Genomic DNA, 144179 nt, shown 5'->3' with positions numbered 1-144179 from the left:
ATGTTGTATACAGTAACAACAATATTGTTTTAAGAATGACAATTGAATAAGTTACTTTAACTATTATAAATACCTAAATTAACTATAAAGGACATATGAAGAAAGATGTTATCTGCATCCAGAAAAAGAATTGATAAATAGAAGTATGTATAGAATAATTTTACATATATGTAAACCTATTTGTGTCTAATGGTAGTCATCTCCAGGATGGGGGTGAAGGAAAGACAAAAAAAAAGGAAAAAATCATGATAATTTTGTTGTATATTTGAAAGAAATAGCAAGCTGTGCATGGTAGATTTGTAGTTTTACATACAATCACCTTTTTATTGTACTGTGCTATGAAAATACTCCTTTTATTCCATAAATTTAAAATAAAATAAACTTTGAAAGACAAAAAAGAATAATTCTCTTATTTGAAGGCTCATTTCAGTTGCTATCTCCCAATTCCTTATTCCCTAGTCCATCCCCTCAATGTGTACATGCAGTTTCTTTCAGTAGAATGAAAGCTCCTTGAGAATAGGAATATTTTGGTTTTTTGTTTTTGTATCCCTAAGACATAGCATAATATCCTCACAGAAGTGGTGCCTAACAAACATCCACTAAATTGATTTGAACCTCACCCCCACAACGTCCCATTGTTCACTCATCCTTCCCTCCATGCCTAAAGTACACTACCATGTGCCTCTCTTCTTATAAGACTATCCCTTTCATTCAGTATCAAATTCAGGTACCTCCTCCTTCATGAAGGCTTCTTGTATCCCCCTGGATAAACATTATTTCTCTTTCCTCATGCTACTTAAATCATTTTGTCTGGGTGTTTCCTTTCATGTCTCATATACTGTTTTATGTCATGGTTATCTGTTGGTGTCTTCTATTCAATAAACATGTATTAAGTGCCTACAATATGAGGCATTCCCTAGACACCAGGGATATGAAGATGAACTAAGACCCAGCTATGCCTTTCAAGAAGCACACAAATGGAGCAGCTAGGTGGCTCAGTGAGTAGAGCACTGGCCCTGGAGTCAGGAGGACCTGAGTTCAAATCTGGCCTCAGACACTTGACATACTTACTAGGTCTATGACCTTGGACAAGTCACTCAACCTCAATTGCCCTGCCTGCCCCTCGGCAAAAAAAAAAGAAGCACACAATCAATTTGATTAGGCAAAAAACTATACAGTAAATAATCTGATAAAAACTACATAAGATAAACAGACAGGAGAGATTAGAGAAGAGAAAGAGCTTATGAACCTGTTGGATTGTGAGTACATTGAAGGAAGAAGCTGCCTTATTTTATCTTTGTATCCCCCAAAGTTATATGAGATGTTTAATAAATTTTTTTTAAATTGAACTGAATCTCCTTAGAAGTTGGCATTTTTTAAATTCAATTTTATTTTTGTGTCTTCATTCTCTCCCTCCCACTTGCCCCTATCATTGAAAAAATGAGAACAATAAAACTCCAGTTCTGATCGGTTATTTCAGTTGTGTCTCATTCTTTATGGTCCCATTTGGGGTTTTCTTGGCAGATATATTAGAGTGATTTGCCGTTTTCTTCTCCAGACCATTTTACAGATGAGGAAACTGAGGCAAACAGGTGTAAATGACTTGCCCAGGTCACACAGTTAGTAAGTGTCTGAGACCAGATTTGAACTCAACTGTTCCTGACTTCTGGCCTGGCACTCTAGCCACTATACCACCTAGTTGCCCCAAACTCTAGTTACAAACACGTATAATAAAAGCATAAATTCTCACATTGGCCATGTCTCTTCCTGACTCCTAAACCCTCCCACCCCCAAAAAGAAATTTCAATCTGCACTTTTAGTCAATCGCTTCTCTGTCAGGAAGTGGGTGACATGTTACATCATGAATCCTCTGCAAATGTGGTTGGTCAATAAATTGTTCAATCTTCCTATGTCTTCCAAAGTTGACTATTTTTGTATTTGTTATTCTATAAATTGTTCTGGTTCTGCTTGTTTCATTTTGCATCAGTTCACATAAGTCTTTCCAGATAATAGTACTTCATAACAATATTACTATTACTACTACTAATACTAATAGCTAGCATTTGTATAGAAATTTAAGGCTTGAATAGTATCATACATGTTATTTCATTTGACAAAACTTTTATATATCATATTTCCATTCATATACTATCGATTCTTTGACTATTCCCCGATTGATGGCCACCTCCTCAGTTTCTAATTCTTTGCACCATAAAAGAGCTGGAGTGTTTTTGGTACATATTGAGCCCTTTTCATCTTTCTTTGATTTCTTTTGGGTATAAACCTTGTGGCATTGTGAGGTCTAAGGGTATGCACAGTTTAATAGCTTTAGGGGCATAGATCCAAATTGCTTTTGAGAACAGCTGAACTAAGAACTTAGCATTTATAAGACTTACCCTTCAGGGTCAGTTTATAGCCTATGCAGGCCACTTTAAAATCAAGGGAATGCCAAAAGCCAAACAGCCACCAAAGAGTATTAAGCATCTTTATAGTTAAAGAACTTGGCTGAGTGGGTGGAGTAGAGGGACAGATTATTGCTGTTCAATCCTTTCAGTTATGTCCAACTCTTCATGACCCTATCTGGGGTTTTCTTGGCAAACATACTGGAGTGATTTTCCATTTCCTTCTCCAGCTCCTTTGACAGATGAGAAGCTGAGGCAAACAGGGTTAAGTGACTTGCCTAGGGTCACACAGCTAGCAAATATCTGAAGCCAGATTAGAACTCTGGAAGATGAGTCTTCCTGACTTCAGGTCTGACACTCTGTCCACTGCACCAGGAATTAGGAAAGAAGAATGCCCTTTCAGAGTTTTTAGTCTAGTGGCTGGTGGAATAAAACAGGTAGATAATAATAATAAAATATGGGAAAATTGGGAAGCATATTGAAAAGTACACATAGCACATATATAATTAGTATCCTAATTCGTTAAAATGGATAATATTTAAGCAATTGGAAATTCATTAAACTCTTCTCTTGAGTTGGTTAAACATTCTCCCAGGATATCAATTATCTTATTTGTTGTGCCTTTGGGGTTAGGTAGTACAAAACTGAACATTAGTCCAACTTGATTTGAGTTATCATGACTTCCCATAATGAATTAAACTTTATTATAATGATACTTTTTAATAGAATGCATATTGTACTCTATATTTCTTGTTTATAATTTTCTGATTTAACTGAATCAGCATTATAATCAGTATTTTTTTTAATGGAAATACGATGAAAAGCATCTGTGGTTCTGTCCGCATGGGTAATTGCCTGTATGGGAACTCCAAACAACGACAGCTTTCCATCTATCTATGACTTCATTAAGTCCCTCAGAGTTGCCCAAGCTTGAATGACTTGCCCAGGGTAACACAGCCAGAGACAGGACTTGATCCAGCTCTTCCTGATTCCAAGCCAGCACTATAACCACTTAGACACAGAGATGTGTTGATAAAAAGAGCTTTAAATAAAGATGCTGCTGTGAGAAGTGCCAAGGTTCTTTCAATAACAGCAGCAACAAAAATTGCGTGATTTAGACAAGTAAAAATGTTTTAAATGTTTGACTTAAGCACTTCAGTCATACACAGCAGCTATTTTAAAATCTGAGTATTTTATGCCAAGTTAACTCCATTTAAATTCACTGCAAAGGAGATGGAAAGAATATTAATCTTATTCCAAGAAATTATTTTAGGGTAGATAATGCTTCTTAGCCAGAAATGATGTCAGAGTATATTTTGTCTATTCCAAGCTTTGAGCCAAGCATAAAATCAGTTGAATAATGGTTTAAGAATCACATGGCCCTTTGAGACAGGACACAAAGGATTTCCACTGTAGTATTGGAGAAATGAATTAAAAATCAGTTTTTGGCAAGATTTAAAATGTGCTCCTGATTTGAATACTCTTATCTCTTAAAGAAACTTCCCTAAAATATTAACATGATAAGAAGGTCACTAGGGCACCTGCTTCATTGAAATGTTATGTTATTAAAGACCACAAAGCTTCCACTAACATTTGAGTGAGGAAAGTTTTCATGGTGATTCAAAATGCCACCAATGAATGGAACATTGAGTATTCAGACCATCCTTGCTCACATCTAATCCAATTCAACAGGTGTTTATTAAATGCCTAATTTTTGTAAGACCAGCAACATGATGTGAGCAGAGGGCCAGACCTAGAGTCAAGAAGATCTGGGTATAAGTCTTGCCTTTCACACATACAAGGTATGTAGCCATGAGCTAGTCTTTTAGCCTCACAATAACCCTTCTCTAAAACTGTAATTGACTGTTGTGGTTCCATGGAGAGAATTTCTACCTTGGAATTTTGGCACTTATGAAATCAGAGATTCAGACAACAAAAGAAAAATAAATCTCTTTTCATAAAACACAGACAAAAATGAAAAATAGTCCCTGCTTTCAAGAAGTTTACATTCTATGTAGACACAATATGTAAACAGGAAAGCAAATATTCAATAATTTAAGGAGCCCTAGAAACTAGGGGGTCAGGATTGGCTTCTAGTGGGGGATACCACAAAAGCCAAGACTTGAAGAAAGCTAGGGATTCTGAACAGGTCTACGTGGACTGGGGATTTAAATGGTGACCACTCAGGATATTAAGACTTCAAGCAATTAAGGAGTAGATTTTAAAAAGCAAGAGAAGTAATCAATTATAATATGCTAAGAAAGGTGGCAGATTCCCAAAGATCTAAGGATCCCTTTACAAAAAAAATTCCCATTCTCTTTTAGAAGGATCTTTTCTTCTAGCATCGACCAGATCACTGCTATCTTTGGTTTTGCCCTTTTCCTCTAACAATGTTTATATAGCGAACCATGACAAAATAAAGTTCTGGTTAGTATTGGCTGAGCTATTTATTTACACAGTACACATTCCTACAAAATAGCATAAACCCGAGTTGTTTGGAAACCATTTGTTACTCACTCAAATGGCTACATCCATAAGGCCAAAGGTCTTATTCCAATGCAATAGATTCAAGGTTATTTGACTCTCCACAGCAATCTTTAACTTATATTAAGTCATTTAATGGAATGAAAAGTTCCAGGCTATTTCTGTGCCACGAACAGAGCTGTCCCTGGTGGGGGGAATTGCTGCAATCATACTACCTCATCCTTACATGCCCTAGACAATGCCCCCATTCTGAAATAGACTAAGGCAGAGTAATATAATTTCATTTATTTGCCTTGACACGGTGACACGTATCCTTACTCCCCACTCCCGATACAGTTGCATCAGTTAAAGAGACTCATGATTTCCTTACATTTCCCGATAATAATGCATGTTCTCATTCCCTCTGTAGAGCCAGGAGGAAAGAGGGGAGGATCTGGCTGATTAGCCCACTATCCCTTGGGTTTGTCACAGGAAATGAATCAGACCCAGGAGTAGGGATATGGAACATCTTGCTGTTTATCTTATAGCTAATAATGAGTATTTTAATATCGTTGGGATTCTCCACCTTCTTGAATAACTCTAAAGACTCTAGGCAGATGGATTCTTTGCTTTTGAAGGTACTTTATTACTTCATGTTCTATATTTCTTTCATATATTCTGAACATTTTTATAGAGTTTTATTAGGGCTGGAAGGGGCTGAAGGGATCATTCTGGAAAGAATATTGTCTCTGGAGTCAGAGATCCTGAGTTCAAATACAAGCTCTGTTGCTTAATGCATGTAAGTAATATATGTTAAAATATAATTACAATAAGTAGTGTTCAGCTACAGTCTTATTAGAGAATTCACCAATATCATTTCTTTTTATATGTTACTTTAACAAGATTCGATTTCATTCAATATCACCATAGGAACTCTTAAAGTAGTTTTATTGAATATTAAGAGGTTAAAACAGTTCCGAATAAAAGGAATACTTTCAAAATTCTCTGATCATACAGTGTATAGTTCCATGTTACATGAGTTTAACTTGTATCTCTCTCCTCTACAACCACAGAGCCAACCCCTTTGTGTTCTCCCCACTTTCTTAGGTGCCAGTGAAAGGCACTCATTTCATTTAACTATTCAACCTAGGATTAGCTTTTACAAAGGAATATTTACTTCAAAGAGCAAACACACAAATATTTTCCCCATACTTTAAGGGCATAATCCCCTTTAAACCAACTTAGTTTCTAGGGACAGGGAGGGGATTAGATTCACAGTCTATCTCAGTTCCTTCATAGCATTAGTCTCACCAAGTTCCCTCCCATCCCCAGCATCTAGGACCCTGGTTTCTCAGGGCTTCTCTACTTGGCTGGCTGCAACATCTAGCTTGGAATCCTGGGCTCTAAAGTTTCCAAGTTCAAGGTCCCTGGTCAGGGACTATACACCTTGCACCTAGAATTGAAGAGGTCAAACTAAACAGATCAAAACTCTAAGCCTAGTTCTAGGGCCCACATGGCCTAAGGTGGGGGAGGGTGGAGGTAACCCTCAGGTCTCCCTCTCTTACTACATTGTGTCATTTACTGTAAGTAAAATTAGTCCTTAACCCACAGATGCCAATGCCAGAAAGAAAGAGACAGATTTTCCCAGCGAAATAGTTTTAAAAAGTCAAACAGTGCCCGCTCCACAGCCTGTTCCCAAGCAGGCAGAAAGTCCACTCAGACCACAGTTCTATTGCTTCCCAGAAGTAGGTCCTCCCCCCATTCTATATAGGTGACTCTTTCACAGGTAACCTGAGCACGCACCAAATCCCCATCACATACAGGTGCATAACTAAATTAAATTCAAATAACTTGGGCAAGTCACAACCTCCTGTGATTCATTTTCCTCAACCATAAAATGAGAGTTGGCCTCTGAGTCTCTTTCCTACCCATAGGATCTATGATCCTATAATTTATCCTAACAGCCATAAGGAATGAGGAAGAACAGGGACTAACAAAGCTAAAAAATATTCAGAACTGAAAGGAACCTCAGGGGTTCATAGGACCATAGGTTTTAGAACAAGAAGAAATGTTAAAGTATATCTAGTCAAAGCATTTCATTTTACAGATGAGGCCCAGAAAGAATTTTTAATTTGCCTAAGGTCACAAAGAAAGCCTATGTCAAAGGTAGAACCAGAAACTAGAGTGTCTGATGCCCAAACCTGCATTCTTTGCACTGTCCCTTCTCCCACCCCATCGCCATCCTTGTCAGGAAGCCCACTGCTCCCTACTGACACAAAAAGGGTGTAGCACTTACTAGCCACAGGAAGAATGCAGACCTAAAAAACACTAAGACAGCAGGCATTTTTCCCTTTTGCCTCTGGGCATAATGAGTACTGAACTCCAGAGAGGACAACATTTACTAGCTCATGACTGGAATATTCACTTTATAGAGCTGGTTTAATTTTTAAAGAGGAAGCCCAACAGCAAGGATGATAAATTAAAAAAAAATCATAATCCTTTATTAGAAAAGGCTGGAGAAGGAATCAGCACTTTGACCTTTCTTTGAAGTAAAAAGAGTGTTAGACTTGGAGTCAGGAAGACCTAAATTTAAATCCTTCATCAGACGTGTAAGTGCTATCTTTGAACTTCTCTGGGCCTCAGTTTCCTCCACTGTGAAATAGGGATAAAAATAGCACCTTCCTTGGATATATGAGTATTAAATGAGATAATATGTGTAAAATGCTTTGCAAACCACGAAGTACTATATTAACATGTGCTATATTATCATTAAACCCTCAAGTGAATAAAAGTAATCACGGGCAGACCATGGATTTACTGAATGCATAGCGGCCGAGCTTAAAAGGTGTCAGGCCTAAAGTAGGACACATTGCAAACCTCTTTAAAGAGAAAGACAAGACATGGTCCATCATGGCTGTCTCCTACATGGGAGTAGCACGAGTGTGACTGTGTGACTTAAAGGGAGGGAGAATAGATATCTCGACCTCCTTCTACCCTTCTCCAAAGGAGAATTTTAATTCTTGCCTGGAAGGGAAGTTAAAGGTTTGGGGCTAAAGATTGCTACTCTGCTCTCCTCAAAGAGAGGGGGTGCCAAGCTAGATTTATATATATATATATATATATATATATATATATATATATATATATATATATATCTGTTCTCTTAAATATTATTCATCTAGGGTGTGGAGTTTTCAGGCTCATGTAAATTCCTGATCACAAATTTTAATGGTGGAAGGAGGACCCCCATGTTTTATATGCAACATAATTCTATATATGCAAGCTTTATATGCAATATAATCTGCATAATATATGCATAAAATTGACTTTTTTCTCACTAAATACCAATTCCACAATGAACACACACAGCAAATAGCAATGAAAACCAATTAATCTAAGTTAATGGCAAAATAGAAATCAGAAAAAGTATACATGTGAATATATGTTATAAAAACACACACACACACATATATATTTATACATGTTGTATTGTGTACATGTTTATTTTTCTGGTTATATATGTGCTTGTATACACAAAATACACACAGCAGACAATCCAGGTTCAAAGAGCTCTCTCAATGGGATGAGTTAACTCAGCTCAACCAAGAGAAAACAATTCCACATCTCACTCAAAGGAGAAATTTCCCGAAGTCTCTAGTATAGCAAGCTATGGACATGATGAAGGCTGTCAGTTCTTCTGATGTCTGTTTCTTCCCAGAATCTTTTTCTCCCTTTAGCAAACTGATGTGAGGTTTGTGTTGTCCATCTTCTTCCTTAAAAATGATGTCAGAAGAGTCAAAGAGATTGGAGAACCTAAGGAGAATGAAGAGACCTCTCCTCTCTCCTGCTCCCTCCAACTCTACCCCATCTATTATACAGATGAGGCACTGATCTCCACCAATGAGAAGAAAGTCCCATACCAGTTGGGTTTGGGGGCTCCATTGATAGATTGCCTTAAGGACTGGGTCTAACTGGCTTTCATTGGAACTAGTGACACTAAAAGATAATAAGACACCTCGCTGGTTATGATGACCATAAAATAAAGAAAATCAAGCAAAGGGGAAATACTTAGATTCCTATTTTCCTTTCAGAAGAAAAGAGGGAAGACTAAACTGAAAAAGAGAAAAAGGCAAAACAAAGATTAGGATGCCGTTCACTGAAAACAGCATTGTGATACAGTATGCCATTGTTTAGTAGCTGGGTCTGCCTTGGTCACCTAGCATCCTGAAGAACTCAAAACATGTCTGGGAACTCCCTGCTAGATATGTCAGTGAGACACACTCACAAAAGCTTTTGAATGTTTGCACAAGCTCCCAAAATTCCCAATCTTACAACCATAGAGAAAGTATGATTATTTCAGCTTCCTCTCCAGACTGACTACCCTCTCTGCTTCTTTGATAAGGGCTGGCTGATAGCTGAGATTTAGTGGCCTCAAACTTTCCTGCTTTCTCCAGTTTACACAAAGCAGAGAAAGAGCTAAGAGTAATCCTTAAAATTAATTTAAAAATAATAAAAATCCACCATAGTTCTAATACTTTACAGAAAAAAAACATAATAAAATGTTATCTAGTTCTCCTTTCGTACTTAGAAGATACAAAAAGTCTCAAGTCCCTTCCAGCTCTAAAATCCAATGATTCTATGGGCTGGGAAACTACCTGTCCCTACAAATAAGTTTTTCCTGCCCAAGTTCCCATCTCAGTCAATAACACTAGCATTCATCCAATCACCAGGCTCAAAACATTGTCATCATCTCTGTGAAGAATTCTAAAACCCCCATAAAGTCATAGAAAGAGTTTCAAGGGGTCTTAGTAATCACCCTAGTCCAACCTCCAATTTAAAAGGAGGGGAGAAGCAGCTTTTATACAACTATTACTGTTCTGGCTAAAAGTCCCGGAGTGTTTGCTGAGTGTTCTGATGCTTACTGGCAAGGATCCTAGTTGGCCAGCTTATAAAAGAACCATCACAACCTGTACTATGGACTCAGGGTATTTATTCAAAGGGTGCAACCATCTGCCTTTCCCAAGTCCCCTTATAGCTATAAAACTGAAGATGATCCATAGTTTTGGTTGTTGTGATGGTGGGGTTTTTTTTTTGGTTTCCCCTGAGTTTAGAGAAAAGCCCAGTGTGTCCATACAATGTTCACAGTCTCTGAATTCGCAATGTTCACAATCTCTGGACTTTGGTTGGTGGCTGGGGGCTGGAGGGAGGGATCAGGTGGAGGTTGGGGGATGAAGGGTCTTCTTTCCTATTTGCCAGCAATATTATTGAGTTCAGAGTCACAAGACTTGGCTCCCACACTGTTCTGATTGTTTGCTTCCAGGCAGGGCATAGAGGTCTGGCCGGGTGAGTAAACAACCCTTACTTTGCAGTGTCTCTCACAGAGCTTATACTGCTCAAAAAGGACTCAGTCTATCACCCCAAGACCAAATCTCCTCACAAAAGGGCTTCTGTTTGGTATTTATATTTTGCACACTGCAAAATTGATACATCTGAAAAATCAGGAACAAAACCTTCCTAGGGTCCAACTTCTATAAAATTGTCTCTATCCAGCTCCCTGTGGGCAGTAAAATCTTGAAGGTTTTGAAAACATGGAGAACTCTGAAGAGTTTCATTTCCAAATGCCTGACATCACAAATTCAAAGATGTGGTACTTTACCTTGTTCTTGTCTTTATATGTATTGCTTCTTCCTCTACAGCTTATCCAAAGCAAAAAATAAAATAAGAAATAAAAAATTTAAATCACCCAGGGAAAAATCTTAAGTCACAGCCACTTACTGGAGGAGGAAGGAGAGGGAAAAAGAAGCAAAAATAGAGGCCAATACCTCATATCCTTCTCCTGTGCCTGGGAGAGAACAAAGCAAGATCTGGCTCTTTTCTTCTCTATCCTATGGTTGCCCTAGACCACCCCACTGCCACCCCCTACTATTCTTCTCCTTATGTCCTTTTATTTTTCATCTGCTTCTATAAACTAATAAATAAGAGAAACCACTGTCTTCTATATCATACCAGATCATAGAGCTATTAAGCACTGCAAGATCATATGGTTAAACTTTTTTTCCTCATATTACAAATGAGGAAACTGAGACCCAGAGAAGTAAAGGGATTTGCAGACTCAGAATTCAAACACAGGTCTTCCTGGCTGTAAGTCAACACTCTACTAAAATACAATATCTTAAGATTTGACTGCTGAGCCACATGTCCTTTGCACTAATCCAAATTATCAGGGAATACAGAGCAATGTATTCAAATTAGAAGAGAGACCTTAAGTGACTGTCTTGGCCAAAATGTAGTCTGGATCAGAGGGTACAGGACATAGAGTTAGGACTAGTTGCTGTGATCAAAATATAAGATGGCAAAGGCACTAGACAAGGACAGAGTCCATGAGAATTGAAAGAAAGGGGTAGTTCAGAGGAAGAGATAAGCAAAATATGATAACAGATTGGATATAGGAGATGGAGAACAGGAATGAGTCAAAGGTGGGCCCCTTTCATTTTTCATTTTATGAATGAAGATAATGGAGCTCTAGAAAGCTGGTAACCTGCCAAGTGTCATAGTTAGTAACACTTTTGGCACCCAGGAATTCTGTAATCCAGATATTCTGATTTCCAGTCTCACCCTCTTACCACATTGAGACTGAAGTCATGAGACTCACAATATCATTGGAAAGATAGAACATATATGACATGTCCTCGGCTCTCCCAAATATTCTGTAATTCTTCTCCTGTTCACAGTCAAACACCTAGAACAAATTGTCTATGTTCATTGCCCCGACTTTTTCAATCTGGCTTCTACCACCCAACTTAAATTATTTTCTCAAGGGTTACCAGTGATTGTTACCTACTAAATCTAAGGCCTTTTCCTGTCTTCATCCTTCTTGACGTCTTTTTGACCTGTGACACTATTGACCCTCCACTCCTCCTGGTGACTCTATCTTCCTTGGCTTCCATGGCATCATGTTCTTCTAGTACTCTTCCTAAGTATCTAAATACTCTTCCTCAGTCACCATCCATTCCACATCCCTAATTGTGGATGTCTCCAAAGTCTCGATCCCAGGCCACCTCTCTCTCTGTTCTATCTTCCTTAATAGTTTCATTTGTTTCCATAAATTTAATTATCATCTCTAAGGAGAAGAGTCAGATCTAGCTAGCTAGATCTCCTTAATTCCCATTCAGCATCATGGGCTATCTGCTGAATCTCTTCACCTGAATATTCACATTGCTGTCTTAACAGAGACATCCACATGTACAAAGCTGAAACTGTTCTTGCCCCAAATATCACTGTGTCTGTGAAGGATCTCAACACTATATCAGCCACCTAACATATGAACCTCAGTTCTTCTCTCTCATTTATCACCTTAGTCAGTCAGTCACCAGATCCTGGGAATTCTGCTTCTTATATCTCTTACATCCATGCCTTTCTCTCTACTCACATGTGTACTATTCTAGTTTACAGGCTTTCATCTCTGCCTGCCCAGATTTACGATAGACTAATTAATTTCCAGCCTTTCTCATCTCTAATCCATACTCCATACAGCCACCATTTTTCTATTTTGACAGTTGACTAGTCAAGGCATCTGATGGACCAAATCACTCTTCTGCTCAAAAAGTCTTTAGGGGATCCTTTTCTCCCCTAAGATAAAATACAAACTGCCCTGCATGGCATCTAATGTCATCTACAATCTGGCTCTAACCTACCAATCCAGAGTTATTTTTTAAGTAATTTAAAAGAACTATAAATTTAATTTGATTAACAAACAACAAATTCAAATTTTAAATAACAAATTTAATTAACATATAATTTAAAAGAAGTACTTTTACAAATATTTGCATCTAATGGTAGCCATCTCCAGGGCAGGGCAGTATAGAGGGGAAAAAAGAAATTTACATGATAACTTTATTATGTATTTAAAAGGAATAGCAAGTTGTACATAACAGATTTGCAGCTTCAAGCACAATCTTTTTAAAAAATTTTTATTATACTGTATTATGGTGGGGGGGAAGAACTGCTTTACACACTGCAAAGCTAAAATCATGACATTCTATCTTCTCTTTCCATACTTTCACAAGACCTTCCCTTATATCTGGAATTGCTTTTTCCCTAGCCCCCCACCCCACTCCCATAAGCACACCTTCATCCCTAGCTTTTAAGTTTGTGACTTTGCTTCAAGCCTTATCTCAGTTGGCATCACCTCCCCTCTCCTTTCATGATCTCTCTAAGTGCCCTGTCACATCTAAAAATGACTTTTATTTATCTCTCTGTGCAAATGTTTCATCCCTCTTCTCACTTTCTCCCTTCCCACTCTATAAAATGTGATATCCTTGATGACAGAGACTAAATTTTAATTTTAACAAAGTCCTTTCTAGTCTGGTATACTTGAAAGAAAGGGGTAGATTAAAAAATTGAGAGGAAGACATAAGCAAAATATGGTAACAGATCGGATACAGGGGATGGAGAAGAGGACACCTTTGGCAAGTCACCAGCTTTCTAGGGCTCCATAGTCTTCATTCAAAAAATGAAAAATGAAAGGGATCCAACTTTGACTCATTCCTCTTCTCCATCTCCTGTATCCAGTATCTTTGCCAAGAAAACCCCAGGGACAGTTTTGGTGCACTATGGCCCAGGGTCACAAAGAGTCAGGCATGACTGACCAACAACAACATTCCAAGTGTTGTGCGAAGTGCTGGTGATACACAGAAAGACAAAAATAGTCCTTGACCTCAAGGAGCTTACGTTATAAACTACAATGTACTGAACTGAATTGAATGAAATAACAATATAAGGACCATGAGCAATATAGTAGTTCAGATTATAAGGACAAGCACGGGTGTGGGACTTAAGGGAGGCTGTGAAGATAAGCAGAAAGAAAAGGGAAGGACATTCCAGGCTGAGGGCTCAATGGCAGAATGACAGATTAGTATATTAACATCCTGTCTGTGGAAGATGGTGAGGAAACTGGTTGCACTGGATTGGAATGCATTATGGAATAGGGTTAAATATGCATTATGGGCTAGGGTTAAATAGGCCAGATTAGGTCAGATAAAAGGGGATCTGAAAGCCTCCGAAAGGAATTTTGTCTTGATTCAGTAAACAAAGGGGAGCCACTAAAAGTAGTTCATCAGAAAAAGTGGCATGGTGAAATAATGGAATATTACAACCAAAAGTGACCTTGAGAGGTCATTTATTTTATCTATTATTAAAACAGATGAAGCTTAGACAGTTAAAGGAGCTTGATCTGAGTCATACACTTAATTAATGGAAAATTGAAGTTTAGAATCCAAATCTTCTAACCACTAATCCATTGGGTTTTTTTTTCACTGTATTTCACTCCCTCTAAGTGTAGTGTGAAGAAGATTAACCCATCAGTAGCAGGTAGCATGGATGGGCAGGGCAGAGCTCGGAGATCAGTTAAGAGACTACTGTAAAAATTCATCTGCAACATGTTGAAGATACTGTTCTAAGCCATAGAAATGGAAAAAGGAAGAAAGATAGAAAGAGAGAGAGAGAGAGAGAGAGAGAGAGAGAGAGAGAGAGAGAGAGAAGAAAGAAAGAAGACAGAAAGAAAGAAAGAAAGAAAGAAGGAAGGAAGAGAAAAGAAGAAAGGAAGGAAGGAAGGAAGAAAGAAAAAAGAAAGAAAGAAAGAAAGAAAGAAAGAAAGAAAGAAAGAAAGAAAGAAAGAAAGAGGAAGGAAGGAAAAAAAATTCAAAGAAAAAATTAATGTAGCAACATCATAGAGATTAAAGGGAGGGGAAAGTCAACAGATAACTTCAGTTTCTCATTTTAGCAATGAGAAAATGGAGTCACTAATTAACCGTAATAGGGGAACTATGAAGAATAAAGAGGTTATGGAATAGATTGGAGGTGGGGATGGGGAGGTTATAGGAATTGGTTTCATGCAATCACTAAGTACCTTAAAGAAGAAGAGTGACAGGCCTAGCAAATGCAAGGTATGTACAAAGACCAAAAAAGATTATGTTCATATATAGCTATCATATAATAATCAAAACATTCTCCCTAACAACTAGTACAGAATAATATACCTTTATGACATTTTTCTAATTTTACATGGTAATAGTGTGATGTGAAAAGTCTTTAATGTGATACAGTCTTATTATTTTATTTCTGAACTTCCAATAATTTGCATACCTCAAGTAATCTGATTCTTCAAGGTCCTTCCTAATCACAGATTGCCTAGGTTTTCTTCAAAGTAATTGTGGGCACTAAGCTTGTTACTACCTTAGGTATGTGTGGCTACCCAAAAGATGTGGAATTTCTATAATTAGTCAAGGATCTATGATTGTTTAGGGACATAAATTCCTTCCACCAAATGTAAACTACAACCAATATAAAACTTAGCAAATAACTTGAAGAATTTCCTGAAACTTGGAGGTTGAGTGACTTGTGCATGGTCTCACAGTTGGTAAATGTGTCTGGCAAGGCTGGATTTAAACTTTGATTTGAGTCTTTCTGACTCAAAGTCCAGGTCTCTATCCAAAAAGCCATACTACCTCATGCATGAATTCATATGAACTTATCAAGATGAAAAGCTGTCTTTTTATTATAGATTTTTTATTCTTAGGTGTATAAAGTCCTTTTCTGTACAACATAAACTTACTGGTTAATTGAGATACTTCTCATTCCATTTGAGTGAAACAATAAGAATTTAAATATTCCCACCACAGAATACCAACACTGAAGACCCTGATTCACAGACATTTATTAGGTGCCCCCTATGTGCAAGCCACTCTACTAGCCACCAGAGACATTGCGCTAGGTATAACTCAACCTTTCTGTTTGTGGGTCATTTTAACTTCCCTTTCTCCATCTAAATGAAGATTTTCCAGTCTTCATTGTAGAACCTAAACACATAGAATGAACATCATTCTAAATTAAAAATTAACTAAAATAAATTAGTTGCCTCAGGCAACCCTTGATAGCATCTTTAGATTTTCCAAAGGCTGCCCATCTTAATTCTGTTGCTATCAGTTTGTTATTATTATTTGTCACTTAAACCTAAGTACCTCTCCTTCCTGGAGGAGTTAAATCCTGACCCCTTTGCTCCTAGCCACAGAGCAGGGATATGAGATATAGACCCTTTCAAGCAATATTCATTAGGAAGAAAAGGTCCAAATGTTGTCTTGACAAAGGGGATCTCCCTTTCTAAAGTTGTACTAGAAGAATGAAAAAGTCACTTTTGGCATAGTAACTTAAGCAATTGTTTGAATTACAACATACAATCACAAACTCTTAAAGTGGGAAGGGACTTCAGAGGCCATACAGTACAAATTATATCTGAAAAATAATTCCCAACATGATATAATCTATGGTCCATTGTCAGCTCTCCTGCCCTCAAGATAGTAGGCTCACACCAACTGGATTTCTTCCTGGGGACTGACTACAAAGAAATTAGAATTCTGTCTTTGGCTTATTGTTCTCACTGAGAATTTACTTCAGGAAACTGTCTAAATACAGTTTAAGTACAGATTATGTCTAGGTTCATTTCAAATATGAGTAATGGAGTCCATAGATACTATACATGCAGCCCAAGTACATCAGGTAAGACAACTTTTACATTATCCTACAGGAAATGCAGATGATAAAAAGGACTCACTGGAGACCATAGGCAGATATAGAATATGCATACAACACATAGAGTCTAAACTCTTCTACAAGGCAATCATATATGGGGCGGGGGAGAGGGAGAGGAGGAAGCAACTGAACAAACTTTGTTCCTTACCATTAGACCTGCTCTGTCCAAAATGTGATAATAAAGCGTGGCAAAGTCCTGATCCCTTGATTCCCCAAATCATACTCCTCATTAATCTTTTGCAAAATGGGACCACTTGGGCTATCTTCAAGATAGCAATGCTTCTTCAAGAAGCAATGCTGCTCAGGAAGTTGCTCTTTGTTTCTAGGTTTGTCTCTTAACTCTTGAACTTGGAGTCACACATGAGGCAACACTCTAGGCTGGTGATATCAAGGAAATCTGCCTTTTCTGGCTAGAAGAATAGATTTTTGGTTCATCTTGCCTGGGTAATCAATACCTCCCTCAAAGACTAACCTTTGTGTAATCAAAACTCTCCCACATGAGACGTTGATTTTCAGGAATATTGCCCATCATGCCTATGGAGCCGGATGGATGTACATGTGTCTGTTTCCAATGTACACTTCTTTTTTATTTATGTAAATATATTTATTTTTAGTTTTCAATATTTACTTCCACAAGATTCTAAATTCCAAATTTTCTCCCCATCTCTCCCCTCCTCCCACCCCATGAGAGCGTGCATTTTGATTACCCCTTCCTCCAATCTGCCCTCCCTTCTATCACACCACCCCCCTTCTCATATCTCTTTCCCTTCTATTTTCCTATGGAGCAAGATAGATTTCTATATCCCATTGCCTGTATATCTTATTTCCCAGTTGCATGTAAAAACAATATTTAACATTAATTTCTAAAGCCTTGAGTTCCATATTCTCTCCCTTCCTCCCTCCCCATCCACCCTCACTGAGAAAGCAAGCAATTCAATATAGGTTATATATGTGTAGTCGTGCAAAATATTTCTATAACATTCATGTTGTGAAAGATTAACTATATTACCCTCTATCCTGTCCCACCCTCCATCTATTCTATTCTCTCCTTTGACCTATCCATCCACAAAAGTTTTTGCTTCTGATTGCCCTTCCCCCAATCTGCTATCCCTTCTATTATCTCCCCTCTCTTATCCCCTTCCACCCTTGCTTTCATGTAGGGTAAGATAGATCTCCATACCCAATTGAGTGTATATGTTATTGCCTCCTTAAGCCAAAGCCAATAAGAGTAAGGCCCATTTATTCCCTCTCACCTCCCCCCTCTTCTCCTTCATTGTAAAAGCTTTTTCTTACCTTGTTTATGTGAAACGATTTACTACATTTGACCTCTCCCTTTCTCTTTCTCCCAGGACATTCCTCTCAACACTTTAATTTATTTTTCACCCTATGCCCTTGGTCTACGCACACACACACACACACACACACACACACACACACACACATATATGCACATATATACATGCATATGCATACACACATGTATAAACATACATACACACATACACACGCATATAGAGATACAGATAGAGATAGAGATATATTCCCTCTCACTACCCTAATACTGAGAAAGATCTCTTGAGTTATAAATATCATCATTCCATATAGGAATGTAAACACTTCAACTTTAATAATCCCCTTATGGCTTCTCTTTCCTGTCTCCCTTTTCATGTTTCTCTTGATTCTTGTATTTGAAAGTCATATTTTCTACTCAGCTCTGGTGTTTTCAACAAAAATTCTTGAAAGTCTTCTATTTCATTGAATATCTGTTTTTTCCCCTGAGATACTATACTCAGTTTTTCTGGGTAGGTGATTCTTGATCTTAATCCTATCTCTTTTGACCCCTGGAATATCATATTACAAGCCCTTTCATCCCTTAGTATAGAAGCTGCTAAACCTTGTGTTATCCTGATTTTGTTTCCACAATACTTGAATTGTTACTTTATGGCTGCTTGTAATATTTTTTCCTTGACCTGGGAACTCTGGAACTTGGCTACAATATTCTTAGGGGTATTCCTTTTGGTATCTCTTTCAGGAGATGATCAGTGGATTCTTTCCATTTCTATTTTACCTTCTGTCTCTAGAATATCTGAGCAGTCTTCCTTGATAATTTCTTGAAAGATGATGTCTAGGGTTTTTCTGGAGGGGAGAAGGCAAGGCAACTGGAGTTAAGTGACTTGCCCAAGGTCACACAGCTAGGATATGTCAAGTGCCTGAGGCCAGATTTGAACTCAGGTCCTCCTGACTCCAGGGCCCCTGTTCTATTCACCATGCCACCAACCTTCCACAAGGCTATTTATTTACACTCATTGTCAGGTAGCCCAACAATTTTTAAATTATCTCTACTGGACCTATTTTCCATGTCAGTTGTTTTTCCAATGAGATATTTCACATTGTCTTCTATTTTTTTCATTCTTTTGGTTTTGTTAGATTGACTTTCATTTTTTATTAAGATTTTTTGTTTTGAGTTTACAACACTCAGTTCCCCATGATTTTGAGTTCCAGATTTTCTCCTCCCCCTGACCCCAAGATGGTATGGAATCTAATAGATCTTCTACATATAACTTCTCATTGAACTTATTTACACAATAGTCAGGTTGTAAAGAAGAATTATGACCAATGGAATGAATCATGAGCTCTCTCCCTCATGAGACCTTTGGAGTTGTCTTTGAACCTTGTATTGCTGAGAAGAGTGAAGTCTATCAGGGTTAGTCATCACAGAATCAATATAGCTGTGGCTGTGTATAATGTTCTCCTTGTTCTGCTCTGCTCACTCAGCATTATATCATGTAGGTTTTTCCAGGTTATTATGAAGTCTGTATCTTCCCCATTTCTTTGTTGTTTTGCTTTTGTTTTTTTGGCAGAGAAATTGGGGTTAACTGACCTGCCCAAGGTCACACAGCTAGTACATGTGTCAAGCGTCTGAGGCCGGATTTGAACTCGGGTCCTCCTGACTCCAGGGACGGTGCTCTACTCACTGTGCCACCTAGCTGCCCCATCTTCCCCATTTCTTATAGAACAATAGTATTCCATTACATTCATATACCACAACTTGTTCAGCCATTCCCCAATTGATGGGCATCCCCTTGATTTCCAATTCTTTGCTACTACAAAAAGAGCCACTATAAATATTTTTGTATGTATTGGTCCTTTTCCCACTTGTGTGATCTCTTTGGGATACAACTCTAGAAGTGGTATTGCTGGGTCCAAGGGTATGAACATTTTTATAGCCCTTTGGGCATAGTTCCCAATTGCTCTCCAGAATGGCTGGATCATTTCACAACTCCACCAGCAATGTAACAATGTTCCAATTTTCCCACATCCTCTCCAGCATTTATCATTTTCCTGTTTTGTCATTTTAGCAAATTTGACAGGAGAGGTGTGGTACCTAAGAGTTGTCTTGATGTGCATTTTTCTAATCAGTAGTGATTTTGAGCATTTTTTCATATGCCTATAGATAGCTTTAATTTCTTCCTCTGAAAACTGCCTGTTCATATTCTTTGACCATTTCTCAATTGGGGAACGACTTGTATTCCCATAAATTTGGCTGAGTTCCCTGTATATTTTAGAGATGAGGCCTTTATCGGAGACCCTGGTTGTAAAGATTTTCTCCCAATTTTCTGCTTCCCTCCTAATCTTTGTTGCATTGGCTTTTTTATATGGAAACTTTTCAATTTAACATAATCAAAATTATCCATTTTGCTTTTTGTAATGCTCTCTATCTCTTGTTGCATCATGAATTCTTTGCTTTTCCATAAATCTAATAGACAAACCATTCCTTGCTTTCCCAGATTGCTTATAGTATCAGCCTTTATTCCTAAATCATGAACCCATTTTGACTTTATTTTGGTATATGGTGTAAGATATTGGTCTATGGCCAGGTTCTGCCCTACCGTTTTCCAAATTTCCCAGCAATTTTTGTGAAATAGTGAATTCTTAGCCCAGAAGCTTAATTCTTTGGATTTATCAAAGAGTAGATTGCTATTGTCATTGACTACTGCACCTTGTGTGACTAACCTATTCCACTGATCCACGAAATCTGCTTCTTAGCCAGTACCAGGTAGTTTTGATGACTGCTGCTTTATAGTGCAGTTTAATATCTGGTATGGCTAGGACTCCTTCCCTAGCATTTCTTTTCATTAATTCCCTAGATATTCTAGACCTCTTGTTCTTCCAGATGAATTTTGTTATTACTTTATCCAGCACTGTAAAATAATTATTGGCAGTTTGATGGGTATGGAGCTGAATAAATAAATTAATTTAGGTAAAATTGTCATTTTTATTATATTAGCTTGGCCTAACCATGAGAAAATGATATTTTTCCATTTATTTAGAACTGACTTCATTTGTGTGAAAAGTGTTTCATAATTATGTTCATATAGGCTCTGGGTTTGTCTTGGCAGATAGACTCCCAAATATTTTATAGTATCTACAGTAACTTTAAATGGAATTTCTATCTATCTCTTGCTGTTTGTCTTTGTTAGTAATGTATAGGAATGCTGAGGATTTATGTGGGTTTATTTTATACCCTACAATTTTGCTAAAGTTGTTTATTATTTCAAGTAGATTTTTACTTGATTCTCTACATAAATCATCATATCATCTGCAAAAAGTGATAATTCAGTTTCTTCTTTGCCTATTCTGATTCCTTCAATTTCTTTTTCTTCTCTTATTGCTATAGCTAACATTTCTAGTACCAAATTGAATAACAGGGGTGATAATGGACATCCTTGTTTCACCCCTGATCTTATTGGGAATGCATCTAGCTTATCCGTATTACAAATAATGCTTGTTGATAGTTTGAGGTAGGTGCTACTTATAATTTTAAAGAAGGCTCAATTTATGCCTATGCTTTCTAGTGTATTTAATAGGAATGGGTGTTGTATTTTGTCAAAGGCTTTTTCTGCATCTATTGAGATGATCGTGTGGTTTCTGCTAGTTTTGTTATTGATATGATGAATCATGCTGATAGTTGTCCTAATATTGAACCAGCCTTGTATTCCTGGAATAAATTCTACCTGGTCATAGATCAGTTGCTGCAATCTTTTTGCTAATATTTTATTTAAAATTTTTCATCAATATTCATTAGGGAAATTGGTCTGTAATTTTCTTCCTCTGTTTTGACTCTTCCTGGTTTATGTATTAGTACCATATTTCTGTCATAAAAAGAATTTAGTAGGACTCCTTCTTCGCCTATTTTCCCCAAATAGTCTATAAAGTATAGGAATCAATTGTTCTTTAAATATTTGATAAAATTTACAGGTCAAACCATCTGGCCCAGGAGACTTTTTCCTAGAGAGTTCCCTGATGGCTTGCTCAATTTCTTTTTCTGAGATGGGGTTATTTAGGTATTTTGCTTACTCTTCCGCTGACCTGAGCAATTCATATTTTTGTAAATATTCATCCATTTCCCTAAGGTCCACTTTTAGATAGCTCTAATTGTCAAGTCTAAATTTGCCTCTCTGCCACTTCCACCCATTCACTAGGGAGACAACTCCAATTTCTCTCCCATATGATAACCCTTCAAAACCATTGGACACCAGTATCAGATATGCATTAACACTTCTCTTCTCAGTCAATGGAGATTTTATTGTTGGTGGTGGTGGTGTTATTTAGTTGTTTTTCAGTTGTGTCCAACTCTTGTTGACTCCATTTGGAATAGTTTGCCATTTCTTTCTCCAGCTCACTTTACAGATGATGAAAGTGAAGCAAACAGGGTTAAGCGACTTGACCAGGGTCACACAGCTAGTAAGTGTCTGAGGCCAGATTAGAACCCAGAAAGGTGAGTCTTCTTGACTCCAGGCCTGGTATTCTATCCAATGTACCACCCAGCTCCCCCAGACATTTATTAAATATCTACCATGTGTCAGTCACTGTGCTAAGTGCCAGTGATACAAAGTGAGGGATTAGAAAAGGCTTCCTATAGAAGGTGGAGTTTCAGCTGCCACTTGAAGAAAACAAGAAATGTCATGGAGCTCTCTTCCTTAACCTAATTCTCATATGGCAAGAAGTCAAAAGTGGTCACCATCTTCATTGTACTGTGTATTATGTAACTTCATTGACATTCTGTAACTTCATTGTTATGATCACAGACTTAGAATGGGAAAGAATATCAATGACCATCTAGCCCAATATCCTTCATTTTATAGATGAGGAAACAGACACTCCAAAGAAGGGAAGTGACTAACTTAAGGTCTTACTGGTAGAAGGTTATGGAACCAAAATTTGATCCCAATTCTACTGACTCCAAATGCAGTATTCTTTCTATTTCACCATGGTATCCATGCTTATTGGTATCCTTTCCAAAATGTAGCACCCAGATCTGAACCCAATACTCCTGATGTATTCTGATCAGAGCATAGTGTAGAGAGACTAAGACCTCATTTTTTCCTGGACCTTATGACTTCCTCAATGCAGTCTAAGATTATAGAACTTTCTCAGCTATCATATCAAAATGCTAACTCATTTGAAACTTGTAGTCCACTAAAATAATATGCACACTTGTTACTGACATACATTTAACACATTAAGACTTCCTTTCTAAGTTCTGTTTTGCTGCCATGCAACCTCAGAATAAGGTTCCCCAGGATCTACTTCTTAGTGCTCAGAATTCCCAATATTCCATAGGCTCAGTAAGTTTCCTTTGACTGGTTGCTCTGAATATAGAAGAGGTTGGCATGCATATATCCTTATCACATTCTTAAACAAAGATTGATTTATACTTCCAAAATTAGGCAATAAAAATTCAGATTCACTCCTTCTGAGTTATACCTTCTCTACTACAATGCACTTATGCCTTTTCCAATTTCAAACGTCTATCATATCAGGAAAATCAGGCTTTGATGATGTCTAATGTCTCTATTCAGTTGCAGAAATAAAATAAAGTCTGTGCTTGAGATTTTTTGTTTGTTTGCTTTTGCTTGTTTTTGTTTTTTTGTGGACCCTCTTTTCAGTCAATGTAGAAATATTTCAAAGTATGCTTGGCCTCCTCAGCTCTATTTCTTGGAATCCTTACCTTCTTTTAAGAGTAAGTTCACATGCAACCCCCTACATAAGGATTCTCTCTCTCTCTCTCTCTCTCTCTCTCTCTCTCTCTCTCTCTCTCTCCTCTCTCTCTCTCACACACACACACTCACAAACACACACACAAATACACACTCATACACACACACTTTTTTGTGATTTCTCCCTCTAAAAATAACTTTTGAAAAATTGACTTTGTATAGTTTTTAACTTAATTGTTTACATGTTGTTTTCCCCCAATGGAAGGAATTTTAGAATTGAATTTAGACTTTATTTCATTTTTGTTTGTTTCTATGTTCCTAGTACCCAGCATATTTCCTTGCTTATAGGATATATCTAACACAAGTCAGTGGAATCACAAATAGATTTAGGTTTTTGCATCATAAAATGTCTTTCTTTCCTTCATTCAAAGTCCGCAACCAAATCAAAGAAAGAGAATTAAAACTATCTAAAAGGTAGGTTTTAGGATCAGAGAAATTTGTTTCTCTTGGTTTATTGAATTTAGTTTGAAATAGCTAAATGCTCCTTATGGGTGTATTTATTTAACCCAAATGATATAGAGACTTGAGGGATTTACCAATTTGTCCAGCAGATAACTTCCGTTCATTTTTCAACAAACATTTATTAAGTTTATTTATTTATTTGTATTATTTATTAAGTTCTTACTGTCTGAAGACACTTTGCTAGGTTCTGGCACAAAGATGAGATAAAATGGTCCCTGCCATCAAGGAGCTTATATTCGACTGGAAGAATGCAATATCAACACTTGATCTATCTGGGCCTCAATTTCCTGTTTGTAAAATGAAGGGGAGGAAGTAGATGTTTTCTATGGTCTGATCCAATTGTAAACCTGGAATCTTACATAAATAAATGAATGAAAGGACATTTGAAGAGGAACAGCGCTAATGACTGGAGGATAAAGAATGCTTCATAGAGGAGGAGGGTCCTGCATCTTGAAGGAATATGGGAGTGTCTGAAAGGTGGAACTGAAGAAGTATATTCCAAATATGAGAGTCAAAGCCCAGAAGCAAGAGATGAAAGAATTAATTTCACAGGACAACTTGTAGGTCACTTTGGCTAGAATTCAAGTCCATGAAAGGAAGTAATATAAAATCTATCCAAGAAGATAGACTGTCCTTAAATGCCAGTTTGAGTTGTTGCCATTTTATGCTAGATAGAGATTAGCAGATTTGTGAAGTGACTTGTTCAGAACTGTGCCTTAAGAATTTTGTTTTAGCAGCTGTGTTGAGGATGTATTAGAGAGGAGGAGATGTTACACATAATTCCAATTAATAGGCTATTACAACATCCAAACAAGAAACAATGAAGGCCTGAACTTGTGTAGTCACAGTGAAAATAGATGGAAAGAAAAAAGGGAGTACATTAGAAACAGTACTGAATTTGGCATCATACAATTTATGCATGAGCCCCAGCTATACTACCTTCTGCATGACCTTTTGCCTAGTTAACCTCTCTGAGCCTTAGCTTCCTCATGTCTAAAATGAAGGTCTTAGAAGAGATGATCTTTTCTAACCTTAAGTCTATGATGCCATTATGCTTTGAGATACAATGGAGATAAGCCACCAGAGCCTCTATTTTCTGTCCATATCTTCAATGTGCCTCCCAGTAACTCTAGGAGGACAAAGCAATTTAGAGAAAAAAATTCTGAGCAAACAAACATACATAGTCATGAATTAATTAGAAGTGATACACTCAAAGCTTTAAGGCCAAGGACATTTTCTGTTTAGTGGGAAGTTTTGTTTTATTTTTTAATCACTTTTTAAAAATATTACTAAACCAGAGAAGGAGAAATTAGGGTTTTTTTTGACCTGACAATAAAGAATGCAAACTTCACCATTTGAAATAGGTTCAGATCTTGGTCTCACACATCTTTACTATTATATTTCTAAAATATTATCATTTGTTATTCAAATGACCTCTTCTCCCCCAAAACCCCTTGCATTGGTGCTTGCCATTCAACAAATTTCTCTTCCAACATCTAAAGCTAACTGGTCTCTGGACAGCTCTGTAAGCAGAGTATTGGTTCTGACAGGTTCTGTCAAACAAAAAAGACTTTAAGTATAGGCCAGATCATGGATTTTGTATGCCAGGCTTTTGAAAAACAGACTAGTTAAATCCAGAGGGGTTTATAAGCAGCTTGACTGCAAGATAGTGATGTTTGGGGAAACACCAAGTCTCAAAAAGCAAGTACCAAGTTGTAGAGTTATTGCAGTCTTCATCTATAGGAAGAATACTCATGCTTACAAACTATGGATTCTTAAAGTTTTGAAATATTAAATTGGGAGTCTTGTAAAAGAGAACTTCATGTATGTATGAGGCTGTGTCTGTGTATGTCTGTGTATATGTGTGCTAACTCATGAATAGGATTCTGTCTAAGGGAGAAGTTGGCCCAGGGCAAATCTCAGTGTGTGCTCCTAGCATACTGAATGAATTAGTAAATCAATGAATCAAAAGTGTTTATTAAGTATTTACTATATACAAAGCACTGTGCTAAACTTTGGGGACACAAATAATAAAGCAAGATAGTCCCTGCCATCGAGAAGTTTATATTTTAATAAGAGGAGACACTAAAGGGAGGTTATAAGTCCATGAAGTTTCAAAAGACTTAGGAGTCCTTAGGGTACAGGGACAAAGTGAATGGTAATGCATCTTCAATAAAAATCATATCTGCTTCTGATAGTGAACCATTTGACAATGCCAATGACTTTGATGAGGAGAACCCTTTCTTCTTGGTCTTCAGTAGGTGTGGCTACTGAGCAAGGAGGAGCTGTGGCACCTGCAGAGGATAGTGTCAGGTTCCATTTCCACAAGGATTGCTCCCTTGGATAATGGTTGAGAGGGCACTGAGATGGAATCAGAACCAATCATCTGGGGGTTACCTGTCTATGAACTGCTTCTGTCATCAAAGGACCAACCTTCCTAAGTTCGAAGTTCATCACCATATGGTTGACCACTTTTGTCTTAGCCTAGTGTCTGATATTTAGTGGTCACTTAACAAATGCTTGTTGCGTGAATCCAGTCACATTAACTCAAGGAGACTGTCTCCTAAGGCAGAATGATGTGGTGATGTACATTAGTGGTATATCTTCAAAGATCAAATTATAGAAGTGTTAAAGTATTTAGATCAAGTTTTAGGATTATAACAAGCAAGAAAAAAGCCTCTGCTGTTGGGTGTATCCTCCTGGACAATTACAGAGAATCACAGAGGATGAGAAAACCAGGAAGGGTAAGGATCTGAATAGGTGAAAGATTGTGGAGCCTTCTAAAACTCAAAATAAAGTAAGAAAACAGTCTAAGGTAACTATTGATGGCTGCTTCAAATGGAGAAGTTCCAAAAAGGCAACACAGTGGTAAGGGGGAGGGAGGGGGGAGGACAATGCAGAAAAGGAAGAGGGATGATCCCACCAACTTTCCCTTGGTAATGGTCCTGGATTAGAAAAATCCAAGGAGTGATAAGATATTGACCTGGTTGTTTGTATACATTTGAGCCCCAGGTGTTCATTTATCTCCATCTGGCAACCACTACAACCTCCTCCCTGCCTGTTAGGAACTACAAGAAGCAAGGGCCTTAAACTATCTCTTCCTTCTAGGTTCCTAATGAAAGTCAGTTTCTAGGGGTTCCTAATAAAAGTTAGAACTTCTTCCACTCCATACCTCACAAAAAAATCATCTTTTCATGATTTGTTTTCTGGGGGAAGAATGTAAACCCAATCAAGACAAGATGCCTGTCCCAGTACTGAGGTTTTAGACTATCTCTTCTGATGCCTCTAAGTATGAGTCATCCGTGGTGACCAGTCCACTTCTTTTACAGCTTCCCCCACCCCAAGAAAGAGAGAAAAGATTGCACAAGTCTCAAAGCCAAATCACTAATGAAATATAAATTCCATGGAAGAAGAGTCCTAACTCCAGAAAACAGGAATATGTTTCCCAGTGCTGTTTTAAGCCCTGAAACATTTTTGTTATTGCTTTTGGTCCGTGAACTCCTAACTCTATCAAGAAAGAGATATTTCTGAGTGGGGCCCTGAGAAACCCAAGCAAGTGTTTTGTTCTTGGCTTCTGACATTAGTATCAGCAGCTGCCTAAGCAGATGCTCACTTCCTCTTTGCCAGAATGGAGACAGAGTGGGAGGGAATCCTCCAAGGTCACAGTTCTCCTAAGACATTCAATACATGGAAGAAAGGAAAAACTACAGCAAAATAAAGCATGAAAAGAGAAGTGTTAAGGCAAGAATCATTTGGTCTACCCTGGAGCCTCGAAATGCACTCCAAGACTTTCAGCAGCTTAATAAACGGAGTTAACCCCAAAGCTTTTAGAACCCAAAAGCAGGAACTCACAGGCATCGTAATTAATATCTCCAATGACTTCCGCATCATCAGGTAAAGAATACAAGAAGTTCTTGAAATCAGGCTGAAACCTCTGGCTTAATTCTAGCTTTGTGCAGCATTAGCAAGGTCTTTCCTTTCCTTCATTCCCTCAGGTGTTCTGCACCTTGAAAAGATCACAAGCTGGGTTGGAAGGGGCCTTACAGGCCATTGATTCTAAAGATAAGGAAACTGAGGCCCCTAGAGTTTAAGTGACTTGCCCAGGGTCATGGAGATAGGAAGTGGCAGATACAGGTTTCAAACCTATGTCTTCTTGACTCCAAATTAAGTACTCATCAATGACCCCATGTTGCTTCTTTACTCAAGTGTGCAGATATTCAACCTGCACACAGAAGCTATGGATTCTCAACAGTATCTATGCTACAAGAGAAAGTTATCTCTGTAATCAGAATTTATCCAAAACTAAGTTGCACTAGGCTATAGTACCATAAAGGAAAGAGCCCTAGCTGTCAAGGAAGAGCTTAATCTTGGCCCAGATACTACCTGTTTGACCTTGGGCGAGTCACATAATCCCAGGTCAAGTAATCAAACTTTAATAAGGTATATGCTATGTGATAGGCATTTCTGTGTCTCAACTGGTTTAGACTTGATGGTCTTTAAAATGGCTCTGAATTTGATTTTTCTGATTTCTATTTTTATTTAATCTGAGGCCAATTAAAATTCTGCATCTGGGAAAAAATAGAAAGTGGCTTTAACCATATGAATAGGTTCGCTTATCACCAGGACAATAGAGCTTTTTTCCATGTTCTACTAAATAGTCCTAAATGCATACTAAAATTTAATTGGGGATTGGGGGGTTTGAAGGGGAGGAGGTAGGGGAAGGGAGAAATGAAAATGTTTTCATAAATTCAAGGGAAGATAGGGTCAAAGGCAAAGTTGACCTGGTAATTAATTTGCTGTTCATTGTTAATTAACAAAAGTTCTGGGAAAGCAATTTGGAAACTTAAAAGGTCTATAAAAATATTAAGTAAATGCTAGCTGAATAATTGCTACCTTGGTTATTCATGGTGACTTCAGTATTAGAGGTATGCTGATCTGATAATTGCTTGTGAAAGCTTCGTTATAAACAACCAGATTAATTTCCTGGCTTCACAAATGTCCCTGCTTCATTTCTAATCTCCACATGGGCTGGGTGGAGGGAAAAACACATCTGGACATCTGGCTGTGTCCAAGGACCAGCAAGGCTTTATATATTGCCCTGCCAATTTCTTTTAGGAGAACTGTTATCAAGGATCTCTTAATGAAGGAGCTTAAGCCAAGATTTCTGAGGAGGCCTAAAACCTCCAGGGAAAAGATAAAGACTTTGATTACTGTCATGGATCACCCAGGCAGGGAGAGGAGCCAGAAATCCACAGCTGGCCCCAGCTCTGCACCTCCTGGCTTCCCTCTGTCTGTCCATCAATGAGTTCTCCCAAACCCCAGAGCTGGGCTGGCACCATCCCTGTGAACACCACACCCGGTTCCCAGGATTGTAGATTCTTCTTAGTTCAGCAGAATATAAGACTGGAGTTGCTTAAAGGGAGACTTTTTTCCCCTCTAAGAAACTAGTGGAAAACAAAAGAATCCATAAAAAAAAGTGATGTTTCATACAGCAGAGATCTTTTGGACCCACCTTTTAAAAAGCTCTAATCACAGATTAGTTCATTTAGTGCAGTTCAAGCCTGCTTTTTCTTGCTAAAATTTTGTCTGGGGAAGGCACCTTTTTCAATCTTTTGGTGTCTTCCTCTCCCATTTTCTCCTTTGGCCCTTGGCCAACATCCCAAAGACAGAGGTTAGATTGAAGTCTTCATTCTCGTGATTTAGGTCACTCAGCTAAGAAATTGTCTTAATAGAGACTCAGGGAGGTTGAAAATACAAAAATCCAATACAAGGAAACATGGATTCACAATAACATAATAAAGCAAGTCAATTTTATTGAGATAAAATATGCAGAAAATGAAAGACAGTAAGGGAGAATGATGGAAACAAGTCCACTAGGCTATCAGGTAGAATTGGGTACCCTGGGAGAAATTGGACATTCTTCTGAGGCCAGAGAGGGAATGAGGCACCCTCTCCCAAGGTAGTAAAGCCTGGGGGGCCAGGAGGGGGAAATGGTGTTATAGACCCATTAAAGTAAAGCCTAGGTCTAACAGGATTAAGTGTAAGGCTAAGGAAAAGGGAGCAAGGAACCTGGAACTAGGGAACTGGTGGAGATTTATGCTAATGGGGAGAAAGAATAATCCTGAGGAATTTGTAGGTAGTTTATATTAAAATTACCTGAAGAGGGAAAAGTCAGCTTTGGGCCTTTATTTCAGTCCTTACTCTGATAGGTGACTTGGGGTTTTTTGAGCTCCCCAGGGATTTCCTCTGTGGGGGAGGATACTATATATAATATATTATAATAATATATTAGGCTGAGTGGGAGTGGGAATGAGAAGATTGATTTTATTGATGATTCCCTTACTCTCTGTTTTACAAACTTTTTTTTTAAATTTTTATGGTTTTCTAAATTTGAAAAATACCAAAAAATTGGAATATTTCCATATACCAAGGAAATTGTATGTGAAACTGAGAGTCTCTATTTCATAAATATTGTTTTAAGTCTAAATTCAGCTGATTCCATTCAAAGCCTTCCTGCGTTGTTTGTGCCTGGTTCTGAACTCCCTTCTGTCAATATATTTTTTGCTTTGACACAGCAGACAATCCCCAAAACAAACTAAACAACCTCCATTCCATATACCCCAGTCAAAATGTGTTCCCTTAAGCAAAACTGCCTAATAGCAGTGATCATTGACTGGAAGCACAGGTTACTGTCCTCTTCTATAGTTTATCCACTAGTAACAGAAAAGAAAGATGTGTGTTCACTTTGATAGCATGTTACTCAAGTTTGCGTTTCTGATTTCTGTTACTTCTCTGGGCTGACTTAATCCTTCTTGTTATGGTCATCATATGTATTGTTCTTTGGAATTTCACTTTTTTTCCTGCACTACATCACTCCATATGAGTCTTCCCATGTTTCTTTGGAATTTCCACATTCATTCCTGCTTATATTGCAGTAGTATTCCATTACATTCATATCCAGTTTGTTTAGCTGTGCTTTAACCTTTGGGCACCAAGTTTGCTTCAGCTTTTTGTTATCATAAATAAAGGCTGCTATGACTGTTTGTGAACATATGGGTCTTTTCTTGCTGTCAGTAACCTCTTTAGTGTATGAACCCTGTAGTGTAATATTTGGATCAAAGATATTGAAAAAGTTCATAATGTTTTCTTACTTAATTCTAAATTGTTTTCCACAGTGGCTGGATCAAATCACAGCTCCACTAGCAATGAATTTGGAGGCTTGTTTCCCCCTAGCTCCTCCAGCTCTAACCCGTCTCATCTTTTACCAGCTTTGCTAACTTCTTGTGAGAGAAGATAGCTGAAAGGTATCTCTGTTGTATAAATATTACATATTTACATTTATTTATATGACATTTCTCTATTAATAATTAGAATTTTTCGGAGAGTTGTGGATAGTTTGGTTTTCTTCTTTTTAAAAACTGTTCCTATCTTTTATTTAAAAGATTGGCTTTTAAGAAAATGTTGTGTATTTTATAATATTTTGATTTGTAATCTTTTGTTTTTCTATTAGCTTCTTTTTCTAGTACATCTCCCTCCTTCTACATGGAGAGTCACCCCTTATAAAAAAGAATGAAAAAGAAAGCGGGGGAGCAGTTCAGCAAAATCAATCAAAACAATACCCAAATCCTGTGGGTTAGAAAGTTATGTAGTTGTGCATCCTCATAGAGTTACTATAGTGATTTTCCTATGCATTGGTCTGACCACAACACTCCCCTATTCAACAAACTGCAGTGGTTCTCTGCTAACTCTAGAATTAAATGTTATTTCACTTTTCTTTCATCCTTTTTAAATTTATATTTTTGTACATGTTCTATAATGTATATAATTGTTAGTATAATCATGCATGTACTTAATTTACAAATAACATACATACTGGGGTATATGCCCAAAAGCTTTTTGTAGAGCCCCCCCCCCAAGATTTTGGAGACCACTGTCCTAAAGCGCTGAAAGTTAATTCATTTTCCCAGGGAAGGTTACACGGCCAGCATGTATCAGAGAGAGTCCTTGAACCTTGGTCTTCCTAACTCCGAGGCCAGCTCTCTATCCAGGACACTACCCTGACTCACTTAGAGGTAAATACACATTTATGAAGGTGCATCAACAAAAGAGAAAGAACAATGATGAAAACCAATAATTAACAATCTCAAAATAAGTATTTTAAACAAGAAATTTTGAAAACCAAAGGATTGATAAGAATGGAAATTCAAAATACTGCTGCACATTTTTAAAAAGCTTCATAAAATCAACAAAACCTTTTAAGTGACAGAAAAAATAAAATTATTGTGACATAAAAATGAAAATGGAAATTAATGATAAATGAAGAATGAACAGAGAACATTTCTTAGAGACTAGTACACCTAATTACATATACACACACAATTTCAGTTCTATCATATAAATATATATATATACATTTTATATATGTGTGTATTTATATGACAGAAATGAAAATGTTCATTTGTGGATTTTTGTTTTGTATACATTTTCATTTCTGCCATATAAATGCATGTTATATATTATATATATACATATAAATACATATAAATATACGTTACATATTACATGCTTTATATATAAATACATATAAATATAGGTTACACACTACATATGATTGTATATGCATATATTTATATGACAGAAATAAAAATGTATACAAAGTAAAAATCCACAAATGACCACCCAAGGCAGGAAGGAGGAAAACTATCAAACATTTAAAGAACAAATAACCCATAAACTATATAAGTAATTCTTCAAAATAGAAAATAGAATTTTATCATACTCCTTGGGTGAGACAAGTATGGCCTCAATAGCCAAATGAGGGAAGGATAAAGTAGAAAAAGAAGACTATAGCTCACGATGACTAGTGAATGCTAATATAAAAGTATTAAAATATTAGCAAAAGGACTTTAGCTAAATATCTAAAAAATATATTCATTATGACCAAGTAATATTTTTTTTTTTTTTTTTGCTTTTTGGCAGGGCAATTGGGGTTAAGTGACTTGCCCAAGGTCACACAGCTAGTACTTGTGTCAAGTATCTGAGGCCGGATTTGAACTCAGGTCCTCCTGACTCCAGGGCCGGTGCTCTACTGACTGCGCCACCTAGCTGCCCCTAAACTTTTTTTTTTTTCAGGAGGTCAATTGGGGTTAAGCGACTTGCCCAAGGTCGCACAGCTAGTAAGTGTGTCAAGGTGTCTTAGGCTGGATTTGAACTCAGGTCCTCTTGACTCCAAGGCAGGTTCTTTATTTACTGTGCCACCTAGCTGCCCCTGACCAAGTAATATTTATGCTAAGATTTTAACAATGGTTAAGTATGAGAAAAATGTTTGGCAGATCACAGGATACGCATCTCCTGGATGAGGAAACTCCCTTTATCAATGCAGGTTGGTACTCTCTCTGCAACTTATAGTCTTACAGAGTTGCCGAGAACATTTAGAGATGAATTGACTCATGTCACAGACAATAGGTGTTAGAGGTAGGAATGAACCCACCAGTCTTCCTGTCTCAGAAGCTAACTTTCTATCTATCACATTATTAATAACAACACTAACATAATCGTGTTGACACATCAACGTTGTATTTCCACCAACGTCTGAAGGCTCTCACGAATGTTGAAAATCACCTTCCTCACAACAGCCTTGTGAAGGGCATATTATAAGTATTATCACAATTTTATAGAAAAGGAAATGAGTCTCAGGCTAAATGGCTTGACTCTTATAACACAAATAGCAAGTGTCTTAGATATTATTTGAACCCAGGTCATCCCAGCTCCAGGTGCAGTGTTACGTCCACTATCCCGGAAATACCATATTGATATATTGGTTGCATGAGTAGAGACAGAAAAATCTTTAATTAAATACAGCATGAATTACTGTTAAAAATAAATAGGAATAAAGGTACCTTCCCTTAACATAATCTAAAGCATTTATCTATAAACAAGAAGTAATACCATTTGTTATAGACACTGGACATTTGCCCCAAAAAATCAGAGGGGGTAATCCAAGGATGTCTGTGATCTCCACTATAATTTGCCAATAGTATCTGAAATGCTTGCTATGCAAACTATGCAAGACAAGTAAAATAAACACAAGTAAAATGACCCATCTGGTCAACATGATAACTTACTTATATAACCCTAAGGAATAAAAAAAAATTGAGACAATAGCTGTAGAAAAGTACAAAGGCATAAAATAAATCCTGAAAAATCATTAGCACTTCTTTATATTACCAACAAAGACACAAGAAAAAATATTTAAAGTGAGATAGGAAATGATAGCTATGATGTCACTGGAACTCACTGATGAGAAAAGTACCTCCACCAAAACAGAGCATCATATTCTCTGCAACATATTCTTGAAGAATTACCTAGAACACTAAGAAGATAAGGGACTTAAACAATAATCACACAGAAAAACTGTGCTAGAAGCAGAAGATGGACATAGATCTTCCTGGTTCCAAAGTCATTTCTCCATCCACAATGCCACATAGCCTAAACAATAAATAAATAAAAAAGAAATACATAATATCTGGGAACCAATCTAATAAGACACACAGAATTTCATATATATATATATATATATATATATATATATATATAATAACAAATAAAGAAGATTCAAGTAATTGTAGACACATTCCACATTCCAATATAGTAAAAGTGATGATACTAGCGAAATTCATCTACAGATTCCAATCTGTACTAATCAAATTACTAAAGCTATATGCATTATACAATTAGACTAAATAATCACCAAGTTAATATAGAGTAAAAGGTAAAAATGGAATAAAAAAAGAAGCATAAAGAGGTCTTGGTGTTACCAGATATTAAATCATATTAGAAAGAAGTATTTTTCAAAACTGTTAACCAGAGAAAAAAATTTTGTAATTAGATCAGTAAAATATATTCCATAGTCAACACATAAAACAACACATGAATCATTTCTTGTTAAATAAATCCAACTGTCTAAAGTATTTGGGGAGAAAATTTTACAGGAGCCATTAGGAAAACTAGAAAATAGTAGCAAAAAATAGGTTTAAAGTAACATCTTATACTATACAGTGTAGCACAGTAATTCCAAATGAAGAAATGTTATACATATAAAATATCATACTATATTAAAAATTAAAGGAAAATACTTGGCACATAAATTTATACTTTGTATATATTTATACTTTGTAATCAAATCCGGCAGCTGGGTGTCACAGTAAATAGAGCAATGGACTTGGAGTCAAGGGATATTTGAGTTCTAACCTGACCTTAGATACTATCTGTATGACCCTGGGCAAGTCACTTAACCTTTGTCTGCCTCAGTTGTCTGCCTCACATACAAAATGGGGATAATGATAGTACCTACTTTCCTGGGTTGTTATAAGGATAAAATGAAATAGTATTTGTAAAGTATTTGAAAACCTTAAAGCCCTATATCAATGCTAGCTATTATTATTAGCTATTATTAACCAGAAAGGACATTTTAAAAGACAATGCTGATTATCTAAAATAAAAATATTTTGTAAAAGTAAAATCAATGCATCAAAAATTAAAACAAAAACATCATTTGGGAAATATATATTTACATTAAACATCACTGATAAAAGAGTGACACCAAAAATCTAAATGGAATTGAGACACATTTGTAAGCTAACAAACTAAAAAATACAAGTGATAGTAGGGTAAGAACCATTTTTTGAAATAAAAAAATTTGTTAGTAGGCACTGAACACTTCACAAAATCACAAGCAATCAAAGAAAAGGAACTATGAAGAAAGATGCTACCCACATAAAAAGAAAGAACTGATAAATACAAGTATGTATAGAATGATTTTATGTATATACATATTTAGGTCTAATAGTAGCCAGGGTGGGGGGGGGGGAGGAAGGTAAAAAGGAAAAAAGAAAATTGCATGATAATTTTATTATTTTTAAAAGGAATAGAAAGTTGTACATAATAGATTTGTAGTATTAGGTGCAATAGTCTTTTTTATATTACTCTGTTATAGAAATGTATATTTTATTTCATAAATTAAAAACAAAATTTTAAAAAGATGAGAAAAAAATGTTGGAGAAGCTATGGGAAGATAGACACAGTAATTCACTGCTAGTTAACCTGAGAGTTTATCCAACTATTATAAAAAAGGCTGTTTTTTAAAAGAAATAATAAAATGTTCATACCCTTTGACCTACCTATTCCACTACATAGTCCTAGATATTCATACCACAAAGAAATGGCAATTAAGAAAAGATTCACATTAAAAAAAAACAACTAATAGTATTATTTGGAATAAAGAATTTAAATAACATTTAAATTCCTCAACAATTGGGGAATGGCTGAACAAATTGTGTTATGTGATTATGATGGAATATAATTTCATTATAGGGATTGTGAGCTCCTTGAGAGCAAAGATTGTTTTGGGCCTTTCTTTGTTTCCTCAGAACTTAGCAAAGTTAAGGGCACACAGTAGGTACTTAATAAATGTTAGTTGACTGGTTAAATATGAAGAATTCAAAGAAATAAAGGAAGACTTGTATGAATGGTAAAGAATGAATACAACTGACCCAGACAACCCCACCCCACCCCCCAAAAAATCTGTAAATAAAGGTAACATGCCTTCGGTCAAGTATCTTTTTTCTTTTTGATAGAGAAGAAATCTCCCTCTTGAGGCCCTGCTCTCCTGATTGGTGACTGCTAGCTTGGACCAGCCTTTTACAAAGGCCCCAGCAATCTTCTTTCATCTGGATGTCTTTTCCTCACCTTGACCAGCCACCTTGCTGCCATTCAAATCCAAACCCTTCCAGCTATACTCCATGTGTCATTTGTTCCCATTAGAATATAATATCTTTGAGGACAGAGACTGTCTTGCTGTATCTCTTGTGCATTTGCATTTATATCTCTTGTGCTTAGTATAGTGCCAGTCACATAGTAGGTCTGTCATATTTAAGAAATGATTGTTTGAGGGATGTGCCTCTGCATAAGAGTTAAACTGGTTCTTCGATAGCTGATCTAGTCTGTCACTCGGATCATAATTGAAGTCTTCTGCCATTCTAGAACCTGACATAGTTTCTATACCAACGGCATAGCCTCCAACAACCCAGGGTTGCCTCTATACTGAGATGATATGTTGGAATAGAGTTTTTCTGAAAGAAAAGCAACTAATTAAAGAGCTTCAAGATAAGAATTTATCAATGTTTATCCAGCATTGACAACTGGGGAGAGGGATTTGGAGAGAAAGGGAAGGGAATAAGCATCTCTATAGTGCCTCCTATGTGCCATTTACTATACTAAGTGTTTTACAAATATTATCTTTTGATTCTTACAACGCTGTGAGCTAGGTGCTGTTATTTTTTCCCATTTTGCACTTGAGGAAACTGAGGCAGATAGAGGTCAACCAATTTACCCAGGGTCATGTAATTACAATGTTGTACTGTAAATTGGAGCATGGTTGCTTCATGAAACATTATTATAGCCTGGATGGCACATCTCACACATGCTCATATGCAATGCTCATCAAATAAGTTTCTGATCACTAATTCTATTTCTCCATGCTCTGAATACTGAGAAAAGAGTATAATGGATAGCAAGCAGCAATATTCTGGTCATTGAGAAAGTAGATCCCCATCTCTTGGGATCACTGATTTAGATCTAGAAAGGACCTTTAAAGCCATCTAATCCAAATTCTTCATTTTACATTTGAGGAAATTGTAGCACAGAAGGAATTAATCCATTTACCCAGCATCAAAGGTTGTCTGAGGTTGAGTTTGAACCCAGATCTTCCTATCCTCAAGTAGTGCTCTACCCAATGTCTCACACTGCTTCTTCGAGTGTTCTCTCTCAATCAGTGTGTTATACTAGAAAGACTGTGAGATTTGGAGCCAAAGGATATGAGATCAAATTCTGACTACATGGCCTAACAAATGTGTGATTTTGGGCATAACACTTAAATTCCTTTGATTTCAGTTTTTTCGTCTATAAAATGAGACAGTTGAGCTCAATCTCTGAAATCTCTTCCAGCTCTAAATCAAGCCAACGAACAATATGATGTTATGGTTCATAAAACAGTCCCTACTGACTTTGCTGAGCAATATCATAATCACCAGAGCCTCAGAAGAGGCTGAAAAACCAAGTCTTTAGACACAAGGACAGGGTCCCTGAAGAACATAACATGACCTCAATGCCGAGGTTCTTTTCTCGTCATGTTAGTTATCACTGCAGGACTCAGGAAAACAGAATCTCCCCACAACCCTGACTAGCCTGAAAGAGCAAATGATTAACTCTGACTCTGAATCCAGAAAGTTAGCAGCTGCATCTCGTTAGGTAGGTGGCCTAAGGATTGGTAGGGAAGAAAAACTCGGTTGTCACAGGATAGGATCCCCAGTGACTTTCTAAAGGTCACTTCTCAGCAGTAGAGGAAAGAGAAGTAACGATAAAGACAGCCGTTTCAGTACCTCTGTGGTGAAATTTCAGAACCTCTGTAATGCTTAAGCACTCTGGTGATTGCCATGGAAAGTTGTCTCCCCTGCTGTACTGACACAGGAGACAAGCTTACTTCAGCCCCTTCCTCCCAGGCTGATCACATGACAAAAGTCTAGACTGTGGAAGGAGGTCATATTGGTCCTATCTCTGTGATGAACAAATGCATAGTCAGAAACCAGTCAGAAATTACTGCCTCCCCAAGTAGACAGATGACACTTTCTTTCCCAGACAGTATGGCCTAACCACATCCTTTGCAGTGAATATTAGGAACCTGAAGAACAGAAAAACCTCCACAGACAATGTTCCTAGATCATGTGCTAACAGGACAACTATTGAATGAATGAAAATAATTTATTATGCACTTACTATGTATAAAGCACTGTGGAGATACTAGGAATACAAATGGGAATGCAAATGGAAAAGCAAGTCAGCCCCTCCTCTCAATGTGCTCCCATTCCAATGGGTGAAACAAGACATACGAGATATCCCAAATGTCTTAGTGCAGCTTAAGCTTACTTTAATTCTTTTAAGCTTACTTCAAACTGCCTTACAACATTACGGACACTGGATAAGCTGCAAGTCAGTTGAAAGGACTTTGTGGTCTCTGCAGTTATATAGCAAGTCAATGGGGAATGCATTTTCTAGTGTCATTTCCAGTAGTAAAACTATATTTATTTTTGATGTTTAGTTATTTGATGTGTCTTTGGTGTGAGCTTTCTTTTCTGGGTCTCCAGTACTTCTGGCTGCTCAAGAAACATGTTCTGGGACCCCTGCAGAGGTAATTGTTGGGTTTCTTTCCCTATAAGAGCCACTTACCCAGACCATAGGTACAAGCCAGGCTGGAAGCAGATCCAGTGGTCTAAGGCAAGGGGATGGATGCTAAATACCTGAGACTCTTAGGCCGTTTAATGGAGGTTAGCCCATAGAAACACATTGAGTAACATATTTGTATAATTTCCCACCCCGACCCAAATAATCTAGCTACCTTCTTTCATTAGCATCTCTGCAATAAAAAAAAAAAACAGCGTCGTAGTTGTTTTGTCTAAACCCCTTATTTAGTTAAATAGAAAACAGGTAGAAAGAGCATCATGGAGGAGAAAACTGAGAGCAGGCCTTGGAGTCAGGAAGACTTTTGTTCAAGGGCCTCAGACAAATACTAGCTCTGTGACCCCGATAAGTCATTTAACAGCTTACCGCCCAGCCAACTAAAATTACAGTTGCTGAACACTTGTTAATCTTGGGGAAGAGAGGCAATGTCCCTCACCTAAAGTCACCAATGAAATCACAGATCTAGACCCCCTAAAAATCCATTATTTTCATTTTGTTGGTCTTATCTTTTTCAGTAGAGTTCACACAGAAATGACCCTGGGATAAGTTGTTATTTCACTATTACCATTATTTATTTAATACGCTATGGACTTATGATACAGATTCCAGGCTGTTTAGGGGTACGGTTATGGGAAGGTTTTCTCTATTGGTCAGTTGGGTCAGTTGCAAATAGTCATTGGCAACGATTTTGTCAGTAACAAACACAAACAAACTGCTTCCAACACAGTTTATTTGTTGAATTCTCAAGGATACGGGGGAAGAAGGGGTGTTTTATTTATCTTTATTGTTATTATCTGATATGAAATTCCTTAACATTTGAAAAATACTTTACGTATATGAAGAAACTGAGACTCAGCTGGCCTTGGTCGCACAACTAGTAAAGTGTCAGATACGAAAGGATTCAAATTCCCACTTTAGCGGCTTAAGTGATTTAATGCTCAAGGTCACGTAGCATGTTAGTGGCTTAGCCAGTTCTTGAGACTCCTGACCCACAGCTGGTTGCATTTTCCACAATGCCACAACTGGCTCTTGTTTAGTTTCCATTTTAACTGAGCTCCCTTCCTTATTATCAACAGAGATAAAGCACTATATAAAAAGACTATGGTTTTTATTAGCAATACCTCAACTGCTCTCGGAAAAGGCCAATGTAATCATTCCATGTAAGAAGAAACACTCCTTCCTTATTCTGAGACATCGCTGAAATTCTTTCCACGAACAGAAAGCTCAGCCGATTACTATTCTACTGAGAATGTATCTCAGAATCCAAAGGAAAGGAGTGAATGCTTGAAAGCAAGTGCGGGCCTAGCCAAATAGGGAGAGAGACAGACAGTTCTCCAATGAAATATTTTAGCCCAAAGCCCAGGGTTTATATAGCAGTTAGCCCTAGGTTAAAAGACATTTATCAAAGGCCTTTGGGAACAGACAGACTGAGTCAAAAAGATGTGGCTCCTGTCTTCTAAGTGCTTACAATCCAAAACTGGAAGCAGAGGCGGTGAGGTGTGATTCACTGGAGGTAATGCTGGATTTAGGGTCAGAAGGCTCGGATTTAAAATTTTCTTCTTTTTTTTACTCTCCATGTAGCCCTGGGTACAATCAATTCACTTTCCTAAGCCTGAGCTCCCTCATCCCTAAAATGAGGATCTGGAGTACATGGCTTCCAAACTCTAGATGGACTACGTGGCTTCCATTCCAGCTCTAAATGTATGATCTGATGAATTCTGACAAACAGGGACCATAGACAAGAGAATAAAAGTGAAGAAATACCAAAAAACATATTTGTCTTAAGTACATGACAAGAAGAGATGCATAGGAACAGAATGGAGTGTTGGACAATGTATTAAGTGATGTTAGGGCTGAATCCTTGTACACATGAATGGTGTGATACTGGGCAGATCGCTCAACTGCTCTCAGCCTTAGTTTCCACATTTGTAAAATTGGGACAATAATACAGTTGTCAGGATCAAAGGAAATCATGTATGTAAAGTGCTGTCTAAATGATAGCTATTGTTATTTTGGGGAGAGGGGAGAAAAAAGAGGGTGAAGTAAGTAATTATAATCCCTGCTGAGAGGAGCTTGGGCAGAGGAAAGCTATCAGTCCTCTGACCAATCAAGGAAAGCATTTACTTTTGTTTTCTGGAAGATACGGGATTGGGCTTAGAGGGGAAGAGGAAACAAGCATTTATTATGTGCCTGCTGTGTGCCAGGCTGAATGATTTACAGATATTGTATCATTTCCTCACAACTTTAGGAGGTAGGGGATATTTATTATCCTCATTTTGTAATTGAGCAAAAGGAGGTAAACAAATATTAAGTGACTTGCCCAGGGTCACACAGCTACTAAGAGTCAGAGGCTGAATTTGAACTCTGGTCTCCTTGACGGCAGGCCCACCACTCTATGCCCCAAGCCAATTGCCTAGCAGCACTGCTTGAAAAATGAGAAACTGCTTGGGAGAATGGTGAAAACATGTGTGGGGAGAGGAGAATAGTCAGATAAAGATTTCTCTAAATAATTCTGCCTGAATTTAGGGAGTTGGGGAGCCAGGGGTGAGCTGTCCAGAGAACATAAAACCTTCAAATAGTATAGATTTAGAGCCAGTCCTCTCATTTTACACATGAGAAGATTGAAGGTCAGAGTGGAGAGGAAGAAGTGTTATCAAAGGTATCTGCTAACAAGCAATCATGACACAAATGGAATTTCGCAGGAGGTATCTATATGTTTCCCTTAAATGAACTTCAGTCACTGAGTAAGGGGGAAAAGAGATTATAGAGGTGAGAAGCCCTATAGAGAGGGGCCCTGAACTCACAATATGCCTATCTAGGAGGCTTATACTGAAGGTCCAGACATTGTAGGCATGTTAGGGTACAGAGATGGAAGGGACAGACTTTACACTTTCCCTCAAGACAGCTGAACTCTGTGCAAGCTGGGTGGATTACCTAAAAGCTACCATGGGAGGGTTATTCACAGGAGCTCTTGGGGGCAGAAGGTTGTGTTACTATCATTAACACCTTCCAGCTGTGGCCCTGTCATCTGTAATATACTCCACTCAAATTCAGTTCTTCTACCCTTTCCAGCTCTTTCCCTCCTTTTCTACTCATTAAACCTACTTTTTCTTTCTCATCGTAGTATGCATTGGGTTTCCCTTCCATATGCTTTCCTACAGATGTAGATTTTGTTTTCCCTTGCCTAAAATGGAATTTGGAATTCTTGCCTTCCTTTAAGGTTCAGTTCAGAAACCAAATCCTCTATGGAGCCTTCCCTGGTTCCTTGGCCTATTTGATAGTGTTACCTCCCTAAAATACTTTAATCTCTCCCTTGAGCTTATTCCTACCAGAACGGATATTCTTATCCTTTTTGGTGTCACATCTTGAACAACCTCTAAGTCTGATGAAAACTATGGACCTTTCCTCAGAATAATATTTTGTTGGCTACATCATTAATTGAAGAAAATGGTAAATTTCATTTAGAGGTCATCAAAAATGAAGGTATATTTTTCTTCTTCTCAAAGTTCATAGACACCCTGAAATTTACCCATAGGCCGCAGTTTAAGAACCCTTCATCTTAATTTAGATTCATTTAGAATTTAATAGATCTTAAGCTCTTTAAATACAAAGATGCTTTCATGCCTGTCTTTGAATTTCCAATATCCTTCATAGTACCTTTCATATAATTGCAGCTTAATAAACGTTTGTTGAATTTTAATTTAATTTCTCCTACCTTTAGCCTCCAAAACAACCAGATGCAAGAGATCCAAAACTCATTCAATGTGTCTCTCCACTTACCCATTCTGCTAAGCACTGGCTTGAGTTGGTTGTGTTTTCTTCCACAAATAGATCATCCGATAGACTTTTGAGCATAGGTTTCTGCTGACTCAAGCCCTCCAGCAACCAAGAAATTCAAGGTCAGGGCAAGGCAGAAAGAAGCAACTGGATATATTTTTCAAAGTTTGTTTTTTTTTTTCAGGTAGCAGGAAGAGGCAAAGAAAAAGACTAATGTGGTAGGACAGAATGGGGAAGCACATGTCTGGGCTTTTGAGGAAGGAGAGAAATGGTTGGAATGATCAGGAACTAGGATCTAAGATATTTGTCCCAATATGTTTGAGTTTGTGTGGTTAAACAGTTCAAGTCATCAGGAAAACCTGTCAACATAGACATAAGTTAATAGAGTTAGTAACAGGAGAATAGAAAAATTATGAAGATGTAGTTTGGTTTTTTTAAGGCAATACTAGTTAGTTTTGCCTATGAGCCATTTACTATTTATGCTTTATTATAATTATTTTTTCTGCCCACACCCATGTTTTCACCAATATGAAGAATGACCACTCTCTCTACCAATACAACTTAGCAATTAGTCCATAACTTATAGCTTTAGAGATTTTCCTAGGGAAGTGAGAAGTTAAGTGACTTATATATGTGTGGTCGCACTGTTAGTATGTGTCAGAGGTATGACTCGAATTCGTGTCTTCCTGTTTCCAAGATCAGCCTTCTATCTACTATGCCACAATGGCTTTTTTTTATCACCATCCTGAAAAATAATAATTATGCATATTATTAAATGTCTTAGATGAACTCTGGTATAAGTTGTATTTTATTACAACTTTTAGCCATTTGCTTATCCTCTAACAGACTAGAGTTAGGATTGGGTAAACATGTTTTGAAAATAATATTTTTATAATTGCCTGGTGAAAGAGTAGGAAGGATAGCCTGGATTTGAAATAAAAAAAGCCCTCCATAATATTGGCAGCAGTGCCCATAGGAGAGCCTGGTTGAGGCACAAACCTATGCAGCAGAAAAGACACCAGAAGTAAACACCATGAGATACTACATCTACTTGAGAGGCATGTGGGGGGGGCAAGAGGGGTGAGGGTAGTTAGGAACACAACAGCAACAGATTCCAAAGAAGTAAACAGGAAAAGGGAATTCAAAAGTCAGGCTAAAGTTCAAAGGAAGTTAGTGTACAAACCAGCTCAAGATTCAGTGCAGAGTTTTGTCTACAACTTTTTACAGTAAATATGCTGAGCACACTGAGGTCACTTAGAACCTTGCTGTATGATGCTGACATTGCCTTCCTTATAAGGACCCCATGGAGTAGTAAACCTTTGAATTCAAGAGAGATGTACAAGCTTTATTTCTTGAGAACTGGCAGCATTTCCTTCATGGGAAAAAGCTGGTTCTGAGCAGGGGCAGATACCCAAGGACCTTAGAGGTCTTCCATTTCAAGTGTTCTTAACCTGTTTTGTCTCATGGACCCCTTTAATAGTCCAGAGAAGCCTATGGACATCTTCTCAGAATAAAGTTTTTACATGTTTAAATTTTTTTAAAGCATAGGATTACAAAGAAAACCAATTATATTGAATTAGTTTTCAAAAAAATGTTTTCCAGACTCAATTAAGAACTCCTGTAATCCAACCTCTATAATATCCCCAACAACTGGTCATTCAGCCTCTGTGGGAATATCTCCTATGATGGGGGAATGCATTACCTCATCAGTAGTATGCCTGTTCACTCTTTGGATTGTTGGTATTTTATTCCTTGTATTGAGCTAAAAAAAAACCAAAACTACCTCCTTATAACTTTGACCCATGAGTTCCAGGTCTGCCTTTCAGTGCCAAGAGGAAATTTCACCCCTTCCCCATATGACAACCCTTCCAATGTTCAATATTTTAATCGTACCCCTCTAAATCTCTTTTGGGCCAAACAGATCCAGTTTCTTCAACCAGGACTCTATGCTGTGATTTCAAATCCCCTCACTATCCTGTCAATCATGCTGCCATCCCTCAAATAGGCCATCTCTAGTCACACAGGATACCTCATGGGCAGAGGTCACAGCTGAGAAGACGACTACATTGTTGGAGATAAAAAACACAGGAAAATTGCCTAGGGTGTGGTAATGGGGAGAAGAGTGTCATCCGGTAATTGTCTGTTTTAACTAATTCTTCTTACTGCCTAGATTTCTAAGCTCTGTTATTTCTAGGCTACTTAAGGCCTGCAAGCACTTTCAGTAGCTGATGAATTCAATGACCAGGGGAAAGTACTGGTTAACAAACTCAATCTAGTTACATTTCTGATGTGGTGGAAAGAAGAGTACATTTGGAGCTCTTTTACTGGTCCTTAGTTTCTTCACCCTGTAAACTGAGGAAATTGAACTAAATCAACCCTCAGGTCCCTTACATCTCTAAATCCCAGATCCCAAGAATGGAAAAAACCAATACTGTTAACAGTAAAGAGTGTTCCAACTCTATAATTCGCTGTAGGAAACCAAGAAAATGTTCCAGCCAAGACAACAGCATCACATTTTGAATGCATTTATGTTTTGGCCGTGCGGCCCCACCATTTAACAAGACTCAGAGGAAGTACAAATTCCCTTCCAGCGTGACGAGTTTATTCTATCTGCCTGTGCTTTGTCTGTCCAAGCTCTTGCTTCAGAACACACTAATCAGTGGACTAAAACCACACTGGCACATTATATCTACTTGCAAACTAGCAAATTCAAGTGTAGGCTGAACAACACAAAACAAAATGAACTGGAAGGATGTGATTTTAAGGGGGCTTTGCCCTCTTTTGTTCAGTGAACTTTGGCAGCTCTCAGACAAAATTAGTCGTTAGCAGTTCTTTGTTTGAAACCACAAAATGAAATGTAAAGACTGGCTTTACATTATGCTTCTCTGATCTGAGGCATCACAGTGTACCAAGTAGAGAGTCAGATACTGAAGAGTGAAAGGGGTGTTTATTATAGCAGTTTCAGCCAAAGTTCACACACAACCTCAGTGCTACACATTAGTCAGTATTCCAAGGGAGTAGCATCGGATTTGGCATAGAATCTCGGGCTACTCTCTCAAGGAGCATTTATTAAGCACCTACTAGGTGCCAGGAGCTCTGGCTAAGCATTGAGAATTCAAAGAAAGACAAAAAAAAATAGTTCCTGCTTTCAAGGAGTCCATAAGCTAATGGAGGAGACAGTATGTAAAAAATTATATTCCCAAAAGATATATACATACACAGAATGAATTGGAAATGATCAACAGAGGAAGGCATTAGCATTAAGGGGTATCAGAAAAGACTTTGTGAACAGCCTGAGATTTTGGCTGGGACTTGAAGAAGCCAGGAGACAAAAATGAGAAGAGAGAGTATTCTAGGCATGGGATCAGCCAGTGAAAATGCCTAGATTTGGGAGATGGAGTATTTTGTGCTAGGAAAAATAAATAAATAAGTCGGTGTGGCTGGATACTCCCACAGAGTATGGGAGGGGGGCAATTAAGTGTAAGAATGAAAGGAAGGTGGGAGGGAGCCAGGTGATAAAGAGCATTAAATGCCAAACAGAAGATCATTTCTATTTGATCCTGAAGGTGAAAGGGAGTCACTAGATTTTAGTAAGTAGAGGAGGTGATTCTGTCAGATCTATCAATTTGATGGCAGTAGAAGATAGACTAGAGTAGGGAGACATTTGAGGCAAAGGAATCCACTATGGTGGTAGTGGGCCATGTGTGATACTCCAGGCACAAGGTGATAAGGGCCTGCACTAGAATAGTGGCAGTGTCAGGGGAAAGAAGAGAGAACATAGAAGGGATGGTAAAATCGACAGAATTTGGCAACAGATTGGAAATGTAGAATGAAAGAGTAAAGAATCAAGTTATGTGGGCATAAGAATATGGCCACCCCATTACATTTTTTAGCTTCATGGTGGTTCTTTAAAACTTGATTTGTTTTGAGGAGGAGAACATAGGTCACCATTTCAGACAAGTGTAGAAAACCCAATTTGTGTGGATGTATTTGTGAGCATAGGTACTACACTTGGATACATCCAAGACCGTCCCTGGACCACTAAAATTATCAACATATACCTATGAGATGGAAGTTATCCTCTCCAATTGGACTCTCTTTTACATTTCATTGAAATTCCATCCAATAAATATAAAAAGTATTGTTAACGGTAAGAGCCAGATATCTCCCTACATGTCCAACTCATTATTTGCCTAATAAATATTCACTGAATGAGTGAATAAAAAGTACAGAACACATCCTGGGATAAAGAGGTTAATCCGATGGTCAGTCTGACTATTTAGAAAGAGAAAAGAGAAGGATTAGTGATTTGAGGTAGAGCTGGAGTATTGAAGAGAATTGAATATGAGAGAGATAGAAGATAATTATGCTAAAGAGATAACTAGAAGCTTAAGTAGGATTATAAGGTAAACTCTTCTGATTGGCTTCGATTTCATTCTCTCAAAAAAATAGTATCTAATCCCACACAGAACACCATTGCTTCCAAAATTTATACTCATGTTTCTATTAAAACATTTATTTGACCAAGAGGCATTGTGGTAGAGTGGACAAGGCAATGGTCTCAGAATCAGATGATCTTGGTATGGCCTGGCTCTGATAATTCATAGCTGTGTAACTAGAAGCAAATCACTTCAACTCTCTAAGCCTCAGTCACTATAGCTATAAAATGGGGTAATGCTTGCTCAACCTATTTCAAAGCATTACTTTTTGTAAACTGTAACACCAATGCTGCTAGCAGCTACTGTGGCTGTGTAAGACCAACAATAAGAGCACACAGAAAGGCTTCCAACGCAGGTTCTTTGATCTACTTCTCTAAGGGAAGCAACTTTAAGGGATTAACAATCTCAGTTTAATTAAACATACATCTATCATTCCTTAGTTCAGGGGGAAAAGATAAGCCTCCTGAACTTCCGGGCAAATGCAAACAGAAATTATAAGCATACATTATAAACACAGCAAATGACACAAACCACTCTATCTACAGCAATGCATAGTTATCAGAGAAGCACCAACGTCTATCTGTCTGGGTTATCAAAGCTGGGGGGGAAGGGGCTTTTTCAACAGCTTGCCCAGAGTGTCTTGTCCCTCTTTCAATGAGTATACCCCCAAAAGTGAAACCCTAACCTTCCAGTACATATATGGTGTTCAAGGACCTGGGGGTTTGAGGCTCACTGTTTAGGGTGTGGGAAATCAGAGTGTGGGAAAACACCACATCATATACAAATCAATGACTCTACACAGCCCCAGTGCTGAGAAGCATTCCAAGACAAAAGATCTTCCTTTTCCATTTGGCCAATTCTGCTTTTTAGGGCATTCTTCTCCTCATTGGCTTTTTGGACCTCTTTTGCCATCTGAGTTAGTCTATTTTTGTGTTATTTTCTTCAGTATTTTTTGGGGGGAGATCTCCTTTAGGAAGCTGTGGACTCATTTTTCATGATTGGCTTGCATCACTCTCGTTTCTCTTCCCAATTTCTCCTCCACTTCTCCTACTTGATTATCAAACTCCTTTTTGAGCTTTTCAATGGCCTGAGAGCAATTCATATTTTTCCTGGTGGCTTTGGATGTAGGAGCTTTGACTTTGTTGCCTTCTTTTGGCTGTATATATAGTCTGATTTTTTAAATGGTGTTTGCTCATTTTCCCAGCCAATTACTTGACTTTTGAGCTCTTTGTCAAGGTAGAATTCTGCTTCCAGAGTAGAGAGTGCTCTGTCCCAAGTTTCAGGAATTTTGTGCAGCTCTTGTCAGAGATACTTCTAAGGACCTGCAAATTTTCAGTTCTTCTAAGGTGGTATATTTAAAGGAGAGGTGTTTACTCCTCTCCTGGCCTATGCTCTGGTCTGTGAGTGACCTCAAGCACTCTTTTCTGCCTTGGAACTGTGGGGAGGATTCCCTCTCCACAGCTGCCACAAGCTCTGCCATGCCAGTGCTCCTCCTTAACCCAGGACTGCTACTCAGGACTATGACCCAGATCCAAGAACGGCAAAGCAAGAGAATCTCACCTCAGCACCAACAAAGAGATCCCTGCAACCCCCCTCTGATCTGCCCCTTGATCCCTCCACCTTCTGTGGTCCTGGAGCTCTGGAAGCAGCCACTGCTGCTGCTGCTGCCACCACTCCCACAACCACTTCTTCTTCCCTGGGGCTGGGGCCAGATCATGCTCTTCTCTGACCCAAGCCCAACAGAGTTTCCCCATTGACCTTTTCTTTTGTCTTTGGCATTTGTGAGTTGAGAAGTCCGGTAACCATCACAGCTGCCAGGGATTCAATCCCTTGAGGCCTGCTCTGGCCTATGCTGGACTGTGCTCTGCTCCCATCCCAGTGTGATAGACCCTTCCTGTCAGCCTTCCAAGTTGTCTCTGGCTAGAGATTTGTTTCACTCTGTCATTTTGTGGGTTCTGTAGCTCTAGGATTTGCTTAGAGTCATTTTTAACAGGTATTTGGAGGGATTTGGGGTAGAGCTCAAGCAAGTCCCTGCTTTTACTCTGCCATTTTGGCTCCACCCCCCAAGTACTTAAAGCTTTTTAAAATTGCCTTTGGTCAGTGCTCCATTAATGTCTTGTTTCTGAATAAACTATTTGAATCCTCAAATTAGTGAAAACCCATAGCTACTCATATAAAATACTTCAAACCTATCACCGCCCTAGTCCAGGTTCTTTATGATTTATTCCAGGCCCAAATTAGTGCATCAGGATCCTGACTTATTATGTCCAGTTTCTCCTTAGGGTAGATAGCAAGCGCCATGGTTTAAGGGAATGTGCACTAGATTTGGAATCAGAGGAGCTGGCTTTAAACCCTCAGTTCTCCTACTACTTATTACCTGTGTGACCTTGGGCAAGTCATTAAACCCTCTAAGCTTCAGTTTCCTCACTTATAAAGCAAGAGGGACTATAATTGTAATTCTTTGATTAGTCTACGTAGCATCCTGTTTCATCAGGTGTAAATTTCAAAATCCTAAGTTCTGTTCTGCTTTCTTCCTTATCCCCTGTTATACCTAACATGGCCTAGTAGGAAACGGGGATTAGAGGATCTAGGTATGGTTGACAGAATTGGGCATAATTTCTATTCTCTGGGTCCCTGTTTCTTCATCAATGGTATGAGGGGATTGGAGTCTAGACTTCTCTTTGCCCCTTGTAAATTCTCTCCTCAGGCGCTTCCTCTCCCTCTGGGCTGTGCCAGAGTCACCCTGAACTGACTCCCAAAAGCCAACTTTTAAATGTTCAGTGTGAGCATTTCCATCCCAGAAAATGGCAAATGCTACAAATCAAGACAAGATTTATTGTTTTGTTGATTGCCTAGGATTAAGAAAGTGATGGAGAAAACATTAACGATAACAGAGTAAACTTTAAAATATGTCAAGAGTACTTTTTATCCCCAGAGATTCAATTTTAAACATTTACTAGCACACACCTGACTCTCCCCACCTCCTAAATCCATGCTCCCAGACCCTGGGGAAATTAATCCGTTTACATTTAAAACTCACCCCAGGTACCCAGGCTTTCTTGATTGGTGACTGAATGAAAACCTAAGTACCTTTGTTAACACAAATTTACGAAGGTTCAGAATACCAATAGTCCAGTATAAGGAAATATGGGGTTCACAATAAAAGCACAAAGCAAACCAGCTTTACTGAGAGGAGATGTATAAAAAATGAAGTAGCCACGGAGAATTATGAAAACAGCAATTGGCCTCTGTGTAGAACTGGGCACCGTTATGAGGATCCAGAGGGAATGGAGCTCCCTCTCCCCTAAAAGGTAAAGTTTAGTAGTTTTTTATTTGGATCTAACGGGACCAGGTCTTGGGAGAAGAGAGTGAAGATCCTCGGCCTGGGAACTGAAGCTGATGCCTGCGGAACTAAAGTTTAGCTTATATCCAGCTAACTGTTCTGTCAATCAGCTTCTCTATGGATCCACTCACCATCCCTGTGACCCCTCAGACTCTCCCTTCCCTGGCTACTTGTCCCCATATGTCACCATATCATCTTCCCTTTTAGAACTTAGGGTCTCTGAGGGTAGATACTGTCTCATTTTTTGTATTTGAATTTGCAGCACTTAACACAGTACTTTACACATATTATGTGCTTACTAAACATGTTTTATCATTCATTCATGTGAATATGCTCACCGTCTATCTGAAAGGCTTGATCTATACTCTTTCCTGCCTGGAATTCTCTTTCTTCTTCTCTCCGACTACCTGAATTCTGCCTGTCTTTCAAGGACTAGGTCTCAAGCATCACTTACTCAGTAAAGATTGCCCTTCATTTTGAGACCTGACAACAATACCAAACAGATAAGGAGGAGCAAAGGCTTTGGATTCCATCATAAGAGAGGAGGAGACTTAGCAGGTGTTCTAAGTCAAGGAGGCCAGAGGTCAAGTCCAAGCACTTTAGAGCAGGCAGGGAGAAACAGAAAACTATTATGAATCTGTGCAAAGAAGAGCTCCAGAGTCTGGAATAGCCAAGTAGAAAGAATCAGGAATCTAGACTAGGACAGAGGGAGGCAACAGGGTAGAGCAGAAAATGTGGCTCAGGGGTTCCAAGCACTGTTTGCAACTGGGCAAACTTTGGGAATCACTTCTATTCTCACAATCTCAGCTTCATCTACAAAATGAGAGGGTTGGTCTAGGCTTTATCAAATGTCTCTTCCACCTCTTAGCTATGAAATAAGGTCTGGATTTCTGGTTTCATTGGTGTAGAGAATTTCTCTACCAATGCAACTAAAGGAAAGGATGAGAAGGGAAGAAGAATTTGCTAAGCACTTATTATTATGTGCCAGACACTTGCTAAGTGCTTTACAAATATTATCTCATTTGATCAGCATTCTGACACATTGTCTGTAGTTAAACTAGTTGCCTAGGATGGTGATCTCCAAATTTTCTTTATTATTATTCGCCCTGATTATTTTTTAAAACTACATACAAATGTTTGCCTATATATTTCTTAATTATTTACAGATATAGTATACTAATATTTGTGTACATTATAAAATTTACACTAAAAAATTTAAAAGGATTAAGATGAAGATAAAATATTTAAACCTAGACTCATTGCAATCAATCCTGCACTTTGGGAAAATCGACTGGAGATGAGGCGGACTTCCGGCAGGGACTCCATGTAAGAGGCTATTGTGGTAGGCCATTAGAAAAGTAGTCAGTTCTAAACTAGGACAGTGGTCATGTGAGAAGAGAAGAGACAATGCGAGAGGAAAAAGGTAGAACAGATAAGTTTTGGCAATTGATCGGCCACATGGCGGGCGAGTGAGGAATCTAAGGTACCAATGACATGAGAACATGGGAGGATGGAAGGATGATTGTGTCAATATAGGGATGTTTGGAAAAGAAATGCTTTGGCGGAAGAGGGGAATGATAAGATAATGTCATGATTACTTATTTCAGTCCATTCATTACTGCCACCTTCTTTGTGACTCATTATCCCATCCAAAAAGAAAAGGTAGAGGCAAGGTTTTAGTGACAGTCACCCTGGCAGAACCCAAACTCTGAAAGTATCTGTCATATCCATGAGGTGATCTGAGAGGCAGGCCAGCAATAGCTATGAGTTCCTGAAACTTCTGAAGGGCTAACACCTAGCTCAGAAGGCAAAAGGTAGAAAGTTGCACGGAGGGGAAGCAGACATGAGGAGAGATGGGAAAGAATGGTTAGATGATTAAAAAAAAGGTATGATTCTATTGTAGGTAAGTCCAACCTTGACAATCACAGATAGAGTGAAGTATGGAGTAGTAATGGTAACTGTTTAACAATGCTTTATCTAGAAAAAAAATCAGTATGCACAGCACATTTTTAAGTTTACCATTGTCTCTATCACTTTCTTAAGTCTAGATAACCAATAAAACAATAAATCAAGCCTTGATTTCATTTGTTGTTTCCAAGGTGTAAATGCTCCCTCTGAAAATTTAACAATCAACTCTAGACAGCTAGTAAGAGCACACCTCTGCATCCCTGAACTCCCATGAGTTCATTACAAGAAGTGCTAAGCACCTTGGAGACCATTGGCCTATGTTACTGAGAGGCTAGGTGACTTACTTACTTAGAGTAATATAGCCATCGTGTCTCAGAAACAGTGTTTGAATCCAATCGTTCCTGACTCTGAGGCCCCCTGTTTAGCCTTTGCTTCCCCCTGCTTCTTGTAATGACACATACTGACTGCTTAATAAATGCTTTTGGACTGATTGCTTACCTGTCAACCTCCTACCTATAGTGGACATTCCCTCCCTGTGAATATTCTCTCTTCCTTTGGGTTCCATGGCATTATTCATTAGGTTTTTCTAGTACTTTTCTGACTATTCCATGATTTCCTTCACTGACTCATCTTGCTTTATCTATATCCTTAATTCACTAAGGCTCTGCCTTCCCTTTCTTGGGAACTTATCAGCTACCATGACTTTAAATATCTCATCTCTTTGAATACTTTTAAGCCTTATTTCCTCTTAAAGTCCAGATCCATATTTCCAACTGTCTCCTGGAAAACTCCCTAAGTAAATGAATCTTGGCAGCACCTGTGGTTAGACACATTCCCTTCATCAGGGCAAGAGCTGTCTTTGTTGAAGAAAAGCAGAGGTCGGCAATTTGGGGCAGGTGCTAATAATTATAGCCCAAGGCAGATAATTACAGGCACATAGAAAAAGCCACATCAGAAGTTCATCACCACTGATGACTAAGCAACCCCATTGATTCTGGAGATACAAGAGTCATTATGGTGTCATCTGGGGTATATTTCATGCGCAGCTGGTTAAGATGGGCCTGATAGATTAGCCCAGTTTTCAGGACCCCAGTCAAAGTAAAATCTTTTTTCCTGAATGTCAGTTTTTTGTGGTTCCATAAGCTCTCTTCCTTTTGGAAATCAACCACAAGAATCAAGTTACATTTATGTAATCACTGAGTGAGTGAAGATATCTGAGGAGCCTTCCATCATTGGCATGTGTCCATAGTCACAGAACTAAAGCTAAGAACTTAGTTTATGAAGAAATTCAACTCCAGGTTCTCCTGGGTAGTACATCTTCTTTGCTGATCTTATGCTTCTTTCATGATGTTTGCTCCAGTTTTTCCTGACAACCTACTCATACTCACCAGGTCCCTCTCAGTCAACTTCTGAATGCCTTGTTTTCATCATTTTGGAAACTATAGGTGTTCCACATCTCTCAAGCACACAACAATACTGGTAGCATATTAGTATTAAAAAGATGGCATTTGTTTCTGGGACAAATTTGGGATCATTAAAGGAATTTTATAGCATGCTCAACCTATCCTTCTTTCTTCCTTTTCGTGAATACTAGGCCTAATTTATCCATTTGCAGTGTCTGTCCAATATATGAACATATACATATATGTGTTTGTATGCTATACACATATATGTATATACTTATATAATGATAGACAAGCTATATAGGTTATCTATCTAACTGCATGTCATAATTTATTCTAGATAGACCAGAGGTGCTTAACCTAGGACTAGATTTAAGAGGGTTCCTGAACTTCAATGAGATAAAAATTACTTTATTTTCCAAATTTTTTTATTTTTTAGTTTGCAGATTTACTCCAATTGCTTTATTTTCACTAATCAATAGTTTTCTTTGAAATCCTATGTATTTTATTTTGTGTTTAAAAATGTTATCTTGAGAAACATTCTTTGAGAAATAAAGGTAAACTAAGGCACAAAGTTTTAAACATTATCAATTTATTAGCAAAGCTAGGAATTGCCGATAAATTGGATCCAAGACTCCTCAGTAGCCAAAGATATTCACGGCAGAATACGGAGCATTCTTATGATCTAAAAAAAGGAGCTAATCAAAGTATATATTCATGTAATTAATACATATTCATGATATTAATGCATATTCATAGATTTACAGGAATAGGGAAGTAGGTCAATTTTAACATTATGGCTGTAGATGTTCCCAAGCCCATGTGAATTTAAATCAAATCATAGCATTCTCATTGGTTTGGGTATCTATGATTAATGAAGAAGGAACTCATTGATATACTATGAGAGTATCATGAAGTGTTTTCTAAGTTTTCATGAGTCAAATGAGAAATTAACATATACAAAAAGGAGAACTTTAATCCATGCAGAGAAGGGGAAGTCTTACAAAACAAGGGATATAGACTTACAAGAATGGGGAAGCTAACTACAACAAGTTACTAATAAAAGCTAGCTTAATTTAAGTTTAATAATGCATAGCAGGCTATAAGTAACATGGATTTTAATGTAAGTGTGGTGGATTTTAGCGTGTATAAGGTGGATTTTTGTTATTATTTCTTGGACTTCAGTTTCCCAGAATCCATAGCCATAACAATCTCTTGTTCCCAGGTATGAGTTCTACCACACTTACACAGCATTATATAATGATAAATAACATAAATATTTGTGTTTAAATTGTAAATATCTACTGTGACTATGCAGTAAGACACAAGGATGAGGTAACATAAAATTGGAGGCTATTGCTGGCAATATGCCTTCTTTGTCCTATGCCCTATGCCTGGAACAACAATGTTGCTTCCAGCTACTGTGGCTGTGTAAGACCAACAACAAGAAGACACAGAAAGGGCTGCCAACACAGATTCTTTGATCTACTTTTCTAAGGAAAATAACTTTAAGGGGTTAACAATCTCAGTTTAATTAAACATACATGTATCATTCATTTAGTTCAGAGGGAAGAGATCAGCCCCCTGAACTTCAGGTCAAACACAAACAGAAATTACAAATCACATACATTATATAAACAGATCAAATAACAAACCAGTCTATCCATATTAATACATAGTTACCAGAGAAGCACCAAATCTGGCTTATCTATCAAAGCCCAGGGGCTGTCTCTATCACTTTCTTAAGTCTAGATAACCAATAAAACAATAAATCAAGTCTTAATTTCATTTGTTGTTTCCAAGGTGTAAATGCTCCCTCTGAAAATTTAACAATCAACTCTAGACAGCTAGTAAGAGCACACCTCTGCATCCCTGAACTCCCATGAGTTCATTACAAGAAGTGCTAAGCACCTTGGAGACCACTGGCCTATGTTACTGAGAGGCTAAGTGACTTACTTACTTAGAGTAATATAGCCATTGTGTCTCAGAAAGTGAAATGCCAACCTTCCAACACATATACTCTGCTCAGGGTCCTGGGGTCTTGAGGCTCACCTTCCAGGGTGTGGGAAACCAGGGTGTGGGAAAATTCCTCAACCACCAGCACCATATCATATACAAATCAATGACTCTCCACCACTCCAGGGCTGAGGAGCATTCTAAGACAAAAGATCCCACTTTACCTGCCCCATTCAAACAAAGGCCAGACTCATTAAAGGCACCTAAGAGAAGAACAGCAAAAAAATCATGTCCAGATTACCATTACAATGCCCTATAAAGCAGGTGGGCACTGGTCTGAGAGTGGGCAAACCTTGGGGTTGAATGCACAGGCTAGAATGCTGTGTGTGCCTTGACTGGCCCTCATCAAGGCTTGGGGGACATCTGTGTTTGTCTCAACAGGCCACCATTGAGGCTTGAGGGGATTTAGAGGAGTGCACACGCTGTGCCTGTCTTGATTGACCCCATATAGGGTATATAGGGGTAGTTGACCCCCCTTTCTCACGGGACCCTGCAAGAAAGGTGATTAGGGAATTCTGTAGGAGTTGGTGTTCCCATTATCAGCAACTCTTGTGAGAAGACTAGACTAGAATAAAGTAAGACTATTAACCCCTCTGAAGCTGTCTTCCTGTCTGATCAGATCAAAAGTGAACCTGTGCTAGCAGCCATCTTGTGTGCGAGTGTTCTATCCTACACAGGCCTTAACTAAAAATCAAGTTTGATCATGCTGATTGAACACAATTCCCAATTTGTATTCCTCATCAAGGGTTCATAGCTTTCATCAGATTGACCAATAGGTTCATCATGGAAAAAAAAAGTTATGATACCTGGTCTACACAAAACGTATTCTTCATCCACTTCTTTATTTTTTTTCCTGTGAGTTCCTTGAGGTCAAAGCCATGTATTTGGTCTTTCTTGCAATCCCCAGTGCTTAGCACAATCACTGTCACTTAGTAAGCTCTTAATAAGTATTTGAATGACTGGCTAGGACTAGGTGTTTAGAGTGGTTACAAATCTGTTTCAAAAGGCTTTGAAGTAGCCTGGACTTGTCGCTTGTTGCTGTCACCCACAAACAGTAGGATGCGAAGGACCTCACCATCTACAAGAAATCCTGCTTCACCTTAGACCAGGGGTGGGGAATCTGTAGCCTCAAGGCCACATGCGGCCCTCTAGGTCCTCACTGTAGCCCTTTGACTGAATTCAATCTTCACAGAACAAATCCCCTTAGTAAAAGGATTTGTTCTGTAAAACTTGGACTCAGTCAAAAGGTTGCACCCAAGGACCTAGAAGACCACATGTGGCCTTAAGGCTGCAGGTTCCCCACCCCTGCTCTAGACTCTACACTGATTCTCCTCTATGACAATAATGAGACCTTTGCTTATCTTCAGTAAAGTATGTCACACAGCATTTACAAAGAATTTACAATCCTGAACAAAAGCCATCATGCCTCATCACATGCTCCATTTCAACACCACAATTTAGGCAAGAGAGCCTCACAGATCATGGGAAATAAGGAGTGGTTTCATTCTGGTAGGGCGCACAGGACACGGCAGGGGAAATAAAAATCATGAACACTCTCATGTTGCAGCACCATGTGAAGACATATTTATAGACTATAAAGCTACATCCTCTCAGCATCAAGACAACCACACATCATACATCTATTTATCTAATCATACTATATACATACACGTTAATATATAGAATAAATGAAAATATCTTTCCTAACCAGGTACAGGGAGAGTTTTATAGTAAGGGGAAAAGGATTTTTTTTCTGAAATACACACACACACACACACACACACACGGCTTTTCTTTTCCAGTTCTGCCTTTATTGGCAGGGGTACTTCTCTTCATTTAGATTTACATATTACATGGGCAATCAAGGCTTTGTTTCTTAAGTTCTGAACTAGAAGAGTATACTCCAGCTGGCTACTGGATGTATAGTGTAAGACTAAATTTAAGATAATCACAAGCTATAATAACCAGCATTTGTTTAGCTAATAGCCAGTGTAAATTGCATCTTCATAAATTCTTTACAATAAAAAAAGCCTGTGATATAGTGAAGTACTTTTAAAAAATAGCTCCCCATCTCATTTTTGGTAGGGAAAATAATAAATATCTTTAATTATATCTTATCACTTATATTTTCTTTTCATAATAGAACCCATATTGTAAAGGATTCCCTTGGATTTCCCTTCTGGGAATAGGCTTGATTTCATCAAGGGACTAGCATAATTTCATTCACCTAAAATCTAATAGGGGAATAGCTCTAATAGCATTAGCATTGTATGATCCTGCTTTATGTCTCCTCTGATACTAATCTTTGCATGGTTGTCAAACATGGCTCTTTATGCTGTTACATCTTTTAAGGAATCTTGAATAATGTTAATGTATGTATGGGAGACACTATGTTACAATATAACCAGCATCCCTCAAGCCATGCATCCATCAAGTATTTTCGTGCCTACTATGTGCCAGGCACTGTTCTAGGATCTGGAATACACACAAAAGAATGATACAATCCCTACTCAAAACAAGCTTACATTCTATTGGAGGAGACAAGAAGTACAAATAAAAATATGCAGAATAAATATAAAGTTAATAAATTCAAAGTAGTTAAATGTAAAATAATTTGGGATGGAGGATATTAAAATTTGGGGAGATGAGAAAAAGCTTCATTCAGAAGATAGTGCCTAAATGGCATCTCAACAGAAGAGACAGACTTGATGAGATAAGCAAGGAGTGCCTTCCAGGTATTGGGAACAGTCAGTGCAAAGACAGAGATGGGAGAAGTTTTGTGATCTGAGGAACAAAGAAGTCAGTCTGACTGGATCACAGAATGTGGGAGGATGAATGATGTCCAAGGAAGCTGGAAAGATGGGTGGGGCCAGGGTATGTGGCACTTTAAAACAGGGAATTCCACATTTTATCCTAGGGGAAATAGGAAGCTACTGGAGCAGGTTGAGTCATATGATTAAATCTGTACTTAAGGAAAATTACTTCAGCAATAGCATGTATTAGAATAGACTACAATGAGGGGACACTTGGGACAGAGGGATGAGTTAGGAGACTGTCACAATAATCTAAGTGAGAAGTAATGAGGGCAAGAATTAATGTAATGAGGCCACTTAGTAGTGAAAACAGATGTGAAAGATGTTGAAGGTAGAAACAGCTAGATTTGGCAACTGATTAGATATATGAGTAGGGTGTTAAGGATAAGGCTGGGTTATCAGCCCAAGACACTAGATCGAATCTGGTCCCGCTGGCAGAAATAGGCAAGGTTTAAGAGAAAAAGTTTAGGGGAAAAATAATGAGTTCACTTTTAAATATGTTAAGTTGAAGACGTCTCTGGAACATTCATTTTCAAATGTCAAAATGGAAATTGATGATCCATCTATACTGTCACTTCCATTTTCATGGTCCGCCTTCCTAGCTCAAATTTACATTGTCTCAACCACTGCAAGAGCTGCTATTTCCTTGCCTTCATTCTCTATAATCTATTAGAGAATTGTTGCTAGATCAATGTTCCTAAAACACTCCCTTGTTCAAAAGACTAAGTTGCATTATTTTGCTCTGTAATATAAAATTCCAGATCCATATTTACCTTAGCAAGTGTTTTTTTGTTTGTTTGAGATTAGATCTCTTATCTCACCCAGACTGGAAATGCAGAAATAATTTATGGGCCCAATTCCACTACTGATTGGCATGAGAGTTTAACCTGCTCTATCTATGACCTGGGATAATTGGCTCCTTTCTTGGGCAGCAAGAAGACCTGACCCTCTTCAGAGGGCACCATATTGGTGCCAGACGTAGTAGACACCTGATTGGCTTAGTCAAGTGCAGCTCAGAACTCCAGATCTGAAGTGATCCAACAAGCCTCAACCTCATAAGTAACAGGAGTTAAGTTATAGACCACCAACACAAGCTTTAGTGGGTCTTTTAAAATGTGTCCTGAGGAAATACTGGGCCTTAGTATTTGCATAGGCACCATTTCATTGCTATAAATGTTACATAACGCAAGAAGGAAATAATGTGCAAAAGAGTTGGTCATTCTGAATACTGAAATACAAAGTGAGTATGGTTTCTTATTTATAAAGTGACTTTCAACAAAGGAAGAAAACATATAGAGTAAAGGAAACAGAACCAGGAAAACGGTTTACACAATGGCCATAATAATGGAGAATGAAATCATCACTGAAGAAAATCAGAACTCTGATCCATTCAGTAATTAATCATAACTTCAGAAGGCTGATAATGAAGTGGATCTCCCTCCTGTCAGTTGGGAAAAGGTGGGCTTTAGGTGAGGAATGAGGCATGCATTACTCAGACATGGCCAGTGGGTGGGTTTGTTAGACTTAACTGAACTTCTTTGTTACAAGGAAGGCAGCTCAAAGGCGGGGGAGGGGGAGAGTTATTGAGAAGTAACAAAAAATGTGAGTAAAGAGCACCCATAAAACATTTTTTTTAAGGACCAGGGGGTAATGTCTTTGATTTTGAATCTGTCTCCTCTGCTGCCAAGCCAGATGCTTAACATAATCTCTCTCCAGCTGGTATTTATTCACCCGCCTGGGATGAGGAGAATAATGACATACCAGCAGCAAAAGGGCATTGCCTATACTGCTTTCCAGTCCCTGTGCCCATGGGACAGCCCAGCATGTAATCAGTGGCCTGTGACCTGATCTGAGGGGAAGGGGGGCAGGCTTCTTTCTAGCTATAAACATTTTCATTGTACTCTTAAACAAGAGATGAACTGCCAGTGGAACACATGTGACCATTCACACTCAATTCCCACAGAATCTGAGAGCAGAGCTGGACTGCTCTTTTCAGAAAAATGTACTTGGGGTAGTGGGGTAGGAGGAGGAGGGAGCAAATGTTGACTTCGATTTTAAATACTCCCTGAGGCCTGAAATAAGAGGACGCAGAACAAGATCTCTTGTTCTCAGGAGAAATAGCTGAGCCAACTGAGCTGTGTGCATGCAGCCTAACTACATAAGGTACCTTAGGAACCAAACAATGTCCGATGTCTCAGAGCTAAAGAATATGTTGGCATAGCTTGCCAAGCCACAGCTGTCTCCATTTCATTCAGTGGTTATTCTCCCACTCTGGAGCCCACTTGGCCTTTTGAAATGCAGCAGAGATTTGCTCCAGCATGTGATCAGACCAACTGTCTAGTCAGGACTTCTTTCCCTTCAGCTCTCTGTCTTAAAATTGTGAGAGATTTTTGACAAGCACTGATTTTTAAACGTTATAAATTACTCCCCCACCCCCCACCCCAAGAAGGGTGAAATTGTGCTGCATTTTTATCATCTACATGTGCAATCTGACCCATGAGGACGAAAATGTACACCTCAGAGAGTTGTTTTTTTAATACCCAGCTTGTTTCTCTCTTGGTATCATTGTCGTAAGACTGGATTTCTGCCATTTTTCTTCTCAAAGATGTAATTTTTTTTATTATTGCTGCAATGCATATAGTCTGCAAGGTTCTCCCACTTTCTGACATCAGCTCCTAATCACAAGGGGACCTGACCTCCCTCAAAGGAATTTCTTCCTTTTTTTTTTTAAATAGCCATCTCTGAATAGGACAAGAGGTCAAAAATACATGTGTACCTAAGTTAATACTGAATAGAAAAGGACTCAAAACCATCTCCAAAAGCCTAGATATACAGAGGGAAAGAAAGTTTTCTGTTGCACATTTCAAGGAAATCCTGCTACCTGGAAAACAAAATAGTAATCTGGCTATATTGCTTTTCCCTCCACAAAGAAGTCACTTCAAGGTCAGACACAGGAGCTTAAATATAATATTATGGTCCAAATTGATCCACCATTTATGAAAAAAATAGATTTCCATGGAGTCCAAGGCATTAAAAGAGAAGTAACTATCAGGGCCTTCCGGCTATAATGAGAAAATCTAAAATATTTAAAAATGAGAATTACTTCAAGATATAGATAGATGGATAGATATGTAGTGTGTGTCTGTATATGTGTATGTATGAATGTGTGTGTGTGTATATCTCCATTGCTCAAATTCCCCCTTCACTGACCCAAATCAGTACTTTATGAATTGCTATAGTAACTATCATTACTGTCACAACAATAATAGTAAATTTGAGTTCCTGTAAACTTGTGATCACCCTTCTATGATAACGATTTCAGAACAGGCTCTGGAAAACATTACACAGTCTAATACCAGCTCCATGCTAGAAGTCTTTCCAGCTGGGTAGGTTCTAACAGGGCTTGCATTCTGTTGGCCTGATCTTACAGAACCGAGATCACCTGCATGCCGGAATGAGCCATCAGAGGATTTCAGTGGAGAAAATATGAAATAAAGATTTGTAAAAATGCAAAAAAAAATGAGGCTCTGTGTGACTGAGGCATGAACTTCAACAGATAAAGGGACAGAGGTTTTGGTTTTTTTTTTCCTTCTGGAGAAAAGAAGACTAGAGGTGAGGAAGCAAGGAGGGATAGAAATAGCATCTGACTTCAAATAGTGTTGTGGAAGTACCCATGTTCTGTTTGACCCCAGAGGATTGACCCTGGGACAGTGATTGTGAGTAGAACCTACAAAGTGATAAATTTAGGACTGATGTAAGGAAAAACTTCCTAGCAATAAGAACTGTCGAAAATGTCATAGGCTACTTCAGAAGATGGTGGGCTTCATCTAACTTGCTATAACACAGTAGCACAACTTATCTAGAGGGACATGGAATTTACACGTAAATGAACCTTCCAAATAGTACTTTTTCAGCATCAAAGCTTTTAAAAAACATTAAATAATTTTTATGGCAAGCTCCCTAAAGTGTATTTCTACCTTCTTAAGGTGAATATACTTAATATATTTTAATATAATTTGCCCGTTTTGATTTTTAGTTCCAAATTTTCTCTCTCCAGGACCTCCCTCACTCATTGAAAAGGCAAGAAATACAATACCCATTATTCATATGAAGTCATGAAAACATAATTCCACATTAGCCTTGTTGTGGAGGGAGAAAAAGCAAGAAAAAAGGAAGTGAAATAAAATATGCCTCAATCTGTACTCAGACTTTATCAGTCCTCTGTCTGGAGGTGGATAACATTTTTCATCATGAGTCTTTTGGAATTGTCCTGGATCGTTGTACTGATAATTTCATCTTTATGGCTAGAATAAGGTCTTTATTAATCACAACAATTGTGGTATGACTTAGCACAGTGAAAAGAGACCAGAACATCACATTAGAAGAACTTAGTAAAAGTTCTGGCACTTCCTCTGACCTGCCATGGGGACACTGAACAAGTCAATTAACCTCTCTGAGCTTCACCTTCCTCTTCTATAAAGTAAGGGGAGTGGATGAGATGGTCCCTTAAGGCTCTAAATCTGTGATCCTATGATTGGTCATTTTTTGGCTGATGCAGGGTCTTTATAAAAAGCATGAATTGAAAGGTAGCTTAGTGTTGTAGGGAAAGCACTTACTTCAAGTCAGAAGATAATAATCATTACTATTATTATTAATCGCTAATATTTATATGGTACCTCCTACATAACAAGCACTGTGTTAAATAGTTTACAAATATTTCATTTGATCCTCACAACAACCCTAGGAGGCAGGTACTAGTATCATCTCCATTTTATAGATGCAGAAATTGTAAAGTGACTTGTCCAGGGTCATACAGCTAGTAAGTGTCTGAGGCTGGATATGAACTCAGGTCTATCCTAACTTGGTGGTCTACCCATGGCACCACCTAGCTGCCTTAATATTTGAGTTCAAGGTCTGGTTCTTCCACTTAGCTCACATATGGCATTAGGCAAGTAAATGAACCTTCCCTACAGTTAGTTCTCTTATCAGTCAAATCAGTATGATTATATTCATAAACTACCTCACAGACTCATTGTGATGAAAGCATTTTATTACTTATTATTGGTCATTGTATTACACAGTGCTGTACTATGAGAATGTAATGGTAGTAGATATCTGTGCTAAAAATACATGACCCCAAGTTGATGTACTTTTTGAATGTGGTGTTCTGTTTTTATTTTTTTTCCTATTTCCTACCTTGTAATGAGTCTTTTAGCCATTAATTCTTGTATGCTTGTGTCAGTGTGCCTGTATCTAGAAACGTTAAACCAAATCCTTTTTTCCCTAAAATCCCTCAGCTTCCAAAACTGTGAGCTGGGAAACCAAATGTTCATCCTTGTTGAAATTGTGTTAAAAGTGAGTGAAAGAAGACCCCCCACACACACACACATAAGGTCAAAAGAGGTTTATCTCTGAATAAAGTGCATGAACTCTAATAGAAGAGCATTCTCTCATCTATTTGGATCACTTAGGGTTCATTATTTGGGGTTTTTGAGTGGGGTAAAGTGAAATATTTTTCATTTGTTTTTTTACTTAATTGCTGGTTATTAGATATGCTAAAGAACTTTGAGTTTGCTGGATCAGTAGTCTCTCAAAAAGGGAGTAAAATGTGACTTACGGGGCAGCTAGGTGGCTGCCTATAGAGCATCAAATGGAGCACCAGACGTGGAGTCAGGAGGACATGAGTTCAAAACCAGCCTCAGACATTAAACACTTACTAGCTGTGGGACCCTGGGCAAATCACTTAACTCCAATTACCTCACCAAAAAAGTGACTTAAAAGCCCAATTTTAACTCAAAATCATAGGATCTCATAGTTGGAAAAGATCTCAGAAGACAGCTAATCCAATCTGTACCAGAATAAGTTTCATTTCTACAACCTAACTAACAAGTGGTCAACCAACCTCTGTTTGAAAAACTCCGGTGAAGGAATATCCACTATTTCCAGTAGCAGTACATCTCCCATCATTAAAACTCTAAATCGTGAGGAAGTGCTTCCTTATAGCAAGCCTAAATTGTATGCAGTTTGTACCCTTTATTCCTGTCTCTGCCTTGTACAGCCAAGACTCTTCCCAAGACTTTCAAATACTTCAAGACATTTTTCACGTCCTCCCCTCTATCTCTTGATGCTCCAACCAACTCCTGTATAGCATAATCTTGAAGGCCTTCAGGGGTATGCTGGAGCCAACTGGAACTGACTCATAAGAGCTGAGTCTTAAATTTTTAATTTGAGTCTTTACACCTCGGAAATTGGCAAATGCCACAAATGAGGACTTGACATACCGTTCTGTGGTTTTACAGAATAATTCCTTTTATTAAGGGGATTTGTTCTGTGAAGTTTGGTTTCAGTCAAAGGGCTACACTTGAGGACCTGGAGAGCCACATGTGGTCTCAAGGCCACAGGTTCTCCACTCTTGGTCTAGACTTAAGAAAGTGACAGAGAATATATTAGGGATTCAAATTAAACTTAAAAGTGTATCCCTTGTATTTTTTTCACTGCCTTTGGCCCTATTGCTTGCCCATTTCTGGACAATCTCCAGATTATCAACATTCTTCGGAAAATGTGTTGCCCTGGACTGCGTGCGATCTGACCAGGGAAGACTACCAAGAATAATGCCTCCCGAGTCCTAGAAACTAGATGTTTCTTAATGCAGCCTAAGATCGCGCCAGACTTCTTGGCTGCCATATTATGCTGCTGACTCATGCAGTCCACAAAAAGCCTCAAATTTTTTTTCAGAAATGCTGTTTGAGTATGCTACCCTCTTCTTACATTTGTGAAATTGAAGTTTTTATTGTCTTTATTTTAACCCAAGTGTAAGACTATACACTTATCCCTACTAATTTCATTCTGTTAGATTGGGCCCATTGTGTTAGCTTTTAGAACTTACTGGATTCTGTATCTATCACCCAGTGTCTTGGCTATTTCTCCAAGTATTGTGTCATCTGCACATTTTATGAGCATGTTAAGCATGACTTCATCCAAATCAGTGATAAGAACTTTAAATAGAAGAAGGCCAAAAACGGACAACTGCGGCACTCTACAGGAGACTTCCTTCTAATATTACATGGAAAAATTTATGACAACTCTTTGGAATTGATTCCTTCACCCAGTTCTTAATCTATCTAACTGAATTATTATCTAGCCCACATCTGTCTATTTTCTTCTGAAAGAATAATATGAAAGATTTTGTCAAAAGCTTTGCTAAATTCTAAGAAAACTATATGCACAACATTTCCCTCATCTAACTAATAATCCTGATATAAAAGGAAATCCAGGCCCAGAAAAAGAAGAAAAGCTATTGAAGAAAAGTCATTATTACCAATATTCTTGCTTCTGTGTTTTAAAGATAATAATTGTTTCTCAACTTGAGAGTTTCTTCTCCTGAATATATGGTTTCATGCATTGCTTTGGCCAACTCTCGAATGATGAGCCGTTGCAAACTTAGCTAGACTGGTCCATAGACAATAAATATAGAGCCTATGCCTGGGTCCATAGCCAAAACCTTTCTAGATTTGTAAGACCTGCCAAAGTATTCATACCACTGGCATTGACTTTAAGAACCAAGAGTCACATTCTCATCCTAATGAGGAATACAAAGGAACAAATCAGTGGAAGGTTGTATTTCATGATCAGTAACATTTTAGAAATGAATCTCCATCAAACAATGAAGTTCAAATACTTTCACTTTAAAAATATGAAAAAAATGCTAGTGGGTGTAAACCATAGATTATTTCTCAGGTAGCTGCATTCTCCCTTCCCACTAAAAAAAAAGCGTACTCTTTGGAAAAAGCTTTTTAGGTGGCCTTGAGTGGTCCAATTAGGATATCTTCACCTTAAGAATGGGGTATAAAACTCCAGTATGATTTGGCATAATTCCATGTGACTATGAATAAAAGTACCAAAGGGGGCATAGACAGGAATGGGCCAAGGATGTTGCCAGGATATGTTGCTAGGCATGCTATAACTCTCCAGATTATATCCTTTGTTATCTCCTTATTAGGAGATTTTACCTGTCTGTCTAGGTCAAATTCTATTACAATAATCTCCCTCTCTGCTCATCTCCCCCCTCTACTTAGGGTTGCCCTACATGACCAGGAGAGTATGATGCCAATGCTCCTAGTCACATGAAGAGGGTAATAGAGCTAAATTATTTCTACAGTAAAAGAAATTGCTACTTTCACGGTAACTCCATTTCATTAACAATGGATGAAAATCTCTTCCTGTAAGATGTTGAGAAGCTTCCAAACATTTAGAATCCAGTAATACAATCACCAGTTTCATAAAAGGGGAATTTGTTCGAAACATGTACTCCCCCAAGACTCCAAAATTAAAACATGCACTAGAATTTTCATAATATTCTGATCTAGATGTATGTGTAGGAGAGCTTTAAAGTCTATGCAATTAGTGTCACTTTTTTTTTCTTTTGTGGATTATGAGGTCATCAACTATATTATGACTTTCTGACATCCAAATTCTATCATTCTAGGAGCAGAACATTGGCATCTCTGCCTGACTCAATTAGCTGAAAGATTTGGGCAGATTTTGATGACCTGGGTCTATATTTCAGCACTATTATACACTATCTTCATAACCATGGGGCTGCTGGGAGGTTCAGTAGGTAGATACTCACTGGTCCTGAAATGAGGAAGACTCTTGTTCAAATTGGCCTCAGGTATTTACTAGCTGTGAGACCATGGACTAGTTACTACACCACTGCCTCAGTTTCCTCAACTATAAAACAGTGATGATAACTGTACCTATCTCCCAAGCTTGCCATGAAGATCAAATGAGATAAATATTTGTAAAGTGCTTACTTAGCCCAAAGCCTGGCATGCAGTAGGTATTTAATAAAATGCTTGTTTCCTTCCACAGGCAGGTCACAACCTTTTAGGATCTCCTTTTCCTGCTCTGTAAAATGAAGGTCCCTGTGATCTTTATGGTGTCTGACTTAAACATGCTATTCCCTGGATTCATTTTTCCTTGCTCCATAGTACATTTATTTCTTCAGTACTGAAACTTGCTCTGGATCTGCCTTTATTTGCCTTTTGCTCAAATGAGCCTTGTTTAAGTTCACAGGACAGTGTGGCAATGTGTCCATATCTAAGCATTTTTTATTGGCTACATCCCATTCATAGTGGCCCCAGATATTTAAAAGCATAGCAACATCAGTCAGACCATTACACAGTTTAACAGATGGTAAACTCTTTGAGGTTAAAGACCATGTCTTCTTTATGCTCTGGAAAGTTCCACTAGTACCTAATAAACTCAATAAATATTGATGCTAAAAGATAGCTTGTAACCATAACTGTCCATGTCACCCTGCAGGCATAAAAATATACACCCAGACTCTAAGCCCTCAAAGGAGTTTACAATGTAATTTAATTTGCTACATATACCACCTAGTATACTAGAGCATAGATACTGACAGATCGTCGAATTTTAGAGCTGAATGGACTTCAGTGGCCATCTGGTGTGATCCATACCATGCACAAAAAAAACATCCTAATATCACAGACCCAACAAGTGGTCACCCAACCTCTGCTTCACCAACACTTAAGAGGAAGAGCCAGGGCAGCTAGGTGGCACAGTCCTGGAGTCCTGGAGGTAGGAGGACCTGAGTTCAAATTTAGTCTGAGACACTTAATACTTGTGTGATCCTGAGCAAATTATTTAACCCTGGTTGTCTTAGGAGGAAAAAAAGGAGGAACCGGCCCACTCTGTATGACTCATTCTATTTTTGATAACTCTAATTACTAGGAAGCCTTTCCTGACATCAAGCCAAAAATGTCCTCTCTGCAACCATTATCCATTACTCCTGGTTCTGCCCTCAGTGGCCAAATGGGATGTCTAGTCCCTTCTCCATATGGAAGCCTTTCAAATACTGGGAGATGGATTTGAAAGACTAAAGCTGTCTGTAGATGAAATTGTCAAATATCTACATAACCAGCACACATTTCGATCAACGGATAGCTAGCAGGTTCGGTTCTTTGGTGAATAAAGATTGAGCACATGGCATGTATTGAATTAAGCCTATCTCCAATGGAAAAGGAATACTACAGTTTGAAAAAATTTATCTATTTTATAGCAGGTCTTGGAAAGATAGATTAGTCACCCTAACATCATCTATTTAAAGAAAACGAATCTTTCAAGAAGATTTTTTACTTGCCGTATCTTTCTGCTGAGGTTAATCAACCTTTTCAAATTTGTTACCAGCATATAAGTAAGCCAGGGAATGTGCTGATATGAACCAAACCACAGAGGAAGGAACTAAATTCATTAGAAATAAGCAGCATTTTCTCATTATTAACACCATTTTTGCTTTCAGGAAGAAAAATGAAGGACATTAGCTCTGAGAATTAAAAGCTTGGCCTTTAGCAATTCATTATTCATAAATAATACATCATGAATTATTCACCAATTTCATTTTAATAAAATAGGTAATAAAAGAGTGAGGATAGCTGAAATGAACAGATGTTCCTGGAACTTGTATTTATTTGCTTCAAATTATACATTAAACATTTAAATTAATCTGGGCCTCCTTATGTATATGAAGAGGAGGCCACCCTCAATACAACACTCACAGGGTACCAAAAAGGTTGCCTGCTAAATATGTATCACAATAGCCACCCATGTTGCTTGGAATTCCCACATTAAAATTGCCCTTTTGGACTGAAGCATTATATTTCCAGAAAGCCTCTATTAAAATTTCAAATATGTTACCTAGAAAGAATAATGTTTCAAATCAGGAGATTTTTGTTCCTATGTAGGGAACTCTCCATTGAGAAAAGTCCCTCCACCAAATTCTGCTCCCCTCCTTCAATCCTCACCCCTCATTTTCCACCTTTTACTCTGGGAACGTTAGTCAAATCAATACTACCATTGCTTCTCAAATTGGTGTGTCAAGTGTGGCTTAAGTCACCATCCCTGTGAGTTAACTGGACCAAAATACACTTCCCTGGCCACCACTCCCCTAAATCATAAGATCATATATCCTAGCTAGAAAAGCAACCTTAGAGGTCAAGTTTAATGCCATCATTTTATGGATGAAAAATAACTGGTGACCAAAAAGGTTAAGTGACTTACCCAGGGTCACACAGCTAAAACATATCTGAAGAAATGGCACTAAAGGATATGAGAATAAATAGGAATGCTGAAGACAAACTTCAACTACCATTTTGCCAAGGGCAAGTCCCTCCAATAAGCAGACATTTCTTGACTAAGTGCCTTGAGAACCTAGTACTAAAAGATCCAATAATATCTTTCCTGATAGCAGCATATAGCATACAAGTGTGGGGTTGCATTTTTTGTAAACAATTCTTAAATGGACTGTCTATGTCAATTTCCCAAGGAAGCAAAAAGAAACAAAAAGAGAGTAGTCCTTCAAAACTTATTTCAAAAGTAAAGTTTAGGGGTAAATGTAGAAATACATACTTTGTACTTTAAAAATAGTCAAAGGCAGTAAGATCCAATAATCACTTCCCTCTACTATAAAATGAAGATAATGATAATACCTACCCCACAGGGTTGTTGTGAGGATGAAATGAAATACTATTTGTAAAAAACATTTAGCATAGTGGCTGGCATACAGTAGGCACAACATAAATGCTTATTCCCTTCCCTTTCTAGATGCTTAGGTTCATCCATGTTAATAAGAATGAGATATGAAGGTGGAGCATTGAGAAAGGGGTGGGAATCAGCCTTGAGAATAGAATTGTGGTGAGGAGATATCACACAAGTCAGGATTTAACTCATAATATCTTCTTTGTCAGTAGAGAAATAGGTTTAGACATTACAGTTGACGTGAACTAGGTTCAAATAGCTATTGTCATTCTAACCAAATCTGAAGAAATTCACAATGGATCATAAGACAGGCTTCATAAAAAGTGAAAAACTGAATTCTTTGCCCTCTACCCATAAAAAGAAAAAACCTCTGTAAAACTATATATATATATATATATATATATATATATATATATATATATATACCCCTAAATAACCAACTTCCAGGCTAAGAACCACTTGGTTCCAAGTCACAAGGTGTAATTTAGACCTTTCTTTAGAAAGAGAGGAGCTATGAATATAAATAGTCAGATCTGAATTGTTTCTATTCTGAAAATGCAATTTATTTCCAAAAGGTCTGGGAATACTATGCTTTTGCTACAGCTATGGCAGGGTATTTTGTACAAATGCTGGAGGCTTCACAATGTTTTTACAAATGTTCTAATAGATCTATGCAGGTCATCACTGAAGTCTCTGAGTTTTTTGTGAATCCTAGATATGCATTTGCTGGTGCTGAGAGAGGTACCACATACTCTTTGGGCATCAATGTTCTGAATGGAAGGATCATAAACCCAAGCTTTGCCAAGACCTAAGAGGTCAAAATGCTCCAAGAACCAAGGTAACTTTTGGTCACTATAATCTTTAAGGTCTTTCTTTATGGTGTCATAATAGAAATGACCAATATGATACATCTGGGTCTCCTCTGCTAGGCAAAGGAATCAACGTGAGCACCTTCAGGACAGTTTTGTTTCTGTTTTATATTCTCAGTGCCTGTTATAGTGCTTTGCAGGTACAAAAAGGTGTTTGCTGAGTTGAAATGAACTGAACTTAGTCAATGATACTGACTGGTTTGACGAAAATTACATCGGATAATCTTTGAAACTATTCTTCAGTCAAGTATTTAGGCCAATCCAATGCAAAAAAAGCATTTTAGAAGTACAAGGCAACATGTATAGGGTATTGGGGGAGGGGTACAAAAAATAGCTTCTGCCCTCAAAGAGCTTACATTCTACTGGATCCAGTTCAATATATATGGAGAAAGAGAAAAGTGGATGTTTCCTATGAAGGCAAAGTATTTTTAGAAACATTTCTATAGGAGTCTTATAGAAGTAGTTCTATGTCCTAATACTTTTGTCCCAATTTTTGCATTAATAACAAGCCCTTCAAAGTCATTGATTCATAGGCAATACTTTGGCTCCATGTGCATTGATGTAGGTGAGAAGAATCTTGGCCCTCTGTTCTACCACATCAATAAGTTTTTCAATTCCTTGTCGACCTCCTTGGCTTTCCCAATAAACTTTGTCAAGAAACAAGGATTGAAGGAGCTTCTCCCTTAAGTGCTGACTCTTCAGAACCGAAACTGCAGATTCAGGAAACCTGAAAAGACAAAATGACATTTCAATCTAGGAATTGTTTAAAAGGATTATAAGCTAGCCAATATCTCTGCCCATCATTGATCCAACATAAATCATAGTACCTAATTTTCTCTTTAAAAAAAAACAAACCGTTTAAGTCACTGTCACACTACTGTATATCCTTTAACAATGACATATTAGAAAAATGTCATCCAATTTAACGACATTTTCAATATGACTGGTGTCTTGATGTCTGGGGATGTATCCACATAGGCAAAGTAAAAAGCAGAATAAAGAATCATTGACATTCCTATGGGTGGCTTGAACACATTTCTTTAATCATCTATTTTGCTTCATCCATGGTGATAATTTTCAATTATCAGGAAGAATGATTATGCTTATAGGCCATAAGTTAAGAGTAGGGCAGGTAGTTTAACAAAAACTATATTAACAATTTTAGCATATGTATTTTTCATGGATACTAGGTACACAACGAATGTTCTTATAAGGGACTCCATGTGGGAGCTCTCTACAACTTCCTCAAATCTAAATCGAGTGGGCTGAGAATGGTAGTCTGTTTGCTTCTATCTAGCCATCTTATGTTTGGAGAGGCAAGTAACATCATCCTCCTGAAAGAAGGCACAAAAAGGGGTCATTTGAGAGATCTGAGAATGGGATGAGCAGGGTGTTAAATGTGGGAGTATGTACTTACAAGCTGCTTTGAGTTGCCTGGAAAAATTTCCTATGTGAGAGGCTAAAATGTTAATTAAAAGTCTCATGCAGTAAAGTATTAATAAGTCTATGATTTGTGAAGTCTATAGATGTTCAACTAATTTAACTGTAGCAGGAGAAGAAGAAACTATTGCAATCAGAGGAGGGAGACTGGAGGCTAGTCTTAAAAACAAATCCAATCTTCCCAAAGGGAGGAAAAACGCTTTCTAAATACAAAATAGTATGTATTTCTTGATTCTTCAAAACAAACTGGTGGATGAATCTATTCTATACATAAATCTTTAATTAATGACTTTTTCATTTTGCTTTTCAGTGTACACATTATATATATGTGTGTGTGTATGTATATATGTACGCATGTTTGTGTATATATACATGTGTGTATATATACATGCATACATATATGCACATATGTGTACATGTATGTATGTAAAAGAGTTCATATTATAAACTCATTCCTCACATCTGAAAGTCTAGTTCTAGTAAAAGGGACAGCTGAACTCAAGATGGATGGTGCCTGATGATGTCTTCTGGTGACCATTATTTCTAGGGAGCTATAACTTAATATATAGGGAGCTAGGCATTTAAGGCAACCTATTAATAATGTAAGATCCTTCCTAATGGGCATATGCACTAAATGACAATCTAGGTACCTGAGTCTTCCTTCCTACAAAAAGGATGACTTGGGTGCAGTAAGGAAGAAAACCACTGCATGCCAAAGCCTTAAGTCCACAAAAAGACATTTGAGATACAGACATCTATAAAGCAGGCCATGTGGACAGTTAATTAAGATGAGATTTAGAAGAATATTATAAACATAGAATTACCTTAATTTCCAAGTGTTTTCCCCCAAACTCACGTTCTCCAGGGGTGTACAGTTCAAAAGTGCCATTTATTTATTTATTCATTCACTTATTTATCTGTTTGTTTATTTACTTATTTATTTGGGAGGGGGGAAGGCAGGGCAGTTGTGATTAATGACTTGCCCAAGGTCACACAGCTAGTAAGTGTGTCAAACGTCTGAATCCGGATTTGAACTCAGCTCCTCCTGACTCCAGGGCAGGTGCTCTACTTACTGCGCCACCTGGCTGCCCCTAGAGGTTTCATTTAAATATGTTAGCAGAAGACTGAGCAAGAGTGGCTCTTTCTTGTGCCACATGTCACAGTAAAAAGAGTATTAGACTAGGAGTAGATATCTCATTCCCTGACACTTATTAAGCATTTGACTTTGGGCGACTCATTTAGCCTCTCTGAGTCTCTGTTTCCTCATCTCTGAAACATGAATACTCATAACCCAGCGCCTCTAGGAGTGATTGTGAAGATCAAATGTGATATAGATGATGTGAAAAGATTTCTAAAAATATGTATAACGTACCTTATATTTACATAATGCTTCATGACATATGTTGTGCGCATATATTATATATTTTAATGTTATATATCAGATATGTAATTATGTTATATATATTTTATATTACATATTAATATATTGTATATAATATGTATATATCTGTGTGTGTATGTATGTATGTGTGTGTGTATGTGCGTGTGTGTGTGTGTGTGTGTAACAAGATAAATGGTAGCTTTTGGGTGGTAGCAGCAGTGTCCTGGAGCTAGCCAGAATTGCTCCTGAGAGCTGATTGTTAAATCTTCACAGTGAACATTTACACCTTGGTAATTAACAAATGTTCAAATCAGGGCCTGATTTATTATTTTATTGATTATCTAGATTTGAGAAAATATTAATAATGAAGATAAAATTCAAAAAGACATCATACACACATTTTTTTCAAAGACCTAATCGTTTAATATCTATCAGTACATCCCTGGATAGTGATATTAGTAGCTTCTTCAATAGGTCAAAATCTACAATTGTGCCACTGGGAGTACTCCTTCCACCAACATATATTGCAACTACTCTATAATTTAGACCAGGGCTGTCCAGCCTTAGGTTTTTATTGAAACAATAGACAATATATTTTGATTTGCCATTTTAGTGAGAGCTCTGTGGTAGCTCATTTACTAACGCATTTACGTAAATTTCTACGCTTGTAGGTGAGCGACATAAATTGCATGGCGGGCTGCATGTGGCCTGCCGGCCGCATTTTAGACAGCCCTGACTTTCAGGATAGCCTTCAAGATGTGCTAAAACTGAAAGATTCCTTATCCCATATCCATACTAGGGATGAGATTCTCCAAATTTATCATCATACAATACAATAACTTCTTTCAATAGACCCACATTTTTGTAGACTCTACATGGTCTAAAAGATAAAGGCTATATATGACCCAAAAAGGTGATGGGCCCATCCTAGTGTTGGAGGTTGAAACCCCACAACACTTCTCGTATCTGACCACTTCTCCCTACTCACATAGCTACTATCTCAGTTCAGGCTCCCATCACCTGGACTACTGTAATGGCCTCCTGATTGGTATCCTTGTCCCAAGTCTTTTGCTATTACAAGTCTGTCCTGCATACAGCTAACAAAGTGATATTCCTTAAACACAGATCTGACCACGTACTCGACAAACTTCAGTGGCTCCCTATTGCCTCTAGGATAGAATATAAGTCCCCCTATTTGGCTTCTAAAGCCTTTCACAATCTGCTCTCCCCTGACCTACCTTTCCATTGTCATTATCCATTACTCTTTCTCCTTCGCTCTATGGCCCAGACAAACTGGCCTTCTATGTGTTCCTTACAGGGCACACCAACCTCCATCTCAATGCCTTCCTATTTAAACTATCCCCAATCCTAGAAGAGACTTCTTCCTCACCTCTACTTCAAAGAAGCCTTCTTTTCCTTTTCCTTCAAGACAAAGTTTTACTACCTTCTACAGAAAGCCATCCCAGCAAGTGCTAGTGCTACCCCTTCCTAATTACCTTGAATTTAACCGCCTTGTATTTTATGCAAGGTATAAAAGATACAAGATATTTATTTTCCATTTATTCTGTATAGCCGTACTACATATATATGTAAATGGTATCCTCCCAAACAGAACATGGGATTCTTGAAAGTAGGAATTGTTTCATTCTTTATTTTTGAATCCCCAGTGCTTAAAGCACATAGTAGTCACTTAATAAATGCTGACTTGATTTGACATATAAGGATGAGAGTGGGTGAAAGGGCTGTCATTTGCATTAGTGGAAGGAGTACTTGTGCCAATGAAATTGCCTACCTTTGAAAGTGACAATTTATTAGAAGCCATGAGATGGCAATGGGGATAATTCCTATGTACCCAGGTTTTGCTCTACTTAGTATTACTTCCCTTGCTCCAGCGTCCTTCCCTAAGAGACACAAATTATATTTCTGTTAAAAGTAGGGCCTAAAGCCTTATTTCTCTCAGCCTTGCTACTTTCAGCACTAAAGAGAGTATGAGCTCATTATTATTATAATCCAAAAACTTACTCTTTGATTCCTTCTAATAATTTGAAATTTAAATTATCTTCACTTCGGTCAAAGAAACCTTTATTGTCTATAAAGACCAAATGCCTTGGGTCATGCTTTCTTTGAACGATGTGTGTTAGCTCCACAGTGTCTTGGTTATCACATTTCTGCCTCACTCCCTTCTGACCACAGGCATCCTCCTTCCGAGGTCTGAATCCACAGCAGTTTACATCTAAGCGGTTGTAGATCTGAAAATACAAAGGTTGGAAAAAAGAATAATAAGCCAAGCTACTTAATGTCACCAACATTTATGAATACCAGGAGAGTTTTACACGTAATCAGGGCTACACTTTATTAAGAAATGACTTGCCAAGATCAAAGAGAATGAAATCATTTTATTAAAGGCAACTGTCACTATAAATTCACAATTTGAGACACCATGATTTAACCATGACTGGTATGGCTTCAGTAGAAGCCATATGGTATAGAGGATTTGGAGTCAGGTGAAACCAGAGTTTAAATACCAACTCTGACCCTAGGCAAAACATTTAACCTCTATATGAGCTTTGCTTTCCTACTCTATAAAATTGGGATAGTAACATCGACAGAGTTGTTTTGAGGCTATAATCAAATAACATGCGTAAAATATTTTTTGAACCTTAAAAGCTCTCCATTAGTATTAACGAGCTCCAGCTTATCCTAATATTAACAAGGCCAGATCATAACTTGGCATCTCTATCCTTTACATACAAAATCCCCATTGATATAACACATGGATTTGCGGCCAGAATAATGCCTTCCACTATCTCTGGTAACAAAGGAACAGCAGCTCCTAAAGCATAAAAATTTCAGTATAATTAAAACTTAATATATAGCAGCATCACAATGAATAAAACATCAACTTTGGAAGGAAAAAGGCTTAGATTCAAATTCTGCCCCTGATATTTTCTGGCCTTGGGACCAAGGGCAAAGAAGTCACCTAAGCTCTCTGAACTACTCTCCTCATCTGTAAATGGGCAGGAGGGGAAAGAGAAAGACACTGGCATGAACACCCACATTGTCAATGCAGTATCCACTTCACAGAATTATTGTTTGGTTTCAAATGAGATGATGTCTATAAAGTATTCTACAAACTTTAAAGCTTTTCTCTAAATGCTATCACTTATAATGAGGATGCTCAAAGTTGATCCCTCCCAAAGACCAAGTGCAATCTATGCATTTTGTCTTTCTTTGGGGAGGAAACGTGTAAAGAAGACAAACTATCTCTCAGCCCTGGAGTATTCCCCCCATCTGTGGTCCAAACCACTTTTACACTGCATTACTGGGATGATAGGATTGTAGATTCAGAGCTGGAAGGAACCTTTGAGATCACCTAATCCAATGTTTTGATTTTATTTTACAGATATATCCCGCCTAAGATCACATCATCAGTCATGTTCTGGGTACCATGCTAAGCAGTAAGGAAGCAAAGAAAGGCAAAACTCCCTGTTCTCAAGGAGCTTATAATCCAATCACAGAGACACATGTGACCCACACAGGTAGGAATGTGGATTCAAGCAGATATCTTTTGATTCCAAATCCAGCACTCCCATTCCACTGGACCATGCTGCCTTCCTAACACTGCCAGCTTAAATCTGAAGATGCCATAGCTTTGTCTGGAGAGGAAGCAAAATAGAGAACTAGACTATGTTCTGGATGTAGCCAAGGCATTGGTCTGAGTTCCAAGTCCCATTTACATGTGTCACGAGACATTGCATCAAGACCAATAATATTAGAACCACTTAAATAAGTTCATGGTCACTCAAAAATCCTCACAGGAAAAACCAAATGATAAAGAATGCTGATCATTTAGACTGTGCTAGGCAAATGTAAAGATAGCCTATAGAGATTGTCTATCAGCCTATATATCTGAAAAGGGTACTGCCAACAGACAATAAATTTGGCTCAAAAGTGAACAAAAGGAGGAAAATTAACTGGATTATTTTCAGGAAATTAAAAGTTTGGGTTTTTTTTGTTTTTGTTTTTAATGGCACCATGCTATCACTGAAACAAAGATCTACCTTTTTTCCTGCCAACATTGTTCTGAGTTATAAAGCAGACACATCAAAGACCTAATTAGCTTACTTGAAAATATTATCTAAGACTGATCACCATCCTCTCACTTCTGTTGTCTCTCCTTCCTTGCCCCAACCCCACTGTCCCACCATCCCTGCCACTGCCTATTCTACCTAGAATAGACAGTGAAAGGATAAGCCAGTCATAGTAAGTTGGCTCTGTAAGGATGCTTAATTAGGAATGATCCATGCACTAAAAGAGAAATGGTACATGGGAGGAATTTGATGCCCTACATGGCTATTTACATGCACACAGCTTAGAGCAAACTGCGGGTGAGAGAAGTAGATGTTTCAAGTGAGTTGACCAGCAGTTTTATAAAGAGTCAGAAATTTCATACAAGGGTGGTGTTAGTATGGTAAAAAGAACAGAGATATGCCTAAGTGGATAAATAGAAAGCCAGGGACCTGCCCTGAATGTGGGCACAAGTTCAAGAATCTGTCCCCAAGTTGACAGAAAAGCAAGTCAGTTGCCACAAGGCGTCAATAGTTTATACAAAGGGTCCCATGTGCTAACCAATTGACACAAAGGTCATATCATATAGGCTTACCCATGATAAGTTTAAATGGAATAATTAGTTTAATGAAGATAATAGAAAATAATTTGATAACCTCACTGAACCCTTTCTATAAAGCCAGAGGTTTTGTTTGCATAAGTAATTTCTTGGCTATAACTGGATAAAAAAGAAAACATAAGCTAAACAGGACAGTATCTGGAAACCATTGATGTAATTCTGTTAAGTATAGGAAAAAAAATGAATCCAGAAATCTGAGTCTCTTTCAGCCCAATTCCTTCTCCCTGCATAAGCATTAGCCAAGAAATATTATGGAGTCCCCATGCAATTCACCCATATTTTCTTTCTGTACATTTCTAGATAAAAATTCACTGATGTAGTACAGCTGGTCAGACCTGTCTGCAAGCCAACAACTGTGGATTGTATATCTCTCAGTAGATTTTTAAGCATTCTGAGGACAACATCCTACTGTGACACTTCCTACCATACCCTGAACATTGGGCTCCCTGTATCAGTGCTGTTGACTAACGATTACCATAGGCTCATGAAAACCCATTTGCATTTGGATTATTTTTCTCTGCACTACAATTGCTAACAAAGATGTGGCTATAAAGAGCTTCACTTGCATTAAATAACAATCACTCTATAGAATATGTCCCATTTCTCAGTGAATGGGTATTTATTCTACCAATCTATTTTCAAACTGCATGAAATCAACTAAAATTGGAGATGGAAAAGATCTATTTGGGTTCTCTTTTCTATTCCCTTGACAGCAGTAGGTTGTTTCCTGTGGTGTATTTTTAAAGTGCTTTGTCCAATCTAGTTCTGAGTGACTCAAAAGATGATGCTTTCTTCCGCCATTTCCCTTGGCAGACTGCTGCAGTCGGAGGCTGTCAGACCTCACTATTAACAAATGTTTTTTTTTTGTGTTGAGCCCAACTTTCCTTGTGTAAAATGTTATCCAATTAAATTTAATTGTACCCATTCACATAACCAGTAGACAGAAAGACCAAAGATTATTCCAAAATAACATTAAGTATAAACACATTTATGTACATAAGCATACATATGTACATATATGTACTGTTATAGGTTGCTTTCATAAGTGATTATATATACACATATGCATTCAGTTACATATATGTACATATAAGCACTTGTAAAATCAGTGGATAGCAGTAGATATATACACACAGAGACTGTCCTATATAAATATATTTGTAGACATATAAATCTAGACAAAAGAGGCTTTAAAGTCCTTGTTTCAAGTCTTGCTGCTGACACTTATTAGTTGCGTAACTATGATCAAAACATTATGTGCCCTGAGGCAATTCTTTAAGACTAAATGTTACAGATGAGTGACCCATTTGTAATGGTGGAAAGAAATTCTATACTGGGTATATTCTACACCAATAAAATCTCAGGTCAGATACACATCCCCCCCGAAAAAAAGATAGCTATTTATACATGTTTGGGGTTCCTTTGGAACAATCCTTGCTCTTCTTTGTTGTACTCTTCAAGAAATGATAAATAAAGACTCCATGACATTGCTCTGATCTAGACAACTAATAACCAACCAGGGCATCCAGGTCCTCTCTATAATTCATTTTCTTTGGACTTCCTAAGATTTTTTTTTTCTCCCAGCTCTTCTCAGAAATCCATCTCGATTCTTCTATTTCCATTCATAGTCAGACTAAAAATAATCCACCCTCTAATCCGCTCCTTAAAGTTTAGTGCCTCTCTGGCTGCCAGTTAGTGGAGGAACATTCTGAAGAAACTTCTGCTTTATTTTTTTAAGAGAGAGCACAGTTCTGTAAAGTCTAATAGGGCAACTCTCACTGATACAGAAGGAGACTGCTGTTGTTGAAACACTCCCATTTTCGACTGGTGCATTCCTAAGCACTGTAGTTCATGTCTGCATTTCTGTTGTGGTGGTAGTTAGGTAGTCATCCCCAAAGAAGGTGGTGTTTAGGGAAGGTTCTTAATAAATTTTTTGTTAATGAAACACCTTCAAACTGACTACCAAACTTCAGAAGAGATCATGATGTAGCATGATGAAATTCCAATGTCTTCTCACCTCTTACTTGAATAAAAAGATATGGTTTTTCCCACTGTAAACTGCTGCATTCATCCATTTCTCATCATTTAAGAAAATGTGTGTTTTAAGCCTTTCACTAACTAAAATTATCTCAAGAATCCAGGTGTTTCTGCCAAATTTTCTGTTCATGGAGATATTTTTAGATAGATTTACTTCTACCAAGGTATTTTTCCCTCTTCCCTTTTTGGTACCATTACCCTTATGGCGCAGCAAGAAAACTCTCCCAGTTGGTTATTTAAGTTAGGCATACAAAATAAAAATAGAATGGCCTAAACTTCATTCTGTCCTTTTAAAAGTTCCATAAATATCTGAGACAGACCACCTTATATTCTAGTCCAAGAACTATTGCCCCATACACACCCTGTTCCTTCTCCCAGTGCCTGTTACACATTAAACCATGATTGTGTCTACCCAAGAAAACTCTAGCTAAATTATTATGTTACTTACAGTCTATCTCATTTTCTGGCAAAAAAAATATTATCAAACACTATTTTCTTCATAGCCAAACTCATTCTGATTAGGTTCCCATATCTGAAAGATATCTGAATGCTACTAAGGGTAGCTGGTGCGGCAGTGCTTAGAGTGCCTGGGTTGGAGTCAGGAAGACTCATCTTCCTGTGTTCAAAGCCAGCCTCAGATGCTTACTATCTGCGTGATTTTGAGCAAGTCAATTAACCCTGTTTGCCTCAGTTTCCTCATCTGTAAAATGAGTTGGAGAAGGAAATGGCGAACCACTCCAGTATCTCTGCCAAGAAAACCCCCAATGGGCTCACAAAAAGTTGGACACAACTGAACAACAAAACAGCAGTATACTTTTGTCATCAAAAGTCACTGGCTAAGGAAGAAGCAATACATAAGACAATCATTCACTGACATTTTATGTTTTCTTCTACTACATTACCTGAATAGTTCTGCACCCAGCACCTTCCCTAAACTCCGCAACTTCTCCTTCACAACTTCTACCTAGTCCTCCAGATGTCTCGATACCAGTGAATTATTTGGTTTCACTAATCCTGATTACAATTTAGTACCATAATTTTTTCTTCACATAAGTGTGTCCATACCCTCTGAGTCCTGTTAACTGCCCTCAATCACCATCACTCTTCAGTACTATCCTTACAGAGCCTAGAGATGTAGTATTTTGTAAGAAGTTTCTTTGTTTTCCTTTCTGTCATGCCTATGCAATCCTGAAACAAGCAAAATGTTAAAAGTTTTTTGTTTTGTTTTGTTTTTTACAGAAACACTCATTCTTGGTCACGTGAAATTCTTATCCTTACTTGTCTCTTGTTCAAAAATAATTCCAAAATGCCTACAGGATAAAACTCTAGATTCCTCAGCCTGGAATTTCACAAATTAGTTGCAACCTACATTACTCTATCCTTTTCACTCTCATATTACCCTAAATGAACCTTCCCATAACACTAGTTATACATGATCTCTTTGAGTACACCTTGCACTCTCCTACCTCCCCTGCTTGATACATTCTCCTAACAATCCACCTCCATTCTAGAAAGAGCATCATTCCTATCTTTATAAGTACTGTCTTTTAGGGCCTGTCTAAAATGCTTTCTCTTCCTCAAAGATTCCATGATAACCCCAGATAAGAGCCCCCTGCCTCCTTATATCTAAGAGCGCATACATTCTTCATTCTACTAAGTTAGTATTAGGTACACATAACCCACACCTTTAGACACACAATTTCCATGACTTAAACCTATAATGATGACCTTGCCTCCTTGGTCCCATATTCATTCATTCTCCATTTCAGAGGCAGTTAATTGTCCCCTATTTGCTTAGCTCCAACCCAGGCCCTGGGTTCAAAGCAGTCACGACATTAGGGAAGTGCAAGGACTGATGAATTTGTAACTCAGGTGGTTCAGCTCATCTCAGACTTGATGCTGGTTTTACTCTGGGTTTGTACCCCACTTCTGATAACTTGGACCTTCGCTTGTTCATTCATGACCAAGCTCTTCCCTCTCATTTTCTTTTTAAAAAAAATTAGCATTTATTTTTATAAGATTTCGAGTTCCAAATTTTTCTTGCTCCCTCTCTCCCCTCTTCTGAAAATGGTAGGCAGTTTGATATAGTTTATACATGCGGTATTGTGTAAAAAAATATTTCTGTGTTAGTCACAGCTGTGAAAGAAGAAACAGATTAAAAGGGAAAAAACACTAGAAAGAAGTAAATGAAAAACATGCTTCAATCTGCATTCAGAGTCCATTAGTTCTTTATCTGGATATGGATAGCCTTTTCGTTCGTGAGTGCTTTGAATCTTAATTGATGGACATCCCCTCAATTTCCAATATTCTGCCACCATGAAAAGGGCTGCTATAAATATTTTTGCACATGTAGGTCCTTTTCCTTTTTTTCTGATCTCTTGGGGATATGGACCTGGGAGTGGTATTGCTGGATCACAGTTTAGTTGCCCTTTGGTCATAGTTCCAAATTGCTCTCCAGAATGGCTGGATCAGTTCACCATTCCACCAAAACTGCATTAGTGTCCCAACTTTCCCACATTTTCTCCAACATTTATCATTTTCCTTTTTTGTCATATTGGCCAATCTGGTAAGTGTGAGGTGGCACCTAAGAGTTGTTTTAATTTGCATTTCTCTAATCAAAAGTGACTTAGAGCACTTCTTCATATGCCTATAGATAGCTTTGATTTCTTCATCTGAAAACTCCCCATTCATGTCCTTTGACCATTTATCAATTGAGGAATGGCTTGTATTCTTGTAAATTCAACTCAGTTCTCTATATATTTGAGAAATGAGGCCTTTATCAGAGATACAGTCTTCTGCTTTCCTTCTAATTTTGGTTGCATTGATTTTGTTTATAAAAAACTTTTTAATTTTATATTAAATTATTTATTTTAAATTTTGTAATGCTATCTCTTTTTTGATCTGTCCTCACAGATCTGACAAGTAGACTATTCCTTACTCTTCTAACTTGCTTGTGGTATATCCATTGTGTCAAAATCATGCCAAAGGTCTGTCACATTTAACTTTTCTAATATCCTATTCATATCCTTAGTTTCTTTCTTGTGTATATTTCGGTTGGATTTATTGAGTTCTGAGTGGGGATAGATGAAGTCCCTTACTAGCATAATTTTGCTTTCTATTTCTTCCTATAACTCACTTACCTTTTCCTTTAAAATTTTGATGCTATACCACTTGGTTAATATATGCTTAGTATTGATATTGCTTCATTGTCTATGGTACCTTTTAGCAACATATAGTTCCCTTCCTCTTTTAATTAGATCTATTTTTGCTTTTATTTTGTCTAAGATCATGATTGATTCCCCTGCTTTTTAACTTCAGCTGAAGCATAATAGTGAATCCCTTATGTTTCCTCTTCCCTTTTTACCTGTTTATGCTTCTCTTGGGTCTTGATATTGGAGGTCCAATTTTTGTCTTAGTTCTGGTCTTTTCCCTGTAAAAGCTTGAAATCCGTCTACTTCATAGAATGACCATTTTTTCGCTTGATGTACTATGCTTAATTTTTCCAGGTGATTCTTGGTGGTATTCCTAGTTCCCTTGCCTTCCAGAATATCATTTTCTATGACTTCTGATCCTTTAACGTTGCATCTTCCAAGTCCTATGTAATCCTGATTGTGACTCCCCAATATTTGAATTGTTTCTTTCCAGCCAATTGTAGCCTTTTATTCCTTGACCTGATAATTCTGAAATTTGGCTATACTGTACCTTGGACCTTTTATTTGGGGATCTCTTTCCTGAGGTGATCAATGGATCCTTTCAACACCTATTTTGCCCTCTGGTTCCAGGATATCAGGGCAGTTTTCCTTGATAATTTCTTGAAAGATGCTGTCCAGGTCTTCCTTTTGATTATGGCTTTCAGGTAGTCTAAAGATTCTGACGTTGTTACTCCTGGATCTGTTTTCTAGGTCAGTAGTTTTCCCCATGAGATATTTTATGTTTTCTTCCATTTTTTTTATTCTTTTGATTTTGTTTGATTGTTTCTTGATGTTTAAAGATTCATTAGCTTCCACTTGCCCAATTTTAATTTTTAAGGTGTTATTTTCCTCAATCAGCTTTTGCACTTTCTTTTCCATTTGGCCAGTTTTACTCTTTAAGGGGTTGTTTTCTCCAGCGTGTTTTTGTATCTCCTTTTCCATTTGGCCAATTCTACTTTTTAAAGCAGTTTTCTAAGCTGATGATCCTTTTTTCATAATCCTCTTGCATCACTCTCATTTCTTTTCCCATTTTTTCTTCTACCTATCTGATATGATTTTTAAGCTCCTTTTTGAGTTCTTTCATGAGTCTTTTGGGGCTTGAGACCATTTCCCATTTTTCTTTGGGGTTTTGCCCATAGGTGTTCTGAATTTTTGCCTTAGTCTTCCTTATCAACATAATAACTTTTTATGGTCAGATTCCTTTTTTGTTGTTTTTTGCTCATCATTTTTTTGGCCTTTTCCCTTTCTTTTAAATTTGAGCTCTGTACCTGGAGTGGAAGGGGCACTGTCTCAGGCTTCTTGTGCCAGGGGCTGCAGGCCCTGGCTCTTTACCTGTCTCATGCTGATGTTGCCCTGAAGCCCCTGGGGTACCTTTGTATCTGGTGCTGTGCTTAAGGCATGAGGAGTGGTGGTGCTGCTGGAGGCCATAGAGCTCTGGCAGTTTACCTGGGGTCCTAGTGGTGGTATCTGGCATGTGCTGGGGCCCAGTGGGGTATGTCTACATTTCATCAGGGCTACCCTGAAGTGCATGGACTTCTGGCAGCAGGAGGATTCCTGTTTGCTTGGGGCTTGAAGCTGGACTCTGCCAGTTCTCCTGGCTATGCTAAGGTACATGGAGGATCCTGGTGATGGCCTTTCCATCTCCACCACACTGGGGCTCAGGATCTCCCACTGGTTTGCTGAGGTGGGGCTTGCTGCTGGCTTGTTGGGATGCTTTTTGACCTGGAATGCGTTCCCTTTTATCTGAGTGAGACAGACCTTTCTTGCTGATCTTCCAAGTTTCTTGGGCTAAAAGATTGTTTCATCCAATCTTTTTTGCTGATTCTGCTGTTCCAAGATTTGTTTTGGAGCACTATTTTATGGTTGTTTAGAAGTGAATATGGGAGAGTTTCAGTGATTAACTGCTTACTCTGCCATCTTCTCCGTCTTACTTTCAATGTGATGTAGTAGAAAGAGAACCTGACTTGAAGTCAGGAAGAACTATGTTTAAATCCCATTTCTGGCCCTCAGTTTCTTAATTTACAAAATGGGGAGGGAGCAAACTAGATTATCTCAAATGTCTTTTTCCAGTTGAAATCTATGATCCTCTGAGAAGAATCATACCCACTCCTTGGGGTTGTTGAGAAGACTGAATGTAAAGCAGTTCTAAAAACTTTAAAGTGCAATATTTATCTCAGCTCTTTATCTTGTACGGAGGCCACATGGATACGGGGCCAATCTCAGAACTGGGAAGAAATGGGTTCAAATCTTGCCTCTGATCCATGCTGGGTGAACCTGGGCAGGTTACTTAAATTCTCACAGCTAAAAAGTTGCTGAACTGCACTGGTAAAAGGTATTCTTTCACTGAGAGTTTCCTACCTTAGTGACAACAGAGCCAGACCAAAATATTTTCAGTACCGTTATTACTAGCCCACCCTCAATCGTAGGTTGCCTGTTCTATTCCCCCATGCTTATAATCAAACCTAGGTATTCTGCCCTGCATCCTATACTCTATAAGACTAGAAACCTTGCTTTGTTCTTGATAGTCCGTTCCACACCCCAGAGCCCTGTCTCTGAACTAGAGGCTCTAGGATTGTATCCATCCTTGCTATGCCCAGCCAGATATCCCTGACACCCTCTTCCTGGATCTCTACTGCTGTCTGCTACCATGCTCTTGATGTGTCACAGAGATCATCCTGCCTACCCACTATGGGACCTCCCTCACTATTCCCTACCCCATATCCAAATGGTCAAAAATGCATGCTTAAACATGACTTTGCTCCCCTTTAAGCCAATAACTTTTACAAGTTATTTCTCACATACATTTGCACCTGAATACAAATCCTACAATGTTATAAGTATGTCATTCCCAGGTCCCTGTTTGAAGTCAAAATAAGCAGAAAGTAATATTGCTATGTGCCCCACCCCTATGGGTGCACACACCCTTAGGCTTTGGTGCTGAGACTGCTCCTATCATTCACAAGCCCTCTCTTTTTCACAAGCAGGGACAATTAGGAGCACACACCACTTTCAATCTGGCATCACATCCACCAGGACCACAGTCATCCAACAACATGCATCGCCATTGTCCTTCAAAAGATGCTATCACCACTCCCTAAAGAGAATTCCAGGGATTCAGCACGTGTTTGACTTCAGGGTTCAGAGCATCAGTGGAGTGGACCAGCTTCCACCTAGCCCCAGAACCCCTTCTCTCCACACTGTCAAATATTTCTGGATTCCACAGTTCAAAGTCTGAGAAGCAGCCTCAGCTCCCCAGGATCTTGACCTGAATAAACACTGCCCTTTAAAACACTCATGATTCCCACTCCACAGACCCATGCAATAACTCTCACCCAGGGGCAATACTGTGACTCACAGTCCCACCCCTTTTCTCGATCAATCAATAAACATTTAGAAAGCACCTGCTTTTTGTCAGGCACTATGCTAGGCACTAAGGATTCAAGGACAAAAGAATGAACCAAGCTTGAATTTCAAGAAACTTATACTTCAGGGGAAGGAAACAGTTGTACGTATACAACACAAACATAAAGTGAATAAATGCAAATATATGCAAAGTAGTGGAGAACAAATACAAAACTGGGGCAAGGTCTTCTGAGAATAGGTATTAGGTGCAAAATGGTAATACTGCTAATAATACTTAATATTTACATAGTTCTTTAAGGTTTGCCAAGCACTTTACCATACATTACCTAAACTTCACAACTCCTTTATGACATTAAGTGCTAATTGTTGTATCCATTTTACAGATGAGGGAACTGAGGCTTGTACACACTCAGGTAACTAATTTTTCTCTCTGTTTCTACACTTTCCATCTTTGGTTTAACCAGGTCACAAACATCCAGAGTCCTGCTTCAAACCAGGCTCACTCTGTTGATTGCCTGCGTTTATATGAGCCACTACCTTGGACTTTACCTGTCTCTCATCTGGCATCCCTGGGTCTAAAGCAGATTATAAGGTGGCCTGGAACAAATCTCTCTCAGAAGAATTTTACCCTGATCATTCCACTTAATAGAGTGGAATTCCACTTAATTCTACCAAACTTGGCTACTTTCTGTCCTCTATTGTCATCCTGTTTGCTTCTTTCCCCAACTTTGTTCACATCATCGCTCCTATCTATTCCTTTGAGACCCACTGCAGGAGCCACCTCCTCCCCAAAGCCTTCCTTGATTAAGTGACATCCTTCTGGGGGAAAAACATGCACATAAAGACAAGATGTATACAAAGTAATTACCAAGTAATTGTAATGCTGAGGGTACAGAAAGGAGAGCCCTCCCACTACCCACCATAGCCATCTCTTGGGGACTTACCCCCGAGAAATACAGGGCATTCTGTGATGTGCAAAGATCACAAGGTCATTGATTTAGATCTGGAAGTTACCTCAGAGGCATCAAATCCAACCCTTTCATTTTACAGATGTAGAAACTGAGACTGAGAGATGGCAAATGACTTGTCCAGGGTCACCCAGCCAGGAAGTGTCTGAGGCCATAATTTGAACTAGGTCTTCCTGAGTCCAAACCCAGCATTCTTTCCATTACACCATTACACCATCTAGCTGCCTTCTAGATGCCATGGCAAACAGTGCTATCTGAACAATGACGTGTGTGTTCATGTACATATATATATATATATATATATATATATATATATATATATGCGTGTGTGTATATATATATATATATACATATATATATATATATATATATATATATGCGTGTGTGTATATACATGCATACATATTTGGCATGTATATGTCTATACATGTATACACACATATATGTATACACACATATACACACATGACTAGCATGGCAATATATGACAGGGTAAAACAAGTGTCCAAGTCACTTGTTCCACATTCACTTGCCACGGGACCTTCAGCTTCTATCCACTGTTTCCCTCTGCTTAGAATTCACTAAATAGCAATCATTCTACTAAAGAATTCTCTAAGGAATGCCACACTTGGAAATAAAAGCTGCTTCTGTACCTTAATTCAAAACAATCCCCCACATCCACGAAACAGAAGCAGAGACAAGACAAAATTCCTTTAATTTCTAAAAAGCAGTAATATATAAATTTCTTTAGACCCAAAGCCTACTCCAATGCCTCATCACAGGGCGAGGGTGACACAAAGCTCTCAAAGTCTGTCCCAAGAGAGCTGAGCTCTCCTTGACAAATACCACCAAGCTGAAAAGTATAGGTCCAGTGACAAACTAGGTGTCCATCATCTGTTAAATTCTGAGAATCAACTACCAGAGAATGAATTTGGCCTCTGAAGTACATGGTAACTGTTTGTGAGGGTGTGGAAAGGTCGTTGTGTTCTGCCTAAAAGGAGGGAGTACCCACCCCAATGAAATCAGGGGCTTTTTAAAGCCTTGCAGAAATACTTAGATTCTATGACACATTTGATGCTATTTCAATAGGGCTCCTGCTATGTTTAGGATCAATATAATCCGCATCTGACTTTTTATCAGATGCCAAACATTGCGATGTCACTGAGAGGCTCAGGATGGAGTTCACCAGACAAGTGACAATCTATTTTTAGGCTAAAAAAAAATTCTAGTTCTATAATTTACATAACTAGTGTTGCATAAAAATAACTTCTCCCAAAGGGCCACACCCATTCATTCAGAAAGGATTTGTGAAGGGCAGACCCCTTGGCCCAAGGAAACCCATAGTCTTTGCATCTTAGGAAATGGGGATTTATATGGGAAATGTGGGATCATAGGCAACGCTCAAGTTTAAAACAAGAACTTTATAAGATTTAAATCCAGGAAGATAATACCCATTTCAGCCACAATGTTCACGCCATCATATTTTTTGTTGCTTTTTTTTTAAGCCCTCCCACAGGCTGAACAAACAGACTCAAATCTTTTGCAGGCACCCCTGTGAGCTAGTTAGGTACTGTTGTCATAGAAACCTGAAATCTTCCTTGTCCTCATTTTTGTGTGTATGAAATTCCAGCCTTCACATGATATTCCCATCAATTTCTTTTACATAATGCTCTTAAAAGAAAAACACTGAAGAAAATAAGCAAAAAAATAAATTGGTCATGCTAAAAAATAACTTTACTAGAATTGACACTAACCCTGTTGAGCCAAGTCATGTAATTAATTGTTTGACTCATATAAAATAATTTAGGGGAGGAAGAAAATGGTTTAAGTTTTTTTTAAGATTTTTTTTCTTTCTTTTTAAATCAGTTGAACTAGGACTTGAGAAATTAGTGATATGAAGAGGAGAGCTTAGGGAAAAAAAAAGCTGGATTCAGGCAAACTGGTTTGGGGTATGAATATGGAATCCCTAAAATCTGAAGCTTATCTGAGTCCAAATCTGCAACACGTCCAGCTGAGGACTCCCAAGGAACTTGTCCCCATTAGTAGTGATTCAGGGGTTTTCAGGCCATCTCTTGGCGGTCTCTGGATGCAAGAACCTCAGGCAATCCTGGTGGTTTGAATCACTCTACCAATGAGGGTTCTAAAACTAGTGATCTATAATTCCCCTGGAAAGACAATCTTTTTTTTTCTTTCGCAAATAGACTCTGACTGATAGCTGTGGGTGCAACCAACAATGCCAAAAATCAAGTCTTATTATGTAAATTGTGACTTTCTACCTTTATGTCTTCCTTCAGACTAATGTTTTCTTTTCATGTAAACAAGAAAAACAAAGGTGACTTTTGGCCAATACTGCAGCAAGCTTTAAAATAAGCTTCTCCTAGCCAATGCACAGACACAGGTATATGATGGAACCAGCTCACATTGGCTCCTTATACTCAGAAATCAAAAACACTACAAATCTTGTTTAATTGAAAATCTAAAACTAAGAAAGTGATAGTGTAGTACCCTTTTCTGAGGGCAGGTAATAAAACATTTACCAGAACACCCCTGGATTCATGGAATTTATTTGGATATCCTTCTCTGCCACATGTTTTCTTGGTGCTCTCAAATTTAAAAGAAAAAAAATGGTACGGTACCTACTACATAGTAGGTGCTTAATAAATACTTGTTGACTTTACTTGATTCCTTCCCTTTTATTTCTTCACTGACTGCTGCCCCTCCCCCCTACTTAGTACATAAACTTCTTGAGAGTTAGGATTTTTTAAGTCTTTGTATTTGTATTCCCAATTGCTAGCACTTTACTTTGGCATCCAGTAGGTACTTAATAAATATTTAGTGCCTGCAGGATTGTTTTGACAATTGGCCCACGATATTAATATCAATAGAATAATAATAGTAGTAATCCTTGCAACAATATTAATAGTAAGAAGATATGCTTATATAGTACTTGTGGGTTCACAAAGTGCTTTTCTCGAAACACTTTGAGAATAAGCTAAGATGCAGAGATGGGAATTGCCCAGAATTCCACAGTATTGGAACTAAAATTCAAACTGAAGCTTTCTGATTCTAACTAGCAAGCTTCCTGATTCAGTAAATTGTTCCCCTTTGAATGACTCTGTTTACTTTAAGCAAAGGAACAATGATCTAGAAAGGTGTTAGCATATTATTTTCCTGAACAAACCTTCCAAAACTCTCTTAGAGAGGCATTATCTCTCCCTTCTTGCTTCTCAATCCAGAAGCTGAGTTACCTTACCAGGGAATCAGAGGCATCCAGGTTTACCCACAATAACCTCTCCTCTCTCTCCCCACTTTTAAAACAATTCAATCCAACCAAACTCAGTAAGTATGAATTAAGAAGCTAGTACATGGGGGCAGCTAGGTGGCTCAGTGAGTAGAGCACTGGCCCTGGAGTCAGGAGAACCTGAGTTGAAATCTGGCCTCAGTCACTTGACACACTCAATAGCTGCATAACCTTGGGCAAGTCACTTAACCCCAATTGCCCTGCCCCCCCCCCCCAAATAAAATTAAAAAAGGCTAGTATATAAGAGGCATTGTTCTAGGTGTTAGACATACAAAGGCATAAATGAAAACAGACTGGTTTTTGGTTAACATTTTCTAAATCCATGGAAAAAAGTGGCACAGGATTAGAGTCAAAGAGAACTGGACCCTAAACAGTAGTTGACGTGATTAACTTATGACTCATCTTCATGTCTGAGCTCATCATCAGGGACTCAGATGTACACATCTTGCCACTCACTTCATCCCAGACTAATTGGTGCCATTCAGCTAACATCACAAAATGCATGCAGAGGTGAACATGAAAGCCCCTACCCACATTAAATCTATGCTCTAAGGTCACATTCCCATGCATCCCTATGTTCCTTGTCATGAGAAAAGAGAACCTGGAAGTTCATGGGTATCCTGAATATGATGAGGGGGGGAAGACTTCTGTCACTGAAGACTTCTCTTGAAAGCTTTGTTCAATCACAAACCTCTGAAATCCCCAAACCACAAAACTGCTGTCCACGCTACCTATTTCTGAACTATTGGAACCATGTAGTCCACAAATTAAGGATTAGTAACCCCATAGAGTAGAAAGAGTACTGCATCCAGATGTCAGGAGAGATGTGTATTTTAGTCACCATTCTTCTAACCAGCTGTGTGCCTTTGGCAAATCATAGCATCTCTCTAGGCTTCCTGTGCAAATGAGAAGGATTAGACCAAATGATCTTCTCTAGTTCTGCAGTTCTAGAAATATTCCTAAGCATCTACCCTTAGAAGGTACTGAAAGAATACAAGAGAGTTCAAGTTAAGGTTTCCTCAACCAACCTACCACCTACCTATAAAAAGAGTTCAAGATGTCAGGAAGTTTACTTGCCAAACAGTTTCCTATAGCAGACATAGTTTGCACCTTGGGCAAGTCATGTAAATTCTCAGAGCTCTAGGAAACTCTCTCTGAGACTATAAGTCAAGGTAACAGTAGTAGTCCAAAGAAAAAAGGGGTGGGGGAGGCTACCAAACATGTCGGATTTCAAAAGATCAAGGGTGAAAGCTCCCAATTCATAAAACCAGGTGAAATGTAGAGGGTCTTATAGAGTTTTAGTTGTGCTTAAATCACTAATACTTACCTTATCATGAAATGATGATAACCCTGAGACCTAAGGAGTTAAAGAAGATCACATCCAGTCTAATCCCTTTCTTCAAATATTTATCATATTGCCCATATATGATCTACATTAAATCACTTATCATCTTAAGGAGAAAGGAGGGGAAGGAAGAGGAGACAGAGGGAGGGAGAAAATTTGAAACTCAAAAGTTTTTTAAATAAATGTTTAAAATTATCTTTACATGTAACTGGAAAAAATAAAATACTATATAAAAACAATATTTATCATGGATTTTGCAAGACTCAGCTTCTCTGAACCAAAAATAATGGGTTTATTCAACATAGGCTGAACGATATGAGATGCCAGCCTTAGAGGTAGGAATAAGATATCAGAATCAAAGGATTAGATATTTAAAGGTAGAAGGGACCCTCCCTCATTAACCTCCCTCATTTAAAGACAAGGGAACTGAGGTCAAGACAGCTACAGTTTTTTTTTCCCCCCCAGAGGTCAAAAAGTTAGCAAATGGCAAAGAGAATCTGAATCCATGTCCTTGACTATAAATCCATTGTTCTTTCTATTTTATGTAAGACTTGGATTCTAGTCCTGCTTCTGAGACATATGAGATTTGTGACCATGGGCAAGTCACGGAACCTCTCAATGCCCCCAAGAAATTCTCTAAGGCTTTAAGATACAGAGAATGTGCTCATCTGCTTTAGTGTAGTGAGTTTCTGTCCCTTAAATCCCCTATACTCATGAAAAATCTTTGCCCCATCCCCTAAAAATAAACTTGGATATTGAAAGAAATAGGCACTGAATCCAAATGTGATATTTTTTATGCATTTAAGAAGCTTTAATAAAAAGTAATGCATGTAACTTAAATCAAAAAAGCTATGTCCCTTCCTTGCTTTCTAAAATAGCCCAGAATGCCTCAAGGTACTTTTTAGGTGAATTCAGCATTCTGAGGTATCCAAATTATCTCCTCCTTCAGTGCATCCTGGGACTAATAAAACAAGGGTATGACTCAGCACCTTTGTGACACAGAAAGTGTCCAGATGTACCAATGGAAATGGCAGTAATAGACTGATGATCACACCAAAGTCTAGGAAACTCTATAGGGACAGGCGGCAGAAGGGGAAATATGCTGGGGAGTCGTCTAAATGTCTGCCCCTTAAAGAAATTCATTGGTTGCTGTAACTCTGAGTTTCATAAATGTGCTCGCACAACTTTGCTGAAATTGTGTCCCTTCTAACAGTACCAACTAGTCATAGACCCTGGAGGCCAAAGGAAGCCTAAGAAAAATTCTCAGAATTTATTGATTGCTTGTATTCTTTTGATTCAATCAGGGATGTTTAGAGAATATGAGCAAAAAATTTGAAAAGTCAGAAAAATATTGTTCTATATACAATAACCACTTCAGTCAATCACTTTAAACTTTTTGAAGTTTACCTAATTTACTAAGCTTGCTAAGGCTCAGATCTACATGAGAAACATTCAAAAGGCAATGGAGAGTGATTAATCTGCAAAGAACAAAGGAAAAGGTGGTACCATAATATCAGAAGTCTAGAGCTGGAAAGGATATTGGAGACAATCAAGTCCACACCCTCATTTTACAGATGGGCAAACTGAAGCCCAGAAAAATTAAACTATTTGCCCAGTGTTACACTGTTTAAAAAATGCCTGTGGTAGGATTTGAACTGATTCCACATCAAGGGCCCTATTCACTATACCTAGATTCTCCCACAGTACAGTATCTTTTAAGGTCTTAGTTCATAGATTCATAGAGGGAGAAAGGACCTAAGAAGTCACCTAGCCAACCTCTACCATTTTTCAGATGAGGCCAAGAGCAGTTAAGTGACCTATCCAGGGTAAGAGACAACGTCTAAATTTGAACTAGGACTAGATTCAATGGATGGTTCACTATATGATGTTTCTTCTCTAACATCTCTGCTAGCTCTCCTTTACCATTATTTCAAATATTGTCCACTTAGAGGTATAGGCATACTGGAATGCTATTCATCTTTGGGCAAATAGGCAGTGAAGTGGATAGAGTGACAGACCCAGAATCACAAAGACTCAACTTCTTGAGTTCAAATCTAGTCTCAGACACTTACTAGCTATGTGATTCTAAGCAAGGGTTTTGCCCTGTTTGCCTTAGTTTCCTCATCTGTAAAATGAGCTGGAGAAGGAAATGGCAAACCAATCCAGGATCTTTGCCAAGAAAACCCCCATGGGGTCACACAAAGAGTCAGACATAGCTGAACAGCAACCACAAAAAATTGTCTTTCAATAAACTACAAAGAATTTTCTAGAATTTTTGCTTGGGAAACTAAAAAGTTATAGGCTCTTCTATCAGACTAGAGTTTAAGTTCAATTTAAACTCACATGGAATTCCTCAAAGTGCTAATGCTCACCCATTCAAATGTACCACGATTAGAGAATTCAAATATTTGTTGGACCCAACTACTGACTTGCATTAGCTTCTTACCTGAAGCAGAAAATCAAAAAGTGCCATTTTAGACCATTCATGGTGATGTACTTCAGTACATCCCCATTCAGCTTTGGGCGATCTACCATTTTGCCAACACTTCTGCTTGAGTAATTGTTGATAAGAACCCCAAGTGAGTGAAACAGAAGAATGACTTCCATTATCTGTTGGAGACAATGATGAGTCCCAGAGAATCACAGGGCAGGGATGGCCATCTAGAAAGAAGAAGAGAAACAAAAATAAACAATATTAACATGTCTTAGATCATTTTCAAACTCTCTGCCTCAATTTCTTCAAATATAAAATGAAGAAGTTATTGGAAAATAAGTGTGCGTCCATCAATCTGGAAATGGCTGGACTGATTATGATATGTGAATATAATTGGGTACTGCTGTGCCACAAGAAATGATGAAAGGAACAGTTATAGAGAAATATAATATATGAACTGATGCCTAGTGAAGTAAGCTTGAACCAAGAGAACAACTTAAGATAACAACAAAATTGTATAAACCAACAACTTTGAGAGATTTAAGAACTCTGATCAATGCATGACCAATAAAGTTTCAAAAGGACTTGTGATGGAACCATTCTACCCTCCTGATAGAGAACTGATGGACTGAAGGTACAGAATGACACGTTTTTTGAACATAGCCAATGTGGGGATTTGTTTTGCTTGACTTTACTATGTATTTGCTACAAGGGTTTCATTTTTATTTCATTTCAGTAGGTTGGGGGAGGTGGAAGGAAGATTAAACGTCTTTCTGTTCATTGAAAAAAATTAAATTTAAAAGAAGGCTTTTATTTTCTAGTCTCTGGGATGAGGGAGGGGAAAAGGAACATAATGGCAAATCAAAGTGATGTATAAACAAAAAACTAAAATGTTTGAAAAAATAAAACAAGATGAAGGAGTCAGACTAAGGGTTCTCTAAAGTTCCTCCCAGCTTCAGTATTCTCTGATCCCAGAACTCTGTCATCAGATCTTCACTAATAGAATCTTCAGCAGTGTTGGCATATTTGAGAATCATTTTTTTTATGAAGCTGTTTTATAGATGTGGTAGGAATTGGCTCCTACCCATCAATAACAACATCCTTTGGTTAATGTGGTCTTACTCTACTTCTAAAAACAGTCACCACAGAAAAGGAAAAAACCCAGACATTTATAATTGTCTATTCAATGTCTGAGTAGAGGTACTCTCCATTTGTAATAACAGCTGTCTGATTTTCTGAGGCTGCCTTATAATGTCAGAATACAAGGATTTTTAGGAGTTACAAGTGAGATTGTCTGGCTTTCCTAACCCTCAAATACAATCTGCAAAAAAAATTCAAGCAAACTCAGCAAACATCCATTAAACTTGTATTACATGTAAGATGCTGAGCTAGATACTGGGGATAGAAAGCTGAAAAACAACATAATCCCTGGCCCTAAGGAGCTTAGAAAGGGAGGGATAAGACAAGGGCACACTTAGCTCAATACAAGACAGAATGTGATAGAGGCAAAGCTGAAATCTCAAATGCTTTAAGAAACTTGAGTGAGAAGGATCACTTTCAGTTAAGGGGATGAAGGAATCCTTCACAGATGAGGTAATAGCTGAGCTTGACTTTGAAGGATAAAAATAATTCTCAGCATTTCTAGATGACTGGTGTCCATTCCAGGAAAAGCTATAACTAGGAATTCCAACACCTGAGTAAAAGGTAGTCAGGACGTGAAGACCAGAGGAGAGACCTTGGGCTTGAGATACAAACCAGAAACTCTAGGAAACTAGTACTCGGGATGTTACCACTAGCAGATGAAGCAGAGCAAGACTGGGCTGGAGAAAGCTCACCTCAGGTGTGAATAAGTCTCAGAATTATAGATGGAGCCTGCTGGAATTCATCTTTCTATTAATGGGTAATTTATCCTCGTTGTTTGTTCTTCCTTGTTGAAGAGGACCAAGTCATCAGGAAGGTGATGTCATGATTTGCAAGTAATTGGATTTAAGTGCAGGAGGGCTGTGCAAAGTCACCAGCATCACTCTCCTGCCAAGCCATCTGGACAAGTCACAAATGAACTCTGCTTTCCAGTGAGTCCAGTCGAAGCCTACTCAATGTATTACACAACATGAAGCTCATGGAGACTCATTAGAGACAGGAAGCATGCCCCTTCAAATGTATGCACCCTGCCCAGGACTAGTTCCAGTCACCTTGCCCTCGTTAAGGTTGAGTTAAGGGAGAACACTGAGTTAGGAAAGGCAAAATTGAGATCAGCAAGAATTCTAGCTTAACCAAAACACAAAGTAGGTGAAGAGCAATAACTGAAATAAGCTTAGAAAAATTGGCTGGTACCAGACAGAGAAGAAAATGGATCGTCAGATAAATACTAAAGTTTATTTTCAGCACAACCAAAGAAGCTTCTGTTAATTATATTGAAGCGACTTCTCTTGGCACAGAGTGGGAACATGTGGTTCGGTTATGTGGCTTTAACACCAAGTCTAGCAAGGTGACCAAGGATGTGTCCCCAATACTCTCAGTCCTCATCTCCCTCAAGTAGGTGCCCCTGGTTCACTAAAGGGAAGCCCAATGAAAACACTACAATTATAATATATTAAGTTTACTTAGTGAAGCTGTTCACAATCAGTGGATTAATTATGTTGGTTTCTTTTGGACCAAACCTCTTGTCTATAGTGTTGGGCATTGTTTGTGATTGCATGTTTCCTTTTACTCATTTTTCCTTGGCATTCTAAGTGGGAGGAAAGTGAGAACCTCCAAGGCTCTTATGCTTTTGTGCATTGTCATTTTCAGTTGTATTGATAATAAAATTGCCTTTTAAATAGTAAAAAAATAAATAATATATTAGTCCATGAGTTGGAATTGACTAGCTTTTGGCACAGGGGAAATACAGTATAGCAAAGGAAGGAATCAAATATGATGTTGAGGTTTTGAAACTGGATGTCTGGGAGCATTTCAGCACTATCCTCGGAAATAGAGGAGTTGGGTAGAAGGAGGGGTTCTGGCAGGGCAGAGGTTTGATTTTGTACATAGTGAATTTGAAATGTCAATGGAACATCCATTTAAAGGTGTCCAGAAGGTAGCTAGAAATGCAGAATTAAAGCTCAGGGGAGTGAATGGAATGAGAAATACTGAGTTTTCTAAGTAGAGGTGTAACTTGAAGCCATGGAAATGGAAGAAGTTGTCAAGAGAACAAAGCAGAGGGACAAGAGAAGGTCTAGGATAAAGCTTTGGAGGCCCCAAGAGGAGGATCAAAGACATTTGATTTGTCTGGGAGAAAATTCCCAAATCAAAAATATCAGTCTCAGTAATGTATCACATTTCACATCTTGCCTCTGAAATAGTTTACCCAAATGTCATTTCTTCTTAAGAATATGTCCAGACAGTGAAAATCTCTCACCCTAATTGGTATTTTTCCCCTTGCTAATGACTTTTGAGTGCTGAAACTTCTTTCCCATTACTAAACTAAATGGATAAAATGGTCAAGTAGACCACTCACAAACCAAGACTTACAATACATACAAGCTCTCTGGGCCTCAGTTTACTTATCAGAAAAATGAAGGAGGTGAACCACGTGAGCTCTCCCTTCCACCCCCAAGATGCCTACATGCTAAGATAGGCAGAAGCAGCATTGTAAAGACATATTAATGCAAAAGTTTGAGCTAACCACTCTCAATCTCTCCCTTGCTGTACAAAATCACGGAAAGTAATTCTAGAGCTTCACTTCTTATTCTGGAATCCTAGGAAGAACCTTAAAACAACCTAAACAGACCCGCACACACATTGAAAGAAAAGCGTCCTCACTGAGCTGTAAGCATAACCTAGTCAGCTCATTCCTGACAGCCTCAGAAAATAGGCAGATTACTAAAGCCTCTGAAAAGATGATCGGAATGTCTTGACATGTTAAAGGAATTTTTAAAGTCCTTTTGAAAATAACCTCAAGTGCTCCTGGGTCTTGCTCTTTAAAAATTCCCTCACTTGTTAGTGGCTTGGATTTCACCACCTCAATCATTTGCCTTAATGTAAAAGTTATCTCAAGTCTTTAATACAGGAAACATTCTTCTTCCCTAACTACCCTCTAATTTGGTATTAGGGTGACCTCAATAACTTTAACAGCACAGACTCAATCATTCTAATCACCTCCTTTCCATTTGGGGCTCTTTCCTTCCTGCAGTTAGCCAAGAAATGAGGGGGAGTGAAGATCACAGCCCTTGATAAAGGCCTGTATAAATTCCTCCATATTAGGGTAAAAGTGAGGAAAAAAAGGTACCACCAAACCTTTTTATTCATTTTCACCTAATCACAAAAGTCAGGAAGAGAAAAAGAACACGAAGCGAAATAGTCTTTAAAAAGTCCTATCTCCTTTTAATATTTTCACTCTTTTCTTTGAATGTTTCCATCTAATGTTTGATTTTACTGAAGACTGTGAAGCCCTCATATTTAACTTAACACTCTCCTTTATTGGGGTGGGGGGGGTGGGTTGGGAAGGGTAGAGGAAGATGATCAAGAACTGTGATTTCATTCATTTAGGGAATTTTGGAATGGAGGCAGGTAGAATTGCCTGGAGCATTGGGAAGTTAGGCTGGCCATGGCCACACAGCTAGTTAGAAAAAAAGGACTTAAACCAGGTTTTCTTGACTGAGATTGAGGGCAACCTTCTATTCAGTATACCATGCTACCTCTCCTAATTAGTGTCTTACATATGGGAGAAAACACAGTGGACAGAGCTCTGGATTTGGAGTCAGGAAAATGTAGATTCAAATCCAACTTCAGACAATTCCTAAGTATGTGATCAAGGGTAAACCTCTTAACTGTCTATGCCTCAGTTTCCTCCTCTGTAAGATGGGGATAATAATAGCACCTACTTCCCACAGTTGTTGCAAGAAGCAAATTAGGTAACATATGTAAAACTTTTGCAAGCCTAAAAGTACTGTATTAATATGCGCTCATGGAATCATAGATTGGAGGGGACTGTATGGTCATTTAGTCTAAACTCTTTTTTTCTAAGATAAAGAAACTGAGGCCCAAAGAATATGACTTGCCCAAGATAACACAGTGGTTGAAGTGGAATTCAAATTCAAATCCTGTTCCAAATTCAGTCTTTTTTCTATTTTACTGCTCTGTGTTTAGTTTCCAAAATGCTGCTCCAATGCTTCCCCTCTTCCATCTCCCTCCCAAAACAAATATTCAAGCAAAATAGTCCCACATAGAGTGAAGAATCATCTAAAACCCAGGTCACCCAGGAGACCCTATCATTAAAACAAAAATATTAGACAGGAGCATAAAGAGGCAGATAAACTCAACTCTCTTCTTTTTGGAGGAATATCAAGCTTGAGGGTGACCAGTAGGGAGGATAGGCTAGCCTTCCAAGATTCCAAATCACTTCAACTTTAATTTCAGAGAAGCTTTGGAGATGAGATGGGTTCTGCATCTACTCATTCTTGAGTCACTAAGATTTGGACAAATCTTTGGACAATGATTTGAAGGCACATCAATGTTGTGAGTCACACCAAGTAGTCCCACAATTATTTCAAAATTTCAATGCACTAATAAACAATGGAAAGAGACATCTCAATGCCCTTTCACTGAGGAAACTTTTTTTTTTATTCCAAAGACTCCAAAGTAATCAAAGAGAGTTCGAATATCACATAGAAAATAGTACATTGATCAAAGAGTTGGCTTTGCTATTTTCAGGAAACCATGAAGAAGGGTAAGGAAACCATCACAATTACATGTTAAGTTCTAGAAAAATGTTCCCAGTTTTTCAACATTAAGCACCCTCCTAAGCCACAGTAGAAGCTTCAGCTAAGAGTCTAAAATTAATGTTTGAATTCTTCCCCACACTCATGCACATTTTTTCAAGGAGCACTCAAATTCTTCTGATCATCCTCTAGAAACACTCCTTAGCAACCCTCCTGGCAATAAATGCCCCAGAGGGAGGAAGCAATACCCAAGGCAAATAGGTAATGAGTAGTAGTTGAAAACTGAGTTCCATATGGATCATTCCCATGTAGCCTGCAGCCCCTTAAGATTTCCAATTGTTCCTTTAGAATATTATTGTATAGTCTATGGTACAACTCCTTTGTGCCTCCACTCACATTAATCTCCAGGTTAATGATGCTTTTTGCCCAGAGTCAAGGAACTGTAAGTACCACTGACAAGAAATTGTGATTTTTTTAAAGAAATGTATAGGACTTGGTTGGATTTGAGGGAGTGACTAAGAAATAGTGCTATAAACAGGACACTGGTTCCATCAACATAGCCTGAACAATTTCAATAGGTTTTTCTCTTCTCATTCTGGCCTGTCAAAATGATATACTGTTTTATTCTCCAGCAATATCTTCATGATGGAAAGATAGAATTCTAGCTGTCACAGTAGAGAGAAAGCAAGGTTTATGGGATGAGGGAAGCTTTAAATGAACTAAAGCCTGTAGTTCTATCTTGAAGATTGAGACTTAGCAGTCCATCTTGCCTTTGTTGTTCAGTTGTTTTCACTCATGTCTGACTCTTCATGGCCCCATTTGGGGTTTTCTTAAGTAGAAATGCAAAAGGAGTAGTTTGCCATATCTTTCTCCAGATCATTTTATAAAGGAGGAACTGAGGCAAACAAGGTTAAGTGACTTGCCCAGGGTCATATAGTTAGTAAGGACCTAAGGCCAGATTTGAACTCACAAAGAAAAGTCTTCCTGACTCCAAGCCTAGCACTCTATCTACTCCACCACCCAGGTGCCTGTATATCTTTTTGTTGTGGTGGTTTGGTTTGGTTTGGTTTGGTTTTTTGGTTGTTTTTTAATTAATTAATTAATCTTTAGTTTTCAACATTTACTTCCATAAGATTTTGAGTTCTAATTTTTCTCCCCCTCCTTCCCTACCTAGATTTGAACTCAGGTCTTCCTGACTCCAGCCAAGTACAGTGTTCTCTCCAATGCACCATCTGCTACCTACAGAAAATAACCCTTTTTTTCATTTTGGGGAACATATCATCAAAGTTTTATTCAGAGATGTTTGCCTCAGTTTCCTCATCTGTAAAATGGGGGATAATAATAGCACCTACCTCCCAGAGTTGTTGTGAGGATCAAACAAGATAATATTTGTAAAGTGCATGTAGATACTATATAAATGTTAATAAATGTTTACTGATTGATATGAAAGTTTTTGTGTTGTTCTTCCTTCAAACTGCAGAAGCTTTGCACTTCATAGACTTGAAATTAGGAAATCTGAATTCTAATCCCGCCACAATCACTTGGCAAGTATTGACCCTCTTTCAGTCTCTTTCCCCATTTATAAAAGAGATATAATACTAGCACCTTCCTCACCAGGTTGTTGAAAGGATCCGAATGCTAACTACTATTATTATCAATGTACTGAATTTCTAGTGTGAAAAATGCCTCTAGAGAAGCAAGTGAGCAAATCTTTTCAACTTACATATTATTTATTATACAGTTGCCTTGGTCACTGAGTGGCGAAGTACCTTGCCTCTGGTCACATCGGTTATAAAATGTACGTAGCATAGTGGAAAGAATGTGAGATTTAAAATCAGAGGACCTATGTTTGAATCTCAGCTCTGCAGCTATGCTACCTTGGGCAAATCACTTAAACCTCTCTGGGCCTCAGTTTCCTTATCCGTAAAATAGAGAAGCTGGACTACATGATTTCTAACATCCCTTCCTTCCAACTCTAAATCTATGATCCTTTGAACCTGTTCTCAGGGAAAGTCTTGAACCGAGGTCTTGCTGAATATTCAAAGTTAGTTCTCTGTCGCCTAAGCCACATAGCATCTTAGTAATATTCATTATCATATTCAACTCACCCTGTGCTCTCCAAAAAAAAAATTTAAAAAAGAAATAAAAAAAATTTAAAAAGTAATATTCGTTATTGCTTATAATGAATCATTTTTTTAATTCAGAAAGAAGAATTGATAAACCTAAGTAGCATTCTTTACCTGATTTTAACATCCATACCCTTTGTTTTGAACATCGGCTCCTAGATTAGGCCAAACTTTAGGTGAATGCTAAGTATGTTGGATGTAACTGAGAATCTCCATGTCTGCATTTCCCACTGAGTAGAACCAGTCAGAAAATATGCTAAGAACTTTCACAAGAAGTACTTTTTACCACATGTCCCAAATTCCCAGTCTCTGTTTGAACAAGACAAATTGGAAAGTGACAACATTGCTCATAGTCCTTCATCAAGAAACAACTTTACAAAGCACAGGAAGGGAAAGAGAAGAGGACAAATGAAAACTATGGCAAGTTTTCATTATAGAAAATGAGTTCTGTGTGACTCTGAGGCAATTGTCAATAATCCATTACAGGGCACTGACGATAATGTAGCTATTCCCTAATTGTGGATGGCAATTGTCAATCCATTATGTGGCGCCAATGATAATGGAGCAATTCCCTAATTGATAATGAGCTCCTCCGCAGTACTATCTATCTCTCTTTTTCTACAACGCTTATCACAGTCAGACTGACATTTAAACAAAAATATTAGACAGGAGCACAAAGAGGCAGATAAACTCTCAGCTCTCTTCTTTTTGAAGGACAGCAAATTTGAGGGTGATCAGGAGGGCGAATGGGCTAGGCTCTCGAGATTCAAAATAATTTCAACTTAAATTCAGGGAAACCTAGGAGATGGGATAAGTCTTGCATCTGCTCATTCTTGGGCCACATGGATTTGGGCAAAATCTTTGGACAGTACATTGAAAGCATATTAAAAGAAAGAAGTCTTTTTCATGGTTGAAATATTAATTAAATCCTAAGAAAAGGCCAATATGATATATGTCGCAGGAATCAGGAACAGAAGATCAGAATAAAGACTTTTGTCTGGTGTACCAAATATGCAGGCCTTAGCTCACTTTGTGTCAACAGCCAGGTTATTTTCAACATTCCAATGTGAGAGTGAGGAATGCTTCTTTCCCTCTGGCAAGAGCATCATCCAGAGGAGGGGAGGCCATTCTCTAGCCATCTACAAATGGAAAAAAAAAAGTTTTTTTTAAATCCCCCCTAAAGTTTTTAGGGAGCCAAGCATGAATGATGTATTGAGTAGTGCCTCAAAAAATAGCTACCCAGTGGTATCATACATCCGCCAACAAAAGTAATCTAAAGTTAATGAAGGATATAGAGTGTGATATAGGGTAAGATCTGGTAGAAAGAACATTTGATTAGGAGTGGAGTTCTGGCTTTACCAATGACTTGGTAAGTGCCCTGGAGACAAGTCCTCTCATCTTTCTGTGCCTCTTTTTACTTATTGGGGAAGTGTAGGAATGATGACTTTTGTCCTAACTCACAAGTTGTTTAGAGGAACAAATGAAATGATAGCTATGAAACCACTTTTTAAAACATAAGGATCTGAGGTTGGGGGTTTACAAGGGCTTTTGTATTTTTTAAAAGGATGGATACAATGCTGGAGTAACCCAGCAATCAAAGCCAAAGCTAACCTAAATAATTGAGCCCTTTAGTCTATAAGGGATATTGGAAAATTGTGTATTTCTTGGTTACAGATTATCTTGATGTGTTCCGATACATTTTCTCAATTACATATGTTTCTGAGCAATGTATGACTTTAGGAGATCTCTGGAGTATACTAGGAGATTAGGTAAGGATGAAAATGGCTAAAAAAGAGGGGGGGTGCCCTATTTAAAAAAATAGCTTGCACCAAACAAAATTCTCTGCTTTGCTTTTAAAATGAAATCATGTTCCCTATTTAGAACCTGGCCCAACAAGCAAGAACTTCTGCTCTCTACATCAGCCTTTGACTTCCTCTCTGGCTATGGAAATTCCCTGGCTTTCTATGTTTCAATTTTTCCCCTCTGCAAAATGGAAGAAAATACTTGATTTTAGAAGGGAACAACATGGCACAGTCCTTATGCCGGACACCCCACCCCCAGCCCCAAATCATCATAATAGAGACTTGACCGGAGAGATGAGAATCTACTCCTACCATGAGGCCTTTTCTGATCTCTCCAATTGTTAGTTCTTTCTCCCTCTTAAAATTCCTTTTTATTACTTAGTATATCTTTTATTTTTCATTGCTGTTTACTTTTTATAATGCCCTTGTACCTAATAGAACGTAAGCTCCCTGAGGAGCTCCTGCTTTTGCAGCCCTATCATCTAATTCATATGTCATGCACATATTATGCACTTAATGGATTGTTGAATGGACTTTGCCTCCTTGAGAGCCTGGACTCATCAGTGCTGATAGGGAAGTCAAGGGTCCACTTCTGGCTCAGGATCCCTACTGGTAAGGAGCAGCAGGTAGGCCCAGAACAAAGGTATCACCATTGTCAATGGCTGAAGACAACTATACACGAAGCAAAACTGCAAATTGCTTAGACCCAATGAGGTCAAAGTAGCTTGCAAGTTTATGGAAGTCAGCATGTTTCTGAAAATATTGCAGTGCCAGGGCTATTTTCAAAGCCTCCTCTACGCTCTACTAGACCCACCTGTCAAACTGGAACCAAGAACAAATTATGAGATTCTCTTCCCCCCTTCCACCTTCTCTCCAACATCACCTAGCAACGGATTGTGCTTTTATCAGAACCTATCAAGGTAGGAGGAATAAAGCAAGGGAAAATAAAAACCACAAGATGATTTTCTCTTCTAACACATAAGAAAGTGCATGGCAGGTTGAGAAACAATGGGGCTCTCAATGGGAGCTTGTGGAGTGCCTGTGGTTTGTCAGCTAAGCAGTCATGACATCTAGAATTCCTGGAACTGGCCACCTTCATTTAACATGATAGCTCTGTGGCCATAAAGCCTCATCCTAAAAATAACACGTGCATCATGTATCTTCCATGCTGGGCACGAATAACAGTAGAGTGCTAAAGACTGCCCCAGCAGTATCCCTTGAGAGTCATTCATACTGTTAGACTACGAGGGGAAGCTTTGGCAATGTTGCTAAATAGTTCACTGAAGGAGGTTTTATCTTATTTCTCCCCTGTTCTTGGCTGTCACAAGGCCAATGTCAGTGTTATCTTTTCCTAAATAAATTTCAAGCTACTTGAAAACATTTTTTTAAAAAAAATCTTCAAATTGATGTCAAAAACACACAAAAAAGCCTCCGATGATCTTTACCACAGTCTACGTAGCAGCAACACTGTCCTTGATTTGAAACTCTCCAAAGAACAGTTTGACACATATGAATGACACCCTGTAACATAACCAATATTGTTGATAAAATTTGGATTTCTTTGTAACACAAGCCAATTCTGATTTTTAAAATTGCTTTATTCCAAACATTTTGGAGAACAATTTGGAACTATGCCCAAAGGGCTATAAAATTATGCACACCCTTTGATCCAGCAATAGCATTGCTAGGTCTATATCACAAAGATATCCCCCAAAAAGGAAAAAGACATACGTGTATGAAAATATTTATAATAGCTCTTTTTGTGGTCACAAAGAATTAGAAATCAAAGTCATGCCCTTCAACTGGGGAATGACTAAACAAGCTGTTGTATATGATTGTAATGTGGTATTAACTGTGCTCTAAGAAATGACAAGCAGAATGATTTCAGAAAAACCTGGGAAGACTGACAAGAACTGATGCAAAGTGAAGTGAGTAGAACCAGGAGAATGTTGTACACAGTAACAGCAATATTGTTCAATGAAGAACTGCGAATGACTTAACTATTCTCAGCCATACAATGATCCAAGACAATCCCAAAGGACTAATGATGAAGCATACTATAATAACCACCTCCAGAGAAAGAACTACTATTGCATAAATACAGACTAAAGCATGCTATTTTTCACTTTCTTTCATTTTTTTCCTTTTACTCAAGCCTTCTTGTACAAAATGACTAATATGGAAATGTTTTACATAAGTGCACATGTATAACCTATATCTGATTGCTTACCATCTCAAGGAAGGGGGAGGGGAGGAAGGGAGGGAGGGATAGAATTTGGAACTCAATGTATCAGGATGGTGTATGTGTGTGTGTGTGTGTGTGTGTGTGTGTGTGTGCATGTGTGTGCGTGTGCCCATGTGTGCATTCCAATACATTGAGATCTAGGTGGCACAGTGGAAAGAGTGCTGAACTTAGAGTCAGAAAGACCTGAGTTCAAATGCTGCCTGAGAACCTTATCAGTTGCATGACTCCCAGTCAAGTCACAATTTCTCTTGGCCTCACTGCCTTATATAAAATGGGGTAATTATGGCACCTATCTCATAGGCTTATGGAAAGAATCAAAAGATGTAATATAAGCAAAGCGCTTTGCAAACCTTAAAACACTATATGAATCTTAGCTGTTATTATTATAAGTATAAATTGCTTTGTAAACCACAAAACAAAGATACATATGTGTATATATATGTATTTATATATATATTTAGCTATTATGTTATTAAGTGCTTTGTAAACCTTTAAGTACCATGTGAACATTAGCTGGAGTTATTATTATTATGTGTGTAAAGTGCTTTGCAAACCTCAAAGCATCATAGATACATATATATATATAGCTATTTTATATTATAAAGTTTTTTACAAATCTTAAAGTATATATAAATATTAGTCATTGTTATTATTTTAATTATTAATATTACTACATTGTAAAGTGTTTTGCAAACCCCAAGGAGCCATATCAAAGCTAGTTATTATTAAATGTGTAAACATTGCAAAACTTAGCTAAAAAATTTAGGCATTATGATTATTACGTGTGTATATATACATATAGATGTATACAGACACTACAGTGTTAAAATTCAGACTCCTCACAGGCTTTACCTAATTGCACATGCAATGACAGAAGGCATGGCCCAGATTGGACTCAACTAGCCACTATGTGTTTGGTCTGCACATCCATATCTAGCTTTAATTACTTCAAGTACACTGACGGTCAACATTAGACCTTACTCCTGTTAGCTTTCTGTCTCAGCCACTGGGAAGGTCCTAAAGTAATCAAACCACTGATTCTTAACATAAAGGAGAAGAGCCCCATTGTGTGTGTACCTGTACTTCATATATATTTATATGCTGTGCTTTGGGCAGTCATATTATAATGATAGCATTTTTAAGCACCTACTGTATGCCAGGCATTTGCTAAATGCTATTTGCAATTATTATCTCATCCGATCTTTGCAACAACCCTGGGCAAGAGGTGCTTTTATTATCCCCACTTTATAGTTGAGGAAACTGAAGCAGACATTGGTTTAAGTGACTTTCCCAAGGTCACCCATCTAGCAAGCATCTGAGGCTGGATTTGGTCTAGAAAGCTCCTGACTCCAGGCCAGGGACTCCATCCACTGAACCACCTAGCTGCCTGTCATCTTTAGAATTTAAATGCTTAACAGATCTGCAGTCTTGTCGGCTTATTTCCTCCATGAAACCAAATAACAGCTCCTCCACATTTTACTTCATGGCTGTGGCCCAAAAAGTCCATCTCCTGCAGGCATCCAATTTTCTGGTGATGCACTTCTCTACAATTAGCTAGGTTTTTCCCCCTAAGGAAAGACTGCCTGCCTGTCATCCAGGCTGTATATGAAGCCTTGCCAGGTTTATAGGGCAGACCAAAGCTTTTGCTCTGCTGGCATAATCTTTGAAAATTTCAGGTTACATACATGTGGAAATAAGGCGTGTAAGGACTTTTGTGGAAGCAATTGAAGAAGAAAAAGAACCATCCAAAAGACAGGAATAAAATGATAATAAGAAAAACTCACACTTATTGTACTCTAAAGTTTATAAAATATTTTCTTCATTATTAGGGAGGCAGCAGAATATAATGGGAAAGGCAATGCCTCTGGAGTAAGAAGGCCTGGGTTTGAATTCTACCTCTGAAGCCTATTACTGTGTAAGTAGGGGCAAGTCATCAAACCTCCCTAGGACTAAGGCTTCTTCCCATCTCTGCATTACAGGAGCCCTTGTCATCATCTCCTGTTCTTGCCCCATTCTCTAGTCTTTGACAAAGAGAAGGCCATTCTCTTCGTAAAGGCCAACCCTTCCACATACATCTCTGTTCACACTCCCTCTAAAAAACTGCTCCCATAATCTTCATTCATTATCTGCATTCTCTCCTTCCATCTTTACTGGTTCTTTCCCTGATGCCTCCGGACATTCTCAATTTTCCATATCCTTAAAAAAATTCTCTAAATCTCACCACCTCCCAACCTATTCTCCCTTTCTTAACCAAATTCCAACAAAAAACCCTGCCTTTACTCCCTCTCTTCTCATCTCTTTTTAATCTTTTGCAGTCTGACTTCTGACATCGTAGCTCAGCTGAAACATCTTCCTCCAAAGTTACCAATGATCTTTCCACTACCAGATCAAATGGCCTTTTATTAATTCCCATCTTGCTTGCTTTTCTCTGCAGCTTTCAATACTGTTGACCAGCTTTCCTCCTGGATAACCTCTCCTCTGGATTTTCATGGCATTGCTCTCTTCCAGTTCTCCTCCTACCTGTCTGACCATTTGCTCCCGGTTTCCTTTTACCGGACTATCATCCATATCATGCCCTCTGTGAGTATTCCCCAGAGGTCTGTCCTGGGACCTCTTCTCTTCTCCCTGAAAATGCTCTTGTTAAGCTCATCAACTCGCCAACTCCTATAGGACCTGATTTTCAACTCTTTGCTGAGAACTCTAGAGAACTATAATTCCAGCTTCAGCCTCTTGAGTTCTAGTTGCCCATGACAAATTGCCAATTGGATATTTCAAATGGGATGCCTCATAGACACCTCAGATTTCATATGTCTAAAACACAACTCCTCTTTTACCTCAAAAATTCCTTCCTTCCAATCTTCCCTAAGAATCCTCTTCATTTCAGGAACCTAGACTTGCAGCCTCACTGTTATCCTTGACTCCTTGTTTAATCTTTTTCAAACTACATAGCCAATCAGTTGCCAAATCATGGAATTCCTTTCTCTCCAACATCTTTCATCTTACGTCCCCTTCTCTTTACTCACTCAGTTATTGCACTATTTCAGGCCATCATCACCACCCACCTGGTATATTGAAACAAACTTCTTACTGTCCTCCCAAAGACAAGTATCTCCCTACTCCAATCTGTGTGCTATGGAGCTGTCAAAGTAATTTCTCTAAAGCATGGCATCTTCCCTCCACCATCTGCAACTCAGACAACTCCAATGGCTCCTAATTATCTCTAGGACCAAAGATAAACTCCTCTACTCATCATTTAAAGCTCTTTACAACATGGCCTCTTTCCAATTTGAATACATCATTCTCTTCTATGAACTCTATAGTCCAGCAATATTAGCCACCTCACTGTTCCTCATACATATGCTCCATTTCCCACCTCCAGGATATTGCACTGGCTATTCCTCATGCCTAGTATGCTCTCCCTCCTTACCTCAGACTCATAGAATCTATGACTTCCTTTAAGACTCAGTTTAAGTGCCACCTTCTCCAGAAGCTCTTTCCCGGTCTCCTCAGCTGCTCAAGTCTTCACCCCAAAAGTTACTGTAAATAAAGCTTCCTGGAATTCATCTTGGATGTCCCAATGTATGTATATGTTGTTTACCCCATTAAAATATAAGCTCCTTGAGAGTAGGAACTCTTTGTGCTTTTTTTATATCCACAATACTTAATACAGTGCCTGGTACATAATAATTGTTTAACTAAAAAAAAAAAAACTAGGTTTGGGAAGGGGGATGTTGGAGGCAATCAGGGTTAAGTGACTTGCCCAGGGTCACACAATCAGTTTCTGAGGCTGGAATTGAAATCAGGTCCTTCTGACTCCAGGGTCAGTGCTTTATCAACCGTGCCACCTAGCTGTTGATTTTTTTGGTTGATTCATTGGTTGATTGAATTCCTAAATTCCTAAATTTTTAGCCACAGGAAAAAGAATCAACCCCCTTTCAGCTAATAGATGCTCTTTTCCAATATGTAATGATTAGGGCCTTCCCACTGATCAGTCTGTCATCCTTGCTTGGTATGATAGTTTTCCCTCCTTCACATAATGAATGGAATTGAGAACACTAAGAGCATCCCCATTCAGCTTTAATAGCAAAAAGTAATGTTGGGTTCCAAGGTGAGTGAGCCCTGTATCCCAATGCTTTTTATTATTTTCTTTGCTGAATTAAACCCATTAGCCAGGGGACCATAGTATTGCTGCGTAACTCTATAGCATATTGACCTGAATCAAGGTGGTCAAAAAACCCCAAACTTCTCCGAGTAACCCACAGCTGAGTCACAGGCTGTCTATTTTGAATTCAAGCTACCTAGTCCAAAGGCCTTCCATATCAGCAGTTAAGCCCTGGAACCCATCTTCATAAAAATTAAAAATCTACTCCATTCCTGATCCTCTGGGAATCTCCCCCAAATGTATCAGAACCTCAAGAGGAAGGGAGGTGGTTAAAGGAATGAAGCGAAGGACTCAGATCTGACTTACTCCTACCTGTTCTAAGGTTCTTTGAATAGTCTCAGTCAAAGCTCCATGTAATTCCCTGGGTGTAGTCTTGTACAAAAATAAAAATAACCAAAAAAATGACCAGAAGCATCCAAATTTGAATCAGAATTTTGGAACCACATCATGGGTGAGACTTGTGGTCGGATTATATCCTGTGACTTGACATGGCAGTGACACAGACCTCTTACCTAGAGTTTTCTCCATATGCTGTGATTGGGCCCTTCCTGGATTGTACCAAATGGTCTGCAACCCAGACATAGGATCCTCCCACCTCCAAAAAAAATTACAATTCAAGACTCAGTAATGAAGAGGATTTTGAAAGGAAAACCAATTCATTCTCTTGCCTTTTAACTGCCCTCAAGTGTTCCAAGAAGGAAAATCATCCCATTTTTAAAGGCTATTACCTCATAGGACAACGAAGATTAAATGATACTATGTGGACGGAAGGGTTTTGAAAACATCTATATATTTAGAAAAAAAAGACATTGAAGTAAGTAAGGGGCCCATCCTGAGTAAGTCTCATGGAATGGATTCCCAGGAGTGCCATTGGCCAGTCCAACTACCCTACAATAGCATCCTCCCCCAATTCTTCATTGTGGAGTGGAGGTGACCCTGGTCCCTCAAAGATTTTCACCAATGAAGCACAACATAGTTAAGAGGAAAGGGCACTGGCTCTTTGAAGAGACCCAGAACATGATTTCAAATCATACATCTTACACAACCAGGGTGACCTTGGGCAAGTCATTTCATCTTCTCAGGCTTCAATTTCCTAAATTGTAAAATGAAATTATATGGTTCTAAGGCCCTTTCTAGTTTCAAATCCTATTTAAAAAGTTCTGGCAGGAACTATTGATTGGAAAGGTCTCATTCTGCCCTCACTAAATTTGGATAAGTTCATGACTAGGTTGGCCTCAAGCAGATGAATTCATCAGTCATAGCAACTCTCTAACATAAACTACTAAACTGTGGAGGAATTCTTCTTGTGAAGGTAGTGCCCACACCAGAAAAATGACATCTTGGAAAGATTGAAGGTATTTAACGTGGATTTGCTCATGTTCTTTAATGGCTGAGTCTGTTAACAACTCTGCTTGCCAGCAAATTTGTTTCTGTATTTTGCTCAAATCCAGGGCACTGTAGGTTGAACTTAATTCTCTTCTATTCTATCTTTAGTAAAAGTATTCAATAATCTTTAATATACCTAAAACAATAAACTCTGTCCCTAGGTTGGTGATTAAGGCAGGTACCAATTCTTCCCTTCCAGCCCCCCCGCCCCCCAAATTACCATTGGATAAAAGAAGCTTTATTAAGCCACTGGGAAGTAGACTGAGATCTCTAGAGGTGCCCAATTAGCCAATGAGTTCATTTTTTTTCCTCCAAAACCAAATTTCTCTAAAACTCCCAGTGTCTACTAAGATATTAATGAATGCTAACTCTATGGAAAGAAATTCAGCTGATGTTGCTGCTGGCCAACAGAGAAATGTGTGTAGGGAAGACCATTTAGAAAAAAGAAAGAGAAAGAAAGAGGAGAAAAAATCTATCCAAGAGTCCCCAGAAACTGCAAAGAGATCAGTATGTGGAAAAAGTTACCTTGAATGAACTCAGACTTCCTGCTCACAGACGGCAGGGTTCTGTTGAGGCCCAGGATACGGTCTAGGTGGAAAGCAAACACCTCACTCATGTCCAAGGGTCTCTTGAGCAAACCACAAGGACTAGTGCCACAAGAAGGCCATTTGTTCTTTGAGTTCCCCTCCAGCACTAGCAAGCGGGCCCCAGTCTCAGAAGGCAATTCTTGGATATCTCCAATGGCACTGTCAGCCAGCAAACGCATCCCACGGATGTCTTCTTTGCTCAACCATGAGGGGGCACTCTCACTATATATCCTAATATTGCTCTCCACAGTTCTAGGCAATTGGAGGTCTGGTCCCTGGGCCAGTCTCCAGGGACGCCCCCAGCCCCTGTCCACCTGTTCCTTGTGGGGATTGCCAAGGACATCAGTGTCTGCTGCCACTGCCAGCCCATGGGGCTGGATGGATGGCTTAGTCCACATCTCCTGTCTCTGGGTTAAGGAAGCCAGGGTATATTTTTTCCTGCGCTTGGGCTTCACTGTACCTCGAATGTTAGCAGGTTTGCTCCTCTTGGAGCGTAGGGTGATATAGACCACATTTGGTTGCAGGGTGGTCTCATTTCCTTGGCTATCAGGGGGTGCCAGTGTGCCATCCAAGGGTAGCTCCAAAAAGGGTGTCCCAGCAGCATCCAGGTTCCGGTGGGGCCCCTTTTCTGGTGCCCTTCGATGTTGGGGTGACACATGCCCAACTTGGCTCACCAGGAAGCCCAGGTAGAGAGCACAGGCAGTCCCTAGCAATAGATTTCTCCTGGTCCTTGGGCGTCTGCTACTCCAAAGCCTCAGCACCCTCGGGATGCACAAGGAGCAGACAAACCAGTTTATGAGTTGGCCTGGCTTGTCTGGGCAGGTCATTTCTCTGGTGCATCCACATGGTGAAGAGACTTTAAAGCCTGCAGACTGCTCCAGCTGGGATGATACATGCTTTCCAGCATTCAGCAGACCCCCTTCTTTGATTCCTAAGTAGTCTCCAATGAGTAGTGGCGGAAGGAAAGGGCTGGTGATGGGGCTGGGAATGTTTCAATAACTGTGACACTTGGCCACAACAAGACTCTGGATTCTTATCAGCCTCCCCAGGGGAAATGTGATTTGTTTCTGAGAATGAATGGAAACAGAATTAACTGAGTCACCAGCTCAAACCACTCCAGTTCCTCCCCTACCAGAGTGAAGGAGATGAAATTGACACTCTTTTCCTTTTGTAAATATACCCACTAATTGTTGAAAAAACAAAATTGAGAAGAAAGCAAATGAAAAACCCAAGATTCGAGTGCAGATATGACATAAAGCCGTTCTCAAATCCAAGTTAAAATAGAATACCCACATCAAAGAGGAGACCGCCAGTGCCAAACCAGAATCATTTATTTTTGTACTGAATGTGCCTGTGAAGCATTTCTCTTTTTAGTTCCAGAAAGTATATGACACAAGTAATGGACAGTTTCTTTAACGTTGTTTTTTAATGTGTTGCTTGGACACATCTACGTTAGATAATTTGTATTAATTAGGTTTGTAGCAACCACAAGGACTAGTGCCACAAGAAGGCCATTTAAATATAAAAATTTAAATTTTCAGAAGCAAGCAATCTTCATCTGCTGGAACAGAGATTTCTTGACATTTTCTTCATTATCTTACATTAAAAAGAGCTTAGTACTATCTGAAGTCACATACTGATGCCTTCCATAATTAGTAACATTTTTCTTCTATTCAGTCACACAAAAGCTAGCTGATTTTTAAAAATATATTATTATTAATACTACCATTATTCCTTTCCTGTCCTCCAAAAGTACTTTAAAAAAAATAAAAGGGAACATTGGTCTAATTTTCTTTCCATCATTAGGGAAAAAAAGTGATAAGCAGCCTTACCTATGCAGCTGGTCCCATGCTTTGCTCTAGGAAAGTGGAAGTCCCTGACACTAATGCAAAGAACTTTCTAAAGGCTGAAGCATGTAAGAGCACATTTCATGGCCAAGAGTACTCCACATTTCAAATATTTCAATCTACCACAAATACTCCTTAGAAAACTTGCTAATTGGCTATATATAAAAACTAGGCAGGGATACACTCTTACGAGCTTCCTTTATCTTTTTTTTCCCCTTAACATATATGTATATATATATATTTAAAAGACAAAACATCCTTTTTGAATGGTGAAACAAAAAAAAAGCCCAAGGGGATGGATGCACTAAGTTTCATTTGAAAGCACATTCCACCCATTTCTAACTCCTGAGAGCCCTCTAGTGACCTGCTAACAAAAAGCAGGAGAAATCTCAGCCGGCAAAATTAAAGAGATCACAACTATTTTCTAAGCCTTATTGAAGCGTTTACAGGGGAATAAGTGAATTGTTAGGTCAGAAATGTTACCCAGTTCCCTCTGCCATACCCACCTGGTGATGAAGTCCCGGGACTAAGAAGCACAAAGGCTGCCAGAAGAGCTCTGCTCTCCTCATCATCCTGCCACTTTCAAGAGTTACTCTTCTTCCCCCACTTCAGTCCTGGGGAAGAGAAAAAAAAAGGTCCAACTTTAAGTGGGGCGGGAAGACCCAGACTTGAGGAAGAGGTCAGAGAAAATGAGCAAACCATGGAACAGGGAGCTGCAGAGCTGTCTATGAGCAGGAAAAAGGCATTGAGAGTGTGCACTTAGGCACCGGGAGAGTTCACATGGAGAAGTTGGGGGATGTTTCTGATTGGAGACTTTCGAGAGTAGGTCAGTGATTGGTTTGGAGAGTTTGCAGGTCTCAGCACAGAGGCAACAGCTTGTTAACCTAGGGTGTCTTCCAGTCTCCTTTCTTGAGATTCTGTGGCAGATGAGAACTAAGTCAAGAGGATGTTAGAATTTTTTTTAAAAAATAGTTTATGGTAACCGGGGGATGAAAGAATAAATAAAAATCCTTAAGATTAACATAGTGAACATGTTACTAATCATTCCTTATATTTTAGTACAATTATAAAAGACATGAGAAGAATTGAAGAATGCATAGGAAAATAAAATAATCGGCTTGCAAGTGGTAAAATGCCAACAAATTTGGCAAAAAGGCTAAGTATTATTTTGGACTATATAAATCCCTCTTGCTAGTCTGTTTGCCAAATGGAAGGAGGAAGAGGATGGACTCCAATTTTTACAGCAATCAGACTAGCATGTTCCTGTAGGTTTTGGCAGTGAAATCAAATAATCACACGTTGTAAGCAACTGATTTTAACACCCCTTAATTTTAGTACCCTCTGCCTGTCCCACTCCTGGTTTTTTGTTTTTTTTGTTTTTTATTTTTTGCTCCTGAATCTCTTAAAGTGCACTCACAAAAGCACTGTATTACTGTCCAGAGTGAGGAAATCATTCAATTTCACCACTGGAAAAAATATTCAATGCTTTTCAAGTGTGGTTTTAGCTCATGACCCCTTTAAGATTAAAAGTAAACCTGGCAGAGGTTAGGCTGGAAAGTTCAATAGACTGTTCTAGCTGATAGAATGTGGAAAAAACAAATAAACAGAAATTATTCAGTAGAAGTAGGGAAGAGATTTGAGTGAGTTAGTAAATTTGGTTGTCAGACAAAATGTTATCCTGATTGAAAAAATACCATCACAGGGTAGATAAGGCTCTTGCAGATGCAGCTCTAACATATTTCCATAGTGTTTCTTCTTCCAGGAATAATTGTTCATGGATTTAGAACAGAAAGGGGCCTCAGAGGGCATTTATGAGGCCTACTGGCTTCAGCTTTTCCCAGATAGTATATCAGGCATAGGATTGGAACTCAGGTCTTCTGACTCCACAGTTAGGACCCTTTCCCCTTACTATGTTGCCCCACTTTGAGGTCTACCTAGAACAAAGAAACAACAGGAACTAGATGTATCTTTTCCCTGTGGGAGGGATGGGGCAGGGGGCGAGGTGGGGAGAGAAATTCATAGAAGACACAGTGAGAAAGGGGTTTTCAAAAGCCAAATAATAAATACTCACAAGATAAATAAACTCTTTCTTTCCCATATGTTGCAAGCAAGTTAAAGGCTAAAATGAGGTTACCAGAGAGGGCTGCTGAAGACAGAGTGAAGCAGAAACTTCTTGATGGCTCTGACCCTAAGAAAAGATTCAGGGCAGGTGAAAGCTGTAAGAATATCAGTTAGATAAAGTAAAATGTTAGAAACTAGCGACTAGACCTTTTTGTAAAAAAAAAAATGTCAGAGACTAGCCTGTCCCCTCACTTTCTTAGTCTGTTTCATGAAACAAGCACTTAGAGTCACAGTGGATAGAGCACTAGACCGAGGTTCAGTAAGGCCTGGGTTCAAACCATCTTCAGATACTTCATAGCTGTATGACCCTGGAATAGTCTCTTAATGTCCATTTGCCTCAATTTCTCATCTATAGAATGTAGATAATAATATCACTTACCTCCCAGTATTGTTGGGAGGGGAAAAAAGCATATAATATTTGTAAATCTTTAAAAAAAAAACCTCTACAAATGTTAGTGTGATATTATTTCTACTAAAGTTTGTAAAGTACAGTATTTACAATATCTTATTTGATCCTCTCAAGGATCTGTCAGGTAGGTAATATTAGAAATCCCCAATTTACAGATAAGAAAATTGAAGCAAACAGACATTAAGGGACTTTCTCAGGGTCGTATGGCTAGTTAATGTCAGAGACAAGATTTGAGCCCGTGTCCTCCTGCTTCCTGCTTACACTGAATGGCCAAGTGTTTCTTCTGTCTAAGCGAACCTGTGATCTCAGGTTCATCTATGTTCTGAAATCAGCTCTGATGCCGTGGAGAAAAAAAATACAAGGATTCCCTAGCTCAGAAGATAGCCTGGTACAAGAAGTCACTCTTGGTGCTAGTGAGCCTGCCTTAACTTTTACTTATGGAATGAGGACTACAAATCCCCCCTTTTGTTGGGGGGAGGGAGAGACTGACACCTGGGACTAAAACAGCTAATTGCTATTTCTCTCATCCTTCTCCTTTCTATTATGAAAATATGGTTTCAAAGTAGCCCCAGGTTAATTAGAATAACTCAGCCATGCTGCATAAAGACAAGTGAGAAGAGAGAGGAGGTACCTCACCAAATATCAATGCACAATGGGAGGGTCTAACATGAGTGAAAGGCATATCACCCAAGGATGGGGAGAGAGGAGACAGACTCACCATAAATAGTTATGGAATTATGAGACTGTCTAGTCAAATAAGTTCCCTTCTTCTTTTTCAAATTTAATATATTTTCTTTTTCCTCAATTACATGTTAAACCAATTTTTAATATTTGGTTTTTATATTAAGTTTGGAGTTCCAAATTCTATCCCTCCTTCCCTTCCTTCCCTCCCTCCCTGAAATAGTTACCAATTGGATATTGGTTGTACATATGAAATCATGTAAAACATTTCCGTATTAGTCATTTTGTACAAAAAGACTCAAATAAAAGAAAAAAAATGAAAGAAAGAAAGTGAAAAATAACATGTTTCAGTCTGTATTCAAACCATCAGTTTTTTCTCTGGAGACAGACAGTATGCTTCATCATTAGCCCTTTGGTATTGTCTTGGATCGTTGTATGGCTGAGAATAGCTGTCATCCGTAGTTATTCATCATACAATATTGCTGTTATTGTGTACAACATTCTCCTGGCTCTGTTCACTTCACTTTGCATCAATTAATATCTTTCAAAGTTTTTCTGAAATCATCCTGCTTGTCATTTCTTATAGCACAACAATATTCTATCACAATCATACACCACAGTTTGTTTAGTCATTCCCCAATTGATGGGTATCTCTTCAATTTCCTATACTTAGCCACCACAAAAAAAAACTTCAATAAATATTTTTCTACAAATAAGTCCTTCCCCCCACCCCACTTTCTGGATGTTTTAGGAATATAGACCTAGCAGTGATATGTTGATCAAAGGGTATGCAGTTTTATAGCATTTTGGGCCTAGTTCCAAATTGTTCTCCATAATGTCTGGATCAGTTCACACCACCAGTGCATTAGTGTCCCAGTTTTCCCACATCCCCTACAACATTCGACATTTTCCTGTTTGGTCATATTAAAAGCCCCTTCTTCTAGAGGGAGACACTAAGGAAGAAATAGCTAAAGTGACCAATAAATCCAAAGAGATTTTTACCAACTGCTATGCACATCCTTACTTTGCTTACTCATCATTGATGAATTCAAATATGCTTAGACTTGCTTCCTTGAAATTGAGTTTGTTGGGCTTTTTTACATTTCATTTATTTACTCCTGAATATAAAATGATATAAGCACCAAAGGTCAGGAACCTCTCATATTGCTTGCAGTCTTGGCAGAGCTGATGAATTCCTGGGTCAACCTCAAGTGTGTCATGTCCTGGATCAAGGTGAAAAAGACCCAGATATCTGTGTCACAAACTAGCATAATATCTTTATTTTAACATCAATAAATTATAATGAAGCAAGTTCCCTGTGCTTGTTGGTAAAGGTTTATCATAAACATCTTGGCAGATCCTTTCCATCTTTGCTTCATTTTATATCTTAATTGGTTTTTCATCAGAAAGTTTTGTCAATGCATTTGTATTTTAACATTAAAGTCCCACATGTGTTTGTAGAGCTAAAGGAAGCATCATTGGAGAAAAAAATGGAAAATGTAGTTGTACTAAACTAAGTATAAAAATAGGGGATCCATGCCAATTTCAAAAATATTGAGAAAATAAGTTCTCAAGATATATGAAAGAAGAACTACACTCAAGGGATAGGAAAAATATAAAACCTCATTAGGAAAAAATGACTGCAAGTGCATTAATAATTGCCAACCTACAGGACAACAATTTCTACAATAATAACATTGTGAGGACAAACAATCTTGAAACACTGAAGAACTCTGACCAACACAGAGACCATCACAGTTTCAGAGAAGTAATGATGAAGCATGCTAACGACCTCCTGACAAAGAGGTGATGGTCTCAAGATATAGAATAAGACATACATTTTTGACGTGGCTAATATGTGATTTTGTTTTACTTGGCTACACATATTTTCTGAAACTTTGGTTTTTCTTTTTCCCATTGGGTAAGGAAGAAGCAGGGAGAGAAAATAAATATTTATTAATTGAAAAAAATATGGTAATAATCTGAACACATAAATGAGTGTATATAATGTTAATACAATTTGAAGATATTCCCGGATCTTTAACAGGCCTATGTGACCTGTTTTGAACTTGGAAGCTTGAGTCATATGAGCCTAGATCACAAGGGTTGTGATGCCCTCTGGCCCTGAAGAAGGGTATATATACTCTGAGGTTAGCATTTTGCTTTGGATTTCACTCATTTGAAGACTATTCATATGATTTAGCCAGATGAGACTCTGGGTATCCATTAAGGAGCCCCCTAGCTTTGAAAACCCCAGATGTTCGTGCTTCTCTCTCTGCCCTAAGTTTTGGTCTTTGCTGTTTGTATTTGCTCTGTTTCTATAATTTCTGCTTCTAATTTCTGTTTGTAGTTTCTCTGAAGTTCAGGGTGCCAACTTTTCCCCTGAACTAAGTGAAATACACACACACACACACACACACACACACACACACACACACACACATATATATATATATATATATATATATATATACATACATATATCCACATATATATATACACATGCATACATATATATAATATGTGTGTATATATGTATGTATTGTGTGTGTGTGTGTATATATATATATATATATATGTATGTATGTATGTATATGTAGGTGTGTTTGATTAAAGTCAGATTGTTGACCCCTTTCAAGTTGCTTTCCTTTAGAAAAGCAGATCAAAGGACCTAGGCTAGTAGCCCTCCTGTGTGCTGGTATTATTGGTCTTACACCCCCACAACAGCTGCAAGTAGCATTGTTGTTAGGGTGTATAAACTCATAAATGAATGTATTAGAAAGGGAACAGGTAGGCTTTTTAAAGTGATATTCCATATTAATCTTTCTACCAGGTGGGATTTGTACCAGGAATGCAGGGTAATTCAATATTAGGAAAGAAAACTATTAGCATAACTGACCATATCAATAACAAAATTAACAGAAATGATATGATCATCTCAATAGATGCAGAAAAAGCTTTTGACAAAATACAGCACCCATTCCTATTAAAAACATTGGCAAGCATAGGAATAAATGGAGTTTTCCTTAAAATGATAAGTCCTACCTGTCGCAAACCATCATCAAACAGTATATGTAAAGGGAATAAGCTAGCAGCATTTCCAATAAGATCAGGGGTGAAACAAGGATGCCCATTATCACCACTGTTATTAAATATTGTACTAGAAATGTTAATTTTAGCAATTAGTGGAAAAAGAAATTAATGGAATGAGAATAGGCAATGAAGAAACAAATCACTCTTTACAGATAATATGATGGTATACTTAGAGAATGCTAAAGAATCAACTAAAAAAACTACTTGAAGTAATTAACAACTTTAGCAAAGTTGCAGGATATACCCACATAAGTTATTGGCATTTCTATATATTACTAACAAAGCCCAACAGCAAGAGATAGAAAGACAAATTCCATTTAAATAACTGTAGACCACATAAAATATTTGGGAGTCTACTTGCCAAGACAAACCCAAGAACACGATTACAAAACACTTTTCACACAAATAAAATTAGATCTAAATAATTGGAAAAATATCAGTTGCGCATGAATAGGCCAAGCTAACAAAATAAAAATGACAATTCTACCTAAACTAATTTGCTGATTTAGTGCCATACCAATCAAGCTAGCAAAAAAGGATTTTATAGAGCTAGAAAAAAATAACAAAATTCATCTGGAAGAACAAAACATCCAGGATATCAAGGGAAATAATGAAAAGAAATGCAAGGGAAGGTGGCATAGCCTTGCCAGATTTAAAACTGTATTATAAAGCAGCAATCATCAAAACTACTTGGTACTGGCTAAGAAAAAGAGTGGTGGATAAGTGGAATAGGTTAGGTATGCAAGACACAGTAGTCCATGACTATAGTAATCTATTGTTTGATAAACCCAAAGACCCCACCTTCTGGGATAGGAACTCATTATTTAACAAAAACTGTTGGGAAAACTGGAAAATAGTATGGCAGGAACTAGGCATAGACCAACGGCTTACACCATATACCAAGATGAGGTCAAATTGTGTACATGATTTAAACATAAAAGGTGAAACAATAAGCAAATCAGGATAGCAAAGAATAGTTTACCTGTAAGATCTATAGAGAATGGAAGAATTTATAACCAAACAAGAGATAAAGAACATTACGAAATGCAAAATGGATAATTTTGATTACATTAAATTAAAAAGGCTTTTTACTCACAAAGCCAATGCAACTGAGATTAGAAGGGAAGCAGAAAGCTGGGAAATAATTTTTACAGACAGTGTCTGTGATAAAGGTCACATTTCTAAAATATATAGAGAACTGAATCAAATTTAGAAGAATACAAGCCATTCCCTAAGTGATAAATTGTCAAAGTATATGAATAGGCAGTGTTCAATTGAAGAAATTAGAGCTTTCTATAGTCATATGAAAAAATACTTTAAATCACTATTGATTAGAGAAATGCAAATCAAAACAGCTCTGAGGTACCCCCTCACACCTATCAGATTGGCCAATATGACAAAAAAAGAAAATGATAAATGTTGGAGAGGATGTGGGAAAATCGGAACACTAATGCATTGTTGGTAGAGTTGTGAATAGATCCAATGATTCTAGAGAGCAATTTGGAACTATGTCCAAAGAGCTATAAAAATGTACATACCCTTTGACCCACTCCTAGGTCTGTATCCCAAAGAGATCATAAAAACGGGAAAAGGACCCACATGTAAAAAATATTTATAGTAGCTCTTTTTGTGGTGGTGAAGAATTAGAAATTGAGGGGATGCCCATCAATTGGGGAATGACTGAATAAGTCGTGGTATATGAATCTAATGGAATACTGTTCTTCCATAAGAAATGATGATAAGGTGGACTTCAGAAAAACCTGGAAAGGCTTATATGAAATGATACTGAGTGAAGTGAGCAGAACCAGGAGAACACTGGGCATAATAATAGCAACACTGTGCTATGACTGACTTTGAGAGGCTTAACTCCTCTCAGCAATACAAATTTCAAAAGACTCATAGTGGAAAATGCTATTCATATCCAGAGAAAGAACCATGAAATCTGAATGCAGATCAAAGCATATTATTTTCTCTTTATTTTTCATTTGTTTGTTTCTTCTTTCTTATGTTTTTCCCCTTTGTTTTCATTCTTCTTTACAACATGACTAATGTGGAAATATGTTTAATTGTATATGTACAGCCTATATCAGATTGCATGCTGTCTTGGGGAGGGTGGAGTGAAGGGAAGGTAAGAAAATTTAGAACTCAAAATCTTATAGAAATGAATGTTGAAAACTAAAAATAAATAGATAAAATTTAAAAAACAAAAAATTAAAAATTTTTGAAGTAGTAAAAATAATCTTTAGCTACTTTATAACAGAATGTGCAGATTTTTTTAAAGTCAAATATGATACAACAAAACAAACAACAACAGCATAGCAGACATGTCTATGTGCTAGCCATGGGTAACAATACAACATGCTACAGAGTAAAAGTGGGGAGAAGGCACATATTAAAATGTTGTTTCCACTAATATTTTAAAATATTACAATCCTGACACTAATTATTGTAGCAAATAGATAGTGGAAGTACCACTTACAATAATCAGGAAATATAAAGATAAAATGTTCCCTTAAAGGCTTTTCCATTCCTATGTTAAAATTATTTATGATTTCTTGAAAAAAAGTGCTATGTAGTAGACTAAGATCTGTCTTAGAAGCCAAAAAGATCCAGGTTTGGTACTAACCTCTGCTACATACTGGCCATGTAGCAAGTTTCTTACCTTCTGAGGGCTTTACGCAACTATCTAAAATTTAAGTTGCAGAGAAGGTACCCACGTTCATTGGTAGAAGTTCTTCCCCAATGCAAAATCCGATACCAATGAAATCACATATTCAGTCCCTATGCCCATATTCTTGAAAAATGTAATGACGATTCTCTGACCAGAAAAGATAGGTTGGTAGAAAATGAATGTTATTGAAACTATGATATAATAACTAGCATTTTCAAATGCCAAGTATATATTTGCCCAAAAGCCTATTTTATGGAGGACTCACACAAGACAACCATTCACATGGAGGTCAGAAGAAGTGATACAAGGACACTCTCAAGGTCTTTCTGAAGAACTTTGGAATAGATTGTGAGACATGGGAGATACTGACACAGGTCTGCCTAGCATGGTGTGCTTGTATCAAAGAAGATGTTGTGCCCTATGAGCACAGCAGAACTGTAGTAGTTCAAAAGAAACGTGAGATGCACAAATTTAAAGACATCTCTATTCCAAATATTCATATGGACCATTTGTGCACGATCGGTGGTAAAGTCTTCCAAGCTCTCATTGATCTGATCAACCAAAGTGGGACACACTATACCTTGACCCCCCACATAGTGATGTCATTTTGGTCCACTTTGAGCATGGACAACAGTCAACCAATCAGTTGCATTTAAGTAGCACTTTAAGGTTTGCCATGCAACTTACCCGTGTGATCTCATTTGATCCTCGTTATTTTTCCAGTGCTGTTGTAAGTATGAGAAATGGGACACTAGAGTCTCTAAAACATTGAAAATGAGTATTACTAAAAGGGTGATGGGAAGACATAACCATCGGATAACCTTTATGCTCCACTGGTATCCAGAAATGTCAAGAGAAAATGAAGAGAGCACAGCAAATTGAGTGTACTCTCTGTGGTAAATTTATTTAGGAGGATGTAGAAAGGATGGGCAGGTATCTGTAACTGATGATATACTTAGGTGGAAGGAATAGGGATGAGCTCACAGATACATGGATGCATTTGGAGCTATACAGAAGTACCTGGCCCAGAGGTCTGTTTTGAGTTATAAAGTTAGTAGCTGTTTGAGAGAAAATCTCCTGGATAATAGAATCCTTGTTAGAGAGTGAGAGAATTGAAGAAGCCCCAGAGGAGCTAAGCTATGAGAGGCAGAAAAATAAAGGATATCAAGAATGTCCTGTAAAGATTGATCTTGGAGGTGGACCCAAGATGGCAGAGTAAAGCAGGAACTCACCTAAGCTCTTCCCTGAACCCCTCTCCAAATACCTTTTAAAAATTACTCTAAACAAAAAGCAAAATTTCCAGCCTAAGAAAACTTGGAAGGTCAGCAGGAAAGATCTGTAGCACCTGGGTGAGAGTGGAGCACAGTCTAGCATAACTGGTCCACAGCAAACCAATAACAGGCCTTGGGAGTGAGGGAATCAGCAGTGACAATGGCTGGTTCCAGAGCTCTTAGCCCACAGACAGTAAGGGAGGCAAAAAACTGGTCAGAAGGAAATTACAGGGGTCTTTTAGCTAGTGCTGAGGCAGGACTCTGTTACTTTGCCCATACTCAGATACCATTGCAGTACTGAGTGGTAGTCCTGGGTGGCAGTCCCAGGGCGAGAAGGAGCATTAGCATAGAAGAACTTGTAGTCTCAGTGGAGGGGGGACCCTCTTCACAATTCCAGTGTACACTCACAGACCAGAACACAGGCCAGGAGAGTGGTAAACACCTCTCCTCATAATAGGCCTGTACAACCTGCAGACCTTCGGCTGCTTACAGCACACCAAAGGATTTCAGGTGGTCTGCAAAAACTGTAGAAGAAAAATATCCTTTGTTATGTAGAGGAAATCCTTTGGTGGCCACAAGTGGCCAGTGGTCTGCAAGTGGCCCAGGGCCATAGGCTGTGCAGGCTGGCCTTAGAGAATATCACCGTGGAAGAACTGAAAACTTATAGGTCCCTAGAAGTACCTCTGAAAACAGCTGCACAAAACCCCTGAAGCTTGGATCAGTGTACCCTCCACCCTGGAAGCAAAGTCATTCTTTGGCAAAGATGTAAAATCCAATTAGTAGGCTGGAAAAATGAGCAAACAACAGAAAAAACACTGACTCACTCAGAAAAGACAACAAAGTTCCTACATCCAAAGCCTCCAAGAAAAATATAAATTAGTCTCAGGCCGTAGAAGAGCTCAAAAAGAATTTTGAAAATCAAGTAAGGGAAGTAGAGGAAAAATTGGGAAGAAAAATCAGATGATGTAAGAAAATCATGAAAAATGAGTCAACAGCTTGGTAAAGAAGAAACAAAAAACACTAAAGAAAATAACACCTTAAAAATAGACAAGAGGAGAAGAATGCCTTAAAAAGCAGAATTGGCCAAATGGAAAAGGAGGTCCGAAAGCTCACTGAAGAAAATAATTCCTTAAATTAGACTGGAGCAAATAGAAGCTAATGACTTTAAGAGAAATCAAGAAACAATAAAACGAAGCCAAAAGAATGAAAAAATAGAAGACAATATGACATATCTCCTTGGAAAAACAACTGACCTGTAAAATAGATCCAGGAGAGATAACTTAAAAATTATTGGGCTTCCTGAAATCCATGATCAAAAAAGCCTAGACATCATCTTTGCAGAAATTATCAAAGGAAACTGCCCTGATATTCTAGAACCAGAGGGTAAAGTAGAAATTGAAAGAATCTATCAATGGCCTTCTAAAAGAAATCCCAAAATGAAAACTCCCAGGAATATTATAGCCAAGTTCCACAGTTCTCAAGTCAAGGAGAAAATATTGCAAACAGCCAGAAAGAAACTATTCAAGTATCATGGAACCACAGTCAGGACAGCACAAGATTTAGTGGCTTCTACATTAAAGGGTCAGAGGACTTAGAACGTGATATTCCAGAGGGCAAAGGAACTAGGATTACAACGAAGAATCACCTACCCAGCAAAACTGAGCATAATCCTTCAGGGGAAAAGATGGATATTCAATGAGAAAGAGGACTTTCAAGCATTCTTGATGAGAACACTAGAGCTGAATAGAAAATTTGATTTTCAAATCAAGACTCAAGAGAAGCATAAAAAAGCAAAAGGAAAGGGAAATTATAAGGGACTTAATAAGGTTGAACTTTATATTTGTACATAGGAAGATGATATTTGTAACTCATAAGACCTTTCTCATTATTAGGGTAGTTAGATGTAGTATGTATAGACAGAGAGAACAAGTGTGAGTTGAATATGAAGGGATGATGCCTAAAAAATGAAATTAAAATAAATAAAAATAAATTAGTTAGAAGTAGTGTATATAGACAAAGAGCACAGGTATGAGTTGAATATAAAGGGATGATGTCTACAAAATAAAATTAAGGGGTGAGAGAGGAATGTACATGGAGAAAGAGAAGAAACAATGTAGATGAGGATAAATTATCTCACATAAAAGAGGCAAGAAAAATTTTTTACAATGGACAGAAAGAGGGGGAGGCAAGGGAGAATGAGTAAACCTTGCTTTTATCAGAATTGGTTCAATGAGGGAACAACATACATACTCATTTGGGTGTAGAAATCTATCTTACCCTACAGGAAATTGGGAGGGAAAAAGAGATAAGAAAAAAGGGGTGGGCAGATTGGGGGAGGGGTAGTCAGAAGCAAAACAGTTTTGGGGAGGTACAGGGTGAAAGGAGATAGAGAATAGAATAAGAGGGTGGGGGATAGGATGGAGGAAAATATTGTTACCAATAGTAACTGTGAAAAAAATTCTGAAGCAAGTTTCTCTGATAAAAGTCCCATTTCTGAAACATACAGAAAACTGAGTCAAATTTATAAAAATAAAAGGCATTCCCCAACTGATAAGTATTCAAAAGATATGATTAGTTTTTAGATGAAGCATGAAAAATACTCTAACTCATTATTGATTGGAGAAATGCAAATAAAAGAATTCTGAGGTACTACTTCATACCCATTAGATTGGCTAATAGGATAGAAAAGGTAAATGACAAATGTTGGAGGGGATGTTGGAAAAATGAGACTTTAATGGACTGCTGGTGAAGCGGTAAACTTATTCAACCATTCTGTACAGCAATTTGGAACTATGCCCAAAGGGCTAAAAAACCAGGCATACCCTTTGACCTAGCAATGACACTACTGAGAGATTAAAAAAAGGAAGAGTCTATATGTACAAAAATATTTATAGCATCTTTTTTTTCTGGAGGTAAAGAATTAGAAGTTGAGGAGAAGCCCATCAATGTGGAAATGGCTCAACAAGTTGTGATATGTGATTATGATGGAATATCATTGTACTATAAGAAGTGAGTAGCAGGATACCCTCAGAAAAACCTGGGATGACTTGCATGGGCTGATGCAAAGTGAAATTTATCGTGTACAAAGTAACAGCAATATTGTAAGATGATCAGCTGTGAATGACTCGGCTATTCTCAGCAACATAATGATCCAAGACGGCTCTAAAGGACTTATGATGAAAAATGCTATCCATCCCCAGAGAAAGAACTGATGGTGTCTGAATACAGATTGAAGGATACTTTTTTTAACTTTATTTTTCTTGATTTTTTTTGGTCTATGTTTTTTTACAACATGACTATTATGGAAATGTTTTGCATGATTACACATGTATAACCAAATCGAATTGCTTGCCTTCTCAATGAGGTAGGGTGGCGAGGGAGGAAGGGAGACAATTTGGAACTCATTGTTTTAAAAATGAATGTTAAAAATTGTTTTTACATGTAACTGGGGGAAAATAAAATATCAAATAAAAGCTAAAAAAAGGAGATAAAAAAAGATTAATCTCCTGCTGGGGAGCAACAGGAAGTGGAAAGTATAGAGTATCAGGGAACCATGACTAGAGCCACCCAAAAAGAGCTGCAGGGAAAGAAAAACATAGCAAAGATAATGATTATTAAGAAGAGAACACTACTGTAAACAGGAAAACCGTGGCATCCCTCTTTTCTGGTACCCTATCAGGGACAATACAGTAAGTCATGAAGACTTATAGAGGAATCTATAGGCAGAGTTGGCCATAGGGAAGTGATCCCTTGACTCTACAGGACAGTGGGTCTTAACCTCTTTTTGTTTCATGCACCCCTTTGACAGGTTGGTAAAGCCTATGGACCTTTTCTCAGGATAATGTGTTTAAGTGCATACAATATATTATGTAGACTTACAAAGGAAACTATATCTATTGAAATACAGTTATTGAAAAGAAAAATTTAAGTCCACAGACCTCAGATCAATAGCCTCTGCTCTAGGAGGTCAGATGTGAGTCCTTTCTGAATCTACTACATTGCAAATAAAACATTTTATGCCTTGAAATTTGTGACCTTAAACTAAGGAAGACATAAACTGATGCAAAGTGAAATAAGCAGAACCAGGAGATCATTGTACATAGTAACAGCAATATTGTAACAATCATCAACTGTGAAAAACTTAGCTACTCCAGTCAAGACAATAATCCAAGACAATTCCAAAGGACCCAGAATGAAAAATGTCATCCACCTCCAGAGAAAGCAGTGATGAAGTCTGAGTGCAAATTGAAGCATAATTTTTCCACTTTCTTTATCTTTCTTGCTTTTCTTTTTGCAACATAGTTAATATGAAATTATATTTTACATGATTTCACATGTATAATTGATGTCACATTGTTTGCTTTCTCAATGGGTGGCAGTGGGACAGCAAAGAGGGAGGTAATTTGCAACTCAAAAGATATTTTAAATGAATAATAAAAATAAATAAATAACAAATATGTATTAAAAAAAAGAAAAGGAGAAAGTTGTAGCTTGTACATGTAAAAGAAGACAGTAACTCCCCCTAGCAGGGAGTGCCTGATATTGGCCTTCTCAGATTATCTGAGCTGGGTCAACAAGTCAAAAAAAAAAAAAAGAAGTTCCCAAAGTGTCCCTTAGCTCCCTATCCTACTGCCAGTGTGATCTTGCTTGGGATAAAATGGGTAGAAGCTGCTGGCTACTGCTTTGCAGGAACACTCCAAACCCTGACTCTTATGTGCAATTAAGTTCAATTCCACCAGGTAATCCACTTGAACATGCATCTGTTAAACTCTTTCTATGTTCCAGGCATGGTGCAAGGTTCTAGGGATACAAAGACAGAAAGAAGCCTAGTCCCCACTTTCAAAAAGCTTACATTTTTACTGAAAAAAGTTTACATTCTATAGACTGTAACACAGTAGTATTTCACACTGTACATACCTCAATGGATTTTACGCTCCTTGACAGGGCATAGAAATGTTATTTTAACTCTTTCAACCCTAGTGAGGTGGAGCAATTCAGTCTCCAGCTTTCCTCCAACCATTCATGGTTTAAACTCAAAATCAGCTAAAGGATAGACAATTGACATGCCATACAATTGCACTCAGACTTTGGCTCCATTGCTTGTTTGCCTGTGGAGACAGGAGATAGAGTGTCTGTCATATGTGAGAAACAGAAGAAGGCCAGTTTGTCCGTACCAAATAGTACATAAAGAGTAGCATGGTTGGAGGGATTGGTTGGTGATAAGCTAGATAGTGTTGGGTTTGAAGTGAGGAAGGCATCACTTCAAATCTCACCTCAGTTGGACGACCCTACACAAGTCACTTAAGCTCAGTTTTCTCATCTGTAAAATAAAATTTAAAAATTAGAATAACAGCACCTATCTCACAGGGCTGTTTTGAAGATCAAATGAGAAAAACTATAAATAGTGCTTTACAAACTCTAAAGAGATATATAAATGCTAGTCGTTATTATGTTTTTAATTGTTCCAATTCCAAACAAGTCTATATTTGAGTCACTGGAGTTTGATTAGAGGAGTAATATGGTCAGCGCTTTGCTTTAGGAAAATCACTTTGTTAGCTGTATGGAGGAAAACTAAAAAGGAAAGAGACTGGAAGCCAGGAGACCAATTAAGAGGCCATTGCAATAGTCAGGCAAAGGCCTGAACTAGGGTAATGAATATGAGTGAAGAGGACAGATATGAGAGATGTCATGAAAATAAAAACAGGATTTGGCCACTAACTGGCTAACCCAGGATGAGTGAGAGTGAGAAGCTGAGGATGACACCAAAGTTGGTAGTCAGGCTGACTGGAAGGATGGTAGTGCCCTCAAATATAGGCCCATGGGTACACACACACACACACACACACACACACACACACACACACACACACACACACACACAAATATATCAATGCATATTTTGCCTAGGATTTTCATTAGCTCTTATTTTCCTCTACCTTGTTATTACTTATAGACATATGTATGCATATACATACATATATACTTTATACTTGCCTACTCCATCCAATTCTGTAACTTTCTAGATTTCACATTGTGTTAAATCTTATACATATCCCTATAAATTCATACACACACATACACACACACACACATATTCCATATAACTAGGAAAAACATCTTTTCAGCAAGTTTCTTTGATAAAAGATTCATTTTCAAATATATAAGGAACTGATTGAAATTTATAAGAATAAGAACCATTTCCTCAATTATTAAATGGCCAGAGGATATAAATAGACAATTCATAAAGGAAGAAATCCAGGCTATGTATAGCCATAGGGAAAAAATGGAGAAATGTCAACTAAAGTAATTCTGAGATTCTGCCTCATACATTGGCAAAGATGACCAAAAAAAAAGAAAGAAAGAAAATGACAAATGTCGGAAGGCCTGTGGGAAAACAGGCACAGAGATATACTGTGAGTGGATCTGTGAATGGGACTAACCATTTGTAAAGCAATTTGTGACTATGCCCAAAATTGTGCGTACCACAAAGAGAAGCAAGAAAGAGAGAAAAGATCTATGAAAAAAAAAACATTTATAACAGGTCTTTTTGCAGTAATAAAGAACTGGAAACAAAATAATATCCTTTAATTAGGAAATGGCTGAACAAAGTATGGCTTATACATGTAATCAACTACTATTATACTCTGTGAAATAATGAAAGGGATAGTTTCAGAGAAATTTGGGAAGACTTGCATGAACAAAAACGAAGTAAAGAGAGCAGAACCTGAAGAACAATTTATACAATAACAACATTGTAATGACAAACATCTTCGAAAGATCTAAGAATTCTGATCAATATAATGATCAACAAAGATTCCAGATGATGAATGATGAAGCATAGTACATACTTTCTAACAGACAGATGATTAACCCAGGGTTCAGAATAAGACGTGTGTTTTTGGACCTGTCCAATGCAGGAATTTATTTTACCTGACTATTTATATTTGTTAGAATGATTTTTTTTTTCCAAGTGGGAGTGACTGAGAGGGAGAAAAAAATAGGTTTTCTTAATCAAAAAGAAATGACTGTGAGTTAATCTGAGGAAGCAGTCAGAACTGGGGAGAAAGAAAAATCTTTAACAATCTGAAAGACAAACCTGAGTATCAATGAGCTTGCCATGAAATGTTGGATGGTGACAGGCAAAATCCATATTCAAATTACAAAGCAATGAGAAGATTGTGGCCAGCCCTTCCAATCAAGAATATGGTCCCAGCTTAATTAAAATCTATCATAGTTGTCATTTATTGACACATCCTCTTTTTTTCTTGGGAAAGAAAGTCAAAAGTGAAAAAAAAATTACTCAGCTTTCAAGATTCACTTGCATAACAATATTTGAGTTAGGTAATAAGTAAATCAGAAACAGATGGGTGGTTTTGCCTCTAAGATATACAGACTTTTTAAAATAAATGGAAAAAAGTATTTGGTAAAAATGGGTATAGAGTTTTAGCACATTCACCTTTTTAAATGCAAGACAATTGATGATTCTAAAACAGATCTGCACAACTTGGCAGTGGGTAGAGGCCAAAATTAAAATAAGCTAAACCTCTTTAGGCTGCAGATAGGTTTTTAGCAGCTCACTTTCCAAGTAAAGGTATAGTTGATGATTAAACTATTTTGCAAATAAACCATATTTAAGAAAGAGAAATTTCAACAAATATCACTTAATTACACTTATTGCTTAAGATTTTTATCATCATGAAATCACACTAATGTTTAAAAAATTACTAAGTAGTACATTTTTAATACATTTTTCACGTTTTCTTATTGTTTACATTTAGTAATGACCAAAAACACAGAGATACGACTCTTGCTCCTCTCAGACTAGAGACAGACTGAAGGTGGTTGATTGCTGAGGGTCACATGACAAACAGGAGAGAATGCACAGCAGCAACCCACTGGTCAAGTTAGATGACCAGCAAAGTAGTGACTAGTCAAAGGCAGGTTAAGAGGGGCATAGACAAAGCATTCATTACAGCTTTACTTCCTTTTACATTCTCTACATACTCTCCCAAAATCCTTTGGCGGGCCATAAGCAGCCTTCAGGCCATATGTTGTACAGGCCTATTTTAGAATCTCCCAGATATATTTGATAAATTTCCTGAATTTTCTAAAAAGAGCTGAAGATTCAAGTTTACAAATAAATAACATTTAATGGGCCTTTTTTCTCTTTCCATTAATTTTAAAATTCCTAACTGCTAAGCAAATAGTTTTCTTTGTACTAACATTGTGTTTCTGATTCCCACTCGAGTCTATTAAATCAAGTTCTTAATTCAATGCTCTGTTTCACCCAAGAATGGAATTATTATTTATCTTTTTTATATTGTCATTTAGGACCATAGGATTTAAAGCTGGAAGAGACCTTGGAGAACAGCTAAAGGAAGAAATTGAGTCTGACGGAAATGAAGTGGTTAAAGCCAGACAGGTCCTCTGCATCCAAAATTCTATTGCCTCAAAAATAAAGCCAGGTTCACATAACAAAATCAATCTAATGACTAAACTTAGAACCAAAAGACAGTGCGTAGATCATATGGTCCAAATTCTCACATTTTATTCATGTAGAAACTCACTAGAGAGGTCAGGTGGTTTGCCACGGAGGCTGAACCAGGGCCAAAAAGTACTCTTGTTTTACTGGACTCCTAAGCCAAGGTTCATTTCACTATCTCATGAAGCTTATCTCGTTACTGGATTTATTTTTATGACACTACTATTAACAATAATAGCAACAGTAAGAACAATAATAACCAATCATTCAGGAAAGGCTAGGATTGTCCACTACAGTAGGAAGGAACCTCTGTAACCATCTAGTCTAGGGGTGGGGAACCTGAGGCCTTGAGGCCACATATGTCCTTCTAGGTCCTTAAGTGAGGCCCTTTGACTGAGTCCAAATTTCGCAGAACAAATGTTCTACACCAGAGGACTGAGAAGTTCACATGTGGCCTCGAGGCCTCAGGTTCCCTCCCTTTGATCTAGTCCAACCTGAATAAGAATGCCTAATAAGTGGCCATCAAGTCTTCAATTAAGACCTTTAATGAAGAGGAAGCCACTATTTCCCAAGATAGTTTAATGCATTTTGAGATAGTTCTGTTTATTGGGAAAAATTTCCCCCATAATTCAAGCCTAAATTGGCCACTCTCATGGTCTTTGAGAAGGCGCTACTGAAATCCCCACTGAGGAATGTAGTGAATAGAGTAAGAATTTGACCAGGTGGGAACAGGTAAATAAGATTATAAAACAGACGGGGCTGGGTAGGAGAAGATTCAGAAAAGCAAGGTTGTAAAAAGCACAACTATTGCCCAAGCAATTTCCAGTTTGACACAGCATCTAACATTTGGAGATAAACTCAGTCATAGTGAGAAAGGTTATGGTTCTTCTGACCAGGCAAGACCTTCATTTTGCACAGCCCAATATGATTTCTGGCCTCACTGTGGAGATGCGGAGAGAGTCAGGGGAGCCCAACCACTGCCTATAACTGTTATTGTGTCCTATTTTGTATCATGTTTTGTATTTGATGATAACTATATCCTTACCAGCTAAAAACAATAGATAGATAGATAGATAGATAGATAGATAGATAGATAGATAGATAGACAGATAGATAATATACATGCACATGTGTGTATATGTATACTTACATGTATATAGTTGTACATTTTCATAAATGTGGATATATGTATATATACATATGTATGTGTGTGTATATATATGTATATGCGTGTATGCATGTGTATACATATATATGTGTGTGTGTGTGTGTGTGTGTGTGTGTACTTATGCTGGGTCAAGTATTTGCACCGTCATAATACCTGGGCTTAGGACAGCTTCCTGAGCTGCCTACATCTTCTATCTCCTTGGACCTCCAACACCAAATAGAATAAGTCTAATCTTCCATCTATATAATAGACTCCATTCAAATTCTTTAAGTTGTAATTGTTAGGTCTTCTTCAGGATAAATGTTCCCAGTAGTGTGTTTCGCCATCCATGTTGCTTCTGGACACTCTATGGCTTAGTGATCTCCTTCCTAAGGACAGTGCCCATAAATTAGTGAAATATCCCAGATGTTGTAATAATGAGGGCACAGTACAGCAGGACTATTACCTCCCTAATCTTAAGTGCCTTATGTCTTTTAATGAATCACCATGTGTCTCTAAGAGCTCACTAGTTTTCTCTTTGTTACTATACACAGCATTTGAGATTACAATCCCCCAAGCCCCTCAATCTTTTTCAGGCACACTACTTTTTGTTTCTATTTTTTCTCTTTTTTTAAAAAAAATTATTTCAGACTGAAACACCAGAACACAAATACAGAATAGAAAAAAGAAACAAAAACGTATCATAAACTTAAATATTGGAACTTGAATACAAAGAAAGAAAAAAAGCATGTCATGTCAAAATATGTAACAACAAATTTTCATTTTAAGAAAGCCTGTATGATAAATAATACATATTGTGTTGAGAACTGTCCATCTTTTCTTTGCTTCTTTGTGAGATTTCTTTTGTTCTCTGCTGTGTACTTTTTTTACATTGTTCTTCTCCCCCCAACCCCAGCTACAATTAAGTTTGGATATGCTTCTCTATAGCTATAGATATATACGTACACAGATACATATATACATATATAAAGTCATATACTTTCCCAAATTCTTCTCCTTATCTTTGTTTTAATATTTGTTCATATCTCTTGTTTCCTATGCCTCCTGTCTCCTCTACTTTACTTCTACCTGCTACCTTGCCTTCCTATTACTTGCCTACCCCGCTCCAAGGATCCCTCCTCTATCATCCCGTTCCCATAAATCTAAACACCCTTCAAAACACCCTTTTACCTATTCCCTCACCCTCCCCTCTCAAGATCCCTCCCTTGTCCTCTCCCTCCTTCTTATCCCCCAGCATTTTATTTCTTCAAAATTTAGAAGACTTTCATATAACTCTTCTAAATATATATGTATTGTCCTATTTTAAACCTGTTCCCCGTGAAAGTAGGTTACCAAAACCAACCCACCTACCTCATCTAATTCCTCTGTATCGATTCTTCCTTTTACACCTCATTTGTATAAAATACTCTTTCTAGCTGTTCCTAAATGTTTTTACTTTTTAAATTCATATCATATTCAGGTTTACCCCAATCTTTCTACCCAATTATTAGTATGAATCTTAGACATATGTTTTACATGTATAAAAAGTAAATGGTCTGTCCTTATTGAATCCCTTACAATCAGTCTTTGGTATGTACCTTATGTCAAATCTTCTAAGTTCAGATTTTTTTTACCAAAGTCTTGAAAGTCTGATAGTTGATTAAATATCCACTTTTCTTCATTCAAGATTATGCTTAGTTTCGCTGGGTGTGATATTTTCTGCCAGAGCCCCAGTTCTTTTGTTTTTCGATATATGATGTTTCAAGATTTGCAGTCCTTTAAAGTCTCTGTAGCTAGGTCTTACGTAATTCTCATTGTGTCACTATCATATTAAAATTGTTTTATTCTTATTGCTTTTAATATTTTATCCTTGAGCTGGGGGCTTCAGAATTTGACTGTGATATTCCTATGAGTTGAGATGAGATGAGTATCTCTTTTAAGTGGTGATTAATGGATTTTTTTCTATTTCTACTTTTCCCCCTTGTTCTAATGCTTCAGGACAATTTTCTGTAATTATTTCTGATATTATTGTATCAAGATTCTTTTTTTGATCATAATTTTCAGTTACTCCAATTATTTTTATGTTTTCTCCTCTTGATCTATTCTCCAGATCTGTTGTTTTTCTTATGTTTCACTTTCCTTTCTATTTTTTCATTATTCGTATTTTGTTTAATTATTTCTTGATCTCTTATAATTTCTCTTGCTTCACCCTGCCCAATTTTAATTTTCCAGATGTTATTTTCTTCCTCAAGATTCCGGACCTCCTTCCTTTTCCAATAGATTGACTTTCCTTTCATAATCTTTTTTGGATTATTCTTTTTTTTAGTTTTTCCTCCATCACTGTCATTTGATTTTTAAAGTCTTTTTTAAGATCGCCTATGAATTCTTTTTGGGCAGGTGACCATTTGATGTTACTCTTTGGGGGTTTCTTTATTTCAATATCCTCCTCTGAAGATGATCCCAGGTCTTCTCTATTCCCATAATAGCCTTCTATGGTTGGATTCTTTCTCCTTTGCCTGTGCATTTTTTGTGATAATAGCTTATTTTTTTTGTAATAAACTCTAGCCCTGGGGTATGGGGGATGGTGCCTTTTGACCCAGATATTCAGTTCTCCCCCTCTAGCCTTGAACCAAAGCCAAACCTCCAACCTCCTGTGAGTGCCTACAGCCAGGGACATTCTGCCCCACTGCTTCTGCACTCACCAGGCCTGTGCTAGTTCCTTCTCACCCCCACCTCTCTTCAAAGCACAACTGGGTCTGGTGTTCCTTGTCAGCAGAGGTTCCCTCAATCTTCCCTGACTCAAGACTTCCAACTCCCCTCACTATCCTGGGGGTAAAAGTTCCTTTGGCTGGGGCCCCAGCCTCTCAAACCAACTAACTCCAGGGCTTGCTACTTGTAGTTAATGTGCATCCTAGCCTGGAGGTGTTTACTCTTCACAGGGACCAAACCTCATCCTGGAATTTTTCTTCTGATCTTCTCAAAATGTCCTAGGAAGACTCCTTTTGTGCCCCTATTTTCACTTATTTTTTATCCCCATTTTGTTCACCATAAGGTGCTATTTTATCCCTTTTGTGGGGAAAAATCTGAGCTAGTCTGCCATCTTCCCCAGGCATACTACTCTTTAGTCAAGGTTTCCTCATTTTATTCTGAAGTACTTGATTTTTTTAACCCAAATGCAAGATTAATCATTGTACGTTTCCTTATTTTCATCAGAATGTTCTGATTTGTCAATGTATTTCTGTATTCTGATTCTGTCATCCAATATGTTAGCTATCCTTACGAGAATTGTCATCTGTAAACCAGATAAGAATGCCATCTGGGCCTTTATCCAGGTCATCGATACCCAGACTGCTACTCTAGACATTGCTACAAACTCTAGCTGGTCAGCTGAGACACTCTTTGCCAGGGAGTTAGCTTGGGAGATGTTTGGTGGCATTTAGTCAGTATGTGTCCGGGGAGGATTTGAACTATGCTTTACTGCTTCTCCTAAATGAACTAAATAATAATCATATAATAAAGAGTTTTGAGTGCTTTATGACATTTTAATAATAAATGGGTAAACATGAAGTTCTGAGTCATATTTATCCAGCTTGTAACCAAAAAGCATGGAAGATATATCTGAAGACTCAATGTATTTTATCAAACGTGTTTCCCAACATTAATCGGCAGAGTTATTAATGGACATTTTCTGTTGGATTCTAATGGTGTTCTACTTCAACAGTGTCTGTCCCATATTTTCCACATAGGATGGCAGATTTAGAGTTGAAAAGGATCATTTAGCCCAACCCTCTCATCTTAGAAATGAAAAAAAAACTGAATCTAGACAGACTGATTAACTTGTCCAAGGTCAAATAGGGAAGTAAATGGAAGGGCCAGTATCTGATCCCAGGTTCTCTGAGTTGAAATATGATTCTTTCCTTTCCATCAGTGGAATAATTCCCTGAGGAAACCATTAACTTGACTTATAGCAGAGTACATAGCAGGAAAAAAGCCCACAAATGACCATTAATGATAACATCAGGGGTCTCTTGGACCCTCCATGAAAGGCCTTAGCCTTTCATTAGCCTACTTCTGGGCTTAGCCTCATATTTACTTATTAGGGCAGAGATTCTGGTATCAGAGAATAAGAAATCTAGGGGTTAGAAAAGACCTCAGAAGCCAGCTAACCCAATTCCCTCCTTCTGTTTTATAGATGAGGAAACCGAGGCCCAGAGAAGTTAGGTGACTTGCCCAAAGTCAACAGTAAGGAACAGAGTTAGGATTTGTACCCAGATCCTCTGACTTCATAAACTAGCACTCTGTGCTAGCTAGTTCTCATCTAGCTCTGCCCTTTTCCTTCTACAGTTTTCACTCTTCAACTCATTCTTCTTTGTTCTTGAGCCAAAGGCACCGTGAGTAACTCTTAAAGTTGTAAAGACTAGATGAGGGACAGGCAAAGAGGAAGGACTGAAGATCAGATGAAGAGAAATGTGGTCATGCGGTAGATAAAGGGAACACTCTACTCTCACCCATTCAGTGCTTTATCATAAGCCTTCAGACTTATCTTCCATGGTTTTTGTTTGCAAGCTGAATAAATGTAACTCAGAACATCATATTTACTAATATATTACTAAAATATCACAAAACCCTCCCAAGTCTTTTTATTATATTATTAGTATTATTTGGTTCATTTAGAAGAAGCAGTATAGTGGGTAGGTGACGTTTTTTAGTCTCAGGAAGACCTTGGTTCAAGCCCTGACTCTGACACATACTGACTAAATGTCACCAAACCTCTCAGGTCCTCAGCCAACTCCCTCCCAGAGAGTGTCTCAGCTCATGAGCCAGAGGTTGTAGCGATGTCTAGAGTAGCAGGCTGGGTATCAATGTGCTGAATAAAGGCCCAGATGGCATGCTTATCTAGTTTACAAGTGACAATGCTCCAATGTTATCACTGTCCCTCTTCCCTGCTGTTTCATAACTCTAGGGCCTGTGATACTCATTTATAAAAAGCCATAAAGAAATGCAAAGGACTTCTGGCTAGAATGGCCTGTTATGGTCCAGGCACCATTTTCTGAGGAGGTGATTTCAGGTGCTTTGTTCAATTCTTATGGAGAATGTACTTAAGTCACCTACCAACCTCTCTCTCTTCAAATGGGATACGAAGTGTGATGATAGCATCTTGATAACTTATCATTCAAGTCCAAAATTCACAGTTACACTTTTGCCTATGACTTTCTGGGGTGTTCACTTGATTTAACACATCACTGGTATTTTTAGGGATGCCATAAGCAGCACAGTTGCCTCCCTGTGCTTCTCAAGTGAAGTATAGCTGGGAAGTTGTTGCCATGGAAATAGCATTCAGCATCTCTCTGTTACTATCTCAACATAAATGCAATGTGATGAGAAGAACTAATACATTACCTCCTACCTGAGCTTTATGGGTCTCAAGATCCATTACCTAGAAAAGCTATAAGTCATTACAGGCCTTGACAGATTGGCTTGATGAAGTATGAATTTGACAGTTTGTCTGAGTAGATGGATCAAAGCTATCATCTGGAAATCATGCCCTGAGCAGACCTGAGAAAATGTTTTACTACTTAAATTGACAAAAAATGCCAGGTCACGAGGAAGATTTTATTTTATGGGGTTGGAGGAGGTGATTTATTTGGGACCCATAATAGGGCACAATGATATAAGAACAGCAACATTTCCCAAACAGCTATGTGGGACAAAACCCATTTCCTAAAACATATGTGTGGAATCAAGGGCAAATCCAGACAGGCCAAGGTAGACATGACACATTGAGAATTCTAGAGGTTGACGAGGCTCAGGCTGTAAGGACAGCGGTGACTAGGGAGGATTACACTGACTGAATAAAGAATTTTAGAATGTTAATGTCCAATGCTGAGTCCAGCTCAGGGTTCACAGGTGGAAGGGCAGGGCAGCAGTAATATAGAGGAACTAGAAGTGCTTTTAGAAAATATAATTTAAAAATGGTCTTGAGCGGAAAAAAAATAATGTATGGAAAGGAAGAATAGCTGTGAGGAGACCTTTCTCAAGCTGGAAGGGATCCCACAGTCAGCTAGACCATTTTACATATAGCAGGGCTATCTTAGTGTGGCTTGATGTCTCCCTAGCATCTTGTCTCCTCACCTTATCCAAGGGAGACTTTGATTCTTGCCAGGAGGGGAAGCAGGAGGTTGCGTCAGTGGCTGCCACTGCTCTCCTCAGAGAGGGGGAGTCTGCTCTCTGACATTTTGTTAGTCTAAGAGATGTAGTTTTAAGGTGTCCTCTCTCTTTTCCTCCTTCCATCTCTTCTCGTATTTCCCTCATTTCTTTTCTGTTCCCATTCTTCCTTCCTCTTACTGATCCCCTACTCTTTTCTATCCCTCCCCTCTTCTCTTCCTTCCCTTTCCTCTCTTCCCTCTCATCTCTTCCCATCTTCCTTCTCCTCAACTTTCCTTTACTCTCTCCATCTCTTCTGCCCCTTCCCTCCTCTCCTTCCCTTTCCTTTCCTCTTCTCTCATCATGTAAACTGTCACCTCTTTTCTCCCTCTCCTTTCCTTCTTTCTCCTCCTCTGCAACTCCTTCCTCTCTCTTTCCTTTTCCTAGCAGCTTCCATATACTTGGCAAGAAAAGAAGTTTTATCTCATACTCATGCCAGGTATGACGGGTTAACCTATCACAGAATTAAATAACTGGGTGGTATCTTGGAGATCAGTTAGTCCAATTTCTGCATTTTATAGATGAAGAAACTGAGGTCAAGAGATTTAAAATAATTTATCCATTGTTATATAACAAATTAATTGTAGAACTGAAATTAGAAATCACATCTCTTGACTTTTAGTATTTCGGAAAAGCTGGGATTAGAAACCAAGTATCCTGACTCCTAGTATATTTTCCACTTGCCTTCTCTGGTTTGTGATACACAGTCATTTGGAAATAATTCACCCCACCCAGCCAAAAGGACAGTAATAATAATAGCTCACTTTTATATAGGACTATAAAATTTACAAAGCACCTGGACAGCCCACCTCTTATCTGCTCTCCTTACATCACAGGCACATCTTATTTTTCCAATCAAACCAGCTTTCTCTTTGTTCCTTACACACAACATTTGATCTTCCAGCCCTGAATCTTTGCCCAGGCTATGCTCCATTTCTGGGATGCACTCTTTCCTTAACCACCACCACCACCAGCTGCCCCCTCCCTCATAGATTTCTCTCTTCTTTCAAGCTAAGAGGTCATCTTAACCATGAAAAATTTCTTGATCCCTTACAACTATTGCTAGTATCCTCCCTCTCAAATTGGCTTGTATTTAATTACTGTTATTTGTAATTATTCCTTCTATATTCATTCTGTATGTACTTATATGTGGACTCATTTCCTCAATTACAATGTAAGGTGCTTATAAGTAGGGACTTTTTCATCCTTTTTATTTGTATTCTTGGGGTTTGGCACATAGTAGGCACTTAAAATAAGTGTTTGCTGATCGATTGTATGAAATCTTTCAATCTACTTTTTAATATGCAAATCATTGCAAGACACAAAATGCAGGCTTATGAGCATCATCCACCTCGCTATCACCATTTGACTCAAATTTTGATTCTCCAGAGATTTTAGCATGCCATGATTCATGGCTATAAAACATCACTGGGAGAATTTGGGTTTGGGGAGGTAATAGCTTGGGATCATTGAAAGCAGAAGTCATGTAACTCCCTTTGGTTCAGAAAAGAAAATATTTATTACATTTAATTCAGTACAGCTTTTTTAGGAAAAAAGTTTCCAGTGTTTCATGTGGACAACAATCATAACAACAAAGAAACAAAGTAGAAGCTGCCCTCAATTAGGAAATGCCTAAACAATTTATAGTACATTAATGTAATGGAATATTTGTGTCCTGTAAGAAATGACAAATATAATATAGTAAAACATGAAAAGACATGAACTTATACAAAGTGAGGGAAGCATAGCCAAGAAAATAATATACACAACAACAATGTAAGTGGAAAGAACAACCACAAAACAAATAAAAAAATATTGCAAAATACAAAGAGATATGAGAAGACAGTTCCTTTCACAACTTCAAGGAGATGGGAAATCCAAAGATATGCACAATGCACATATTTTCAGGGTTTTTTAATGTTTTAGTAGTTTTTTTTCTGATGGGGGGCGTAGTCTCAGAGAGAAGGCACAAAAATTAAGGAGGGCTAGGAAGAGTTTCTTGTAAAAGCTGGGACTTTAATAAGACTTAGTGGAAACCAGGGAAAGTAGGAGATGAGCAAGAACATTCTGAACATGGTGGATGGCCACAAAAATGTCCACCCAGAGTTAAAATATGAAGTGCTGTATGTGAGGAACTGTAACGGTATGAGTGTCACTAGGCGGCAGAGTACTTAGAAGATAGTAAGATAAAAGAAGAATGGAAAGGTCAGAAGGGGACAAGTTATAATGGGATTTAAAAGCCAAACAGGAATTTATATTTGTTCCTGGAGGTGATAGGTAGTCATGGGAGTTTATTAAATATGGAAGGTGATATGGTCAGACTTGGTTGGTTTGACAGCTGATTGGAGGAGAGATCAGAATGGGGAGAGATGAGGCACGGACACTAACCCACCAGTGACTGCAATGCTTAGGACATGGCGTAATGATGGCCTGTACTTAGGGTAGTTGCAATCTCAGAGGAGAGACAGTGGAGAATATGGGCTCTTTCAAAGGTTACAAAACAAAAGAAAACAAAGATTTGTATCTAATTGTATGGGGAGAAAAAGAGGAATTAAAGATGATAGCTAGGGTGTGAGCCTGGGGTGACTAGGAGGATGCTGGTACCCTCAATGGTAATGGACAAATTAGGGGGAAGGGGCTGTTTGGGGGGAAATAAAACAAGTCCAGTTTGGGAAATTTTGAGTTTAAGATGACTATGAGATAT

General features: G+C 38.1%; 1 protein-coding gene across 1 annotated transcript; it reads right to left on the bottom strand.

The window, feature by feature from the left end:
- Positions 1-70539: 70539 nt before the first annotated feature.
- GASK1B (golgi associated kinase 1B) lies at positions 70540-116149 on the bottom strand. Its single transcript, XM_036764777.1, has 5 exons — positions 115903-116149; positions 113488-114616; positions 95555-95769; positions 76239-76465; positions 70540-72122 (listed from the first exon to the last, which is right to left on the bottom strand). Exons 2-5 carry the CDS (start codon positions 114374-114376, stop codon positions 71915-71917), a joined length of 1539 nt encoding a protein of 512 aa, XP_036620672.1. The 5' UTR covers positions 114377-114616; positions 115903-116149; the 3' UTR covers positions 70540-71914.
- Between the last annotated feature and the right edge of the window lie 28030 nt (positions 116150-144179).

This window comes from Trichosurus vulpecula, chromosome 6, assembly GCF_011100635.1.
Source record: "Trichosurus vulpecula isolate mTriVul1 chromosome 6, mTriVul1.pri, whole genome shotgun sequence".
NCBI classification, from domain to species: domain Eukaryota; kingdom Metazoa; phylum Chordata; class Mammalia; order Diprotodontia; family Phalangeridae; genus Trichosurus; species Trichosurus vulpecula.
Note: the sequence above shows the minus strand (reverse complement) of the source record. Positions and strands in the feature narration are given on the sequence as shown.

Excerpts from the sequence above, each read along its gene's own strand:
- GASK1B (XM_036764777.1), bottom strand. The coding sequence starts at position 114,376 with ATGACCTGCCCAGACAAGCCAGGCCAACTCATAAACTGGTTTGTCTGC. Across the intron at positions 95,770-113,487 it reads GAAGTCTGAGTTCATTCAAG|ATGGCCATCCCTGCCCTGTG; the intron begins GTAACTTTTTCC and ends TCTTCTTTCTAG. Across the intron at positions 76,466-95,554 it reads TTTTTGATTTTCTGCTTCAG|ATCTACAACCGCTTAGATGT; the intron begins GTAAGAAGCTAA and ends TTGTATTTTCAG.